This window comes from Crinia signifera, chromosome 7 (assembly GCF_055691185.1).
Source record: "Crinia signifera chromosome 7, ASM5569118v1, whole genome shotgun sequence".
NCBI lineage: Eukaryota > Metazoa > Chordata > Amphibia > Anura > Myobatrachidae > Crinia > Crinia signifera.
In genome coordinates this window covers 109,400,379-109,527,016 of record NC_139223.1, presented here as the reverse complement: position 1 = coordinate 109,527,016, position 126,638 = coordinate 109,400,379, and the positions used below count along the sequence as shown (strand labels likewise).

Here is a 126,638-nt window from a genome sequence, read left to right as displayed (position 1 = left end):
TTGACAAGACCGGAGTGTGCAGTACCATCGAGGAATCTATTGGCATTAATTACTAGCACCCTGGCAATTGTCTGCACATCGAAGTATATCTATATATATATATATAAAATATTATATAACTTCTTATATTGTAATGCGTATGCTCAGCAAAATATATGCAAAGTGTAATGTAGTACGCCACTCAAAGCTAGGGGCGTAACTAGAGCTTTGTGGGCCCCATAGCAAAAATCTTGAAGAGCCCCACCCTTCCCCCCACTATTGGCACCGAAAGGTTAAAAAAACAAGTTGTTGGACCTCATATGTTAGAAAAAAAATGACAGTTGTGACAGGACCAGCATAGAGGTGATAGGGACAGAAAAGAGAAGGCAGAAGAGAGGGGTGACAACAGAGCTGACCAGGCAAGGACAGGGACGGGTCAGACTGGACAGGAGAGAGGAGCGGTAGCACCAGGACAGAGGGGACGGGAACACGACAGTGGGGACAAAACGGGATGCAAGAGAGGGTTGACAGAACAGAAGGGATAGGGACATGACAGTGTGGACAGGGAGCTAATTGGTGCCCATACAGCATGGTTCTCATTATCAAAGCACTCACTGCACAGATTACAGAGGGCATTAGTGCATTGTCCAGCAGGCAGAGTGCACACACTGGGCGATGTAATGAACGATATCACTTATACCAAAATGAGCAATATTGCTCAATATAATGCCCAGTGTGTATGGACCAACCAATCACAAGAAATTTTGATTAAAGAGACTTTGATCAGCTCACCACACAGAACTTTACTTCCAGATCTCGCTGTTGCTGCTTCTTCAATAAACTGACCTCTCACCACTGGGGCTTCACTCCGTGCCGCTGAGAAACGCTTCCCATTTCTGGCCGCGGGTCTATCTAACCAAGCAGCAGCTTGTCTCATATGGTGCAGGTGACACCCCTGAGCCCCCCCTCCCTGACATTCTGCACATACTTCACTCTCTTCCCATCCGACACACTACACATCTCTCCCCGGCAGGAATGCTACACATACACTCTCCCCCCACCATGTGCGTCTAGCACGCTACACTTACTTCTTTCTCTCTCCACCTGGCCCACTACGCATACACCCCTCCCCCGCACCGTACTCCCGCTGTGCTACCTCCAATAAGCTCCCGGCGCGCTGCTCCCACTGCGCAACATGAAGACTAAAGAAATAAAGACATTAACTACAGAGGGTGCAGGAGATAGCAAGCTGGTCCTTGGGGGCCCCCTAAGCCCACGGGCCCCATAGCAGCTGCATCCCCTGCACCCTCTGTAGTTACGCCACTGCTCAAAGCACATGCATACTGTATTTAAATTTCGTATATATATGCAATTGCTGAAAAATGCCATAATGTCATTTACTTTTTCTATATACTATTTTGAATTTGACAACTCCCAATTTCCCACTTCCCCAACCACCACCACGGAACACCGACGGCCATGGGTGTGGCACTGGACAGTCAAAGAAGAAGAAAAAACCTGTCTTGTGAAAATCGGGACAGTTGGAAAGGTATACCCACCTGCTTAAGGGAACTGCTTCAAGAGGAAATAATTTATGCAAAGTTTAATGAACAGGAAAATCTGCATGGTAGTCATTCAAGATAATATTCAAGGCATTTTAACGAATTTACTATCATAAAACTACTTTGATGTTGTGAAATATTTTCTTTATCTCTCAACATTCGTTACTTGTCAGTCAGGACTCCCGCATGGCAAAACCTAAAAAAATGGGCTGTGGTCTCAGCTAAAGAGGTGTTTCTTTGTGAGAAAGACACTACTGTGAGTCATGGCTCTGTTTTGTCACTATGCGGGCATGCCCAGTACTCTACGAGCTTCTGGCACCCATGAATAGATGCTGTGCGCATAGATGTCTATTCACTGTTGATAGCGAGTGATAGTTGTATCCCAACTGCCCCTCACCCCCCACCGAAGGACACTGGAACAGTCCGCAAAATACTGTGAAAATCAGTACAGTTGGGACCTATGACCTCGTTTAGTGCTCTTGGATATAAGATCAGTGATTCATTTTTTGGACTTTTATCTCACTATCTTTTTTCTTGGAGAATGTCAGTGATGAACATGGCGACCGATTTCATCAGGCGATCTATGACATGGAAAAGTGTTACCACCAGTAAAAGTGGAGCCCATGTATGTTGGCAGACCATTGCTGGGCAATAAAAAGTAATATTCCTGTATTGTAATATTAGCTGAAAATCATATCGGTCTTCATTTTAAAAGTACATTTATATTTATTTTACATGTAATAATAGCCTTATTTGCAACTAAAACTGTGTAAAGTGATTGTAAAATGTAATTAATCTATTTCTCAAAAACTATGCATGATAGAAAAATTCTAAAACCAAATATGAATTCAACATCAAAAATACTGTAAATTGTGCATACTTTATGGGACAGAAAATAATGCACATTTGTGAACCAGTGAGTTGCAGAGTGTCAGTAGTCAATCACCCACCAGAAAAACTCCTGTTTGGAAGTAAACTATCTTTTTTTATGTAATCCCTTTCTCTTTCAGCTGCTAGAGGTACATTCTTACAAAATGTCAGTCTAATGGTGTTTTTCTTAGCACCTCTCTGCAGTTACATTATACGGGATTGTTAATTTTTAAGAACTGCATTTATGGTTATAACAGACATAAAACAAAGTCCCTGGTCAATGAGAATTACAATGACAGCTTAACTCCTTCATTTCCAGCATGGCCTATATACACTGAGGGAAGCCCGTATAATGGGTGGGTTTATTGAAAATCTTAAGGCAGGAGAATTTAATAGTATTACATATTATAATGTAGGAGGCAGATTTTTGTTACAGGATATCAGCTGACACAGAGATATAACTATTTTAGCAGTAGATTGTCAGGAATTGCTACTTAGTACAGACTTTCTTCCAGTCACACTGGGGCGTTGCTCTGTGGAGGTCAGGGTCAGGTGGCCAGGTTGGCTGTTAAACCTTCAGCATTCGCTGTTGCTCATAGTGTACTCAATATTCATTTTGCATGAGCCCCACTGTATTAATCTCATCTCTGCATTATGGGTGCTGCCATGACTGTTGTGATCAGCTGACCATTGATTCCCCAACCACTGGCCAACCAGGTGATGTGCTGCTTCCTCCTGATTCCCTCCAGGATGGAGGGTGAAAGGGCAGCAAATAGGGAGGGAAGAAGAGGGCAGCAGCAGTCATGCACTGGGTTGGTTGGAATGGAACAACAGCAGACAGAATGAAAGATCGTAGGGAAGATTTATTAAGCTCGGTGAAGTGATAAAGTGTCTGGTTTTTATCACCGGCCAATAAGCTTGTAACTGTGAAGTTACAGGCTTGGTTTGACAAATGACAGGTAGGAGCTGATTGGCCGGTGATAAAAACCTGACACTATCACTTCACCGAGCTTAATAAATCTACCCCTCAGTCCTAGGAAACACCACATCCTAACTTCAATGGAGGAGTAAAGTTAGGTCACATTGTAAAATCTTCTTCAGCACCAGATTTAGGGGGCGATTCTAATCAGCTTGGTAAGCTGTAAAGCTTACAGCTTAAAGAGCCCCTGTGTCCCCCCCCCCCCCCTCACCGCAGCTACAGGTGAGGTAGTGTTCATTCTAGCACCCGCCATATTTGAAAACCCATGCAGTTCCTCTTCCCTGCCTGGGGTGTCGCTGTCTGCTGTGGTGTTTCTAGCACAAGTCTGGTTTGCATATCAGTGCTGATATACAGACCACAGTGTGCTAGAACCTCTACAGCAGACATCAACACCCCAGGCAGGGAAGAGGAACTGCATGGGATTTCAAATATAGCGGGTGCTAGAATGAACACTATGAGGTCATTTGATGGTTGCTGACCGTTAAATTATTTATCCTGCCTTTGCAAATATAAGTCAGTCTCAACTGACTTATATTTGCTGGTGGTGGGACAAAGACAGGGCGGGCGGCTGACATAAGTCGTCTGCTCCTGACAGGCATCGGGCTACTGCATACTCAGGGAAAGCCCTGCATTTACATGGGGACACCCAACAAATGCTGGGTGTTCGCATGGCCAAGCGCTACCACTGTTGTACTAGGTATGCCCTGGTTACAACTTTATAACCCTTCAGATTGCAGTACTCATTGTCATCAGCAGTGTATGTCTTCTAAGTTTCTCCTCGCAGATCTTCTAATGTCAAACCTCAGTTTGAGCTACTGGTATCCTATAAAGATTTTACAGAAATCTTTAGCAAACAGGTATAAGGAATGTCCTGGTAAATTTCTGCCAAGGGGACATTCATATACTTTGTCAGTTCCTGAAACCCAGGCCATGTCTGAATACAATAATGAGATTTTTCAGAAAGGCTTTACTTGTCCTTCATATCCCATGCTGGAGCAGATTTCTTTGTAGAGAAAATGACTATGCCCATGTATTGATTATAGAGGACTCATTAACATCATTGCCACTTCCTCATATCACAGAGATTTTTGGAATGAGTCAGGGGAGCAATCAACTTAAGAAAACCTGATCTTTGTGGAGCTTATAATAATTTAATCAAAATATGTGAGGGAGACAAAGGGAAGACAGCCTTCAATACCAGCGACCAGTTTCTGGTGACGTTCTTTGACCTGTGCAGTGCCCCAGTGGTTTTCATAATTTTATTAATGAAATAGATGCTTTGTACAAATTATATAGTGGTTTATTTAGATGACATTTATATATTTTTTTTACAAGATTTGTCTTCCCACCAGCAGCACGTGCAAGGGATCTTAACCAGATTATGGAGGAATTACCTTTATGGAAAATCTTCCAAGTGTACCATTGAAGTCCCTTCTATAGTCCTTCCTAGGGTATAATATTTTATGTTCTGAATTAAGTATGGATCGGGAGAACCTTGAAGCAATTGCTGGCTGGACTTATCTCACATTGATTAAGATATTATTGCGCCCTGGCTTTAAAATGTGAAAGCAGATGCTGTATCTCATTCCATGTATGAAAAGTATGAATGAAGTATTGAAAGAATGACCTATAATTAACACAACTGTATTTACTGCTTCCCAAGTTTCTACTGTACAGGAAAATGTATTGTCCCTCCAAAGCTCAATAAGAAATTATTGTCCTGGGCAAACATTTCAAAGATTTCTGTTCATCCTGGAGTCCTTAAGACCAATAAGTTTATTCAGCATGCTAACTTGTGGCTGTGGATAAAAAGTGATGTCCAATAATTATAGCATCTTGCCTTAGTGTGCCCCGACATAAGGTCTTCCACCAATTACCTTTTAATACTCAACCTTTGCCCATACCTAAGCGCCCATGCTCCCATCGGTCTGTGGATTTTATGTCTGACTTACCCTTGTCCCAGGGATTTAACACCACCTAAGTAGTCAAGGATAGATTCTCAAAAATAGTTCATTTTTTTAACCACTCTCATTTTTGCCTACCGGTTAGTTTGCTCAAACCTTTCTTTGAGAGATCTTTAAGCTAAACAGTATTCTTCTGGAGATTGTGTTAGATCAGCATGTTTAGTTTGTGATAAGATTTTGGAATCCCTTTCTCCACTCTGAAAGTCAATCTTACGTTTTCTTCCGCATACCATCCACAAACCAGTGGGCAAATGGAAAGTGTCAGTCAAGAACTAGAGATCTCCCTAATGCCCCCCATACACGGTCCGTTTTTTTAGGTCCGTTCTGTACTTTTAAAGTACACATCGGATCACATCCCTAGTGCATGCAATGTGCATGCACTGCGATCCGTTCCGATGTGTACCTAGTACAAAAAGTGTAGCACATACTTTTTGTACCGCATCGCATAGTACAGAACGGAGCCCTACACAACGGACCGTGTATGGGCTCCTTACGACTTTACATTGCTTCTTCCTATTAAAACTGGGTGGATCTTATTCCATGAGCTGCATTTTCAGGATCATTCAGCCAATTATACTATGCCCTTCTTCACTGTTAATGGCCAGCACCCCAGAGTTCCATGCTTTTTGTCTTAACCACTTTGGATATACCGGCTGCTATTTCTACTTTACAACAATTTTCTCATCTGTAGAGGAAAATCCAACAATCCTTAAAAAAGGCTTCTAGCTGGTATAAAGTTTTCATGTTTGCAAAAGACAATGGGCAAAATTTGCTAAGAATACGAATATGACAAGTCCCCCCAGCCAAAGCATTCACCACCTCACCAGTCAGCCTGGGCAGGGATCCTGGGGAAGTGGAGACACCCCCATTGAAGTGGTCCCCCCTCCAGAATTTACCTTCCCAGGCTGAAGCCCACGGCTGTCCCCAGTGCCCCTGTGCTATAGGCACCGGGCTGATGTCAGTGTAACAGTAAGATAAACCTATTGGGTTCTGCTGTGGAACTATAAGTCCCAGCAAGACTGGGCCTCCAACTCGGACTTGGAGAACCACAAGTCTTCCAACAATTTAAGAGAAACAGTCTAATACATAATAAATAAGTATTTCAAGCAATCCTATATATCAATATAACACACATGCAGATAAAATTAAAAAATTATCTTAAAATGAGTTTTTTTTCAAAAGATATACCATTATACTACTTAATAGATTTATTGGTCATGTGATTCATCTTATTAGAGGTACTCATTCTATGGTAGCCTTTCTCGCTCTGGCTCACTTGATTTAAGCTTTTTTAACTCCTCACACAATATTTGCATTTGAGTCTGCTGTCCTTCAGCCAGATGCTGCTGACCAGCAGCAGTCTTCTCCTGCCCCTCATCATCTGGACCTGGGCCTGCTGGCTCTGTATCTGGGTTTGCTGTGCAGCAGCCACATTCTGCTGACCCGCTGCAAGTTCAGCAAACTTTTTTAGTATTCCTCCATATCGCCCTGCGCTTCTCCTTTAAGGGCAAATCTAGACAGTTTTATATAATGTGCCAGGCTTATCAAACAGACCCAGCAGACACCCTTCTGCTTTGCTGGATATTTAACACACACCAGGGACAGTCTATTTATAATGTAATAGCCCTTTAAGGCTACAAGCACAATGCATCACTAGAGTAGAGGGAAAAATACACAAACTTGCAGTTTAAACTCGGATATCTCACCCAAGCATACTGCAAGCAAGCGGTACTGTGTCCTGCTGAGATGGATCCATGCTCACATTCTCCACCAATTGTGACAAAGATCACAAACACAGAGCTTCAGATGATGATTTGGTAGATTATTCTCATTAGCAGGTGACATTTATATGCAATCCATATGCATATAAATATGCATCTAATCCACACCCCCAGCCTATCACTCGGGCATATAGTCCACCATCGTGAGCAAGGAGACTCTGCCATGCAAAGCCTTAAATCAGGACATCCCAGCTGCTGCTGATTACACCTGGGATTCTGCTACTGCTAACAAAACCTGGTCTGGAGGATCTCCAACATTACTTTCATGTGGGCAAATGCTGACTCTGCCACAATATGTATACATACCTCCCAACATGACCAACAGGAGGGGCACATTGCTCTGCTCCTGCACTTCCCTCTTTATGTATAATTCCCATCACCTGAGTTGAAACACCTTTCTTATCAATTAACCTGTTCAACACAGGTGCTGGCAATCATACATTAAGGGGGAAGTCCAGGAGCAGAGCATTGTGTCCCTCCTGGAGAGGGTCATGTTGGGAGTTATGTGTATATACACACACACACACATACACATATGGATCACACCTAAAAGATTGCAAGGTTTATTTTACTACAGCTTTTCCACAGACAAGAAGTTGGTTCAAAGAAAATGTTTGCAGATAGAGCTGTACATTTTCCATATACTTTGATTACCAATTGTTTCATTGTTTCTTGATGTATTATAGACATATATATTATTATATGTGTATTTTTGTAGGATATCTATTAAATAAAAAAATGTAAACATTAAACACATACGTTGCAGGTTTTAGTGATATTCAGGCTTCAGATGGTTTAATCAGAATCACTCAGGTACTAATTAAGTCATCTGTACTCAAGCCTGGATATAACTAAAGCCCTGTACACACGCTTAGATTTGCTTTAGATTTGATGTTAGATTCGATTTTCTATTAGATCTGGCATTAGATCATCCCATTCGATTGGCATTAGATCTGTACTTTTGCATTCGATTCGATTTCGATTTCACAATGTAGGCACAATGTACTCATTTGATTTACTTGATCCAATTCGAGATTTCCTTGGCTGCACAATAGATTTTTCTATTCGATTTTGAGAAAACGGGAGCGCGCATTGAATCGAATGCAGATCGAAAGTGTCCTAAAAACCATTCGCTGTGGATTCGATTTTGCTTCTATAAGCAAAATCGAATCGAAAACAGGGAAAAATCTAAGTGTGTGTACAGGGCTTAAAACCTGCACTGTTGGTGTGCCTTGAGGACCGTGGTTGGGAATACCTGTTACTGTGTGAGTAAGAGTGTCATTGTGTTTTGCTTGTGCAAGAAAACCTCTATCACAAACCTCTATAGACCACTGAGATCCATGATCCCTAATATTAGCCACCCCATGGGTGACTAGTCCTCTACTAAGCTTCAGGAACCTGCTATGACAGTGGGAGGCTTATATTTTTTATTGCAACAGTGATATAAAATAGTCAGTGCAGAATTGAAAAAGACTATCAGTTTTGCCTCTTCAGCATTCAAAATAGAAAGGAGATAATACCCATTAGTTAAAGTAGTCCCCACAAATGCAGCAGCAATGTAAATAGTGACCAGCACAGCATGTTAGATCAGACAATAGTAATTTATAACCACCTATATCTGGAAGATTTATGTACTTCATGTACATAAGTAGGTCCCCAGGGTCTCCGGGCAGGGCTGAATAGTTGGGTGGTTAATGCCACGGCCACAGGGACTGATATAAACATTTCCCCCGCCTGTGGAATTACTTAACTGAGTATTAAAGCCTGGTGCTGATTTTAAAAATACAGGGGACCCCTACATCTTTTGTCCCCCAGATTTTGGGAACAAGGACCAGTCCAAGAGTCTGGTACTGGTTCTTAAAATATCTGGAACCCCTATGCAGTTTGTTTCCCTGTATTTTTGGAACCAGCATACACAAGCTCAATTTTAATTTTAACCCTTTCCTTTACACATAGAAGCATGGCATGGATTTGACTGATTTGTACTGTACATTAGGGCGGAGTGAAAAAACTGAAATTGAGAAATTCAAAATCGGCTAGTGTGGGAAAGTTGTGACTTGACCTGAATAAGAAACGTGCAAAAGCATTTTGATCTGAGTCAACATCTTCTGTTCTGGCAAGAGGCCTAAAGTTTCACTTTTTAGGTGAAAATGACGAAACCTATGAAGATGCTCCAATCTAGTTATAATTATGTCAGGATGTCTTAGAGTGGTTCATTAATATACTTTAGCATAGTAAAAAACAGTACGAGCTTGTCCTAGTGCAAAGTGACTGACTGGCGGGAGAAAAAATCCCTAATAATTGACCCATTTTCATTTGTCACAATTGTGAATATTGTGTGTTTTCTCCTGAACGTGTTTATAATAGAAGAAGCACAAATACTCTAAATGGAATTTCATTGACGAATATTAAGCCCACTCCATTATCCAACCGTCCCCTGTGTATAAAACACCCCCTACCTCACTGGAAGTCATTTACAAGGGACCCTTCATACAGCTCAGTGCCCCCTTCCACACGTTAGTGTTCACCCTCCCACCACCTGTGCAGTAAAGGAGTAATTAGCAGAAGTTACTGCTCCAGGTCCTACATGTTGAATGGAAGATAGAGCACCCCCTGCCACCCGTGGGACATCAAAGCTGCTGCTGATACCACCCCCCACCCCTAGGAGGGGAGAATGGGTAAGGGCCCCAGTGCATTGCTTTGCCCAGGTGCCCACACTGCTGTTAAGACGGCCCTGCTGCCTAGAAATGAACACAGTGATTGGCATATATGTACTGCTGGACACCACTCATAGAATGATTAACCTGTTATTTTTTGAATCAATGTTCTTGTTTTTTTTCCCCTAAACATTAGATGTATTTGTTTATTTATTTATTTACAGTTTCTTATATAGTTCAGCAGATTCCGTTGCGCTTTACCATAGTAGACAGTGATAAAACAAACTGGGTAATGACAGACAGACTTGGGGGTTAGAGGGCCCTGCTGCAAGCTTACAATTTATTACATCATAATACACTTCAACGTATTTAACAGTTAATATATTGGTTTATCTTTGGCATAATTATATGCTGTAATGCAGCCCAATCATGTTCCCAGTATAGGGGATGCAACACTGTTTTTCTGTCAATAAACAGAAGTGATATGTAAAATGATACATTAGACAGTTTACACTGTTACTTGTAATACTTATTGTAACAGTTACTGTTTTTCAATAACAGACTGCAACAGTTATTTCTTATTTATATACACAGGATTGTCTATCTTTGTATATGCACTGCAAAGAGAGCAGCATAAATCCAATTTCATGTATTTCAGTGACACTGTGTGAAATATAACACTGCATAATGGCCCTTAATCAGACCTGATCGCAGTACAAATTTGTTCTCAAAATGGGCAAAAAAATGCTGGACTGCAGGTGGGGCAGATGTAACATGTGCAGAGAGATTTAAGGTGGCCATACATCTACAGATTTATTGTCCGATCTGTCTGGTTGGAACAAAATCCTGGTAAAAGATGAGAGCAAATGACAGTTGACCATTTGCTTTGAAATGCTGAAAAACTGTCATTCAGATATTACCAGCTGTTTGTTCCAACTAGCCAGATCTGACAATCGATCTGTAGATGTATGGCCACCTTTAGATTTGTGTGAGTTATTTTGTTTCTGTGCAAGGTAAATACCGGCTGCATTATTTTTACACTGTAATTTAGATTTCAGTTTCAACACACCCCACCCAAATTTAACTCTCTCAGCACGTTACATCTGCCCCACCTGCAATGCAGCATTTGTTTTGCCCATTTTGAGAACAAATTTGTACTGGGATCAGGTCTGATTAAGGGCTATTATGCAGTGTTATATTTCACACAGTGTCACCGAAATTCCATTTAGAGTATTTGTGCTTCTATTATAAACACGTTCAGGAGAAAACACACAATATTCACAATTGTGACCATGAAAATGGGTCAATTATTAGGGATTTTTTCTCCCACCAAAGTCAGTCACTTTGCACTAGGACAAGCTCGTACTCTCTTTTACTATGCTAAAGTATATTAATGAACCACTCTAAGACATCCTGACATAATTTTAACTAGATCGGAGCATCTTCATAGTTTTCGTCATTTTCACCAAAAAAGTGAAACTTCAGGCCTCTTGCCAGAACAGAAGATGTTGACTCAGATCAAAATGCTTTTGCACGTTTCTTATTCAAGTCAAGTCACAACTTTTCCACACTAGCCGATTTTGAATTTCTCAATTTCAGTTTTTTCACTCCGCCCTACTGTACATGCTTCTCCAAACTTCGTCTGGCAAAAGGTGGTCTATGTGGGATTCATATTTTGAGCTGAATTATCGGCCAACTTTCCTGATATGAATGATAGTACATTTTCGTGTTGCCTTGGTGCCTATGGAAAGTCCTGCTGGGTTTGGCCGATAGTCTATTGATTTATACCTGTGTGTTCTACCGTGATTTTCAATTGTATATGAGCACAATTTTTGTGCTTAGTAAATTTCCAAAATTTGATTTCTTGCCAAGAATGGCCCACTCATAAGCATTCAATCTCAGTAAATGTACCACTGCTAGCATCCTGGGTGAGAAAGGGTCTGGTCATGAAAATATCTATGAGACGAAAATGGCAGGTTTGTGAGAGTTTAAATGAGAAGGAATAGCCAAGGAATACTTCAAGAGGTTATGCTGAAGGGCATGTCCAGATTAACAATGGGCCTGATGTAGCTACAGTCATTCAGTCCCGACGGCTGCCAGTTTTCCCCCTGGCATCACAGCAGGGCCGTCTTAACAGCAGTGTGGGCCCCTGGGCAAAGCAATGCACTGGGGCCCTTACACATTCTCCCCTCCTAGGGGTGGGGGTGCTATCAGCAGCAGCTTTGATGTCCCACGGGTGGCAGGGGGTGCTCTATCTTCCACTCAACATGTAGGACCTGGAGCAGTAACTTCTGCTAATTAATCCTTTACTGCACAGGTGGTGGGAGGGAGAACACTAATACCCCTTTCACACCAGCCTAAATTTCCGGGTTGAGTCCGGAACAAACCGGTACTAGAGCTGGTGTGACAGCTTCCCGGGACAAATTACTGGGCTAATTTGCCGGCAATCCAACCCTGCTAGGTAGCAGGGTTGTTCCCGGGTTCAACCCAGGGAGCTGGCTGCTGTGAATGGGGATCCCGGGATTGAGCATTTTTCAATCCCGGGATTGGAAAAATGTCCCGGGATTGGCCTCCCTAGCCGGAAGAGACGGGACCATGACCGCAGATGCGGCTGGTATGGACATTCATTTTGTAGCTGAGGACCAGGGCTTTCCATCGAGCCCAGCCCCGTGTCTTTAGCCTCCCGGAAACCAGAGATATCGCCTGGCAAAGCTGTAACGTTTTTTCCCCGTAGGATAATATGGGACCCGTCAATTCCGACCCCCACCCGTTCCGATGGCTGCCAGTTCCCCCCCTGGCATCACAGAAGCTTGTGGTTAATCTCATTCAATTCCAAATCGATGGGGGACCCTAGCGGCCAATCAGGAGCCGAGAAAGTCGGCTCCTGATAGGCCGCTAGGCGGCCAATAGAATCATTCAGTGGAGAGGCGTGGAAGATGAAAGATCTCTGCGCCTCTCAGTCCGTGAGCGGGGTACCGGCGGCTGATGCGGTGGACTACGGCGGAGACGGTGGAGATGACAGGATCTTCGCCACAGGACCTGGTGAGTAGGATTTCCTTCCACAGGCTCCCCCTATTGATTTCATCGGATCCTGAAGCCCTGGAGCCCCGGACTCTGAAGCCCTGGAGCCCCGGGACCTACCTACGGGCTCAAGATAGGTAAGTATCAGTATGTGTGTGTGATGTATGTATTAAAGTTTTATTTTTCTGTGTTGTCAGTGTGTGTTTATTTAACAATTTTTTTTACTGGGGAACTACAAGTGCCAGCGATCCCTTTAATGCCCCGCAGGCTGGGACTTGTGGTTCTCCAAGTCCCAGCTTGCAGGGGGAGGCTTGCTGGGACTCATAGTTCCACAGTTAAAAACAATAGTTTTTAATTCTATTTTTTTACACTCAATCAGCCCGATGGCCACCACTCCAGGGCCACCGGGGACAGCACCAGGCTTCAACCTGGTCAGGTAAGTCCTGGAGGTAGGGGGGCTTTATTGGGGGGGGTCCCCACTCCCCCAGGGCCCCTGGCCAGGCTGACTGGTCAGTAGGGTGATGTTTTGGCCGCGGGACCTTATATAATAAACGTCCCCCAGCTGTGACATTACCCTGCTGGCTGGTGTGGCCTGGGGCTGGTTCTTAAAATACGGAGGACCCCTAGTCATTTTGTCCACCGTATTTTGGGAACAGCCCCGGACCTGGAGCCTGGGGCTGGTTGTTAAAAATCAGGGAACGCCTATTTGTCGGGTTCCCTGATTTTTAATTACCGTCCCGGCTCTGTCAGCCTGGTGCTGGTTACAGCTCTGGGGGGGACCCCACGCCGTTTTTTTTTCATTTATTTATTTATTTTTCTATTTATTTTACACTGAAGCCTGCACGGATCTGACTGATCCGTGCAGGCTTCTGCCAAATATGACAGGAAAATAAAGTGTATTTTCCTGACGTATATTCGTGGCAGTTTTACACTAATTAGCGGCCGTATTAACAATACGGCTGCTTAGTAAATCAGGAACCACCATTCTTTTTAATGGTGATTCCTGTCGTATTCTATCAATGGAGTACTCATTCGTATTTGTAAATACAAATACGAATGTCCCATCAATAAGGATACTAAAATTCGTATTTTTGGCATAGTAAATGCCAAAAATATGTATACGTATTTTTTTTTTTCGAATTTTTGTTAGTAAATTCCCCCCCCCCCTGTGTCCACTACATGCAATCCTGGGAGCAGCTCTGGAGGAATTTTCTGCTTCAACTCTTCCTAGAATTCTATGTAATGGACCAGTGCAGCTCATCTTCCTCCTGTCCTGTGACTCCAGTGGTGCTCCTCAGTCAGCTTGGCCTTCAGCTCATGTTTGATATCCCTATACCTCTTCTTCATATTTCAGATGTCCCGACGGCAGATCTCATTTACTGTGTCCAGAACTGTCCTCCACATGGTCTACTACCAGGATGCAGGGGTCCTGTACAACGGTAATGAAAAAGAAAGAAAGAAAGATCAGAGATATGTTGGGTGCACTCTGGGAATCATCATGTGATCCATTCAATTCATTTGAGAAAATTTTTTTTCTTAAAACTTAACCTTTATTACTATTTTCGTTAAAATGAAGGGAAATGTACAGTATGTGCCTATGCACATCCTTGCTGGCGGGTCGCCAGAACGTACGCGCTGGCGACCCGCCAGCAGCCTCGCCAGCGAGGAGACTGAGACGCGCGTGCGTCTCACGCGCACGCGCGTCTCAGTCTCCGTCGCTAGCGTGGCGGAAACCCTGTCCGTCTCCGCCTCAGAGAGACGGACGGGGTTAGGGGGGGGTTAGGGGGGGTGCGGGCAGGCGGCGGGGACCCGGGGTTACCGCCGGCAAGCCGTCGGGGACCCGGGGAAACGTTTGGAAGCGCCGTCGGAAGGGGGCGCGCGCGCCTCTCGTGCGCGCGCGTCCCCTTCTCACGATCGCCATGGCGCTGGCGGGGGATGGCGGCTGGCGACGCCAGCGCCATCCCCTGCAAGGATGGGAACAGACCCATCTGTATCTTACACCTCCTCTCCATGACAAAAATTAATGCTCCTGCACCTCTAGTATCTGACAGGGGCACGCAGAGCACCCAGTGCTACCCAGAAGTTCAGATTCCAGGAGTGTGGTGTGCAGTGTGCTCCCCTGGACATCGAGCATGTAACACCCCATGGCAAGGAGCATGTAACACCCCCTGGGCAACAAGCAATAAACACCCTATGGGCAATGAGCATATAATTCCCCATGGCAATGAGCATTTAATCCCCCCTGTGGCAATGAGCATGAAACTCATGGCAAAGAGCATGTAACCCTCAGGCAACGAAATGTAATACCTGGCACTGAGCAAGAAATCCCTGTCAAAAAGCATGTCATTCCTGGCAATGAGCATGTAGGTAAGCGGCAGTTATGTGGCATAATATCTAATAGGCAGTGTGTGTTGTAATATGTAATTGGGGGGCCCTGCCTATTTTATCAGTCCCGGGCCTTACAATTTCTGATGGCAGCCCTGCTCTCAGATAATGGGCCTACACACAGAGAGATTTGTGCTAGAGGTTCATAATGGGAGGTTCAGCATGAGAGATTTTAAATCTCCCACAGAATGTGTTTAGGCGACTTTAGGGTAATAAAAAAAGTCTTCAAATTTAAATAACTGGTTGGAATAAAGCCTGGGGAAGTGTCATCTTCATTTTTATGTAATAGAAAAAGAAATAAATTATGTAAAATTGGCGTGGGGTCCACCCCCATGAGCATGACCAGCCCTGGGCTCTCTGAGCCAGTCCTGGTTTCTCAAATACCAGGGGAAAAAATAAAATAAGATCCCCCTATATTCAAGAAACCAGCACTGGGCTGTTCCTGGTTCCCAAAATACGGGGGACAAAGGAAGTAGGGGTCCTCTGTATTTTGGAAACCAGCACAGGGCTCAAACAGCCATCAGGGTAATGCCACATCCAGGGGACACTTATTATACAAGGTCCCATGGCCAACCTATATTGCTGGTCAGCCGGAGAGCGTAGGGACCATCCCAATAAAGGGAGGCTTTCCTGGTGGGCTGTGGGCACCAGGCTGATGTTAAGTAATAAAATCATTAGTGGCCAGTTGCATTATAAATAAACATTGGTGGCCAGTGTAGTTATGTCCTCCCCCCCCTCCCATACAAATAAATGTTGGTATAAGGTATAATCATGGTGGCATAGTGTTTCTTATCCCCCCAAAACATTTAATCGCTGCTGGTATAGGGGTTCAACACCCCCCCCCCGTATTTAATTGTTAGTGGCACAGTGGTTAAAAAAAATACTTACCAAGTCGCAGCGGGGCAGGTTCAGGGATGGCATCAGCAGGGCTTCAAGGTGACATCCAACAGGGCTTGAGGGTGGTATTCTCCAGGCAGCATCATCAGGGTGGCATCCAGCGGGTGATTTTCTGAGTGATTTATTAAAATTGCTCAAAAAATGCCTGAATGTTGCCCAGTGTGTGGGGCCCATAAGTCCTCACCGCCTACTGGGCATCAATGCAAACTAAATAGAAGGTCTTTTATTTATGTATATGCACTTCAGAACGAATCCCCCCCCCACTCGTACACACAAATACTAGAAACAGGTGCATTGTGCTCCAAAGGTGTTTGGATGCAAACAGTGTAGATGCAAACATCTACACTGTAATGCCTATTACACATAATGCCACACACTGTAATGCCCATTCCACATAAAGCCACCCAACATAATACCCATTACACATAAAGCCACACACCATTATGCCACACATAGTAATACCCATTTCACACATGCCAGGGCTTGATAGTGGGACAGTGGGTGCCGAAGAAGCATGCCAAAAATTTACACAATAATGCCTATTACACGTCACACACCCATTGCATAGTATAAGACATGCCATAATGCCCATTACAAGTTATGTCACTCACCATAATGCCCACTACACATTATACCAAATACTGTAATGCCCATAACACATAATGCCACACACTGTATCGCCCCTTACACATTACACCTTACACCGTAATGCCCATTATGCCACACACTATAATGCCCATTAATTGTTGTGCCTCACTACATGATGCCCATTACATGTTGTGCCTCACACTGTGATGCCCATTACATGTTGCACATCACACTGTGATGACAATTACACATTATGCCTCACACCGTGATGCCCCTTACACGTTATGCCAAAGACCATGATGCCCATTATAGGTGATGCCCATTACACATTATGCCTCACAACATGATGCCCATTACACATTAAGCCACACACCGTAATGCCTATTAGACATTATGCCACATAAGTGCTGCTTACCTACCTGCTCATTGTCAGAGGTTACATGCTCGTTGACAGAGGTTTCTTGCTTGATGCCATGGGTTTATATGCTCATTGCAAGGGGTTTCATGCTCGTTGCCACGGGCTGAGGGTGGGGTACATGTTCGTTACCCGTGGCTGCAGGCACACAGCGTGCCAGAACCTCCAGAATCGATCAGATCCACAGACGGGCTCCAGTGGGGGGCTGGGGTACGGCTCACCTGTTGCCTGCTGGGATGAATAGCTGCTGGAACTTGCCAGCTGCTTTCTTCCTGCTCTCCTCAGGCTGGAGTGCTGCTGCTGCTGCTGCTGACACTCACACGATGGGTGCCTGCAGTTCAGTACCGCCCTCCAGTGGCCGGGCAAAATGCCTGAAGCTGCCTAGTGGTAGCGCTGGCCCTGGGCATAAGCTGTGCACTTCTCTGTATCATACTGTATACCGTATGTCAGATTGTTTTTCATTTATTTGTAGCTAAAATGCTGCACAACATCAACAACCTATTTAATTAAAACCAGGTTCACTTTCTTTTTTACATCTTCCTTTTTGATCTCCCTCTTTAAAGAACCAAGACATTTACATATAATACATCACCAGAAACCTGACAGCCTGCTGTGCTCACTGTTTCAGCTAAAACAGTGTCAATATTTGTATTGAATTAGCCCCAGAGAATTGTATCACAAGAACAGAAGATATACTGTGCATAACAGTGTGTACTGTAAACAAATAACTACATCTTTCCCAACCTTCCATTCCTCTGACTTCACAGGAATCACCCTCGATCCCATGATTCCATCTTCAGAAACACAGAGAACTTGTCTGTGAGCTCGGCCTGGTACAAAGGTTAACAATAAATACTGCTCAAATCTCATCTTAGTTTAAAAAAAAATGCAGAGATATTATTGGCAGCCTGGAGTAAGGGCAAGACTTGGCTGTTGAATCATTGACAAGAGTTTAGGAGACAAGGAAAAATAAGATGCTCTAGAAGTCCAGGACACTCTGCTGAAGTTTGAACTAACGTTGCAGCCATGGGAGAAGGTGGGAAGGACGACAGTAAGCCCTCAGGTAAAGCTTGCACAATATTCTTAAACTATGTGTTCTGAAATCACTGAATAAGGACAATGAACAATGCAGCTAATCCCCTAGGAAAGCACGTTTGGAGTGTACAATGTACGACTGTAAAACCGTTCTGCTGGAGCATAAAATGATTGCAGATGTTGGACTAAATGAGAAGTTTTCACAACATAAATATTGTTGGCTACAGCTGAGTCATTAACAAGAAAGGGTGAAATTTAATAGGATGAGAGAATCAGAAAGTTTTTTAAAGTTTTTTTAAAGCGTCAATCATTTATACTGCAAAATCAAACTGGTTTTGAAGTGTAAATGCTTTTAGAAAACTGGAGATTTCTTACCAAATCTCTCACTTTCTGATTCTCTCATCCTAATAAATGTCCCCCATGATGTTTAAAACAACAGATTCATTTTTATTTTGAAAAGATGATTTTTCTATATTAACCTCACATCCAGGATATACAGTACTGTTATTATTATGAGACTCTCAGTGTTTGTCTAGGTGCTGTAAATGACATACTGTAAGCTCACATTAACACTACATAATATGAATATTTCCTTTATGGTACCAGTTCCAGGATTCCTGGGTCTGAATCTGATTTGGGAATAAAGACAGAAAGCAGATACCTGTATACATGGACAATCTATGTTGCATTACAAGTGGTGCAATAACATACTCTTTTGGATGTGGGGTGAATAATACACTGACAGCTTTTTTCACACTGCAATTTAAATTTTAGTTTGTCTGAAATCTTATTCCCCCTCCATGTAACATCTGCCCCACCAACAGTGCAGCATAGTTTTCCAAGGTATATATGTAATTGTTCTTTTGTATTTTATTTCTAAATCGGAATTGGGCCCCCTCTTAGTTCACCAATCAAAATATTTTTTTGCTGTAGGTTATTCATTTGTGCTATTAAACCTATCTTGATTGTTATGTTTCTACATTTTGACAATATCTGATATTTTCTTATTCTGGGTCCGCACTTGATATGTACATTCGTATCTGGGAACCACATTGTTACAGATATATTACGTCCACTGTGCAGCATGGTACAGTAGATGCAATATGTATGTAGATATATCAGCACAAGTGCCTGTGGGTACAGGTGATCCACCCATATGCTGGCCACAGAGGCGTAACTCTGGGAGGCAATGGAGTCATATGCCGCCGGGCTCCTGCTCCCAAGGGGGCACCTCTTAAGCCCTGCAAGTTTGAATTAGTTAATTGAAAGCTGTTGATATCACTTCTGTGGCTGACTCCCCCTCCAAACATAATTTTTGCAAGTGTCACACCCTGTATTTACACCCTGTCACACCCTGTGTTTAGACCCATCACCTGTCTTACTGGTGACAGACACCGTGCTGATTGAGAGTTTAGGTAACTGCGTTACCTGTAAGAGGCGCAGAGTTGTGAGTGGCTTTGTCAAGCTGCAGTACAGTGGTGGTGGTGGGGGGGTCAATCCCCAGAATACATACGAGAAAGAAAGAGGAATAGACTGCGCTAGTATCCAATATTTTAGCCAGATTAATAATTAGACATTTCAAGTACCACTTAAATAATTTTAATGTTACAATTTAAAATTGTAACTCCACAATAATAGAGGTCAAAATTTGACCATTGAAATAACCTTAAAAATAAGGGGAGGGGGGAGGGAAAAAAAGGGGGTCAAATTGAGTATGGGCACTGAACTGATGGTAATTGTAAGTCCATACGGTACCATATTAGATAAAGCAGCTGTTTTTTTCTGAGCTCTAATTTACAAGTTGAGAGTCCTTTTCTTGATTGTCCTCACTTTTGTAGTATTAACAGGGACATTAGCAATAGAGCCCCTCTGGCAGTTCCGTATAGGGGATCCAAATACCTCTTCAAAATATCCACCAGATGGATCTTAGCCTCTGGGTGATGGTGTCGACCCAGGAAAGGTGTCCTCAATGTTGTTAATCTTCAGAGGTTCAAGACTGGGGTTCTCTGCTGTCTTTCCGGACTTTCTTTAAATTCAGTCAGTCACTTAAACCACCAACGCGTTTCACTCCACTGGGGAGCTTTTTCAAGGTGTCAGTACTGATTGATGTATTTGGGGGGCACCAATATTTATCCTGCCTCCGGGCAACTGGGACAAACTTACGCCACTGGCTGGCCGCATGAACCACAGAAAAAGATGTCATCCCTGATTCCTGTATTTAGACATATTGGTCAGCAAATGGTACGAGTGTATGCTGTACCCGTATAATTATAAAATCGGTTGGCAGGTTGGTCAATTTGCCAATCTGTCGGCCATGTATGTACCACACATTGATTAATCTCACTGCTACAGAAGTAAGCAAAACATTTGTCATTGATTTATTAGCAGGAAAAGATATCTGAGTTTGCAGCCGTACATCTCTGTATACTCTACATGTCCTGTACAGTGGCAAACGCAGGATTTTCAGAAGGGGGTTTCCAGAGGTACAGAGCAAAGCACGGAGATGGACACTTAGGTGACCCAGTAAATGCTGGGTCAGTTAAAGTTTTATAGATAGACCAAATGTATATAAATAATAATAATAAAATATATATATATACATACATATACATATATACATACAGGGGCGTCAACAGCAGTGTAGACCCCTGGGCATAGCAATGTATTGGAACCCCTACCGATCCTCCAGCGGTAGGGGTGGGGGAAGCTTTGATTTCCCACGGGTGTTAGGGGGTATTATATCAACCGCTCAGCATGTAGGGCCTGGATCAGTAATTTCCACTAATTACCCCTTTACTGCACAGATGGTGGGAGATGAGGTGGGAGAATGGGGCATTGGGCTGAAGGAAGGGGCCCTGATACATAACTTCCAGGGTAGTAGAGGATGTTTAATACGCAGAGGAGGGGTGTATAGTGGAGTGGGCTTATTATTCATAATTTTCTGGTGGGAGGACAGCTTGCTTGACTGCAGATATCTCCAGTTCCCATAAATAGATTTATTAGATTTTAATGGAATTAAAAACTAGAGAATCCCACCTACCAAATGGTATTGGGGACTAGGGAATAAGAGTTCAGGAGGCAGAGCAATCTGCCAAAGAGAATATAAAACTACATACCAGGTGTGTGGAGCTGGAGCAGTAACCAGCTGCTGGAAGGCTGATATCTCTGGTTCTGGGATCAGTAGAGACAAGCTTCTAGTGTCCCTCAAAGGGGGAGAGTCACAGCTTTTGGAATATACCATCAGAAAAACTCTATGTCAGACAGAACCTGAATTATCTGACTGGGAAAAGCAATTAACAGGCTTGGATGGGACCACTGATTTGAAGTCAGATATCTCCGGTTCCCAAGGGCCGATTTGTAAAATTCTTGTACCCATGGAAAGAGGGGACCCTCAACTTTCAGCCTAGGACCCTTAGACTACTGGGGGGGTTTCTGGGTACTCAGAAACCCCCTCTGCGTGCGCTACTGCTGTACTATCTTATTTTGAAGCATTATCAGAAAATGCAGTCAGGCATTAATCCCACTTGTACTGGGCCCATCAAAACGGAGATCTGTTGCTTAAATATATTGCTTTTAACACAACAAAATTTGCACTGTGCTTTTGCATAACAGTCTATGGGGTCAGCATGCATGAATATATTTAGATATAAACATTAATTTACAACATTTCTGAGCATTTAAGCAATCGTTTACACATTTTTATATGCAGAATCGTTACAGCATACTCAAGCATTACAATACAAAATGAAAAAAAAAAAAGTCTAACCAGATCCTAACTTGCCATGACTATAATAAAAACAATAAAAAAAAGGTGAAAAAGAAAATTCTTTAATATTTAACTTTTCTTAATTTTGGTCCACATTAATTGCTAATTATTTGACACATTTGGGAAAAAATCCACAAACCTTTCTGTTCTCATACCGATCATTTGTTTTGTTGCTTTTCATTCCATTTCTATTAGAATGAGAAGTGTTTTCACGTTTTCAACATTTATTTACATTTTAAATATTGTACATTGTTGCAACATTTTACAGAAAAAGAAAGGAATGCGAGAATTGTTCTGAAGGGCTATTTCACACGCTCCGGCTCCTGCCGGGCAGCGAAACCCCGCACGGCCAAGAAGCTGTGCCGCACTCAAGACTTTAGAATGGTGGGGATGGCCAAATCCCGGCAGCCGTCCCTTCCAGTGGTGGGATCCGGCTGCAACCGGGCAGCCGGGCCATGGCCGTCCCGTGTGAATGGACACAATTGCAATTAGCTAACACAATTGTGTCCATTATTAACTACGGTGTGCGGCACGGCTTTTCAACGTGCAGGGTTTCGCCGCCCGGCAGGAGCCGGAGTGTGTGAAATAGCCCATACTTTTCTTTTATAACTTTCAGAATATTATAAAATAAAATAAAAAGGCTCTGGAGCTCTGGTACATATTACAAATGAGGTGGAACAGACTGAAAGTAACATCATGAAGCTTATTCCTCTATTTTGCTCTGACTGTCTGATATTTACAGGTCTGAGATGTCATATTTCATAAATGAGATAAAATACCAAATTCCCTGTTCTGCCTTGTAGGAAGAAGATTTCAAATAACCAGTAAAGGGGAAATGGGACAAATGTGTTCAGGAAGAAGGGACCATATTTATAGATACTGGTTCAGATCAATTTAACCCTATCATTTCTTCAACAGCTTTGTACAACTCGGTTAAACATTGAAACCTGTGAGGCTGTAAATATAAAAATAATTAGCAATTCTCCCTAGTGCTGAGAAACTTTAGCTCATAGTTTGTTGTTTATGGGGCCTAAATATCACAATCCGCATCTCAGATACTAATGGGATGTGATAGATTCACCCTAATCCCCAATGCAATAATACATACAATAATACAGTGCAAGGATGTATTCATTATCACAGGGGGGCCCACACCACACTCTCTGCACCCATTTTTTCAATACTTACCATCTAGAGCAGTGATTCTCAACCTCGGTCCTTATGACCCCCCAACAGCACACATTTTCCAGGTCTACACACAGAATCACAGGTGAAATAATTAGCTCCACCTGTGATCTTTTAAAATGTGTCAGTGAGTAATGAGTGCACCTGTGCACCTGCCGGCGACTTGGAAAATGTGCACTGTTGGGGGGTACTGAGGACCGAGGTTGAGAACCACTGCTCTAGATTTTCATGTCAGTAGCAATAGCACTGCAGCAATCACTGATATAATGATGCAGCGGCCATTTTGCAGGCAATTCATGCATGCACAGTAGACTCACGGACTGCGCTAGGGTCCTCTAATGACCCTAGTGCCCAGAGTCTACAGCACAGCTGGCTCGAGGCGAGGGAGGGGGCCAGAAGGAATCTGAACATGAGCTACTGCCTATCCAGAAGCGCCTAATGGTGAAGTGCAAGTTACATTGCAGGACCCATTCTGCACATGCTCCCACACATCGGACTTGTACAAAAACCATTAGGTTTGCACACAGATATAAATCAGACCCTAAGGCCCATTGATGGCAGTGGGAAGGAGAGGATGGCATACGTAAAGGACAGAAAAGTAAGGGAAGGGGGTCCTGCTAGGGAGAGATTACGAGGTATTTCTGTCTTAATATCCTGTACCCTATATATTGGGGCAGTATGGATGGTGTAATGGTTAGCATTACTGCCTCACAGCACTGAGGTCATGGGTTCAATTCCCACCATGACTCTAACTGTGCAGAGTTTGCATATTCTCCCCATGCTTACGTGGGTTTCCTCCGGGTACTCCGGTTTCCTCTTGTAATCCAAAAATATACTGGTAGGCTAATTAGCTCCCAACAAAATTAACCTTAGAGTGTCAGTGTGTGCATGTACATTTGGTAGGGAATATAGATTGTAAGCTCCACTGGGGCAGGGACTGCAGAATTTGTGTGCGCTATATAACAAACTGTTAATAAATAAACAAAAAATATATAGGTATCAATGCAAATACCCTAGTACCCTAGTATTTGCATTGATACCTCATTGCCCTTAAAAATCACAAGAGGCAAATTAGATGCATACAAACTGCATCGTATGTATAGTCATAGGCGTGCGCAGCCCATTGTTTTAGGGGGTGCACCATTGGAGGGGTGTGTCCATTACCGCCTTCTGGGCGTGTCCATCACCGCCTTCTGGGCGTGTCTATAAACTCTTATTGGGCATCAATGCACACAAAATACAAGGTGACTTATGTATATGCACTGTAGAAAGAATCATACCCCTTAAATACACTAGAAATCTGGACAGTGCGTGCCAAAGGCGGGCTGCAAAAATTTACACTGTAATGCCCATTCCAGATAATGCCACACACTGTAATGCCCACCACACATTAAAGCCCATCTCACAAAATGCCACACACCAAAATGCCCATTTCACATAATGCCGCAAATTGTAATGCCCATTCCTCATACTGACACACACTTTAATGTCCACCAAGCATAATGCCACCTACCATAATGGGAGACCAGGCGGGCGGGACGTTGGATAGAGCAGGTAGGAGACCCGACAGGCAGGTTGTGGGACGGAGCAGGTGTGCGCGCTGTGCGCCATGACGTCTAAATGTCAGAGCGGGGCCTGACCTTATGGAGCTGAGCGAGACAGCGCCGCAGGTCCATCCACACAGTAGAGACACCCATTATGTCCCCAGCCGCCGTGAACTGTTTGGCGTGCTGGAGACCGGCGGCTGAAGGCAAGTCATGCAGCAGTCCTGCATACCTCCCAACTTCTGATTCAATGAAATAGGGACCGAAAAGGGGGCGGGGCGTATGCAAATGAGGGCGCGGCTTATGCTAATTAGCCGCGGCCTCATTTTCATGCGAGAATAGACGCTCCCAACTGCCACCCCCGCAGCGGGACAATGCCTGCCGCGGGTGGGACAGCGGGACAGGACCCGAAATCGGGACTGTCCCGCTGTAATCGTGACAGTTGGGAGGTATGGTCCTGACCGCCGAGGGTGCTGCTGAAAATCTGTTTTGCGTGCAATCCTGTGGGGGGTGCCGGGTCATTAGGAGGTGCCTGTGCACCCCTGGCACCCCCCGTGCGCACGCCTATGTGTATAGTTTGCCCCATCAAGTGTAAGCAAGTACAATTCATTTGACTAGACCTGTGGTAATAATCATGTCAGCAAATGTGTATTATTAGCTCTGTTAGAGAAACTCAGTTTACTACATGACGTTTTATCAATCCTTATCACTCATACAGTTCTAGCATATATTCTACTTCAATTACTATTGTGGCCACAGCGCAGATCAACATACCCACCACGGTGTTGAAGTATTAATTCACAAATATTATTATAAATATTAATAATATGTATTTGGTGCAACAAGGGTTCCGCACCACCTAATAAAGTACATAAACAAATAGGTAAAACCATAAAAAGTGGCTTACAGTAGAAGACAACGTAGGACAAGTACATGGTAGGTAGATAAATCACCTGCTGCATCACAGCCTCTATATTGAGGTCACTGGCTGCTTTGCTGGGCAGAGAAGAGAGGATCATAGGCTCTCCAACCTGCCCCTCAACCGCTTGACACTGTGGCCTGCAGGAAAGACTCTAAGAAAGTGTCCAAATAGTGGAACTGTCCAGGCAAAATAGGGACGGCTGGGGGGTATGTCTACATATGATATGAGAGGTTTAAGGAGCTGATTTTCAAACACTGAAATGGAATGTAAGATAATGGGATATCAGCTTTGATTGACATGACAGTCAATGTGTCTCTCTTTGGGCTGAAGTCCATACTTCACAGATGCTGTAATGCGCATGGTTAGCAGTAACATAAACTGGGCAATCTTATAGACAACCCTGTATACAGTAATAGAACCATAAACTGCTGTAACCCTTTGCAACATGAATCATGTGAGCAACATGTGTTTTGTTGCTGGCAATATTATCTCACAAAGCAAAATAAACACTTGATAATGCACAGGCTGTTGCCTTCCGTCTCCTTAACCCAAGCTTTTAGAATAAGGGGAAGTTATTATTCTCTTAACAAGATAAAAACAAAGATCCTCTTTTATAAGAGTTGGGTATTGCTTCTTGTTTAATTAACCTCATCGAACAGTCACTTGTTAGGGTTCAAGAGGAAGCTCTATCAGACATAAGAAGTGTCCTCATCTTTGTCTTGATAACTGGACTTTTATAGAGCAGTGCAGAGGGGTGTTGTGCAGTGCAGAGGGGTGTTGTGCAGTGCAGAGTGGTTTGTGCTGCAGAGTGGTTTGTGCTATGCAGAGGGGTTTGTGCTGGGGTTTGTGCTGGCTTATTGTACTGGTCGTGTGTTAGGCAGGTTGTCATTCAGTGTAGTGGGTACAGTACACAGGCAGGCTGTCAATCAGTATAGTGGGTACAGTATACAGCCAAAATTACCTATTTGCGCCCAAGGAATTATTCAATTTCTTTCCTAACAGTATACAGTCAGCTCTTCATTATTTTTTTCATTGTGGTGTGTTGTGCTGCACTGCAATCCAATATACCATATACTACTGTCAGAACAAGTTCAGTGTGTGATTGTTCTGCCTCCACGCAGTGTTATACAAGCCCCTTTTATAAAAAACATAAAATAAAAAAATAGATTTCTCTTTTCTTTATTTTTGTGTGTGTACTGCACCCCAATAGTATACAGCATAAGTTCCATGTGTTATTGTTCTGCATCCACGCAGCATTATACAAACTACACATTACCAAAAAAACTGTAAAAATTAAAAAAATGTTCTCTTTCTTGTTTGTGTGTACTGCACTCATACTATACTGTCAGCAGTTCCATGTGTGATTGTTCTGCCTCCACGCAGCATTATGCAAGCTGCACATTACAAAAAAAAAGCAGTAAAAATGTTTAAAAAATTCTCTTTATTGATTGTGTGTACTGCAGTACTATCCTGCAGTACTATACTGTCAGAAGTTCTGTGTGTGATTGTTCTGTCTCTACGCAGTGTTATACAAGCTGCCCATTAAAAAAAATTATAATAATTTTGTTTGTGTGTACTACACCCCAATACACCATACTGATATTGTCAGAAGTTCCGTGTGTTAATAACCAGCCAGCTTGCTGCCGACCTTGGCCTAAATTGAATGAAAACAACATTGTGACAAAAAAACGCAGAAATTACGTTATTTGGGCCTCTTTTGACCATTTTTGAAAAAAATCCAAAGCTTTTCACTGCTGCTTGACAAAGCCAAATCCAAATCGCGGCGATGAATCTAAATCCAAATCTTTGGCCCTGGCGCTCTAATATATATACATATATAGAACAATTCCCCTAGGGGAAAAAAACAGCACTCACCAGGCTTGTGAATAATGTCTAAACCAGGCATGTCCAAACTGTGGCCCTCCAGCTGTTGTGAAACTACACATCCCAGCATGCCTTGCCATAGTTTTAGCATTCTCTAAAAGCAAGACTAGCAAGGCATGATGGGACTTGTAGTTTAACAACAGCTGGAGGGCCATAGTTTGGACATGCCTGGTCTAAACGATACAGATTTATTCAAAGGGTTAACAATATTAGCATGCCGACATTTCGGTCCCACAGAAGACCTTTCTCAAGGCAACAGCAGTGTCAACAAATATCAATGTCCAACTTTAAGAAACAAAAGTTAACATTTTCTATTTGTTGATGGGTGAGCACTCCAGGCGGGTAGGACGTGCCTGGCGCCTTGAACATAGGTCAAGGCCTCAGCCTTTCCTTGCCACTTCCTGTTGTAAATAGCATGTTGCCAAGTTAGCATTGGCAAATGGGCATGATGGAGGCAAAGTCAGATCTGCAAAGCATTGTGCACTTACGCACTGCAGCAGATCAACTCCTAATTAATGTCTTAATGCTACTTTCTGGTGTTTCAGGTCCAGAAGACATCTTTTTAAGATGACCACACTAAGGGAGGTATCCAGTCTGGGGTCACGGCTGCCAAGCTGGCCTGACAGCCGTGCCCCGGTCCTGTTCTCAGTTTGCTCAACCCAGAAAAAGAAGACGGGATTCAATGTCCCACCTGCAGCGGGATGCGAAGGGGTCGTCACTTCCTGTCCATTCTCAGCAGAACGAGCCCGACTGCTTTTGAAGTCAGGCTCATTCTTTGAGATCCAGTGTTCAATGCTGTAGAAAAAGACAGCATTGAATTGGGCCCCGCAGCCATCTCCCCCGTTGGGAGATGGCTGCGGGAAATTTAATACCCCTATAAGGGTAAGATGGAAACTTTACATTATAACCGCTTATGTTTGGATTAACTGGAGTCAGTAGACCGATACAGGTCAACTTCATTTTAGTGTTTAAGACTATCAGGTCCTCCTACACAACTAAAAGTCAGTTTATCTTTTCGGTCTTCAACGCTAAATTAAATAAAAACATAATCCCTCCTATAATACCACTTTGCAGATGCTGACTGCATCTTTGATGCATTTCTCCCAGCTCTCCGCAAATGCTCCACTGTCCTCTCATCGTGTCCACCGCACACTGCTTGGGGCTTACTTTTTAAAACTGCCATCCTGTCTGTCACTGCAATGCCACTCTTAGATGTGCCAGGTGTTTGTGTCACTTTTCTGATCTTTTATTGTTTGTCCTCCATTTGCTTTAATACAACAAAGCACACCTGGGCTTATACAGCAGACTTAGCAGCACCCCTGGGCTTATACTCCAGACTTAGCAGCAACCCTCAGCAGACAGAACAACCAATTTTTTTTTGTGGGGGCCTAAACAAACCAATTATTTCAGTCACAGCTGTGACAGAGCCTGTTGCTCAAATGGATTGTTAAACACTGCATGTCCTGTTATGTAGCACAATTTCATCCTACACCTCATTTTTTATTGGGGGGTCCAAATAAACCAATTATTTCAGCCACAGTTGTAGAAGACCCTGTCGCTGAATGATTGGTTTGTTAAACTGTGCATGTCCTGCTAAGAACGTAATACAACATAAGGGTTGTATCTATTTTCTTTGCATTATGTGCTCTTTGGAGCATTTTTTGGCACAGTTTTTCAATCTGCCATCCTGTCTGCTGCTGCAGTGCCACTCCCAGATGGGCCATGTGTTTGTGTCACCAATTTGTGCCTCTTAGCATAGTCATCCAGCTACCTCGGTGCAACCTTTTGGCCTAAAAACAACATTGTTAGGTGTCAGGTGTTCAGGATAGACTGGAAATGAGGGGAAATTAATGTTACTGGTGGGTAATAATAGCATAAGAACAAAAGAAAAAAAATTCTGAGATTTTAGTGGTTTTTATGTTTTTATGTTTATAAAAAATAAACACGGATCCAAGACATGAAACCCAAAACATAAAAAAGCGATGTTTTGGAAAAGATCCAGACCCAAAATATGGCTGGAGATACAGACCCAAAACCCCTAGTATTCTATCAATTTGGATGTGGCATCTGTAACTAAGAGTATGAATTATGCAGATCAGCATGCATCATATACACATTGGGCCCTATTCAGACACATACAGAATCTCAAAATACGTCTCAGAAAAGTGTTGCAGTGTTTGATAGTGATCTTAATCCACATAATTACATTCCTCGGCCCTGCTCGGTGTCTCCTCGGTGCACATTGCAGTGCAGCCTGCAGAGCGCCGAGCTGTGTGCAGGCATGGGGGTGGCGCCATGGGCAAAATGAGCTGCCCGGGCCCTTCCAGCTGGTTCATTTACCACACAAAGCATGTAATCTTGCACAAAACACTAAACATCCCAACATCTTAAGTGTACCTTTAGCATGTCATACTTATACATTCTTAACTTACATAACTAAACCTGAAATAAAGACTCGGAGGCATAGGTTTGGCAGAAATTGTTAACTGATTTATTTGTAGCAGTATTTTAAGCTAAATTGATTATTTAAATTAGATTAATTAATTAATGGTGGCCAAGAAAGAACGGCTACTACTGTAATTCCACCCCAACTCTAAGCGTAACTGGCCTAACTCAAAAACAAGCGGTATCCAACTCCACCCAACAGCATTGACTACCCACCCAGCGGGGTGGGGTCGCTGTCCCCGAACGGGTGATCCAGCGAAAGGCCTAAACCAATGAGAGGTGAGTGCACCGCAAACAAGCCATTAAAACGTCAACATCAACACGTAGTGTGAGATAATTGATTCAATCTGCCATTCTTTCCCGCCAAAGCGGGGGATTTAAATTGAAATCCCCCCCGCCAACATCTAAACAACTGAATCAACAACACTGAGCAGACCCTCCAGGAACATAAACAGGCCCTCACTCACTAAATGAACCCCATCAGGCCAGAATAGACGCTGGCAACTAAATCTAATCCTATCATGGGAGACAACTGCCCCCCCATTAGCCAGCACCCAACGAGCAACGGCCACATTAAGCTTTTTCCTAGCCTCGTCAATCGCCCTAGAATCTCTAGCCCCTCTCCAACTAAGCCGAGGAATCACATAGGACCAAACAATGGTGCAAAACGGCCATGCTGATTTAATGGCAGCAAGATCATCCAAGATCAAGCTCCGCAGCTCTAATTGTGACATCTTCCCGAGGTCGTTGCCACCCAAATGGATCACCAAAACTGCAGGTAACCCGTATCGACGGACATTCACCATAAGGAAAGCCCGCAGGTCCCTCCAAGACATACCCCGGACTCCTAACCACCTAACCACTCGGGGCAAGCAAAGGATGGACCCTCACCTGCGGAGACTGACCTAAGGAAAGAGATGTAAAAAAGAGGGGATTACATTGGATTCTTATAAGGAAGGCACATTTACATATTAGGAGGATCTGCCAAAAAAATAAAAAATAAATTTTTGGTCAATGTAATTGAGGCACAATAATTAAGGTGCCAATAGACAAGCTCCAATCACAATTGGAGCCATATCAGGACACAATGGGTAAGAAACAAACAAGGGAGGTTGAGGTATTGGAAGGGAAGAGGAATGAAGGGTGTACTCAGCCGGAGAAAAAACTACTGGACCTGCTGAGGGACTCTTAATTAGACTATGGCCGAATCAGAGAGCCAGATTCAGTCCGTCAGGTCAGGCAAAAAGCGAGAAAACTCCAGGCGCTGGCCCAACAGCAGAGCGTAGTTAATCCCCGAGTAGGATGGACACAGGGTAGGGAAACAGAATGACCAATCAATTCGACAGGCAGGCACACAAACAAACAAGCACAGGACACCTTCAGGGCAGGAGGTGAGGTCTAATATGTTTCCTATAACTTGCCGAGCGTCACCTGCTTAAGGACTTGATGTCAGCAACTGGCCAGCCAGCCGCAGCAGCCGTGGCAGCAGCACCAATCCGAAATGAATGGGTACAAAATTCCTTCGGGGAGAGACCCAATGGCTCCAGGCAGTGCCCCAGCATCCAGCGGAACTGGTACACCGTCACCGGTGACCCATCATAATGCAAAAGCCAGGAACTATCCAGAGATGGCCTGACCTCCACATACAAAGATGCTAAGGCGACCGGGCAAACGGAGGCCGGAATAGCCGGTGTCATAGAAGCCCACCTGCCTCTGGCTGACTGGTCAGTCTTGGACCTCCTGATTCTAAACCACAGTGCCCTACTATCTAAACGAATGTCTGACATTAGAAGCACCGCATCACGGGACTTTGCAGGTGCAACTAGCTCCGAAATTCTAAAAGCACCAGAAACGACATGGAAAAAGCTAACCTAAACAACAGGGCTTCAAAAGCAGAATCAGCGCAAGGCCCCCCCCCCTCCAGCAAAGACAGAAGAAGTGATGCATTGATGGGCCGGCGACAATCAGGACTAACGGGGACCAAACGTGACCAGCCCTTCATCGCCTTGACCACCAGGAAACATTTAGTGAAGTCGGGAAAGCCTTTAAGTCTAGCAAAGAAGGCTATCCCAGCCAAATAGCGCGCTGCCACTGCCCTGGATTTACCCGTGCAATACAATGACCAGACAGGGAGGTGGTAGTGGTGGTGGGACATGGGAGCATTCCCATTATAACGCTGGGCATTCCCGTGCAAATGCGGGTGGGACGAAGTGTGCCGGGGCAAATGGCTTACGTCACATGACACTAGCTATCCGCACTGTCTTTGTCCTGGTGCCTGCAAATATAAGTCATTCTCTACTAACTTATTTTTGCAAGCCCTGGAGAAATCATTCAATGGACGACGCAGGCCATCGAACAATTTCTCCTGCTGCGGGCACATGCAGTGGGATGTGTTTTCATAATGGTTGCGAGAGGGATATGTCTGAGGTGGTGGTGGGGGGGTGGGGGGGGGCGGTTTTCGGCAGGACGGGCACTCTGGGACTCAGTAAGCTGTGATCTTTGCAGGTTAATGAGTCAACAATAATCAGGCTCTGAGTGCAACAAGGAAAAGGTTGCGCTTTTGCTATCTATTAGATTTGGTCGTAAAACATTCATCTGGATCTGCGGCTTCTTCCTTTTACCTGCAGCTCTCTGTCTGATGTACATGGGTCTGATGCAGCTGGCTTAGAATAAAAAAAAAAAAATTTGTATCAAGAAATAAAATGTAATCTATGTGTGACTCTGAATAAGCCCATTGTATTTCCCTACGGTTACGGCTATTTTTGGAAGTGTTTTATTTTCAAAATGCAATACAGTATATTGTTCTTAGTCATATGAAAACAAATGAAATGTGTCTCTTCTAATATTTGCGCCATGTGGAAAAAAAACTCCTTCAGAACACACGCAAAACCAAGACACCTCTTAGATTTGCATGTGCCTTCCACATTATTCGATGGTCGGCGACCATCGAATGATGTGGGTTTTTCCCCATAGGCTGAGAATGGATGTTTATGCTAAACATCCATTCACAGCCATGCTAGGGAATGCGGGCAGAAAATTACACGCAGTGCTGCAAACCTTACAGCGCTGTGTGTCAACCAGAATTCCCTTACCCCCCCCCCCCCCCCCCCCCCGGGCCAGTTTACTTGTCCCTCTCATTCTCACCAGCTCTTCACAACACTCATGAGCCTAGCATCTAACATTTTGAAATCAAACTCTGGAGAGGGCATCAAACCTTAAACCTGACTATCCAGATTGTAGCTGGGAAGGTGCCAAACTCTTAATATGCCAGATTCCCCTAGTGAACTGTTCCTGTATAACAGGGAGGAGAGGTACCTGCCCAGTCACAATGTTGTTAGGAAATATAAGTTATTTGTACTCAGGAGTCATGGGAAGAAAAAGGTTTTAGGGAGAGCTGAGATCAATGTGAAAATATATGTTGCACCATGGTGGACACCACAACTGAACCCTATATTTTCTTTCCATCAGAGCACAAATCTGTTGTGAAACAGTTCTTCGGCAGAGAGTCACTACCAACTAAGAAAGTACCAGTAAGTAGACAACTGCATTACAGGGGTGAGATGTACTGTATGTAGAGAACATTGTACTATTTGCACCATCATACATATTGAATCTGAGAAATCACCTTGTGTTAATCAACAATATCAGATTTTCTTCTTTCATTTCCTCTTTTACATCGTAAGCCTTCTGGACATATAGGGGGTAAAGTGTCAGCTCCTAACTGTATATTTTTTTTTTCAAAAACAGCCTGTAAACCGACATGTACAGTAGAAACTGATTAATACTTTATCTCGCCACTTTATCTCACGGCTAGTTTTGCTGAATATGCCTCATAATAGAGCATATTATACCTTACTTACAGTATATTGGGTTCATTCAGTATATAATAGCAGTGATGTGCTTCTGCACATCACTGGTAATTATGGCTACCAAACTCCTCTATGGGCTTCCAGGAAAAATCTGCAATGATGATGGTTACAGGATGCCTTAGAAATAGTGAAATGCTGGCACCTATCGGCCATTATCCCAAAGTGAATATTTCAGTTTCTCTATTACTCATGGGAACACATTTTATATTATGTACATTGTACCTAGTAGTACAGTTGCACTATGCCTCTATTGCTACTGAGAGTATCTTGATATTGAGTGTCTAATGGCTAGTAATACAGTTGTACTGTGTCCCTGAGAGTATCTGTATATTGAGTGTCTAATGGCTAGTAATACAGTTGTACTGTGTCCCTGAGAGTATCTTTAAAATGTGTGCCTAACTTACTAGAGTTGTACTATGTCTAGTGTGTGCCTAACTTACTAGAGTTGTACTATGTCTAGTGTGTGCCTAACTTACTAGAGTTGTACTATGTCTAGTGTGTGCCTAACTTACTAGAGTTGTACTATGTCTAGTGTGTGCCTAACTTACTAGAGTTGTACTATGTCTAGTGTGTGCCTAACTTACTAGAGTTGTACTATGTCTAGTGTGTGCCTAACTTACTAGAGTTGTACTATGTCTAGTGTGTGCCTAACTTACTAGAGTTGTACTATGTCTAGTGTGTGCCTAACTTACTAGAGTTGTACTATGTCTAGTCTATGGGGGGTCCTCAGACTTGATCGATGTGCGAATTATTAAATGACAATGACAAATCACAGTACACATGAGGGGTGCCAAAAAAACTACAAAAATCTGCCATTTTTTATCTCAAGCCAGCCGCTGTTTGACTAAGGGCGTAACTACCATAGGTGCAAGGGGTGTAGCTTCTATGGGGCCCAAGGATGAAGGAGGCTCATCTTTACTGTCTAAGTAATATCATGTACATACATTTTCACCATCAGTTGCTAAATAGGGGGCCATTACAAACTTTTGCTCTGGGGCCTACAAATACATAGTTCCGCACCTGTGTTTCCCTATCATGAAGCCGAGGTTTGTGGGTTGCAACCAACCATTTTCTGGGAGTATCAGGGAAAACGCAGTGCCCAGGCTTCTTAGGGAGGACGTGTGATGACAGCTCCTGCCTCGATCATCCTGTTTCTATCATATAGGCATAGTAAGTTCCGCATATCTCCCAACTTTCTACTGTTCGATATCAGAACTCCCTTGCAGCCCGCCGCCCATCTTCTCAAAAACGGGTGCGGTATTGGGCAAAAGTGGCTTGGCTTCAAGGGAATATCCGTGATCACGTAGTCACGCCCCCCAATCTGGGGCATGGCCAGCACTTTTTGAACTGCAGACCATGCCTCTAGCCCCTTTATCTCTCTGAATAGATGCCTGAACACTATGGGACACTGCCGGACTCAGATGGGAAGTGGGACATTACCAAAAAAAACAGTACTGTCCAGCAAAGTTGGTTCAGTTGGGAGGTATGGGTTCTGAGTTACGTATAGGCTGCAGAGACTGGGAAAATCATTACATGGTGAGTGAGTTGCATATGGATTTGCAGCTATTTGCCAATCAGCATGATTTTTGCAATACATTAACAGCATTAGATGGGTTTTCACTCTGGCAGGGGAGTGGCTATCTGGTCGCATGGTTATGCCGTTTTCCAGGGCAGCAATCAGGTCTGAATAACTCTCTATTCCTGATAGTACTTGCTTTACTACAGTTGTAGTGTATTACTCGTACTCATGAGAGTACCTTTTTACTATGTATCTTATCCTAGTAGTACAGTTGTACTACTAGTAGGAGTGTTACTAGCAGGTCTGAATTAAGCCCATGTATCAAGCTTCCAAAAGTGATAAAGTGAAGAGTGATAAACAACCAGCCAATCAGCTCCTAATGCCCACATTACAGACTAGGTGTGAAAAATGATAGTTTGGAGCTGACTGGCTGGTTATTTCTCCCTCTCCATTTTATCACTTTTTGAAGCTTTATACATCTGGCCAATTATCCCATAATCGAAATTGTGTGGCAGCAATTTGGTTATAACCATCTCTCTATTTCAGATCCTGAAATTTAGGACTATAGTAAATTCCTTCTTCTAAGTCATACAGTCACCAAATGTATTTACCTTTCCAATCCCCAATATGTCACACAAGTCATTAACATACAATGTTGTTTTCTGCAGAAAATATGTGGAACCAACTACCCCGTGAGTATTATGTTCATCATCGTCAACGAGTTCTGCGAGAGGTTCTCCTATTATGGAATGAAAGGTGAGACCATTCTGGCTTTTTCTACAGCAGAGATAACCAATGTGTAGAGCCACATTTCAGGCTCAATCAAACATATATGCATTTTCTGTAATCTGAATGTTAGGATGTTATGTTGAAGATGTGTACAACATGGAACTAGTCCAACTGTTCAAAGTACTACAGATAACCCAATACTATCAACAAAATATCATTTATTCCCGACCTTGGATATCTGTTTATCTTTATTGGCTTTTTTATTGGTCATAAAAAAAATTGTAGGAACATTTTGCTTGCAAATGAATACAAATATATATATTAAAACAAAAAAACAAAGAAGCGCTCCATAGTGCACAGCATCATCTAATATAAAAGGTTTACTTCTTAACCCCTTCCTGACAGAGCCAGTTTTTGCGTTCCTGACAGAGCCCTTTTTTTCAAATCTGACATGTCTCACTTAAGTGGGGATAACTTTTTTTTGCTTTTACTTATCCCAGTGATTTTGAGATTGTTTTTTCGTGACACATTGTACTTCAAATTAGTGGTAAATTTGGGTCGATACAGTCTGTGTTTTTTTGTGAAAAATACCAAAATATCGTGAAAAAATGGAAAATTTAGCGATTTGCAAAATGTTAAATTTTCTGCTTGTGAGACAAATAATCTTACCACTCAAAATAGTGAATAACTAACATAGACCATATGTCTACTTTATGTTGACATCATTATTTCAACTTCCTTTTAATTTTTTGGGACACTAGGAGGCTTCAAATATGAATAGCAAATTCTCAAATTTTCAAGAAAATTTCAAACACTGATTTTTTTAGGGACCAGTTCAGTTCTGATGTGACTTTGAGGGACTTGTATGTGAGACACCCCCATAAATGATGCCATTTCAAAAACTGCACCCCTCACAGTATTCAAAACAGCATTTTGGAAGTTTGTTAACCCTTTAGGTGTTTCACAGGAATTAAAACAAAGTGTAGGTGAAATTTCAAAATTTCTTTTTTTTTGCAGATTTGCAATTTTAATACATTTTTCTAAGGAACACAGTACATTTTACTAGAGAAATGTGACTGAAAATTGATTCCCCCAATTCTTTTGTTTTCATAAATATCCTATATGTGGCCCTAGTGTGCACGGTGACCAAACCACAGGCTTCATAATAGAAGGAGCACCTACTTGATTTTGGAGCCTCCTTTTTATGAGATTATTTTTTAGGCACCATGTAGGTTTCTAGGCACCATAAGATGCTAAAAGTTAGGAACCCCCCCACAAGTGACCCCATTTTGCAAACTACACCCCTCAGGGAATTCATCTAGGGGTATAGTGTACATTTCAAACCCCCAGGGGTTTCACCAATTGTGGTACAACTGGGCAGTGAAAATGAAAAATTATTTTTTTTACACAAAAATACAGTTCTGGCTCCAAATTTGTCATTTTCAGAAGGTATGAAGGAGACAAAGCACCCCAAAATCTGTGCCCCAATTTCTCCCGAGTACGGCAATGCCTCACATGTGACCAAAAAATACCAGTTGGGTGCATGGCAGGACTCAGAAGGGAAGGAGTGATTTTTGGATTTTGCAGCTCAGATTCTGGTGGAATTTTGGTGGGTGCTATGTCGCATTAGCAAGACCCCCAAAGCACCAATACAGTGGAACCCCCCCACAAGTCACCCCATTTTGAAAACTACACCCCTCAGGGAATTCATCTAGGGGTATAGTGTACATTTCAAACCCCCAGGGGTTTCACCAATTTTGATACAAGTGGGCAGTGAAAATGAAAAATTACATTTTTTTACACAAAAATGCAGTTCTGGCTCAAAATTTTTCATTTTCAGAAGGTATGAAGGAGAAAAAGCACCCCAAAATCTGTGCCCCAATTTCTCCCGAGTACGGCAATGCCTCACATGTGACCAAAAAATACCAGTTGGGTGCATGGCAGGACTCAGAAGGGAAGGAGTGATTTTTGGATTTTGCAGCACAGATTCTGGTGGAATGAATGGTGGGTGCTATGTTGCACCAATACAGTGGAACCCCCCCACAAGTCACCCCATTTTGCAAAGTACACCCCTCAGGGAATTCATCTAGGGGTATAGTGTACATTTCAAACCCCCAGGGGTTTCACCAATTTTGATACAAGTGGGCAGTGAAAATGAAAAATTACATTTTTTTACACAAAAATGCAGTTCTGGCTCAAAATTTTTCATTTTCAGAAGGTATGAAGGAGAAAAAGCACCCCAAAATATGTGCCCCAATTTCTCCCGAGTACGGAAATGCCTCACATGTGACCAAAAAATACCAGTTGGGTGCATGGCAGGACTCAGAACGGAAGGAGTGATTTTTGGATTTTGCGGCTCAGATTCTGGTGGAATTTTGGTGGGTGCTATGTCGCATTAGCAAGACCCCCCAAGCACCAATACAGTGGAACCCCCCCACAAGTCACCCCATTTTGAAAACTACACCCCTCAGGGAATTCATCTAGGGGTATAGTGTACATTTCAAACCCCCAGGGGTTTCACCAATTTTGATACAAGTGGGCAGTGAAAATGAAAAATTACATTTTTTACACAAAAATGCAGTTCTGGCTCGAAATTTTTCATTTTCAGAAGGTATGAAGGAGAAAAAGCACCCCAAAATCTGTGCCCCAATTTCTCCCGAGTACGGCAATGCCTCACATGTGACCAAAAAATACCAGTTGGGTGCATGGCAGGACTCAGAACGGAAGGAGTGATTTTTGGATTTTGCAGCTCAGATTCTGGTGGAATTTTGGTGGGTGCTATGTCGCATTAGCAAGACCCCCCAAGCACCAATACAGTGGAACCCCCCCACAAGTCACCCCATTTTGAAAACTACACCCCTCAGGGAATTCATCTAGGGGTATAGTGTACATTTCAAACCCCCAGGGGTTTCACCAATTTTGATACAAGTGGGCAGTGAAAATGAAAAATTACATTTTTTTACACAAAAATGCAGTTCTGGCTCAAAATTTTTCATTTTCAGAAGGTATGAAGGAGAAAAAGCACCCCAAAATCTGTGCCCCAATTTCTCCCGAGTACGGAAATGCCTCACATGTGACCAAAAAAAACCAGTTGGGTGCATGGCAGGACTCAGAACGGAAGGAGTGATTTTTGGATTTTGCAGCACAGATTTTGGTGGAATGAATGGTGGGTGCTATGTTGCACCAATACAGTGGAACCCCCCCACAAGTCACCCCATTTTGCAAAGTACACCCCTCAGGGAATTCATCTAGGGGTATAGTGTACATTTCAAACCCCCAGGGGTTTTACCAATTTTGATACAAGTGGGCAGTGAAAATGAAAAATTACATTTTTTTACACAAAAATGCAGTTCTGGCTCAAAATTTTTCATTTTCAGAAGGTATGAAGGAGACAAAGCACCCCAAAATCTGTGCCCCAATTTCTCCCGAGTACGGCAATGCCTCACATGTGACCAAAAAATACCATTTGGGTGCATGGCAGGACTCAGAAGGGAAGGAGTGATTTTTGGATTTTGCAGCTCAGATTCTGGTGGAATGTTGGTGGGTGCTATGTGGCATTAGCAAGACCCCCCAAGCACCAATACAGTGGAACCCCCCCACAAGTCACCCCATTTTGCAAACTACACCCCTCAGGGAATTCATCTAGGGGTATAGTGTACATTTCAAACCCCCAGGGGTTTCACCAATTTTGATACAAGTGGGCAGTGAACATGAAAAATTACATTTTTTACACAAAAATGCAGTTCTGGCTCAAAATTTTTCATTTTCAGAAGGTATGAAGGAGAAAAAGCACCCCAAAATCTGTGCCCCAATTTCTCCCGAGTACGGCAATGCCTCACATGTGACCAAAAAATACCAGTTGGGTGCATGGCAGGACTCAAAAGGGAAGGAGTGATTTTTGGATTTTGCAGCTCAGATTCTGGTGGAATTTTGGTGGGTGCTATGTCGCATTAGCAAGACCCCCCAAGCACCAATACAGTGGAACCCCCCCACAAGTGACCCCATTTTGCAAACTACACCCCTCAGGGAATTCATCTAGGGGTATAGTGTACATTTCAAACCCCCAGGGGTTTCACCAATTTTGATACAAGTGGGCAGTGAACATAAAAAATTACATTTTTTACACAAAAATGCAGTTCTGGCTCAAAATTTTTCATTTTCAGAAGGTATGAAGGAGAAAAAGCACCCCAAAATCTGTGCCCCAATTTCTCCCGAGTACGGCAATGCCTCACATGTGACCAAAAAATACCAGTTGGGTGCATGGCAGGACTCAAAAGGGAAGGAGTGATTTTTGGATTTTGCAGCACAGATTCTGGTGGAATGAATGGTGGGTGCTATGTTGCACCAATACAGTGGAACCCCCCCACAAGTCACCCCATTTTGCAAACTACACCCCTCAGGGAATTCATCTAGGGGTATAGTGTACATTTCAAACCCCCAGGGGTTTCACCAATTTTGATACAAGTGGGCAGTGAACATGAAAAATTACATTTTTTACACAAAAATGCAGTTCTGGCTCAAAATTTTTCATTTTCAGAAGGTATGAAGGAGAAAAAGCACCCCAAAATCTGTGCCCCAATTTCTCCCGAGTACGGCAATGCCTCACATGTGACCAAAAAATACCAGTTGGGTGCATGGCAGGACTCAAAAGGGAAGGAGTGATTTTTGGATTTTGCAGCACAGATTCTGGTGGAATGAATGGTGGGTGCTATGTTGCACCAATACAGTGGAACCCCCCCACAAGTCACCCCATTTTGCAAACTACACCCCTCAGGGAATTCATCTAGGGGTATAGTGTACATTTCAAACCCCCAGGGGTTTCACCAATTTTGATACAAGTGGGCAGTGAAAATGAAAAATTACATTTTTTTACACAAAAATGCAGTTCTGGCTCAAAATTTTTCATTTTCAGAAGGAATGAAGGAGACAAAGCACCCCAAAATCTGTGCCCCAATTTCTCCCGAGTACGGCAATGCCTCATGTGTGACCAAAAAGTGGCAGGACTCAGAAGGGAAGGAGTGATATTTGGATTTTGCAGCACAAATTCTGGTGGAATGATGGTGGGTGCTATGTCGCATTAGCAAGACCCCCAAAGCACCAATACAGTGGAACCCCCCCACAAGTGACCCCATTTTGCAAACTACACCCCTCAGGGAATTCATCTAGGGGTATAGTGTACATTTCAAACCCCCAGGGGTTTCACCAATTTTGATAAAACTGGGCAGTGAACATGAAAAATTACATTTTTTTACACAAAAATGCAGTTCTGGCTCAAAATTTTTCATTTTCACAAGGAATGAAGGAGACAAAGCACCCCAAAATCTGTGCCCCAATTTCTCCCGAGTACGGCAATGCCTCACATGTGACCAAAAAATACCAGTTGGGTGCATGGCAGGACTCAGAAGGGAAGGAGTGATTTTTGGATTTTGCGGCTCAGATTCTGGTGGAATGAATGGTGGGTGCTATGTGGCATTAGCAAGACCCCCGAAGCACGGTGAAATTATGAACCTAATATTCCATAGATGTGTGGTATATTTTAAAACACTCCTTTATACATAGGCCGGGTTTGTCGGGGCAAGTGTCACACTGGAAAATAGTTTGCTTTCTTATTCCCTTTTTATAGCAAACTTTGCACCTTTTTTGTGTCCTGCCCTTTTTTCCAGTGGAGGGGATTTCATCAGGAAAATGCTGCCCTGGTACAATACGGGGGCCAGTACTAGAAGTACTGGGGCCCTCTGCCTGCTGGTTCCCAAATATTAGGCCCTTTATGACTTCCTCTTGAAAGTGCATAAATGTCCCCCTCTGGCCGGTAGAACGGAATAGCACGTAAGCGTTATACAGTGCCATCTGGATGATATACACGGCCACCTTCTTGTACCAGATTTTTGTTTTCCGCAGGGCACTGTACGGCTTCAGTACCTGATCTGAAAGATCCACTCCGCCCATGTACCTATTGTAATCCAGGATACAATTAGGTTTGGAGGTGTGGGTACTGGTACCTCGTACAGGGACGGAGGTGGTACTGTCTCCGTGAATTGTTGTCAGTATAAGGACATCCCTCTTGTCCTTATATTTGACCAACAACATATTTTCGTTGCATATTCCCCTGCTTTCACCCCTTCTCATTACTTGGGCAATGTGCGTTTTTGGGAGGCCTCTTTGGTTCTTGCGCACAGTACCGCAAGCTGCTGTACCTCTTGAACCAAGGGCCTTAAACAGGGGGATGCTAGTGTAAAAGTTATCCACATAGGGGTGATAACCTTTATCCAGGAAGGGGTGCACTAAATCCCAGACAATTTTCCCACTAACACCTACGAGGGAGGGGGGGCATTCTGGCGGTTGAATTCTTGAATCCTTCCCTTCATAAACCCTAAACCTGTGGGTGTACCCTGAGGTGCTTTCACACAGTTTATACATTTTTATGCCATACCTTGCCCTCTTACTGGGAAGGTACTGGCGGAATTTAACCCTTCCTTTAAAATGTATAAGGGACTCGTCGATACAAATAAATTTTTCAGGGATGTACACCTCTTCAAATTTGGCACTGAAATGATCAATGACCGGCCTGACTTTGAATAGCCGGTCAAAGGTGGGATCATCTCTGGGTGGGCACTGTGCATTATCGGTGTAATGTATAAATTTAAGAATTGTCTCAAATCGAGTCCGGGGCATGGCCATACGGTAAAATGGAGTACTGTACAGAACATCTGTACTCCAATATTGCCTAATTTCTGGCTTTTTTACTATGCCCATATGAAACACCAGACCCCAAAACGTCATCATCTCTACTGCATCTACAGGGGTCCACCTAGCAAATGATGACGTGGGGTTTTGAGCAATAAACTGCTGGGCATATAAATTAGTTTGGTCCACCATTAAATTTATAAAATCATCAGAGAAAAATAATTTGAAAAAGTCAATTTCTCTGAGACCTGTGGAATCAAATTGGATTCCTGGCATGGCCAAAAACTCAGGAACCTGGGGCTCAAAATTGTCTGGTGGTGGGGTCCATACTAGATCAATTATTGGGGGGGGAATCTCAGCTGATCTACGGGGGCGTCTTTGAGGGGGTCCCTCATCACCAGAGGAGGAAGAGGAGCTTAAGACGAATCCTTCAAATTCCCCGCTTGCATCACTGCCTGTGTCAGAGTCAGAGGCAAGCATGGCATATGCCTCCTCCACTGAATACATTCTCCTGGATGACTGGGAGGACATTTGGGAGGACATTTGGGAGGACATTTGGGATGCCATTTTTATTTTTGTGTTACTGGTAGTGAAATGTTTCAACACGTGTATAGTGTAGGGGGGGGTACAAACTTTATTTCAATCCGGGGGGTATGTAGTGTGTATGTGGTGCAGAAAAAAAAAAATACTTTATACCAATAAAAAAAAAAAAAAATGAAGGGGTTAAAAATAAAAAATTGAAGGGGTTAAAAAAAAAAAAAAAGGTCCTGCGCCAAAAATTGAGCACAGATGTTGGTCAGTAACGTCTGTCACTGAACAGCGCTCAAAGGCAACAGGAATCTGATCAAAAAAAAAAAAAAAAATTGATCAACCCTGTGCCGAAAAAGCTGATCAGTGATGTACGTCACTGATCGGCGCACAGTGGCCACAGGACACCCACAAAATCAGTGTGTGTAAAAAAAAAAATTAAAAAAAGACCCCACAGCACTCACAAAAAAAAAAAAAGGTGATCAGTGATGCGACACTGATTACCAGTGAGGGACAGCAGGTGCACAACCTTTGGTGCAACTGACAGTGCAACTGGCAGCAACTGACAGGTATATATATAAAAAAAAAAACCTCTGCGCCCCCAAAAAGTTGCTGATCAGCACAGATATACTGATCAGCACAAAAGGGGGGGTAGCAGACACAAAATATACACTCTCTATCACTCTCTGTCACTATCTCTCTCTATCTCTCTATCTCTCACTATCTCTCACTATCTATCACTCTAGGACACTGCAGCAGCAGCACTGACAGTTATATGTATAAAAAAAAACTGCACCCCCAAAAAGGGGGGGTAGCAGACACAAAATATACACTCTCTATCACTCTCTGTCACTATCTCTCTCTATCTCTCTATCTCTCACTATCTATCACTATCTATCACTCTATGACACTGCAGCAGCAGCACTGACAGTTATATATATAAAATAAAACCCCTGCACCCCCAAAAAGGGGGGGTAGCAGACACAAATCTCTCTATCTCTCTACCTCTCACTATCTATCACTATCTATCACTATCTATCACTGTATGACACTGCAGCAGCAGCACTGACAGTTATATATATATAGAAAACCCCTGCACCCCCAAAAAGGGGGGGTAGCAGACACAAAATATAGCTCTCTCTGTCACTATCTCTCTATCTCTCTCTATCTCTCTCTATCTCTCTCTCTATCTCTCTATCTCTCTATCACACTGCAGCAGCAGCAGGAAGTCTCAGGAAGTCAGATCCAGGAAGCGTCCAGCACGCTACAAGCAGTGATAAGGTGATCAGGTAAGGTATTTGCAAGGATCAGGTAAGTATTAGCAAGGATCAGGTCGGTATTCACGGCAGGCAGGCACGGTGACCGTTCTGCACGCTATTCCAGACCGGAATGGCGTCTGCAGCGCAGTCACCGTCAGTTTAAATGTCGCGCCTTGGCTGTGATTGGTCCGTGGGTCCCACGGACCAATCACAGCCTTGGGGGCAGGTGGGGTGAGGGTGGGGTGAGGTGTCATCGTCACCGATGACCCCCTCATGCCCCCTGACGCCCGGCGGTGATTGACACCTGTGTTACCGAGCGTCCGATTCGCTGGTAACACAGGAAAACGCTGTGAATGGCTGTTCACACTGAACAGCCAATCACAGCGATCGCCGACGGGGGGGCGACATCGCAGCCCCCCCTGGGCATGCAGGGACATGTCTGCTGTCAGGGACAGCAGACATCGTCCCTCTGTCACTGCGTCTCGAGACGCAGTGACAGTTTAAACTCATGACGTACATTTATGCCATGTGTCGGGAAGTACCTCCCGGCCATGACTTAAATGTACGTCAAATGTCGGGAAGGGGTTAAAATCCTTCCAGGAATAAACTGGATAAAATGTAACGTACCGCAAGCGGCGGTTAGCACAACCGCTGGTGTTAAACAGCATACAAGATCTGCTTCACGCAGAGATCAAGTTGGAGCGGTTACACTCTCAGTAGTTTCTCCGTCGCCAGGCCACGCCCCTACGCGTTTCGTCACTAGGACTTCGTCAGAGGGCTATATATATATATATATATATATATATATATATATATATATATATTGGTAGAGCCTTGCTGTTTCTGTAACACCACAGCTCACTATCACCTTGCAATAATCTGATAATCTGCCTTTGAATCGGTAAGTCACCATGTCTACAACTAGGTGGACAAGCCACCAACATGTGCTGACAGGTGGTATTTCATGTCCTACTATCCACTAGGTCTTGGTGGGAGAATAAAATAGCATGCCCAGCAAAGCATGGTGAGTGAGCCATGTGAGGGGACACGGCACACTTTTTTAGTGTCCACGTCGACTGTGTTCGGGACAAAAAAGTGAAAAAAACCCATGTCAACCTTTTGACTGTAGACCTTCCCCATGTCGACCTTATGACCCTGTTGACCTAATTTTATGTTGACCTTCAGTCATGTCAACCTTCATACATGAAGACCTAGTGGTGTTGACCTAATGCTTGTCGACCTAGTCAGCATCCATGCAATGATCCATACCCCTTTGAATCTACCATCTGATTGCTCAATGCTGACTCTGGGTCTCTGTGCATAGTATTTACGGGATACCGTCACTAGGTCAACCACTATTGGTCAACAGGTCAATAGGCTGACACCTGAAAAGGTCGATATACCTTAGGTCGACATGGTCAAAATGTCAGCACAATCAATAGGTCAATATGGAATATGAAGCCACGCTCCTAAATTTTGCTGTGTGACTTCGACACGCACTCTTCCTATTTTAACTGTGGTGGTGGGGCAGTCACCAAATCCCTTTCTGGCACAGGGTACCAAAATGGCTAGTTATGGCACTGGTTCTGTTGAGCTAATGTGTGGTGTAATTTGGAAATGGAGTACTATTGTCTGGCCATGCCCCTTCCTTGTGAGACCACTCTTCTTTATTTTTGTGTGCGATGTCTCCTGGTAAAGTTTGGGAGGGTGTAAATTTATAGTTTGCAGGAGAGCGCCGAACTCCCTAACACCCGCCCTGCATGTGATTCAATGCGATTTCGATAAATTGGTACAAGTCGCATGGATCCTATTGCATGTGTCATCCTCCTGCCGTCCACCGACAGCTCCACTACACCGCTGTCCACCAGACCTCTTCCAGCACTCAATGTGTCATTGCAGGTGGCATGCGATATTGGGTACTGAAAAAAAGCACTTCAGATGCGATTGGATGCCATGCGACATCGCATCAAATCTGATATATATATATATATACACACATATATATATATATAGTAGAATGAGCAGAAAGGCTTAACGTTTCGGAGCAGCGCTCCTTTTTCAAAAAGGAGCGCTGCTCCGAAACGTTAAGCCTGTCTGCTCAAATACACGCATTTGAAAAGACCTCTGAGTGCCACCTGTTCTTCATTCTACTACCCATATTTAGAGAAGGCACTGGGGCAGCTGCAAAGGGGACCGGAGAGTGCCAGGCCGCAACCTCACTAACTATATATATATATATATATATATATATATATATATATATATATATATATGGCAGCAGAGGAGGGGCACTCCAGGAGTTAACGAAGACAGTAGTCAGTCAGGTAACCACCACGTTTCAGTTCTATTGAACTTTTTTCACTGACACTTGAGTGCCGGACCCTTGGTAACATATATATATATATATATATGCCACCCTGCATACCCCCTCTCACCCTCTCACCCTGCTTCCTCCACCACCCTGCTTCCCCCCTCCCTACCTGAATCCTCTGTCACCCTACATTCTACGCCACCCTGCGTCTCCCCTCCCATGCGCCTATTCTGCAGCCTGAGGGGCTGAGGACATAGCCAGCAGTTCAGAGAGCCACTAGCCATGCCCCCACAGCGTCGAAAATGTCCCGTCCCCCCTCCCCCAGGCTGCTTCAACATATTTCCCGGGCTGCTTTTAATTCCCAATCCGCCCCTGGAGATGACATCCAATATGAAATGGCAGAAAGGCATTCAGAGACACAAAGCAATCCTGATAGTAACAATTCAGGGAAAGATAGATAGATTTGAGTATCATGAGCATACAGATGATACTGAAACCCAAAAGAGCTGATTCGTTTGCCAAGAGAGGAGGGATAGATTGAGAAAAGCAGAGACTGAGCCTGGTGATGCTCCAACTGATAGAGGTAAAGTAGAGGAGGTAGAATCAGAGAAGCGAGCACTAAAGAAACGAAAAGAGCGATTAGATAGGTATAGTTCAGGGGAAATTTCAACCTACTGATAAGTCAGGCTGGGTGGTCCTTCTCGGTTATGGATTCACTTCCAAGCAGTATCCCATAGAGGCGCCCATTTATCATTCAATATTTACGGCTAAATCCCCCAAAACACACGTTTGTATATTCCCCCCGTGCTTGCGTGGGCTTCCGCCGGGTATTCCGGTTTCCTCCCATAATCCAAAAATATACTGGTAGGCTAATTGGCTCCCAACAAAATTAACCCTAGAATGAATGTGTGTGCATGTACATGTGGTAGGGAATATAGACTGTAATCTCCATTGGGGCAGGGACTGATGTGAATGTTCAAATGTTCTCTGTAAAGCGCTGTGGAATATGTGTGCGCTATATAAGAAACTGTTAATAAATAATAAATAAATAATTGGGACTGTATCATGTTTGATAGAAGCTATTATCAAAGAGTTAAGGTGAATAATTGCAAAGGATCCAATGTCATCAATGATTTTTATTTATCTCCCGGGCAAGCAATATAGTGTATACAGCACCTGCTGTGCAATCTTGCAAAAGTTGTTTCCACATTTAGACACCCATGATATATTTAGACACAAAAAGATATTAAAGGGTGGGCCTGGGAACCAATTGTCAAATACAATATCATTCTGCTGAGTTTATAAAATATCTCTAACCTGAATGCTAATGTTGGCATTTTCACTGTGTTGACATATCTCTCCATATTTCCATCATAACTATCAACATTTTGTGTCAACATTATGAATGTGACATAGTAATCATCAACTTTTTTGACTGCAGATCCCATGCTCTTGTGGTGCACCGGAAAAGGCGGCCAGTAACCCTTTGCCTTTATCTAGACTTCAGGAGCTTGATCACGGTGTATTCTTCTTACTTGAGGCGCGGCCGAGACAGGAATGAGGCTAGAGTAACGGTTCAAGGGTGTTTATTTATAGTGCAATTAAAGATTGTAACACGGTAGCCGGCAGGTCTACCACAATACCCTTCACTCTATAATGCAACACAATGCAAATAGGCTAAGCACAACAAACATATACTGGTCTAGCGTAAGCTACTTCCACTCGTGCTAGAATCTACCTCTGAGGGCGGCTAACTAACGGGTACCTTCTCCTATAACGGTTACACTCTAAAACCTTACTTATTTTCTAGCGGCTGTCTCCTTTACGGACAGGACTGAATGACCCCCGTGCAACGTATGCAACCACAGGGCGTTGCAGAAGGATTTGGTTTAATAAAAGTTAGGCACGCGGGTGAGGCAGTCGTGTCCTCGAAGGGGAGGATGCCACAGTTTAGGCAGGGCTACCCTAAAAGGCAATTATCAATGATAACAATACAAGGCAACTTAGAAGTCACATGGAAACACACAGAATTATCAGCTCAGTAACTTCACATTATAAAATAACGTCACACAATAGCACTCTAAACAATCCTATGCTTACTCGGTACCAAGGTTTTTAACATAATCTACTGCCTCTAAGGCAGACCGGTGCACACGGATTTCGGGGTCCGTTGGAGGCCTCTATGTTCCTACTGCGCAGGGTTCTTATAACATAAAAGAACAATCCTCCGTGGGGGTCTAATGGTAGCCCCAGAGAGAACACTGTCCCGAATAGAAATAAGTAACTTTGGGATTTCCTTTGGAACTGACAGGATAAGTCCCACCTCTAGCCACAAGATGGCGCTGTAAGTTTAATGATCTCCAAAAGCACCCTTTTTGCAGGTTTACTCCACTATGTATAAGCTGTCACTATGGGGACACTAGGGTGGTCCTGAGCCTACTGAAGGGAGTCTCTGTGGCGTGTAATTATCACCTGGCGGACTACAAAGTACAGAGGGGAAATCTTCCCAGCCTATAGGGGTGAGAGCTGCTTAGTGAGGCTGGAGGCGAAATGTACTGCCCACCGTGGGGCTTGGTGGCAGAAGCTGGGAGCTGTGGTGGCTGGGGTCAGGGCTGCTGGTGTGGCACCTACTGTGGCTCTGCTGGGTGCACTTCACTGGGGTGCTGGCTGGAGTGGGCCGGGTGCTGGGGTGCAGACCTAGGCTTCTAGGCAGCACTTACGTTTGTGGTGCGGCGCCTGCCGGCCGGGGTCTACTGCGGGGCCCTTGGGACGACTGGAGCTGCGGCGGGGGCTTCTCCTCTTCGTCCGCCGCTGTCGCTGGCACCGGGTCGCGGGAGGGGATCGCAGTGGAAGCTGCAGGCTGCCGTCGGGTCTCCGCGGGATGGTTGGACGCGTCAGACCAGCGTCATCCGTCTCCTCTTCTCTTCGGCAGCCGGGCGCGGATGACGTACGCTGCCCGCGCTGCTGCTGGGTGCTTTGAGGTCGCGCCGTCAATCACCGCCGCTCTGTCCTCGCTGGCTTCTCGGCGGGCGTCTGGACACGCTGGTCAGGTGAGCGCTGGGCACTCTCTCGTCCTCTGCACGTTATTTCTCCTCTTCTGCTAGGCACGCTGTCTCTCTCTCCTGCCGGTAACCGCACACACCTTCTCCCGTGCCACAGCAATCTCCTCCCTCTCCTTCGCGCTCCTGCTGTCCTCCAATCGCAGGGCACCCCTTTTCGCGCCTTTCTACAGAGGCAGGGTTAACCCTTCAGGGTCCTGCTTCCCAAGGCTGCACAGGTTTGGTTGCTTAGCAACCCTCTGAGGGGCACCGTAAGTGCCATATGTTGGGGAAAAAACAGGCTACTCCTAGCCTGGACAGCACAAGGGGCATTCCCCAAAGTCCTGGGTGTCACATGTCCCCCTGCTAGAATGATGCCAGTCCCCGGGCATCAATTTAATTGTTCACACAAAGTCCAGGATAAAGTCCGGAACACAAATACAAGAAGATAAGGCCCTGAAATGTCTTTTCACAAGGGTCATGGTAAATGGCAAATGTCAGACAAATCTTAATACTCTACGCAACTTCTATATACATATTTACAAAAGGAATTTGGTAGTACAGTACTGTTTACATTCTGTAGCGGAGTGGTAACACTCCTCTTGTGCACCGCTCAGATCTTCGGACTTCCCTGACGGGAGTACGGTGGACAACAGGAGCGTCGGCAGGATCCGCCGGATCTTCAGTTACTGGCCGTGCAGGGCTTCCATGGTGTACAGTCTGTACTAGTTGTCTCGGTATAGACCCGCTCATGAACAACAACAGTTCCATTGAGTCATGGAGAGGAATGGGTTCAGCGAGTTCAATGGGTTCTTGGTCAGAGGAGTCTTCTTCTTCGGATGGGGGTCCCTCGATGCACAACTTTAGTTGATTTCTCGATACGGTGAGGACAGGCCCACCAAGGTTGCGTTGGATCTGGTAAGTGTAGACGTCTCCATCTGGGATGCGAAGCACGGTGTATGGGGCGGTCTCCCACATTGTATCGAGTTTGCTTGACCGATGGTGCTTCCTTTTCCAGACCCTGTCGCCTATCTGGAGTGGCGTGGGACGAGCATTAGCGTTGTAGTCGGTCTCGTGTCTGACGTGCGCTGCTTCCATCCTCTTCTCTACGATCTCCCGAGCGTTCTCCATCCTTTGCTGGTGTTCTTGCACCCAACTTTGTTGTAAGCGGGGCTGGTTGTCTAGGCCGGGTGACAGCTCCAGGTCCTTTGGCAGCTTTCCCCGTCGGCCAAACAGGAGGTAGTAGGGGGTAAACCCCGTGGAGCAATGTTCTACATTGTTATATATGTAGGTGAGCTCGGGGAGTAGGGTCGGCCAGCGAGTGCGTTGTTCTGTAGAAAGACTCCGGAGCATCCCCAAGATGGTCCTATTGGCCCTCTCGCACTGTCCGTTGCCCTGGGGGTGATATGCCGTGGTCTGGACCTTCTTACAGCCGTAGGTGGAGCACAACTCATGGAACAGCTGCGAGTTGAAAGCGGGCCCTTGGTCGGTCAACACTCTGTCTGGATACCCGTACGGCTTCACAAAGTGCTTCCAGAACAGTTCGGCCGTTGTCTTGGCTGTCAAGTCGCGAACTGGTACCACCACCAGGAATTTGGTATAGTGATCGGTCATTGTCAAGGCATAAGTGTGTCCACTTGAGCTGGGCTCCAGTTTTATGTGGTCAAGGGCCACCAATTCGAGGGGGTAGGTGCTCTTGATGGGATGTAAGGGGTCCTTTTCGCTGGCCTCTGGATGTCGTTTGAGGCTACAAGGCACGCACTTCTGGCACCACTGCTCGATGTCTTCCCGCATGCCGATCCAGAAGAACCTGGTCCTTAAGACTGCTTCAGTCTTTTGCGTGCCGAAGTGGCCGGAGGCATCGTGGTATGCTTCGAGTAATCTAATGGCCTGTTGCCGTGGGACGATCACTTGCGTGGTGGTCTGGTGAGTTCCTGGGTGGAGACTAACTCGTACAAGTAGGCCCTGCCGTTTCTGCAGCCGGCCTCGGTGTCTTAGTAGCTTCACCAAATCAGGGTCTGCTGCCTGTCTCTGTTCTTCAGTCAGGCCACAGCGTCGTCGAAGGAGGCGGGAGAGGTCTTGAATCACCGGGCTCTTCTGTTGAACTTCAACCCAGTCTACCTCAGGCGTCCCAAAGGTGGGGGCGGTATCGGTTTGATTGGCGGCAACCAACAGAGGTTCGGCATAGACCAGAGTTCTCCTCTCGGCCTGGAAGAGCGGAGCTTCCAGTTCTTCGGCAACCTCTCCACCCTCTTCGGCCACATCTTCCACCGGGAGGCGGGAGAGGGCGTCTGCGTTCCCGTTCTCTTTGCCACTTCTGTAGGACACTGTATATCGAAAATTGGCGAGGCGGGAGACCCAGCGTTGCTCCATGGCCCCTAGCTGAGCGGTGGTCAGGTGGGTCAGAGGGTTATTGTCCGTCATGATGACGAAGGGTGTTGCGGCGAGGTAATTCTTAAACTTTTCAGTGACGGCCCAGATCAGGGCAAGCAACTCGAGTCTGAAGGTGCTGTAATTCTCGCAGTTGCGCTCGGTCTTGCGGAGTCCCCTGCTGGCATACGCGATCACCCTTTCCTTCCCGTCCTGTATCTGGGACAGGACCGCTCCCAGTCCTCTGTGGCTCGCATCTGTGTATACTTGAAAAGGCTTCTCGTAGTCGGGATAAGCCAACAAAGGGGTATTCGTCAAAGAGGCTTTTAACTGCTCGAATGCCTGCTGTTGCTCGGGCCCCCAATCGACCGGGGCAGACCCCTTTCTCTCTTGCCCAGACTTTCCTCTCAGCAGTTCGTGGAGTGGAGCGGAGATGCCGGCGAAGCCCTCTACGAATCGGCGATAGTAGCCGGCGAAGCCGAGGAAGCTCCTCACCTCCCGCACCGAGCGGGGCACTGGCCAGTCTCGGACGACCCGAATCTTATCGGGGTCTGGTCTCACGCCCTGTGCACCGACGATATGCCCCAGGTAGGCTACTTCAGGCTTGAGGAGGTGACACTTTGCGGGTTTTAGCTTCAACCCAGACTTGGCTAGCAGCCGGAATACCTCTTCTAGGTGCTGGAGATGCTCTTCGTAGGTCCTTGAGAATATGATAACATCGTCTAGGTAGAACAATATCATTTCGAAGTTGTGGTGGCCCAGACAATGCTCCATCAGCCGTTGGAACGTGGCGGGCGCATTGCACAATCCGAAAGGCATCCTTTCGAATTCGAAGAGTCCCATCGGCGTCGTGAACGCGGTCTTCTGCATGTCTTCGGGGGCCATCGGGACCTGCCAGTACCCACTCATGAGGTCCAACGTGGAGAAGAAGGCCGCGGTCTTCAACGCTGTCAGCGACTCCTCTATGCGGGGCAGTGGATAGGCGTCTTTGTGAGTCACCGCGTTGAGCTTGCGATAGTCAACGCAAAACCGTAGACTGCCGTCTTTCTTTTTCACGATGACTATCGGAGAGGCCCACGGGCTATGGCTCTCTCGTACGACTCCCGCTTCCTTCATCTCGTCAATCATCTTCCTCACCGGCTGGTACATTGCGGGAGGGATAGGCCGATGTCTCTCCTTGATGGGATGGTTGGTCCCTGTCGAGATGTAGTGGCACACATCCTTCGTTCTTCCGAAATCGGACGGGCTTTGGCTAAACGCCACTGCATTCCTCCTGATGATCTCGAGGACGCCTTGGCGTTCTGGGTCGGTGGTGTCGGGGCCTCCTATTTTGATGTCTTCCCACCACACTTTCTCACCACACCCATCTGGTGGGCTCTCCTCGTTTCCCTCGCCGTCCGTCACGGAGGTCACGTTATGCCCAACCACGTCCTGGAAGTCGACCTGGAAGATTCGGGCGACTGGGCAATGTTGATGGAGCTTGATCGGGTAATTGTGAGGATTGACAATTCGGACCGGTACCCTACCGTCCTGGACTCGAGCCAACGTTCTGGCCACAGCAAACGGTGGGTGGCCGTCATGTTCATAAGGTTCCAGGATGGCATCGTATGCTCCTCCTCCTGGGCCAATCCTGGCCTTACACCAGATGATGTGTTCCGAATTAGGCAGGAGCAGGATCGGTCGTCGGTCTGCAACCTGAGCTTTGCCGACTTCGCCTCGGTCGTCTGTGAATCTCTGTTGTCCTTCCAGAACCCGCATCGTCCGCTGCATCGTCTTTTTCTCTCTAGGGCCAGCTGTCCTCATCCCTTTCTTCAGGGCCTCGACCATCTCTTCTGGACAGTGTTTGAGGATATTCATCCCCAGGATCATCGGGGGCAGGTGTCCACAATGGGCGGTCGTGACTAGGCAGCCTTGTCTCTGTAGGGTGGTTTTGCCTATCTTGACATCTGTCTCCCAGTAGCCTTGATAGTCGATGGGTTGACCATTACTTGCCAACAGGTGGAGCCAAGTGGTGGGGGGTGCGACAATGTTCTCTCTAGGCCAGTGGCGGTCAAATTCCTCCAGCTTGATGGTTGAAACTTGAGAGCCAGTGTCCAGTAGCGCCTCCATTGTCATCCCATCGATCTCCACACTGATGTGGGGGCACTTCCCTACAAAGTGAGGCCACCAGTCTTCTTTCGGGGGACCTAGTAGCGGGTCTCCTCCCGAGGGTCGGTCCTCCTCCTCGGGGTCTCCCCGTTTAAATCGCCCTGAGGGCAGTTTCTCTCAACGTGGCCGCTTTGGTTACATCTCCGGCAGATTGGTCTGCCTTCTTCGTCGAACCGGTCGGTCGATCGTCTTCCCGATTCTCTGGGCGTACTCCACCGCGGTCTTCCTCCTCCTCTTTCTCTTCGCGGGCGCCACTCATTTTGTCTAGCTTCGCTCTGCTCCAGCCTTTGCCCCATTCTGGCGATGTTTAGAGTCAATTCTGTGAGCTTGCTATTTATAGCGGACAATGGATCTGGGCCTGCCGGCGATTGCGCTTCTTGAAGTACTGTTCTCTTCTTCGCACTACCAGGTCCCTGGTGTCTGGCTTCCCAGTGGTCCTCCGCCTCTTCTTCTCCCGCCGTAGCTCCTTCTTCCGGCTCTTCATTCTGGATTTTTTCCAACACCTGTAGTGCTGATTCTTTGAGTTCCTCGAAGGTGCAGCCTTGTTCTTGTCGCTTTATCATTCGGAGCTGGGCGCGGGTGGTCTCTTCTCTCGCCCCTTCTACGAAGAGGTCTATCAGCATTTCGTCTGCCAGTTGCACTTCTCTTGGGTCTGCGGCTTGGACTGCCTTCATGGCCTCATGTAATGCCAGTGCGAAATCACGCAAGGATTCTCCCTGTTTCTGCTTCCTGGCATATAACCTGCTCTTCAGCATTGGCACGGTTTTGGCATCGAAGATCTTTGCCAGTTTTTTCAAGATCTTGTCCGCCGTCTCCTTGTCGCCTTTTGACCATGATTTTACTTCTCTCAGGGCGGACCCTCTCAGTTGTGCCAGCAGTATTTCTTTGCTTTGTTCTTCGTTCAGTTGGTATAGGGTAAACGTTGATTTCATGCGGTCCTTGAATGCCTTGAAAGTGCTTGTGCCTTTCGTCCGCGTATCTCCAGAGAATGTGAGAAGCCACGTGGCCCCGAAGTAGTAGGGCATCGTGATCTGTGCCGCCGCTGCTTTTGGCGGTTCTTTGTCTTCCGGTAGTGGTGGGAGACGTCTGCGGGGTGATGGTGTTGGGGTACCGTCTTCCGACATTTTTCCGATCCTGTTCGTGACGCCAAAGTTAGATGTGGTGCACCGGAAAAGGCGGCCAGTAACCCTTTACCTTTATCTAGACTTCAGGAGCTTGATCACCGTGTATTCTTCTTACTTGAGGCTCGGCCGAGACAGGAATGAGGCTTGAGTAACGGTTCAAGGGTGTTTATTTATAGTGCAATTAAAGATTGTAACACGGTAGCCGGCAGGTCTACCACAATACCCTTCACTCTATAATGCAACACAATGCAAATAGGCTAAGCACAACAAACATATACTGGTCTAGCGTAAGCTACTTCCACTCGTGCTAGAATCTACCTCTGAGGGCGGCTAACTAACGGGTACCTTCTCCTATAATGGTTACACTCTAAAACCTTACTTATTTTCTAGCGGCTGTCTCCTTTACGGACAGGACTGAATGACCCCGTGCAACGTATGCAACCACAGGGCGTTGCAGAAGGATTTGGTTTAATAAAAGTTAGGCACGCGGGTGAGGCAGTCGTGTCCTCGAAGGGGAGGATGCCACAGTTTAGGCAGGGCTACCCTAAAAGGCAATTATCAATGATAACAATACAAGGCAACTTAGAAGTCACATGGAAACACACAGAATTATCAGCTCAGTAACTTCACAGTATAAAATAACGTCACACAATAGCACTCTAAACAATCCTATGTTTACTGGGTACCCAGGTTTCTAACATAATCTACTGCCTCTAAGGCAGACCGGTGCATGCAGATTTCGGGGTCCGTTGGAGGCCTCTATGTTCCTACTGCGCAGGGTTCTTATAACATGAAAGAACAATCCTCCGTGGGGGTCTAATGGTAGCCCCAGAGAGAACACTGTCCCGAAAAGAAATAAGTAACTTTGGGATTTCCTTTGGAACTGACAGGATAAGTCCCACCTCTAGCCACAAGATGGCGCTGTAAGTTTAATGATCTCCAAAAGCACCCTTTTTGCAGGTTTACTCCACTATGTATAAGCTGTCACTATGGGGACGCTAGGGTGGTCCTGAGCCTACTGAAGGGAGTCTCTGTGGCGTGTAATTATCACCTGGCAGACTACAAAGTACAGAGGGGAAATCTTCCCAGCCTATAGGGGTGAGAGCTGCTTAGTGAGGCTGGAGACGAAATGTACTGCCCACCGTGTGGCTTGGTGGCAGAAGCTGGGAGCTGTGGTGGCTGGGGTCAGGGCTGCTGGTGTGGCACCTACTGTGGCTCTGCTGGGTGCAGCCGGGCTCTCTGGCTGCGGGTATTGTCACGCTGGGAGATGGAGGTCTGGTGATCTGCAGGGCCACTTCACTGGGGTGCTGGCTGGAGTGGGCCGGGTGCTGGGGTGCAGTCCTAGGCTTCTAGGCAGCACTTACGTTTGTGGTGCGGCGCTTGCCGGCCGGGGTCTACTGCGGGGCCCTTGGGACGACTGGAGCTGCGGCGGGGGCTTCTCCTCTTCGTCCGCCGCTGTCGCTGGCACCGGGTCGCGGGAGGGGATCGCAGTGGAAGCTGCAGGCTGCCGTCCGGTCTCCGCGGGATGGTTGGACGCGTCAGACCAGCGTCAACCGTCTCCTCTTCTCTTCGGCAGCCGGGCGCGGATGACGTACGCTGCCCGCGCTGCTGCTGGGTGCTTTGAGGTCGCGCCGTCAATCACCGCCGCTCTGTCCTCGCTGGCTTCTCGGCGGGCGTCTGGACACGCTGGTCAGGTGAGCGCTGGGCACTCTCTCGTCCTCTGCACGTTATTTCTCCTCTTCTGCTAGGCACGCTGTCTCTCTCTCCTGCCAGTAACCACACACACCTTCCTCTCCTTCGCGCTCCTGCTGTCCTCCAATCGCAGGGCACCCCTTTTCGCGCCTTTCTACAGAGGCAGGGTTAACCCTTCAGGGTCCTGCTTCCCAAGGCTGCACAGGTTTGGTTGCTTAGCAACCCTCCGAGGGGCACCGTAAGTGCCATATGTTGGGGAAAAACAGGCTACTCCTAGCCTGGACAGCACAAGGGGCATTCCCCAAAGTCCTGGGTGTCACACTCTTTCTTAGAACATTAATTGAGATAGATAGATAGATAGATAGATAGATATATATAGATAGATAAATAAAATTACCTGTGTTAAAGAATACCTTTATTGTTGTGTATTTAAAAGTAACATTGTTTTATTTGTTTCCAGCTGTCCTCACTTTATACTTCCTCAACTATCTCCATTGGGATGAGAACTTGTCTACCACAGTCTACCACGCCTTCTCTAGTCTTTGCTACTTTACACCAATTATCGGAGCCCCCATCGCTGACACTTGGCTAGGGAAGTTCAAGTAAGGTTTTTCCCAGCCTCCTGTACAATAAACATTTCTACTATTTATTTACAGAAACAAACAGTTTTCCCACCTATAATTGTTACTTACGGCTTAGGGATGATTCAGACAAATGGTACAATTAGATGGGGACATTTGTGATACACAGTTCCATTCTGCAGCCCTGGATAACCTCTGTGCTGCACATTCAGAACATTTGTGGGTTTGTGAAATAAGGTGCTAGCTGCAAGTCCCTGCCACTATTACTTTCTAATACTACTTAATGGAGTTTTGCTAATTTCACAGCAAAATAGTGTATATGTATTTATGTATTTTGATGTTTTAAATGTTTTGCTTCCATGCATTTCCCACAGATCGCATACTTTTATGAGATGTTATGGCAAAGGCCAGATCACCTGCATCTCTGAGAATGTTCTAAATTGGTGATTTTTTTTTAGGGAGTTAAAGTTTTCCCCACCTACCCATTATTCCATGAATGGCACACTAAAAGGACTGTCCGAAATTCATCATCATTTTTCATCCTTTTTTTCCAAATTCTGCTTAGAAACTGCATTTTTTTTTTATTTAACAAAGTGTAAAAAGTATTTTTTAATTATTTTATTAAAAAAAACTATGTAGGTGGTTTTACACACACACACACACACACACACACACACACACACACAGCATTCTTATGCGCAAGGAATTCTAATTATGGAAGTGATATCCGCACTTCATCCAATTAACTTGATTAAGTCATCACTTACTGCACATGTGAAAAGTTATATGGTGGCTATGGGGGAAAGAACTCCATAGGGTAATGCCAGCTTTTGCATGTGTACTGTAAACCCGGCAACCAGGTCATAGTACATATGGGAAGTGTGGCAAAAAACTGAAACAAGATTTTTACCGCATTTTGCCGTTAGTACATCACACCCTAGAGTCCCTAGTGTCCCGAAATCACTAGGGCCAAACCCTTACTTCCAAAAACTTTTTTTAATAACTTGTTCCTGATAATGAAGCGATTTTCATAATAGATAGATAGATAGATAGATAGATAGATAGATAGATAGATAGATAGATAGATAGATAGAATCAGGCATTTTGATATTGTTCTTTACTGTAAAAGACAGAGGGGTGAATTTATGAAGCTTGGAGAAGTGTTATCTATCCCCATTAAGAACGTTATGAGCAAGGTGATAATGGTTCAGCCAATCAGCTCTTACCTGTCAATTTACATATTGTAGCTGATTGGCTGAACCATTATCACCTTGCTCATAACGTTCTTAATGGGGATAGATAACACTTCTCCAAGCTTCATAAATTCACCCCTGATATAGACAGATATTAGTTATGCATATTTTTACCCAATATTCTTAGACAAATGTTTCCCAATTTCACTACACACAGTATCTGGTTATGTCAATTTGAGCCTTGACCAATTGTTATGTTGTTATTGCAGCACAATCTTTTGGTTGTCCATCTTGTACGTCATAGGTCACGTAATAAAATCTGTGGGTGCCATTCCTACCATTGGAAGCACAGATTTGCATATGTAAGTAAAACCACAGTCCTTGTACATTATACTGTAACTTTAAGTTTGGAATGTTATATGCACTGTATGTTTTCTCCTCCAAGCAGACCGTCTTATGGTGTGTACACACATTGAGATTCCCTTGCTATTTGACTTAAGATTTGATTGCTATACAATCTTTGCTATCTCTGTACTATTTACATACAATTCATACAATCTACATTCACTTTGCACTATATTGCTGACTATATTGCTGACCTTTCTATCTGGGTTTCGATTTGCACTATCCCGGGAGCGCGCATCGGGAGCGCAAGGTAAAAAACGTGTGATCTGCATGAGATTTTGACTATATAGTCAAAATCTAATGTCAAATCTCACCGTATGTACACAGCAATAGACTCATCTTACCCTATCAAATTTGATGGCAAAGTTTTCTGTACATTTTCATTATTCTCAACTTGTGCTTGCAGATCATATTCGCGTTTTGCTGTTCGGTTTAAACTTTGACTTTTATACACTAATTAAATGAGATGTTCAACAAATTAAAATGCTGTTCACTTTTGAGGATTGACCATTGGCATTAAAGGCATCAATTTAAGTTTGCACAAATTTCAGCTGTAGCAAATGGCTCCTACATGGGCAAACTTGTGGTACTTTCTCTAATGTAGCTGGACTTTTATAATCAATGAAAAGTTTGAATAAATCCAGTAAGAATAAAGTAAACTTCATTACAGATTCATTCCATTGGTGTGATATTTAGATATATTGTTTTCCCAGAGGGATTGATGTGGTCAGTGCAGTGTGACAGGACTTTAACGCAACAATCTCTATTTCGCAGAGCTCTATCAATGATAGGCCTGATTGCTATTGCCATTGGCACAGGTGGCATTAAACCTTGCGTGGCTGCCTTTGGAGGGGATCAGTTTGAAGAAGAACAAGTAAGATTTTATGTCTACAAAATGATTCTTCATAGGGAAAAAATCATAGCAACTATCATATTATATCATCTGTGTTTATGAATATGCATCACACATTTTCTTAGTTTTTCCCCATTTTGCAAACATCAGAGGCATTAAAGTGCCAGATGCTTTGGGGATATTTAATATTTAAATGTACTGTAATGACTATATGTATGGCATCTGATGCGTGTATAGTGCATTACATGGGCACTTGTAATACTAGGAAGGATAGTGGCCTGATGAAGAGCTCAGGGTACAATTGTGTGGTCCATACCTTGCATTAGTTTGCATTGCGTATGCTTCAGAACTAGTCATAGACAATCCGAGCACAAAGCAGACTAGTCTTGCACTAATTGTAATCAGGTGCATCTATATCTGAACAAGACATCAAACAGTATAATCTACTATATAAAAGCGAAAATGTGTCCGTCTGTCTTTCTATACAAATCATATGGATAGTGGTAGATGCTCAATTAGTTCAGTAATACCACTTAGGTGCATGCAAGGGAGGGGTTAATACTGAGTAAGTAAAACAAGACATAGTTCCCCCCAGCTCACTGAATGGTATTAGTAACCAATCTTGAACACTACATGATAATAGATTTCAGAGATATTGGTTACATATACCTGCGCAGGTGTATGATATGCCCCAAAGCCACGTCAAGGCTTCTCTGTATATTGAGGGTTCTTAGCGCTATATCTAGGTGCTTGGTGGCTCTAGTGCTGCAAACCCTTACATTCTATTAACACTTTTTTTATTTTCCTCACTAACACTATTTCTTTAATATTTTAATTACATTTCATTTTTTTCTCTCTCTCTCTATACATAGCTTCGGCTTCTTACCACTAATATTTATTAACACTACAGTTTTTCACTGGTGTGCTGCTCTGGTCTTTCTAGCTAATGCTAGTTTTATTGGGTGCCGCACCCTGCACCTAGATATAGCGCTAGGGACCCCCAATATACAGAGAAGCCTTGACGTGGCTTGGGGGCATATCATACACCTGCGCAGGTATATGTAACCAATTTCTCTGAATTCTATTATCATGTGGTGTTCAAGATTGGTTACTAATACCATTCAGTGAGCTGGGGGAAACAATGTTGTAACAAACAAATGATAATAGTTCCAAGGCGCAGTCCTGATCCCTGCTGCCACACAAATTAGAGGAGGAGGATCACCCCAAACTCCTCGAGAATAGTATGTTGCAAAGATGAAGAAAAATGTGTAAAGGTGCTGGGGTCTTGTTAGTCCATCAATCTCCTCACTTCCTTAGTGTGTAGAGAACCAGAATTCCTCACAAACATGCCAAAGTGGGACAAAAAAAAGAATAGGAAAACAATATCAAATACTGATATATTGAAAAATGAGGAACCAAGGGGAAAATAACCCAGTGATAGGGCTATACACTCCTATCAAGGTATCTTTAAATGTTATCGGGGACACCGATGTGTTCTGGATAGGAAAGCTCAAAGATCATTTGATAGATGGCGTACAAAACTCACAATTAAACAGCGATAGGTCCTCTCATAAAGGTATCTTTATGGCAATATCGTCCAATCTGGTCACTTCCAATATGGTCCGGAATGGATATGTGACGCTGAACGACAGTATGTGGCCATGAACCGCAGACCAGGTATCAAAACAAAGCAGATGTCAGCAGATGTCTCTCCACCGATGCCTTTCAACAGACTCAGCTGTCTTTATCAAGGTCTTGTTTCTATACAGATCCACAGTTTACAAGCCAAGAACGTGAAATTTTACATACGAGTGTATTAAAACACGTCCGAGGCAACTAAAACAATTTGAAATCAAAATTAATTACGGTTAATTTTTAGTTAATTAAAAAACACAATTTTTGTTTTATGGAAATTACAATTACCAAGATCACTGATCACACCCACTGATACAAGCAGCCCATCACAACATATGCTCAGTGCGTCTCACACCGATGCACTGATTGCCGATAATCTCGGAACTGAACAAAATTCAGGGTTGAATCTATCTTTCTCTCATATTCTAATATATAGATGGGAAAATGTGTCTGTCCTCCTGTCGGTTCTAAAGAAATCCACAGTTTACAAGGGAAGATCATATTACGAGTGGATTAAACCATGACAGAGGCAACTAAAAAAATTCCAAATCAGAATAAATTATGGTTAATTTTTTATTAATTAAAAAATGCAATTTTTGCTGTACACTCATATGTATGTTCCAGCATAACTCCAGAAAGACTGCAGCAATTGACACCATACTTGTTACACATTATAGATGTGCGCATCCGGATTTCGGGAATCCGGACACACCCCTATCCGTATGCGTTCACAAGCCTGTTCGGGTTTTCCCACCCAGACTCGGATCTCGCCTTTCCCGCGCCCGCAGGTTCCCGCTGTCAATCACATAACATCGGGACAACATCACTACAATGTCACTATACAGTATGTATATAAGGACCGCCAGGCGGGCGCCGTGTTAACTCCAGTCTAGGAGATTGAACAGTGTCTTCCCTGGCCCCGCCCGCATGCTCATTCTCCCACCCCGCTGTGCAACCTGCCTGGTGTAGTCATTTTAACTACTACACTGCTGATAGTGACAAGTTCAACCTGGGTGGTGTAGTAGTTCTACACTGCTGATAGTGACAACCTGCGTGGTGTAGTAGTTTTAACTACTACACTGCTGATAGTGACAACCTGCGTGGTGTAGTAGTTCTACACTGCTGATAGTGACAACCTGCGTGGTGTAGTAGTTCTACACTGCTGATAGTGACAACCTGCGTGGTGTAGTAGTTCTACACTGCTGATAGTGACAACCTGCGTGGTGTAGTAGTTCTACACTGCTGATAGTGACAACCTGCATGGTGTAGTAGTTTAAGTGACAACCTGATAGACAGATAGATAGTGACAACCTGCTGAGCCTGAGTGTTAGTGTTAGTGACTTCTTAATAATCATTTTCAATTTTTCTGTGTCTGCTGTTGTGTGACTGTTAGCTGGGAGAGGGCACTACAAGTCTCACTTCGCCAGTGTGCACACCGGTGCTGCAAAATAATCGGTGCTGTAAAATAATCAATCTAATTTTTTTGGACAATAAGGGTTACAGACGTAAATAAATTCCTAAAAATACTTTCCAATTTTTTTGTATCTGCTGCTGTGTGACTGTTAGCTGGGAGAGGGTACTACAGGGTGGGTGGGAGGGCCCAAGGACAATTCCATCTTGCACCACTTTTTTTGCCATTATGTGCTTTTTGGGGCATAGTTTTTTAAACAGCCATCCTGTCTGCCGCTGCAGTGCCATCCCTAAACGAGCCATATGTTTGTGCCGCCCATTTGTGTGGCTCAGCATAGTTATCCAGCTACCGCGGTGCAACCCTTTGCCCTAAAAACAATAGTGTGAGGTGTTTAGAAAAGACTAGGAATGAGTGAAAATGTATAATATTGAGGTTAATAATAGCGTAGGAGCAAAAAAAAAAAATAATCTGCAATTTTAGCAGTTTTTTGCTTTTAAAAAAAAAAAAAGCACAAACCCACACAGTTATATAAAGCCCTTATTCAGATCTGATTGCAGTACAAATTTGTTCTCAAAATGGGGAAAACCATGTGCACTGCAGGTGGGGCAGATGTAACATGTGCAGAGAGAGTTAGATTTGGGGGAGTTATTTTGTTTCTGTGCAGGGTAAATACTGGCTGCATTATTTTTACACTGCAATTTAGATTTCAGTTTCAACACACCCCACCCAACTCTAACTCTCTCTGCACATGTTACATCTGCCCCACCTGCAGTGCACATGGTTTTGCCCATTTTGAGAACTAATTTGTACTGCGATCAGATCTGAATAAGGGCCATAGTGTCAGTAGCAGGGTCCCCAGCAGCACAAAGTATATCAGGAGATGCATAATGTGCTGCGCTTTAAAGTAAATTAACAAAACAACTAATGTTATTTATACTGAGTGTTTAGTATTTGAATTGATTTTTGTAAACAAACATTTTTAAAATCCGGGGCAACGCCGGGAACTCCAGCTAGTATGGAAAATAAATGTTTATTTAAAAATCAATTCTAATTAATTATATAATAGCAGGTGACCACCTAGCATAAAAATTATAAAGAAATAAATGTCACTGTGATTACATGAAAACCAATTATAATGTTAGAGTTAGCAACAAATCAATAATGTACAGTATCAAGTTAAATGGATGACATATATACTGGCTGTAAGTTTAAAACAATGGATAGATGTATAAAAACATTGATTACGTCTCTGTGTAATAATCCGTGGATTGACTGCCATTCATTTACGCTGCTTAGGGTTAATGGATGTAGCAAAAAGCATCCAGAGTTTTTATGTGCTCGTGGTCATCCTTCTGATTCCGGACAATCTGAATGATTCCAAGACGATTTTCTAGCACATCTACATATTTTTTCACATTAGCATATTGACACATCTATGGGCCAAACAGGCCAGGAATATCATTTGTATTAGTCTGTGTCAAGTGCACATAGTAGAAATCTAGGTACTTGTGAGTTATCCGGGCTGCCGATTTTTTCATCGCGCCCGAAATCGTGGGCATCACGTCGGTCGTGGCCGTTATAAGGAGCCGCGACGCGATGCCCACGATTTCCCATAGACAGTAATGTTAAAAGACATGATGGACCCGATTTCCGACCCGATTTCCCATAGACAGTAATGTTAAAAGACGCGATGGACCCGATTTCCCATAGACAGCAATGTTAAAATAAAATGACAATGTGAAATTGCCCAATATGGCCATTTCACATTGGATATGTTTTAAAAAAAAATGTTTCATGGCCCCCCACCACCGTTAACGCCACCCCGCTATTGACGCCAACCCGAAGCGTGGCGAGCGCAGCGAGCCCGCGAGGGGCGGCGGTACGCGTCCTCCGACCTTTTCATGCCCTACTATCCACTAGGGCGTGGAGTGAGAATAGAATAGTGTGGCGAGCGCAGCGAGCCACCGAGCCCGAAGCGTGGCGAGCGCAGCGAGCCCCGCGAGGGGACGCGGACACCTTCACAGGTATCCGCGTGCCCTTGCGGGCTTCACAGGTGTCCGCGTCCCCTCGCGGGGCTCGCTGCGCTCGCCACGCTTCGGGCTCGGTGGCTCGCTGCGCTCGCCACACTATTCTATTCTCACTCCACGCCCTAGTGGATAGTAGGGCATGAAAAGGTCGGAGGACGCGTACCGCCGCCCCTCGCGGGCTCGCTGCGCTCGCCACGCTTCGGGTTGGCGTCAATAGCGGGGTGGGGTTAACGGTGGTGGGGGGCCATGAAACATTTTTTTTAAAAACATATTGGCCAATTTCACATTGTCATTTTATTTTAACATTGCTGTCTATGGGAAATCGGGTCCATCGCGTCTTTTAACATTACTGTCTATGGGAAATCGGGTCCATCGTGTCTTTTAACATTACTGTCTATGGGAAATCGTGGGCATCGCGTCGCGGCCCCTTATAACGGCCACGACCGACGCGATGCCCCCGATTTGGGGCTAAATCGCGGGCATCGCGTCGGTCGGGTGTCCTTAAATTAACCAAACTTAAGGACAAAATCGGCAGCCCGGATAATTCACAAGTACCGAAATCTACAAGTAAGATTGAATGTACCAAAACCTTACATATGGGCGAATATATACATTTATTTCCATGCACGCAGTCAGATTTCCATTCCACTCATCCCATCCCATATGTGAGGTTTGTCTCTCTGTTACACATAACTTATTTGTGATTCTGGATTTTTAGGCTAAAGAAAGAAGCAAATTTTTCTCCATCTTCTACATGTCCATTAATGCAGGGAGTCTCATATCCACCTTGGTGACCCCAGTTCTTCGAGGTCAGTATTGCTGCCATCACCCAAAGCTCCTAAATGGGAAGAAATACATGTAACTTGTTTGGACAATACCATCAACTTTTTCCCCATATTGAGTTTTTTTTTATGTACATGCAGCTGTAGAAAAAACCATTTCATATTATTATCTATGAAGTATAATTCCTGTCTGTCCTTGCAGGCGGTGTCCAGTGTTTCGGGGGAGACTGTTATGCGTTGGCATTTGGGGTTCCAGCTGCCTTAATGTTTGTAGCACTCAGTAAGTATACCTAGAGGGAGACCTGCAATCACAAAGTACTTTGTTCTGTTTTCATATAGGGTCTCATGTAATATGTTCAAAAGTTAGGCAGGTGACTCTTACGAGTCATTAACTCTATAGTGAAAATCACTTTGTGTGTACCCACTACATTGTTAACAATGCGCACTCCCATGCATCATTAAATACCCCCCGTCATCTGTATATGCAGCTCAATCTGTCAATTACATCAGAGACTGCATGTACGGAGCATGGGTTGGGTAGAGATGTCACTGAACGATAACTTTCAGTGTGTACAGATGGAGCCGGTCTAGTTGTTGATAGAATCGCCAGCCCCCCGCCCCCACCATCCGACGTAAGGGGGCGCGCGCATGAGGTGGTTGCATGCCCTGTTCCGACAGAGCTCCCCATTGCCGTCCACCTCGCCAGTCCCCGCCGCCTCGCCAGTCCCCGCCGCCTCCCCGCACCCCCCCAACCGTGCCAGTCTTCCTGAAGCGGAGATGGGCAGGATTCCGCCGCCCAGCCGCCAAGTGACTGGGATGCACGTGCGTGCTTGTAAGACGCTCATGTGTCCCAGTATAATGGAGTCCCTCTCAGCCAGTGCTCACCAGCGGGGACATTCTGGCGAGCACTGGAGCTGAATGAGAGGGGCTCCATCTGTATGCACTATATCGCTCTCAGATTCTGCAAGAGATTGAGGGCCTTATTCTAGTTCACTCTTAGAGGCAAATTCCTTCTTAGCTGGACAAAACCATGTGCACTGCAGGGGGGCAGATGTAACATGTGCAGAGAGAATTCGATTTTGGTGGGGTTTTTCTTCAAAGTGAGATCTATATTGCAGTGTAAAAATAAAGCGGTCAGTATTTTCCCTGCACAGAAACAAAAGAACTCACCCAAAGCTAAATCTCTCTGCGCATGTTACATCTGCCCCCCTGCAGTGCACATGGTTTTGTCCAGCTAAGAAGGAATTTGTCTCTAAGAATGAACTAGAATAATACATTTCAGGCAACAGTCACTTGCTATGCTAGGTTTGATGTGCTGGAAGCCACCATTACTTGCGACATCATGCAAGTACTGACTTTACTAGCATGTAAAGGATGGAACAGTGTTTATTCCATACTTCATTAATATTGCTCCAGTGCAATCTGGGCTGAAGGGGATATGTTCTGATGTTGGAATGAATCCCCTGTGCTCCAGCGTGTACCCAGCTTTACTCTTAACAAACTCCTCTTTTTTCGCTTATAATTCCAATACACTGAGCAGATGAATGCATACTTTGTTAATCATTTTTTTTTCATGCAGACAGGATTGTGGGTCATGTAAGGGCATCTTCTGATCACTGACTCTGTACTCTCACTGTTTTCCCCTAGTTGTGTTTGTCGGTGGGAGTGGGATGTATAAGAAATATCCTCCACAAGGGAATATTTTAGCCTCAGTCTTCAAATGCATTGGCGTAAGTATGCTGATGTACAGCTCCGACTACTGACTACTTAATAGAAAACAAAGGGGGTTTATGTATCAAAACTTGGAGAGAAATATTTAATTAAAGGGTCTTTAGGATAGTCACAAATAAATTGATAATGAACTCCTGTAGATATTAAGGTATTTGAGATTGTGATAGCATATTACTGCCACCTGTAATTTCCTGTTTTCTTCTCAGATTTGCACCCTGAACATGTGACTTGAGTACCTCTCTGGACTCCGTTCTTCTGTACCACTCTGTACTCCTCCCTTCTGTACCTCTCCAGTCTTTGTTCTTCAGTCTCCTCCCTTCTGTATCTCTCTGGATTCTGTTCTTCTGTACCTCTCTGCACTCCTCCCTTCTGTATCTCTCTGGATTCTGTTCTTCTGTACCTCTCTGTACTCCTCCCTTTTGTATCTCATCAGACTCTGTTCTTCTGTACCACTCTGTACTCCTCCCTTCTGTACCTCACCAGTCTCTGTTCTTCTGTACCTCTCTGTAGTATTCATCCCCTTTGTATCTCATCAGTCTCTGTTCTTCTGTGCCTCTCTGCACTCCTCCCTTCTGTACCTCTCTGCACTCCTCCCTTCTGTACCTCATTGGATTTTGTTTCTCTGTACCTCTCTGGGCTCATCCTTTCTATATCTCATCAGACTCTGTTCTTTTGTACCACTCTGTACTCCTCCCTTCTGTACTTCTCCCATCTCTGCTCTTCTGTACCTCTCTGTAGTACTCATCCCTTTTGTATCTCTGAACTCCTCCCTTCTGTACCTCTCTGCACTCCTCCCTTCTGTATCTCATTGGATTCTGTTCTTCTGTACCTCTGTGTACTCCTTTCTTCTGAACATTTTAATATTCCTTTCTATACCCTGTTGTATACCTTCCTTCTGTACCTCTCTATACTCTTTCTTTCTGTACATCACTGTATTCCTTCATCCAGTAACTCTCCATGCTCCTTTCTTTTGTGACTTGCTATATTCCTTCCTTTTGCGCCTCTCCACACTCCATTCTTCATGTACTATGGGCCTAATTCAGGTTGACTCGAGAAGCAGCAAAATTCGCTGCTTACAAGCGCTGTAACTCTGCCCTGCTGAACATCAGTTAGTATTACACCAGCTCTTTCATTCTTACCAGTGTCCACATCCTTCACCTAGTATAGCCCTATAAATGTAACTTTTTTATCTGATAGATTTAATGGTACTTGTGACTTATCTGGGTGATGTTGAAATTGTATGCCAGTACCCTAAGCATGCGATTTGACGCGATTTCCCTTGAAATTCCCTTGAAGAGAAAATCGCGTTGCATTGTATGCTATTGTATTGCATGCGATGTGATTTGATGCGATTTTAATATGTACAGGCACCCAGATGCCTGTTTCATATGTGAAATGGCCCCCCAGACCCCATTTTTAATTGTATACCCACCCTGATGGCTAAATGACCCCCATTGTTAAAGCCACTCCACTATCAACGCGAACTCGAAGCGTGGCGAGCGCAGCGAGCCTGCGAGGGGCGGCGGTACGCGTCCTCCGACCTTTTCATACCCCCACTATCCACGTCGGCGTGGAGTTGATTTTATATAGTGTGGAGAGCGCAGCGAGCCACCGAGCCCGAAGCGTGGCGAGCGCAGCGAGCCCCGCGAGGGGACGTGGATACCTTCACAGCTATACGCGTCCCCCCGCGGGCTTCAAAGGTATCCGCGTCCGCTCGCCACGCTTCGGGCTCGGTGGCTCGCTGCGCTCGCCACACTATATAAAATCAACTCCACGCCGATGTGGATAGTGGGGGTATGAAAAGGTCGGAGGACGCGTAACGCCGCCCCTTGCCACGCTTCGGGTTGGCGTTGATAGTGGGGTGGCGTTAACAATGGGGGGCATTTAGCCATCAGGGTGGGTATACAATTAAAAATGGGGTCTGGGGGGCCATTTCACATATGAAACAGGCATCTGGGTGCCTTCACATATTAAAATCGCTGCAAATCGCATCGCATGCAATCTGATTGTATGCAATGCGATTTGACGCGATTTTTAGGTGCGATGAAGAAAATCGGGTGCCCAGATAAGTCACAAGTACCGATTTAATTAGTATGTTACTGTAGTTTATAATAGTGACAACAAATGCAAACAATTATTACTAAATTCTGATTTATTTCCAACCTCACATGCAAAAACTGATCAGTGAGAGTGAGCTCTGTGTTTCTTGTTTGTATTAGTATGCTATAAAGAACCGATGGAATCATCGCTCCAAAACATTTCCCAAGAGAGAGCACTGGTTGGACTGGGCCACTGAGAAGTATCCGGTGAGATAATATTGAAAGGTTACCATGTCTAGGCTTGTTGTGGTTAATGACAGATTGATGAATCAAATGATCATTGAATGTTTTATCTGATTCAACTGGATATGTTACAATGAGGGAGAGTGAATTGGACTGTGTAAAGATAAAGAATAAACATTGCAACAGTCTCAGTAACATACATTGCCAGATGGATGAATGACCTCATTCAGTTCAGCAATACCAACTTCATTCTTCTAAACAATTCATACAGTATGCATTCTTCTAACAAATGAATACAATATTAATGTATTTTCAGAATACAAACTAGATATACAGGTGGTATATGGAAAATGCTGTTTGGCTATGTTTTCTGAAACCTCATAATTTACTATAGACCAAACTGCAGGAAAACCACTGGGAAATAAACGCTTTGCAAAGCAACACATTTAAAACAACCATCTTGATTTATTTTACATAGAAAAGACACAAACTTGAAATTTATGATTGTGGTACAGGTTGAGTATCCCTTATCCAAACATCCATTATCCAAATTATTCGAAGACCATACATTCCAGAAAGTGAATATATATATTTTTTGTTAAAAGCACTACTGAAGATATTATATATATAAAAGGCACAAAATATGTGCAAGGACATGATTGCTTGGCATTCAAAATTAGTGTCTGAGATAGCACACAAACTTTGTTTCATATTTTGAAACCTTGTTATATGCACAAATAAAATATATTTGTGTGTATTTCATGTGTTTGATGTTGTTATACATCATAAATGCAAGATACCTCAAGATACATCAATGAAATATAAAAATATTCTGAAATACGGAATAATCCTCTATCCAAAATTCTTCTGGTCCCAAGCATTTTGGATAAGGGATACTCAACCTGTAATATGTATTATTTTCTGGCATTATCAATGGTGCCTTCATCTTGAAATAATAATATACTGTAATGATACAATGTTGCCCACATGAAGTTGCATGGATATGGTCACCATTAGATTATTACTATAACTTGTCCCCCTTAATGAATTATGATAACTCTCAGAGAAAATGGAATATGTCTCCTCATGGGCTGATTGGACAAATATAAGCTGTGTTTAAATTCCTTTATCAGTGTTATCGTGGATAAATCTAACAAAATGCAATTTGCCTTCCAGAAAAAGTTGATTGCAGAAGTGAAAATGGTAACGAAGGTTCTATTCCTCTATATTCCGCTGCCAATGTTCTGGGCACTGTTTGACCAGCAGGTAACTGGCATGAGGGCAATAAACTATAGAGCAGTTTAAATGAATGGACAGTTAACATGTTGATATTGCAGTTTGTGGTATGTCTACATCATGCTACATGTCTATTTATGATTCAAATAATAAATTAAAAAATCTTGTTACTATTGAAATGGTAATAAGATAATTATGTGTTGGTATAATATTGTTATTCTCATTTTGATCCTTAAAATATTTGAAACTCCATTTCAAATATTTTAAAAGTAACTTTTTGTGTGTGTGTGGGGGGGGGGGTTTAATTACCTGTAATTATTTATCACTGAAAATTGTGTCACCATGGTGTCACCAGTGCCTATTTCATGGATCCTCAAACTGCGGCCCTCCAGATGTTGTGAAACTACAAATCCCAGCATGCCTTGCCACAGTTTTAACACTCACTTGTAGGAAAACTGTGGCAAGGCATGCTGGGATTTGTAGTTTCACAACATCTGGAGGGCCGCAGTTTGAGGACCCATGGCCTATTTAATTAATCCTGATAAGCCAGAGTGAGCCATGACAGGGCAAAGCAAAATCCCCCAAAACTGCCCCTTTTTTCAGCGAAAAAATGAGGCTGTTTCTAGCAACAACGATAAAAAGATTTCACTGAACCTGTGTGTTTTTGTACGACATGTTATTTTGGTACTTGTTTCCTAGCACGGTGCCCATTGTATGCCATCGCATACCACTAATTAAGGTATGCGATTGGACCCGATTTTCGGGTCCTAAGAGCCTCACTGTACAATTTTAATATCACGTTGCATGGCATGCCATTACAATTTTTAATTACAATTACAATTTTTAATTGTACAGGAACCCTGATAGGTGATTACTATGTTAAATGCACCCCCATTGTTAACACCACCCCCACTATAAACGCCAACCCGAAGCGTGGCGAGCGCAGCGAGAATACATGTGAAGTACGTGGAATACATGTGAAGTACAGTAATCCCCGTGCGCTCGCCACGCTTCGGGTTCGGTGGCTCGCTATGCTCGCCACACTATATGGAATCAACTCCACGCCGACGTGGATAGTGGGGGTATGAAAAGGTTGGAGGACGCGTACCGCCGCCCCTCGCGGGCTCACCATGCTTCAGGTTGGCGTTCATAGTGGGGGTGGTGTTAACAATGGGGGTGCATTTAACATAGTAATCACCCATCAGGGTGCCTGTACAATTAAAAAATCATTTTGATCGCATCCAAACAAGTACCTTTTTTTTTTTGGCCAACCAAATTGGATAGCCCGCCCCCCCAAAAAATTTAAAAATGAGAGAAAAACGAGAAAAGTTGTGAAAAACATTAGTTTTTCCACACCCACTCTTTGTACACACCTAATTTGTGTTTGGCTCTATAAAATCGTAAGGATTCTCAATATTCAATTGTAGCTCCGATGCTAAAAATATTTATGTTTGATGTTTCAGGGATCTAGGTGGACTCTACAAGCAACAAGAATGAACTCTGATTTTGTAAGTGGAGATTTTTTTTTTCCATACAAACCGGAAGCGATCTGTGTGTGTGTGTGTGTGTGCGCACGCGCGCGCGTGCGTGTGTGTGTGTGTATATATATATATATAGCATGCAGGATCCCCAGAAAACCGGGAGTCGACACGGCACTGTGGTAAACAGGGTTCACGTCTTTATTGTATCATCAGCCTCAACGGCTCGTTTCGGGGTCACTACCCCTTTCTCAAGAGGGATACAGATACAACATTTACATTTCACATACCTTAAATAAGAAATCAATCTGGGTGAGGTTTTACTTCAAAGTGAGATCTATATTGCAGTGTAAAATAAAGCAGCCAGTATTTTCCCTGCTAGAAACCAAATAACTCACCCAAATCTAATTCTCTCTGCACAAGTTACATCTGCCCCACCCGCAGTGCACATGGTTTTGTCCATCTAAGAAGGAATTTGTCAGAAAGAATGAACTAGAATAACCCCCATAGAGAGCACAGTAAACATGATGCAGGATTGGTGCAGTCACTTTGGGTAATAAATTCCACATGTTATATGTTCCACACTTTTACCGAGCTTCATTTGTGAGGATTAGCAATTCTATAGTTTAAACATTCACAGTTGGTTAGGTATGTGCATACAAACATCTGGTGGCACTGTCTTAAATGGTCTTCACTGTGGACAAGTAAAATTTGTATACTTTTTTTTTATTCTTGCATGTGTTCCATTACCAACAGGCAGGGCTGCTGAGGGGGCGGGGGGCGTTTACTAATTACCGGGGCCCAGGCTAGTTGGAGGGGACCTGGTCCAACCCCCCCTGCGCTCTCGGGCAGCAGCAGCAGCTCACACCTCTGCAACATGTGCTGTGCTGACAGCAGGCTCAGCATGAGCGTCTCACTGACAGTGTGAGAACTCACGCTGAGCCTGCTGTCAGCACAGCACATGCTGTAGAGTTGTGTGCTGCTGCCACTGTTGGAAAGGGGGGGGACACACAGCAAGTCCCCTCCCCCCCCCCCCCTCATAGCACTGTGTGGCTCGCTGCGCTCGCCATGCTTCAGGCACCATTTTATTCTCCCATCACGCCCTAGTGGATGGTAGGGCATGAAACACCGCCTGTCGGCACCTCGGCTCAATATACAGTGAAAAGTCCCATGTCGACCTTTTGACTGTCAACGTAGCCCATGTAAACCTACACGCAAGTCAACATAGACCCATGTTGACTTCTCTGCATGTCGACCTAATGGTGTCGACCTAATGCATGTCGACCCAATAAGTGTGTCCCATGCTAGCTCCCATTCACTACAATATTATAAAAGGAGCATATGATCTTATTATATGTCTTATTAGTATTAATATCGTTTATCTAATTATATTTCTGATATACCTAGGGCACACCCAGAATCTAATAACACAAAAGTGCTACCAAATAGCTTTATATTGGAAAAACTCAGTTCCACCATCCGTTATCTTGATTAGAATTAGAATACCTTGTGCAGGGTGTTGGTTTTAAACAGATGCGCCCTTAAACGAAAACACAATGCTGTCTCTGTACATGAGAAAACTCCAACTCTTTGGAAGATGCTAGTAGGAAAAATGTATAGATTGGCGCACAGATAATAAACAATGTTTAAAATAAGTGTGTGCCATAAATTTATGGATTTTAAAACACACAATGTTTATTCGCAAACAAATAAAAGGAAATAAAATAAATATACGATAATGGACAGAAAAGACACTGATGTAAAAGGACTAAGCTAAAATCCCAATACGTAGGAAAACCTCACTCTGAATCTGTTCTTCGGTGGGCTATTATAACTGGTGGATCTGAACTTGAGGGTAGTGACCTCTTCAGGGCTGGTTTCTGTCTAAGTTGGCTCTTCAGAGCAATGATCCTTGTGCACCCAGGGTTGACACTTGTAGAACACACCAGCAGGTCTTCTTGCCTATAACAGCTGCCGTTACCCTTAAGGCTAGGCTCACCTACCGGTACTGCATGCCAACAGGACTTACATCACTGGTGGTAGTACAAGCTCATCCTCAATTGACCCAAATCCATGCTGGCAGAAAGGAGGTTCTTACTAAGAGACTGGAGAACTATAAATGCAAGGTGGAAACTAGGAAGTCTATTGGGAGATTAACAGAGAGGGAGACAGTGGCTGAGAGGCTGGAGAGTGAAATAATGAATAGTGACAGACAATAAAAGTAGACACAGGCTGATGGAGATGGAAATAATGGAGAAACGGAGACTAGTACCAGAACTGGAGAAAGGAAAACAATAAGGAAACAGACTGGTAATAATGGGAGAATACTGAATACAGTGCAGGATAACTGACTGAGAGAAATTGTCTAGGCACTAGGGGATATATGGGTGTATTGTGCCAAACTGCTGCCTCCACACTGGAGGAATGCCAACCTCCAAATAGAAGCAAGAAGAAAAAGAAGCGTGGGGTGCTCAAAGGTGCACACTAGAATAAAATGTATTAATAAAACAAACAAACAACAAGCATTTACATATATTATTATAAACAATATCAGTATCAATCGATGCAAATGCAAAATCTTAATAAGCAATCAATAAGCCATAGGGTTTTGTAAGTCCTTCTCACGAAATAGGTTGTACAAAAACAACATGCTTATTAGACCAATATTGGAGTTGTATGTAATGGTTGTGGAAAATTGCACCAGTTCTTATCCTTATCAGTACACACCTACAGCATGTGCTGTGCTGACAGCAGGCTCAGCATGAGTGTCTCACTGGCAGAGTGAAAGTTCATGCTGAGCCTGCTGTCAGCGCAGCAAATGCTGTAGGTTTGGGGAGGGGGGATTAGAAACCCCCCTCAACTTTATAGTGTTTTTTCACCCCCCTAACCATTTTTTGGGGGGGGGGAGGTGGGGGGTGGCCTAGGCCACGCCCACAAACTTTTACCACAGCCTGGCATACCTCTTGGCGGCTCTGATTCTACTTATGATACCAACAATAAAGCACAATTTCATTGTTTTTTTTTATTCTACTTTTCTTTTTTCCTTTTCAGAAAGGTTTTGTTATCCAACCAGACCAAGTACAGGTATTTATTAACACTTACTTACACCTACAGTACTTCCAGCATGCTCTATGGCAATTTAAAATATAAACAGTAATAAAACAGTAATAAAGTAGAAGTTAAACTGGCCATACACTTATACGTTTTGGGCCCTTTTCAGCCGATTCCAACGTATCGAGATGAAAAAATGGGGGGAAATTGGCCAAATCGTATATGTCTAACCAGGGGCGGATTGGGACTTGAATCCAGCCCGGGGAAAATCGTGCAGCAGCCGGGGGGTGGGGGGGGGGGGGGGCGGTTGTGTATGTAGTGCGGTGTGGGGGGTGGTGGTAGCAGCGGCGGCAGTGGTGTATGTAATGCAGGGGGGTGGCGTGGCGGCGTATGTAATGTGGGGGGTGTGGTGATGATGTATGTAATGAGTGCTTCATTACATACCTGCTCTCTGCCTCCAGATGCAGAGCATCTGGAGGCACCTCTCTTCAGCCGGGCGGAGGGGGAATGGAGCTGCTGGAAGCAGCAGCAACAGTAGGAAAATGGAGAGGCCCATGGGAGGTGCTGTGCCCTGTCGCGCATGCGCAGCAGCCCTCCCGCGGCCATTATGGATTTGGGAAAAGTGCCACGTCGCTGCCCGCTGTTGCGTGGTCCGCGGCCCGGCCAGCCCAGGGGGTGCGTGGCTGGTCCGGTTTTAGTGAGTTTTGGGCCTGCCGACCGGGAGGTGACCATGCTGTAAATTTCATTAGGGTTATTCTTTGAATGATACATAATACTTTTTTTTTTTTTTTACCAGATTCTGAATCCACTTCTGATTCTTATCCTGATCCCTGTGTTTGACCTCGGCATATACCCTCTTCTTAGACTGTGCAAGATAAATTTAAAGTGAGTACGAAATACTGTATTAGTGGCATATCCTGCTATTCTCTAATTGTAAAGGAAACTGATCTGGACAACAATGACAGAAAGTAACCATCTTTTCACCCTCAGGCATATTCCAAAGATGACAATTGGGATGATCCTGGCGGCTCTGGCATTTGCAGTTGCCTGTGTAATAGAGATCAAAATTAATGTAAGCTGCAGTTTGTCACATTTTTGTAGACCTAATTATCTACGCACTAATGTATAGGAAGGTTTCAGAAAAAATGTATGCAAGGTCTACACAAAGTACTATAGTGTCTTCAAAAGACCCCCTAACAACAATATACAAGCCACTGTGTTGCAAGAATCACAATACCAAGGGAGAGGGACATATTTTACCCAGAGGTCACAGAAATAACTGTTTTTCCAGCATCAATTTAAAGTTGCCAGGTTCTTCACTGAACCAATAATGGAATTATGGCCCTTATTCAGATGTGATCGCAGTACAAATTTGTTCTCAAAATGGGCAAAACCCTGTGCACTGCAGGAGAGTTAGTAGTTATTTTGTTTCTGTGCAGAGTAAATACTGGCTGTATTATTTTTACAGTGTAATTTAGATTTCAGTTTCAATACACCCCACCCAAATCTAACTCTCTCTGCACATGTTACATCTGCCCCACCTGCAGTGCACATGGTTTTACCCATTTTGAGAACACATTTGTACTGCGATCAGATCTGAATAAGGGCCCATGTGCCAGTGAAGGGGTGTTCATGAGGTTGCCTAGATAGAGTGGCACATATATGAGGACAGCATACAAACTATTTAAAGATAGAAGTCAGAGCAACAAATGTAGGAATGAAGGGAATGTAATGGTCAGAGCATTTATAACACTGTGTGTATCCATCCATAACTCGTTGTCTGCCATGAAAGGCAGATATCCAGGCAGCTCTCAGCATAGGCACTAGATGGCACGGTTTGGTGGCCTGGGGGGGGGGGGGGGGGGGGCAACTCTGAAAGTAACCAGCCCCGAGGTTCTGAATATAAAGAACTATAGCAATACCACATCCAGAACTGGGGAGTAAAATGCTGCAATGTCTCCTGCACCAAGTGTAATGTGACTGTGGATTTATTAAATCTCCTGCCAATGGCAGAGCTGAATAAGTGTTTAACTTTATTTATTATTTATTTATTACCAGTTTCTTATATAGTGCAGCATATTCCATTGCGCTTTACAAAGGAGACAGTGATACAACAAACAGGGTATTTACAGACAGTCAAAATGTAGGAGGGGCCTGCTCGTAAGCTTACAATCTATAGGGAAATAGGCATTGATACATAAGGATAGATACTGTATTCTTTATTGCATCGATTCCACCAGAATGCAAGGTTCTATGACTGGTTCTGAAATTTTATAATTTGTATTATATAAATACAAATATTACCTGGACTAAGGTAAGCCAGAGGAAGGGGAACAGGGGGGTCGGCGGGTTTGCGGCGTAGGTAATAATATATAAATATAAATATCGGTTATCACAAAATTTATTTCAACAATGGGTGAAGTTTAATAGGATGAGAGATTCAGAAAGTGAGAGATTTGGTAAGAAATCTCCAGTTTTTGTAAAGCAGCAATCATTTACACTGCAAAATTCTGAATCTCTCATTATAATTAAGTTTCCACCTATGCCTCCACTGATGTTTGAGATTAAGGGGACATGGTCAGTGTTTTTTTTTTTTTTAACCAATGAAAATGTTTTACCTCTTTTACATCTTTTACTTTTGTATCATAAATAGGAGACAAATCCTCCAATTCCCAAAGCTGGAGAAAGCTACTTACAGGTGTTGAACTTTGCAAAAGGTGATGTTAGAATTGAACTTCCGGGAAACACTCAGCTCTCACAGCCGATTCTGGATACCACAAACTTCAAGGTAACAACATCAGTCTAAGCACACACACACTCACACACCCACTGTGTTGTTGATGTAGGATGCATTTGTCAACACAAATTAATTACATATCTAATGAAAAATTTGCTATTATTAGTTCTCTTTAATACATTTAATGCATCTCTGCATAAGTCCTGTGGGACACTGTGACCTAGCAGCAGGGCTTAAAGTAGTCATGCAGAGGTGGGGGAACTCATTTCTCTATGCCACCTAATTACCCACCCTCCCCTACCCCCATTAGGCAGACACAGGGCCAGTGGTAGGGTATTTGGCATCCCCCTGCAAACTAGAATGCTTTTCTGTGAGAAAAACTGTGCAGGCCAATGTGGAGGTTAAAATGTTCCACCTCACCATTAGAGGTGGTGGAACTCAGTTCCACCCCGTTCCCCCTCACTTTAACCCCTGCCTAGCAGTTATATGTACCTATCAGGTCTCTAGATGTTACTGGAATTTTAACAGCAGTACAGAATATTTAAGCTAAACCAGTAGACCATATATTGCAAATGTACAGCCTGATGTGCCTTTCTTCATAAAGTCTCCATGTAATTTCTAGATTCATAGTGTTTGTGTTTGGGGTGAGTGATTAAATATTATTATAGTGCTTCAGTTACTGGATTTGCATTGTTTAATTGGTGTATTGGGCGGGATGTACTAAGGGGAAAATGCGATAAATCCCAGTTTTACCGCATTTTCCTATGTATTAAAACGCCGCCACCACGATACCGCATTGTAGGATGTCGCCACCTTTGGGTGGCGATACCCTATAGAAGCCTATAGGCTTCTTTTCACCGCCCGACTCCAACGCCGCAAACCCGCCGACCCCCCTGTCCCCCTCCCTCTGGCTTACCTTAGTCCAGGTAAGCCCTTCCTCCCCTAGTAAAGCAGCCGGACGTCCTTCTACCTGCAGGGGGAGGGAGGAGGCGCCGGGGACAGCCTGCTTAGCTGTCTCTGGCATAAGGGGTGAAGCAGGCGGCAGGGAGATGAGAGAGACCGGGGGGGGGTCTGTGTACACCACAGTACAGGTATCACAGGGGGTCTCAGTCACCACACTGCGATGCCAGCCCCATATGTTAGTACATATGCTCTGGCATCGCGGCAGGCGGCGAAGGGCGGCGATGTATTTTAATACATTCCGCCCATTGTCTTAAACCCAATACACACTAGCCAATGGGAACCACGGCCGATATAGTTAACCATATCAGCTGCATCCACACTGAACGATTTCAGCTACCATTATCGTTCAGTGACATCACCGCGGGGCTCCCGGTTTAGTAAATATCACGTTCAGTAGATATCAATTATCATTAACTACGCTCGGAATCGTACACATGAGATGATGATGTGAAAGATATCGTTCAGAAAGTTCTTTCTAAACAATATCTTTCACTTCATCTTGTATGTGTATGGGCTTTAAAGCTGTCATATTCCAAGATCCCTCATCTATTATGTATTCTTAGCTATCACCGCTCGATCCCACATTTCATTTGCATTGATTTATATATATACTGTATGTCATCCTTTTACTAAATCCATTGTTTGCTCTCCAAACTTCCCTCTGTTGCCCCAGGATATGTCAGGCAGTAACATAGTAGGTTTTAATAGAACTGTATTTTCACTGAGTGAGTGTGATGTATGTTCTTGTGCTCTGTTGTTCTTCAGGATCCAGAATACATGAAATTAAATGTCACTGGTACAGTAACAGGTCGGGTTTTCCTGACAGACGGACAGGAGTGTTCTGTGTCATTGACAGAGAAATCTGCACATACAGTAGTCGTTGATGTAATTGGCAATGCAATACTTTGCAGAGAGGTAAGTGGGGCAGTAATTTGGCAAAACCGATGCTGATTTATATGGTCAAAAAGAGGGACAGTTAAGTTTTAAGCATATTTTATATAGTTCTCTTCACTTGTTATAGGGATATACAGGATGTACTATTTGTCTACACTATGGGGGCTGCACAGGATGCTGTCCCCCATAGTAGTTTCCCCCTTACTAGTTGTTCCCCATAGTAATTTCCCCTTAGTAGTTGTCCGCCATAGTAGTTTTCCCCTTAGTAGTTGTCCGCCATAGTAGTTTTCCCCTTAGTAGTTGTCCGCCATAGTAGATTTTCCCCTTAGCAGTAGTCCCCCATAGTAGTTTCCCCCTTACTAGTTGTTCCCCATAGTAATTTCCCCTTAGTAGTTGTCCGCCATAGTAGTTTTCCCCTTAGTAGTTGTCCACCATAGTAGATTTTCCCCTTAGCAGTTGTCCCCCATAGTAGTTTCCCCCATATTATTTCCCCCCCTTAGGTGTCCCCTATTGTAGCAGCCCCCTCTCAGCCCCTCTCAGACTCCATTACAGGCAGGCCCTAGTAGCAGACAGCACGGGTAACGTCTGTGCTGTCTGCAATCAAGTGCGGGAATGAAGATGGCGCCGATGACCAGGACTTATATATATAGTCTGGGTCTCGCGAGAGTCCGACAGTGGGAAGACGACGTTCGGCCTCATTTTCTACTCAGATTTTTGCAGAGTTCAGATCTCTAGGATCCGAACTCGCTCATCCTTAATAAATATGCACAGAGATGTGAATCATATACTGTACAGAGATATACTGTACCTTCAGAGCAAATTGCAATACATTTTATACATGCCATTACCAAAAGGATATTATATCATTATATGTATTACGCCATGAGACAAAGATCGGGGACTGGATGCACTAAAGGAAAAATGTGGTAAAAACTCTGCTATCAGGGTTTTTACCCCATTTTGGTATGCCGAAAAACCCGCTCGCCAGGTTTTCGCTGCTGGGGGTATCGTCTGCTTATGCTGGCGATACCCCCATACATTATAGAAACCTATATGCTTCTAATCGCCACCTGCCGCAGCCCCGGATAGACCCCCCGATGCCCCGCACAGACCCACCCGGCTCCCCCCTCACCAGCATCTGGGAAACCTCCGGCTGTGCTGCCCGGGCCAGTGACCTCCTCCTCCCCAGCCCCGTACATCCCCTTCCGGGTGCAGGGAGGAGGAGCCCCACAGCAGCAGGCAGAATCAGCCACATAGGAGGAGGGGGGAGAGCTGCCGGGAAACCGCTCACCCGCTGCCAGCTGCTTCGCAAAGGGTAGCTCTTTTCGCTAGAGCTGCCCTTTGTGATACAATTCGCATATATTAAAGCAGTAGGGAGTCTAGGGGACATCTATGACATCTGTAACCCCAGTGAATGTTACATTTTACAGATAGGTAGGGCAATGTTATCTCTTGCATCAAAACAAATAAAGGCCATAGCTGGTACTGGTCATCAATATTTGGAGACTTGTATAACTATAGGTAATATTTCATGTAGTCAACAGGGTTTAGGCTGAATAAACATTACTTGAAGGAATTAGAGAATAATGACAACAAGGGAAGACTATAATTATATGTTAAATATTGTGATAAGGATGCTTGGAACGAAAATAATGATGGTGGCAAGATACATTTTGGGATTGAAAGCACAGATTAATTATTTTAATTCCTGTATTTAAATATAACAAAATTCTAAACAGCATTAGCATTGCATATAATATAATTAATATTATTAGAAAAAAATAAGCATAAACCTGCAAATATATTTATATACTAGTAAGCCTGCTCGAAGCAAATGCTTCAAAAACCAGTCTGCGACCTTGAGAAAGAGATGTAGTTTCACTCGCTGCCAACAGAACCAGACTGTAGACACATATGTATATATATATATATATATATATATATATATATATATATATTGCTTGTAGGACTCTGATGAGAACACATGCACCTATACCACAGGAATCTTTTAAAACATTTATTCTGAAAAAATATCCGAAAAAATACCTGTTAGGAGACAAGTTCCCTACTACGAGTTAGAGGTTATACAGAGGCCATTACCTTAATAAACCAGAATTTGGATTGCCCTTTGAACCGTACGGGGGAATAACCCAGTCTAACAGGGGAACATCTCATCCCCCATTTAAAGGGTTCTCCATATCGATTGTTAAAAAAGACCTTACCAAGGCAAAACACTATCGTGATCTTAACACAGGAAATTAACCCAGTACAGAAGGGTTCATTCACTTCACTAGATGGTCAGCTAATAATTTGTCTTATTTGAAGAACCTTAACCGAATGCATAAAATATGTGTTTAAATACTAAATACCCCTGATGAAGTCTCACTAAATGAACCATACGGGGGAATAACCCAGTCTAACAGGGGAACATCTCATCCCCCATTTAAAGGGTTCTCCACATCCATTGTTAAAAAAGACCTTACCAAGGCAAAACACTATCATGATCTTAACACAGGAAATTAACCCAGTACAGAAGGGTTCATTCACTTCACTAGATGGTCAGCTAATAATTTGTCTTATTTGAAGAACCTTAACCGAATGCATAAAATATGTGTTTAAATACTAAATACCCCTGATGAAGTCTCACTAAATGAGACGAAACGCGTTGGTTACATTTCATCCACAATCTTTGTGAAACATACCACTGTGTAAAGAACTTCACTCGAAAAAGTGTTTTAAAAGCTTTTTAATAAATGTTATATGTTTTAAAAATTATTATTTGTGTACATATTACAAAGTGAAAGAGAGATAGGAATCACCATTTATTGTAAGGGCGCCAAGTAACACTATTGTGGGTATATCTGGATTGGGGAGCCCCACTAGTAGGGGGCCTAGTGCTACTGGCGACCATTGTTTTGACTGTTGTATACACAGTCAGAAATGCACGCATATGTCTATATACCTGTAAACCATGTATACTTTATCCTTGTTCTTGCATATACTCCCTCTTTATACCTCAGCTCAATTCAGATAACAAGATGTTTCCCAAATCCTTTCACCTTTCTTTTATTAACTGTAGTTGTAGTTTTATGACAGGTGGACCATCCTGAACAAAAGTAATTAGCCCTGCGCCCACTTTAATGCAGCTAGTGTCTAAAAAGTTTGAAGAAAATAATATATATGAAGAATAACCAGTACTGATTTCTCTTCATATCAGTGGCGTAACTATAAATTTTGCTCCCCCCTGCCAAAAAGTTTGTGGCGCACCCCCCCCTCCTCTCCAGGCTCCTCTCCAACATGTTTCCCCAGCGTGTGACATGATGATGTCACTTGCATAACGGAGAAGCTGAAGCAGGAGAGAGGAAGAGAGACCAGCATACACTGCTGCTTCCCTAGGCTCTGACGCATCCCAGGCCGCCCTAGCACGCCCATCAGCCCGCCCATCCTGTACAGAGTAACCAATAGCCCGGCTCTGTGTACAGTCAATTGAATCAGTGGGGGAATTTGTCATCTCTGCCATGGCCCCACCCGCGCTCCAGCTGACTCGCCTCCAGTGCTCGTCAGTGTGCAGCGGCAGGCAGCAGCATGTCTGTGCGTCGAGCGAGTGCCGGCGCCCACACAGACCCTGCTGCTGCTTGCTCCCCCAAGTGGCTGCTGGGGCTGCCTTACTGTAGTTACGCCACTGCTTCATATATAGTCATGTGGACCATTCTATTCCAGCTCCACTGCCTGCTCTGGGTAAAATTAATTAAACAATATTATAACCTAAACTGGCATAGTCTGGCTATACCCTGATGCAAAACATACATGTGTAACATGCTTTTCTTATTTTGTGGGTACATGTCGAGATAAAAGGGTCAGTTCAAGAATTCCTATAATAATATCTTTTACACATGTATATTTTATATGGATTACATATCTTATAAGGATGCATAAAGTGACTTTACTAAAATGAATATGTGAACAAGATAGCCTCATAATGGTAATGGTAGTCTTACACTATAATGAGAAAATAAAATGTTCTTGTGTTGTAGTTTTCAGATAAAAATGAAAAACCATCCAATGGATTAGCAGGTGTAAGGTACGTGATCTCTACCAGGTATAATAGCGAAATGTAGCTTATATGTCTCAGTAGTCCCTATGTACAGCATTTTAGTAACATAGTAGTAGCGACGTAACTTTGACAGGCAATGGAGACTCCTGCCTCTGGGCTCCAGTGTGATCCAAGTGCGACCAAAGCTCTTCCAATGAAGCTATGTGTCGCTCGGGCTGCTGTTGCAGAGTTAATCAGTTCTGTCCCAGAAGCTCTGACCCCACCTGTCATAGGGGACTAGAAAGCTCATGTCTGGTACCACTCAGCCTGCGCTACAGCAAGCAACGGTACACCCACCACCACTAGTGTAAAACGGCTGAATCTTCTAAGTCTTACTCTAACCCTTCAGACCTCGTCACACCTTTTTTAAGGGGAATGGGCACCATATTTTAACTTGCCTCTAGGCAACTGTGATGAACTTACACCTCTGCATAGTAGTAGTGTTAGGCTTTGGCCATGATTGATTAACCAAGTTATGTTTTTGCTAAATATAATGTCACCCACGTAAAGGGTCAATATAAAGCTCACATTCTCAAGCCTTGATTTTCTTCTTTTTTCTGCATGTATTACTGCATATTCATTATATATGTACTATTGGACAAACAGTAAAATCATACTATCAGATCAAACTTTACAAATTTACAGTCATACCTTCTACTCTATAAAATATAGCACAGAATTTGCAATGGGTGCATTATAATTTAATGGCTAATGACATTTATCAGAAAAAAATATCACTTGTTATCAATATTAGGAGGACTTATGAAACCTGTGGTAAAAAAGAGGACATAATTTATAGTAATAAAAACAATAATAAAAGGTTTTTAGAGAATGTAGTATATGTGTGGAAAAAAATGTAATAGATCTGAATGAACTATGAAGTGCTTTAAAGCTATTGTACATCCAGCATCATAAAGTGTATTAGAGTCTACATTTCAGAGTAATGAAACCCTTTGTCAGGACACACTTATAGCCTACAGTGTCCTGATGAAGGCATTTATCATCACAAAACATAGACTCTAATATACTTGTCATTTTGAAGCTTACTTTGCCTCTGGAGTGCAGCCTAGTGCCAACTATGGTCTTCTTTTCACGACCCCCACGACCCCTGCTACCCCGCACTGCCTCACCTGATTCTTTGCAAAGGGAAGCTCTTATCGCAAGAGCTGCCCTTTGTGATACTAATCGCATACATGTATGTTAGTACATGTACGATTAATGTCTTTGAGATGTGTGACAGGATGTACCGCAGTTGCTTGGAACATCCCGTCCATAGAAAGAAAAACAGCAAACTTACCAGGGCTTCTCTTCAATCTGCCTGTAGCAGGATATGTAGGTTGTTACTCACAGCATTGGTACAAACTAGGGATGTGCACCGGCCACTTTTCGCGTTTTGAGTTTTGGATTCTGATTACCTTCAGGTTTTGGGTTCTAATGGGTTTTGCCAAAACACCCCCTAAACGTTTTGGGTTCTGATTAAAAAAAAAAAAGCATAAAAACTGCTAAAATCACAGAATTAATTTATTTTTTGCTCCTACGCTAATATTAACCTCAATAGCATTAATTTCCACTCATTTCCAGTATATTCAGAACACCTCACTATATTGTTTTTAGGGCAAAAGGTTGCACCGAGGTAGCTGGATAACTATGCTAAGCCACACAAGTGTGCGGCACAAACACGTGGCTCATCTAGGAGTGGCACTGCAGCAGCAGACAGGATGGCAGTTTGAAACACTAGGCCCCAAAAAGACCCCTATTTGGCTTGATCGTGTTTACCACCAGCCAAGGAGCGGTGGGCGATTCGTGCAGCAATGCAATAGCTGCACTGCGGAGCTGCAACGGAGTGGAACCTACTGACCAGATATAACCAGGCGACGACCAGCCGAGGGGCAGTGGGCAATTCGTGCAGCACTGAGATCTGCTACGAGGTGCCAACAGAACTGCATCAACTTTCTTTTTTATAGCAAGCTAGGTGAGACTTTCAACCTGACTTACAAGCAAAGTTTAATATCCAATAAGACCCCTATCTGGCTTCATCGTATTTACCACCAGCCAAGGAGCAGTGGGCAATTCATGCAGCAATGCAATAGCTGCAAAAGAGTGGAAACTTCTGACCAGATATAACAAGGCGACGACCATCCGAGGAGCAGTGGGTGATTGGTGCAGCACTGAGTTGTTCTGCGAGTGTGTATCTGTTTTTGCCAGTTTAAAATCCAATAAGATCACTATCTGGCTTGATCGTGTTTGCCACCAGCTGAGGAGAAGTGGACGATTCGTGCAGCAATCAATGACTCTCAGCAGTGGGATTGCTCAGCTCTGTGATTATTACCACTTGAGTGCAAACAGTTGTATGCGATTAAAGAAGAGTCCACTTATCTCACATATCAATGATTCTCAGCAGTGGGATTAATGAATAGTGATGCAAGATGGAATTGTCCATGGGCCCTCCCACCCACCCTTATGTTGCGGAAATAGGACATACACACTTTAACAAACCAAACATTTCAGCGACAGGGCCTACAAAACTGGGGCTGAAATGATTGATTTGTTTGGGCCCCACACAAAAAAAAAACAATTCATATCTCCCTGTATAAACTGGCTCTACTGAGACAAGATGTCATCATCACTCGTCATCCTCCTTCTCGGATTCCTCGCCCCCTTCAGTGTGTACTTCCTCATCCTCACAGATCAATTCGTCCCCGCTGGACTCCACAATCGCAGGTCCCGTTATAATCTCTGGAGGCAATTCCTGGTCTTCATTGAATAATTGATCATTCATTTTTATAAACATCATCTTCTCCACATTTTGCGGAAGCAACCTCCTTCGCCGCTCACTGACCAGGTTCCCCGCTGCACTAAAAACTCTTTCGGAGTACACACTGGAGGGGGGACAACTCAAGTAAAATAGAGCCTGAGTTTGTACAGGGACTTCCAAACTGCCTTTTTTTCCTGCCAGGACAGGTAAGGACTGTCTGACATGTCTACTTGGATGCTGTCACCAAAGTAATCCTCCACCATTTTTTCAATGGTGACAGCATCCAATGCAGTGAAAGTAGATATGTCAGCAATCATTGGCAGGTCCTTTAGTCTGGACCAGATGTCCAAACTCCCTCATGCCTGCCCTGCATCTCCGCCAGTGGGTTGTGTGGGAAATCGCAGCTGTTTCCAGACAGCTACAGGTGTGATAGAAAATGAAGGAGGAGCTGTGGCCATGTCACGGTCCCCTTCAGATGACAATCTCCTGACCAGCAGGTCATTGCACCTTTGTAGACTTGTGTCCGCCGGAAACAGTGACACAATATACGCTTTAAACCGAGGATCAATCATGGTGGCCAGAATGTATTTCTCTGACTAACAGATTGACCAACCTCGTATCCTGGCAAAGCGTATTGGAGGGCTTCATCCACAAGAACTACATGCTTTGCGGAATCGCAACACTTTAGCTCCTCCTTCACTTTCTCCAGCTGCTTCTGCAACAGCCTGATCAGGGGAATCACCTGACTTAAGCTGGCAGTATTGGAACTGACTTCACGTGTGGCAAGTTCAAACAGCTGGAGAACCTTGGAAATCAGCCTCCACTGTGCTTGAGTCAGGTGCAGCCCCGCTCCTCTGCCTATTTCGTAGGTGGCCGTGTAGGCTTGAATGGCCTTTTGCTGCTCCTCCATCCTCTGCAGCATATAGAGGGTGGAGTTCCAGCACGTCACCGCCTCTTGTTTAAGCTGATGGCAGGGCAGGTTGAGGAGTTTTTGCTACCGCACCAGCCTTTGCCAGGCAGTGACAAAATGCCGAAAGTGTCCACAAATTTTTCGGGCCACCGCAAGCATCTCCTGCACGCTCCTGTCACTTCTGATGAAATGCTGCACCACCAAATTTATTGTGTGGGCAATTGCCCATGTGTAATGCCAGCACAATGTTACTGGCATTGTCCAACACCACAAATCCCCAGGAGAGTCTAAGGGGGGGAAAGCCACTGGGAAATGATTTCCCTCAGTTTCTCTAAAAGGTTAACGGCGTTGTGTCTCTTCCTGAAACCGGTCATACACAGCGTAGCCTGCCTTGGAAGGAGCTGGCGTGCAGAAGATGCTGCTGCGGAAGGCAATGCATCTACCCAGTGAGCTGTCACAGTCATATAGTCCTTATTTTGCCCTGATCCACTTGTCCACATGTCCGTAGTTAAGAGGACAGTGGGTTCAGCCGCATTTTTCAGGGCACTGAGGACATTTTTTTCTGACGTCCCTGTATATCCCGGGTATTGCTTGCCTAGTAAAGTGGAATCTAGATGGGATTTGGTACCGGGGACACAATGCCTCTAGCAACAGTCTAAATCCCACTCCACTGATAGCGGACACCGGATGCACCTCTAACACCAACATAGCTGTCAAGGCCGCAGTTATCTGCTTTGCCATAGGATGACTGCTGTTGTATTTTGTCCTCATGGCAAACGACTGTTGGACGGTCAATTGCTTAGTGAAAGACGTAGCGGTCTTACGACTTCCCCTCTGGGATGATGACTGACTCTCAGCAGCAGCGGCAGTAGTAGGCATAGCGCTGCAGGATCCTCTGGAGGAATCCCGCATAGAAGAGGAGTCAGTCATGCTGGTGACATGGCCTGCAGGACTCCCTCCAATCAGGATCAAGGAGGAAATTGATGAGGAGGGAGTTGTGTGCTTTTCAGGTGCTTGGCTCCAACAGGAGGACCAATGGATTTTGATGTCCCTGGACTGCTAGCCACAGTTCCTTAACTAAACACTGATTTATGAAGGGTCCTCAGGTGCCGTATAAGGGAGGATGTCCCTAGGTGGGCAAGATCCTTACCCCTCCTTTTTGGAGCTTTACATAAGCTACATATGGCAATACATTTGTTGTCCGGATTCGGATAAAAAAATTCCAGACTGTATAGTTGGATTTATTGGCCCTCTGCCCAGGCATGACTATGGGCTTTTTCATCCCATGGCAACAACTGTTTCCCCCCTGGTGCCTCATTTAAGCAAACCACCTCAGCATCCTCCTCGTCAACTTCCTCCTCAGCGCCAGCTACATCAATATCGTCCTCTCAGTCTACAACATTGACAACTTCAATAAATCAGGAACTGCACTGTGGGTGATCCTTCCAGCATATGCAAAGGGAGTGCTGAAAATGGTGGAAGGAGCCACCTCTTCCTGTACAGCGATGGGAAGGTCAGGCATCGCAACCACCAACACCCTTGGACTCTCCTTGGGGGTTTGTGATAACATGTCTTCTTTAGTAGGCAGAGCAGAGAGGTTTGCTTTGTTTGTGATGACAGCTGAATTCTCTTCAAATTTCTAAATGGGGGAGTAGGAGGGCTTGCATGGTCATGTGAAGTTGAACCACCAGTCATGAATACAGTCCAGGGCCTTAATCGTTCCTTGCCACTCTGTGTCATAAATGGCACATTGCCATTTTTACATTTCTCTTCCAATGATTTAAATTTCTTTTTTTTGGTCCTCCTTTTACTGAACTTTGGCATTTTGGATTTTACATATCCCATACTGGACATCGGCCTTGGCAGACAACATTGATGGCATATCATCATGTATGTCATCATTTCTACTTGCATTTTCAGCAGATTCAGAAGTAGGAGGAAGCAGCCCTTCAACTTTCCCAATTTGATTCTCCATATTTTGGATCTCCATTGTTTTTGTGGCATTATGCAATATATTACACCACAGGACAGCACCACTGGATACATGTCAGTAAATGCACCAGTAGACTGGTATTATATATTTATGGCAGTAGATGCACCAGTAGTGAGGTATTAAATAAACGGCAGTAGATGCACCAGTAGAGAGGTATTAAATATATGGCAGTAGATGCAACAGCAGAGATATATTATATATACGGCATGCCATCGCAGCGCATCGCATGGCATGCGACGCGATGGCATGCGATTTTTCTCACAAATGCGTAAAAACCCCGCAAAACTAGCATTGCATCTCATGCCATCACATGCCTCTACATATGGCATGCGATGGGAGCAGTGAAGGTATACAAGTACCGTATTATTTATATGGTAGTAGATGCACCAGCAGAGAGATATTTTATATATACGGTAGTAGATGCACCAACAGAGAGATATAATATATTTATGGAAGTAGATGCACCAGTAGACTGGTATTATTATTTATAAGGCAGTAGATGCACCAGCAGAGAGATATTATATGTATATGGCAGTAAATGCACCATTAGAGTTGACTGGTATTATTTATATGGTAGTAGATGCACCAGTAGAGAGATATAATCCATTTACGGCAGTAGATGCACCAGCAGAGAGATATTATATATACGGTAGTAGATGCACCAACAGAGACATATAATATATTTATGGCAGTAGATGCACCAGTAGACTGGTATTATTATTTATATGGCAGTAGATGCACCAGCAGAGATATATTATATATACGGCAGTAGATGCACAAGCAGATAGATATTATATATATATATACGGCAGTAGATGCACTAGTAGAGAGGTATTATTTATATGGCAGTAGATGCAGCAGCAGAGAGATATTATATGTACAGCAGTAGATGCAATAGTAGACTGGGATTATTATTTTTACAGCAGTAGATGCACCAGTAGACTGGTATTATTTAAATGGTAGCAGAGTAGATGCACTAGCAGAGAGATATTATATATACGGCAGTAGATGCACCAGCAGAGAGATAATATATATACGGCAGTAGATGCAACAGCAGAGAGATATTATATATACAGCAGTAGGTGCACCAGTAGAGAGATATTATATATTTACAGCAGTAGATGCACCAGTAGACTGGTATTGTTATTTAATCGGCAGTAGATGCACCAGTAGAGTCGACTGGTATTATTTATATGGCAGTAAATGCACCAGCAGAGAGAGAGATTATATATACGGCAGGAAATGCACCAGTAGACTGGTATTATTTATATGGCAGTAGATGCACCAGCAGAGAGATATTATATATATGGCAGTAGATGCACCAGTAGAGAGGTATTATTTATACGGCAGTAGATGCACCAGCAGAGAGATATTATACATATACGGCAGTAGATGCACCAGCAGAGAGATATTATATATACGGCAGTAGATGCACCAGTAGAGTCAACTGGTATTAATTTATTTATATGGTAGTAGATGCACCAGCAGAGAGATATAATATATTTACGGCAGTAGATGCACCAGCAGAGAGGTATTATATATATACGGCAGTAGATGCACCAGTAGAGAGATATTATATATACGGCAGTAGATGCACCAGTAGAGAGGTATTATATATATATATATATATATATATATATGGCAGTAGATGCACTAGTAGAGAGTATACATAGTTAACTTTAGTTATATACAGCAGTTAATGCACCAGCAGGGAGGTATTATTATATATATATATATATATATATATATATATATATATATATATATATATATATATATATATAGATATATATATATAGATATATATATATATATGTATAGATATATATATATATATATATATATATATATATATATATATATATATATATATATATAGGAGATTTGCGGTGAGGCACTCGTGGCAATTATAATCCAGAACAAAGCTAGCCAACAGGAGATAGCAGCAACGTTTCAATTTATTACTTCAAATTTTCGACAGGTGACGAAAATTTGAAGTAATAAATTGAAACGTTTCTGCTATCTCCTGTTGGCTAGCTTTGTTCTGGATTATAATTGCCACGAGTGCCTCACCGCAAATCTCCTACCAATCCTCTGTGTAGGCACCGGCGCTGCTGTTTTTGCTGTTACAAGGAGTGCCAAACCCCTGTCCTCTATATATATATATATATATATATATAGTAAAGTACTGGTCAGGCACTCCCAATAATACAGTCGATGGTAGCCTGGTGCCTTCACGATGGGGGATAACGAGGAAGGAGCTGGTGCGGCACTCAGAGGAAGAATAATCGAGGCAAAAAAACTCACAGAGCCATCAGATAAACGACAACGTTTCAGTTGTATTAGAACAACTTTTGTCATGTAAGACTTGACAAAAGTTGTTCTAATACAACTGAAACGTTGTCGTTTATCTGATGGCTCTGTGAGTTTTTTTGCCTCGATTATTCTTCCTCTGAGTGCCGCACCAGCTCCTTCCTATATATATATATATATATATATATATATATATATATATATATATATATATATATACGGCAGTAGATGCACAAGTACACTGGTATTAATATTAATATTTATATGGCAGTACAGACTGCAGAGTAGATGCACCAGCAGAGAATATGTTTACTATATAACGCTGTAAATGCACCAGCAGGGAGGTATTATACAGCAGATGCACAAGCAGACTGGTATACAAGTGGTTAATACGTTAACAACAGTGCGCAGTCATATACTGATTGAAGTGGCCAGGTACTGCCTGGGCTGGCAGCCACCAGCTGTGCAGAGCACACACCAGAAAGCAGAGCAGACAGTGGCACTAGTAGGCACTGGCAGTCGCCCCAGCAGCAAAAACAAGACAGCTCCCTAACCTACCTAACCTAACAAAGCTCAGTCAGCACACTGCTATCCCTAACCCTCCTAACTCACAAATGGTGCTGGATTCTCGTGGTTTATGTAGAGGTCCGGATCTCGCAAGGATCCGGTGCCGGGCAATGACGTTTTGCCCGCATGTCCGGATCCGAGCAGCGCTCAGAGCTTCCCATCTGACTTGGATCCGGGCACGCGGGCAAAACGTCATTGCCCGGCGACGGATTCTTGCGAGATCCGGACCTCTATATAAACCGCGAGAATCCGGCACCATTTGTCACTCGTGAGTTAGGAGGGTTAGGGTTAGGAGTGTGCTGGGGGGAATCCGAGCCCACACATCTCTAATACAAATAGATACCTCATTTTTATATTGTGGATAATAGCGACATTTCAAAACTTTAATCTACTTCTTTTTCAGTACATGTCCAGAAGAAGAAGCAGATTAAATCTGCGAAATGTCGCTATTATCCACAGTGTTTGGCTGAGTTATTCAAGTGCCGCTTCCGTACAGTATAATGTATAATATATATATATATATATATATATATATATATATATATGCAATAAATTTTGGAGAAACCGCACACTCCTAGAGTTAAAGTCCGCAGGTGCTGGCACATATACAATATTATATCCAACGATCCAATCCACTGAAGGCTTAGAACATAAGAGCCAGCACACAAAATTTATTGCATATATGATTCGTTATATGACAAACCAGCACCTGGATTAATGAATTAAGGAGTGGAGTTTTTTTATGCAATTTTTTTCTTCAGCTCATTGTTTTGTGAAAAAATAAATTGTGTTTGTGCTATTAATCTCCATTTATTACATAATGGATTTTGATGCAGGTGAATTGGTAGGAACCAAACGATTCTTAGACAAAGATGTTAACAAAATCTTGTTCTCAGACACTGGGAGTTTAAAATTTGACACTGATACTCCAGCAGAAGTCTATGGCGATTTATTTAAAATGAGGAAAAGGTTGGTAGAATTAAATCTACACGGACTCACATTGTCCCAATATCATCGTGAAAAATTAATACCTCGCGGTTTTAGAATTAAAAACCAGCCGACACTAGGCCGTAATAGTAAAGACTTCTGCAAAAATTGGTGTCAGATTTTGAACCAGTGTAGTCTGGACCTGATGGTTCTTGTGGTGCAGCAGGTGAATTATGACATATCTCAACTGGAGAAGGAGATTAGTGATTGTGAAAAATCTGGCCTAGAGGTCATGAAAGCTGATACCACAAATGATTGGTTGACAAAACTAGAAAGCAGTGTCAATACCTTCAAGGAGGAATTGCTTACCTATAAAAAAGAGAAGTATAAAAAGGTACGTGACGATTATAAAGAGCTTAGAGTCTACCCATGGGTATTCTTTCAGGGTAATCCACGTCCGTGGAAAATGGCCCAGGGGGGGAGGAGACGCCCAATGAGGAACTATACTGACATTGAATCTCATACGTCTGATTCTGACCAGTCATCCACCAATCGTAGTGCTCCTTTTTTAAGGGACCCTTCGACAACCAGGGCCAAAAACAAAAAAGAGCTAGGCGCTGTAGGAGGGGAGGGAAGAAAAACAGGCGGAAGACAAAGGGGAGGAAAGAACTGGAGGGAATAACTGTCTACAATCTTTCAGATTACACGCTGTCAAAAATGGAACATGATGTACTTGCAAAAGGCCTGTCGTTTGTACAGACCTATAGACAAAAGGACTTCGACTGTGAAGTCGAACTCCATAAATTTCACAGACAGCTAAAATTAAAAGACTATTTCTCTAGACAACCCCCGGCAGTTGATAGTAAGCCCCACCCTTTTAAAATCAAAAGTGACTTTGACCCGCAGTGCTTTAATCCGTCGATTGCAACCTTTATGAGATTGGTGCGCAGTGAAATAATACCATATATGCGCAGACAAAAAATTTCGTACACCAATGTCAGTGCTGCAGAAAGGACAGCAATCAAAAACTTAAAGGATAACACGAGTATTATAGTCCGAGCCGCAGACAAGGGGGGTGGGGTAGTAGTACTGAATAGGTCAGATTATGTGGAGGAGGTACAAAGGCAATTGGCCGACACAGTATGTTATAAGAAGTTACAATACGACCCCACCCCTGTGTACAAAAAAGAGATTGACTCCCTTTTAAATATGGGCTGGAGCAATGGGTGGATCGATGATACTGAGAAGGAATTTTTAACTCAGGATCATCCGATCACCCCATTGCTCTATATCCTCCCAAAAATACATAAAACCCTGATAAAGCCGCCGGGTAGGCCCATTATTTCCTCAAGAGGGTCGCTCTGTCAGTGTATCTCCCAATATGTTGATCACTTTCTTCAGGTGATCGTTAATGAAGTACCTACAGTGTTAAGAGATACAACTGACTTTCTCAATAGGATTGAACATTTTGGTCCGCCACCGGATGATTGCTTATTAGTGACATGTGATATTACAAGCCTTTATACAAATATACAACATGAACAAGGCTTGGAGGCCATTAGACATGCCATCATTAATAGCCCAGTCTATGCAGGCCCCCCACCAGAATTTCTTTTATTGCTCATCAGTTTCATTCTACATAAAAATTATTTTTTGTTCGAAAACTCATTTCATCTACAATTACAGGGTACGGCCATGGGGTCAAACATGGCCCCGGCGTACGCCAATTTGTTTATGTATTACTATGAATCACTTCACATTTTACAGAATCAACAATATATGCAGTTTATTTCACTTTATGTTCGTTTTATTGACGATATTTTTTTTGTGTGGTCAGGGGGTGAGCAGAGGTTGAAGGTATTTTTTGAGCACCTCAATAGCATTGCAAGCACCATCAGGTTCACTAGTGTCAGTAGCCCCAAAATGGTTAATTTTTTGGATGTTTGTGTTACAATCGCAGATGGGTGCTTCAAGACATCTATCTATAAAAAACCAACCGATCAGAACTCCGTCCTATTAGCGGACAGTTTCCATCCTCGACCACTTAAGCATGGTCTGCCATTTTCTCAGATGGTAAGAGTGATTAGAATTACTTCCGATAAACAGGCGGTCCTACCTGCATTAAACAAAATGGGCATGGACTTTATCCAGAGGGGGTATAACAAAAAGGAAATAGAAGATGCCATCGAAAGATGCATGACCCTTGATAGGACTCAACTTTTGAGTAACCTGGGCAGGACTGAAAAACAGGAACGGTTAATCTTTCCCACGACTTACTCCATCTCATCATCAAAACTCCGAGAAGTTTTCAATAAAAACTGGCATATATTGGAAACTGATCCAATAATTGGAAAATTCTGCCAAGAGAGACCCATGTTTGCATATAAGAGGAGTAATAACCTAAAGGACTGTGTAACTTCATCAGATATTAGTCCTAGAGGCAAGAGTACCAACTGGTTGGGTATCAGAAACGGAGTATTCAAATGCGGGAGGTGTGTGAATTGTGTACACATCACAACAGGAGATGGGTTCGTACATCCGATAACAGGTACCAAATATCCGATAAGGCATAGATTGACATGTGAGAGCAGATATGTCGTGTATGCTATTATGTGCCCGTGTCCGAAACTATACATCGGAAAGACGATCAGGATGGTCAAGGAACGCGTTGTGATGCACCGTTCATCAATCAAACGAGCCTCCACCATCAGGGATGCCAGCACACCACCTGTTGCTAAACATTTTTTTGAATCAGGCCATAGTGTACGGGACCTTAAATTCATGCCACTGGACTTTGTGAAACCTCCTAAAAGAGGTGGTGATCGACATCTAATGCTGCTTAGGAAAGAGAGCGAATACATCTATAAGTTTAATGCAATGCAACCCACAGGATTGAATGAGGAACTGAATCTAAATGTTTTTCTTTAACAATAGTGGGACATTATACTGTTTTGCTAATATGGAGGAGTCTGTATGAGATCTAGTTTGCGGGGATCTGTGAACATGACTCTGGTTGTTATGTTGCTCTCCCAGAGATCTCCCTGGACCGATGCGGCTTTAAGAAGTTTTGTTCTTTTCTTTTTTCTTTTTGTTTCTTTTGTCTTTTTTATTTTATTTAATTCTTTTTGGCGTGAGATTTTGGTGTGTCGACTCTTTTGTGTCGACATACATATCTCTCTCGCGGTGTTATTCTCATTACTTCATTGATATGTCTTTAAAATATGTTGGAGTATGATTTCATGATGGACTGGAATTTTCGTGAAACCTGTGAGCTTTTTAGTTCCTATAATGTTTAGAGAAATTAATATGGAGTAGGGGCTGCTGACACTTAAATGATGTAGACTGTTATGTATGTTGGTTTATGGGTTCATGCATTGTATATTAATATTCCATTGAGAGATTTGGGTGGAATTGAACTGAGAAGATAGGTTGTTTTAATCCAATTTCTGCATTTTGACCTGTGTATACATGGAGAGGGGAATGTGGGTGCCTGTCAGGCGGCACACTGCACCGATAGAACCACTGCACGATCTAAAGCAGTATTAAATAATCCGTTTATATTGATAATATAAAGGACATCCCTATCAGACAACCCAGATGTGCAATTGTAATTAAGAAAAAATGTGAGCTGGCAGATCGGGGGGACAGGAGTAAGCTGCTGCCGGCGGTTGGGGGCGTGACTCGCCCAGCAGCTGACTGAGTGGCAGCTGAAAATGTAACCAGGTGACGTCGGGCGGGCGGGGATTCCGTCCGACCCGACGGCTGCCATGGTGACCCGGGACGCGGCATACAGAGAGGTCGTAGAGGGGAAGTGACGTGAGCGGTGCACAGCCGCACATTCGGTGCGGGTCACCGCGGCACTTCCGGACTCTGAGCACTGAGTGGGGATGATCTGAAGGTGGGAGTCCTATTCAGCAGGAGGAGTGCAGGTGAGTCACAGGTGCGGGGTGATTTTGGCGGGCATCCCATTCCCTATTTAACCATCACTGTTGTTTAGTATACCTTATGCCCTTGATAAAGGAGGAGGACCTCCGAAACGGCTGTCGGGCACTAAGGGCCATGGGGATAAGTTGCTGATTCATATACAACTCCCTGGAATGATAAGTACCTGTTTGTTCAGTATGGAATATTGCTGTGTGATGGCTCATGAAAATTGACAAACTAAAATCACTTTTGCCTTCTAATGGTGGTGTGCTGGCTCTTATGTTCTAAGCCTTCAGTGGATTGGATCGTTGGATATATATATATATATATATATATATATATATATATATATATATAAAAGACGGTAGCTTACAAGCAGCGGCACTCAAGAGGGTTTGCAAACGTGTCAAAAGTGGTTTTTATTGCTCCAACGTTTCGGGGCTCCAAACTGCCCCTTTGTGAAGGTGTACACCTTCACAAAGGGGCAGTTTGGAGCCCCAAAACGTTGGAGCAATAAAACCACTTTTGACACATTTGCAAACCCTGTTGAGTGCCGCTGCTTGTAAGCTACCGTCTTCTATATTCATCTCCCGGAGGGCCCCCAGGTGGCTGATTATTGAGAGGTCGAGTGCCGGACTGTTTTGGACTGTATATATATATATATATATATATATATATATATATATATATATATATATTTATATATATATACTGTATACAATGTTTCCCCCAGCACACTGAAGGACATCAGTAACCAGATTTAAATAATACATGGTAGTAAAATTCAGAGATCTTGGTTACATATATTTGCGCAAATGAATGAATAAGCCCCAAGCCGTCGTCAAGGCTTCTCCGTGTGATCTGCATTATGGCTCACCATCTCTTGTGTAGGTTTGAAATATCTCCCTGGTCCCTGGTGCTAAGAGTATAGTTATTTGCTTCTCCTATAAATGAGTGTCAATAGGTAGACTCCATACAGAGCCATTTTCATTCATCCCGATAGTGCGACATGTATTCCCTTATCGACACGCCATATGCCAAGATGGGGATGTGCAAGCGTCCCATTGCCACAAATAGGGTGCTTGAGAACCTTGCGCACATGCACATTCTCGCTGAGCGGCGCGCCGAGAAGGGTTAAATGCAAATTGCTCCATCTGTATAGTCGACTTGGACTATGACACATGTAACATTTGCAATGATTTGGGGGATTTTATTTGTGGACTCATGTGTCAACAATGACACAAAAAAAGTGAGAAATGCATGTCGACCTTTTCATGTGTTGACCATTTTAATGTTGACCTTTTGCTTGTCCTAACCTTGTGTCTATGTCGACCTTGTGCATGTCCTATAGACAGTCAACCTAGACACTGAGGACCCTTTATGCCTTACCCACAGGGAGCAATGTGTGCGCTGTACAGGCAGCACAGCAGTATTACAGCACAGCAGTATTACAGCACAGCAGTATTTCAGCACAGCAGTATTACAGAGCCACCTTTACTAATCCATCATTTTTTCTTGCAGATTAATCAATATGTTGCCTGACAAAATAAATAATGTTTCTATTGGCGGAGAATCTTTTAACATTGATGTTAATACCATCACGGATTATGCTACACAGAAGAGAGGAAAGTAAGTTACAAAATGTTTATTTTTCATGTATATCGGGAGATTTGTCATAGCGAGTAAAATGGAGAGAGAGAATGCTCCAACAATGAGCTCCTAAAGGTCCATACACACTGGGCCATTATGCCCAGCGTGTATGGACAGCGATGACCGCTGTCATCACTGGGGGGAAATCCGCTCAGTGCATACACACTGAGCGGCTTTCTCCCATGCTGCACTATGCAAAGCCGTCCTCAAAGCCGCTCATCTGCTGGTAATACCGTGCATCACCGCTCATCAACGGGCCATACACACTGGGCGGCTTTGAGCGGAAAGCTCAGTCGCCCAGTGCGTATGCGCCTTAACTGTTAATTTTCAAACACAGCTTATAAATAACAGAAGTTGAGGGTTAAGGGCGGGATGTATTAAAATACATCGCCGCCCTTTACCGCCCCCCCCCCCCCCGCCCGATGCTGCCACATATGTACTAACATATGTGTCTGGCATCGCGGTGCGGTGACAGAGGCCCCCCGCGATACCTGTACACTGGTGTGCGGGGTTCTCCGTCACCTCCCTGCCGCCACGCTCTCCGCTCACCCCGGGGACAGCTATGCATGCTGTGCCCGGCACTTCCTCCTCCCCCCTGCAGCCGGAAGGATGTCTGGCTGCTTCATTAGGGGGAGGCAGGGCTTACCTTCCGGGGTCCAGGAGGACCCTTCAGGAAGGTAAGCCAGAGGGGTGGTCGGCGAGGCGGCGGGTTTGCGTCGGCGTCGGCGGGCGTCGAAAAGAAGCCCATAGGCTTCTATAGGGTATCGCCACCCAAAGGTGGCGATACCCTTCACTGCGGTATCATTTTTGATACATTGGAAAATGCAGTAAAACCGGGGTTTTACCGCATTTTCCATTTGATACAGCTCGCCCTTAGTATTTTATTTCTCTCCACCTTTTTTCTCTTCAAGCTGTTATTATAACTCTATCCTACTGTATGTAATGAGGGGTTGGGTACAGGAAAACCAACAGATAGGATGCGGGCAGGCAGAATACTGATCCCAGCAATGAAACTGCCATAATTCCGACAGGTGGAATTAAGCAAAGTAAACCTAACCCAAGCCCTCTCCTCCTGCAGCATAACCTATCCTTCCCCTGCTTGGGCAGGATACTACAGTTAGCCAGAATATTGTTATATTATAACTATGACATGACAGATCCTCTGTGAATTATTTAGTTGTACAATCACTGGTTTATGTATGCAATAACATGCTTCAATATACAGTAACTAGAATACTCTGTGAAATTCTACAAACTACTTGACCACAAGTAGCTTAGAGAAATCTTAAATTGTGTACATTGGGGGTTATTCTGGTTGATTTTGCAGTCAAATTGGCAGCCTTGTGAGTCATGGGAAAGCCCATGAAATGCTGGGCATTAACATGGGCTTTGCCCCCTGCCACCCCCCCACGCCCCCTGGTCGCACTGCTAGGTGCGAGCTGGATGGCGAACATGTAGTTCGCCATGCTCGTTTGCACATCAGTCCCCCATGCGAACGCACGGGGGACCAAATCATTTAGAATGCGGGCCTATGGCTGATGTCCACGCAAGTGAACAATTATCAGAAGACTGTAGACTGTGTTGTGATCGCACTGTACATGTGTCAAGGTGCAGCTACAATATTATATTTCAGGGGAATGATTGGCAGGAAATAACCATTAATGGGGACTGGAGTACTTGCAAACATGTAGGTGTCATTGGGTTTACGGGGCCTATTCATAATTACTTCCGATCACCACATGCCAAATTACAGGTGGTAGAATATACAGCCGCCATTCCAACCACTTCACTTCCCTGCTCACTCAACTGACTGCCTTTAAGGTGGTAAATTGTTTTCAAGCTTGGCTTTCTGACTTTCAAAGCATTACATGACCAGGGCTCAAGTAACTTGAAGCAGCTGTTGATTCCATACTGCCTCACTAGGTAACCATACCTCCCAACTGTCCCGCTTATCGCGGGAATGTCCCAGTATTTTGGGACATTCCCGCGTCCCTCCCGCCGCCGGCAGTGTCCCACGGGGGGGCAGTCTTGAGTCCCCACCTGTCGTCCGTGAATAAACGTTGTGCACAGCGTCTATTCTTGCAGGCAGAGGGGCTGGGGGCTGGGCAGCACCTTATAGAGCTGCTGGGCATGCCCCCACAGCAGCAAAAACGGGCCCGTGGCATCGCTGCGATTCTAGGCCACGCCCCCTTTCCGATAGGCAACGCCCCTGAAAAATTTGCCGCCCGCACCCTGTCCCACCCCGGCACCTACAAAAGTTGGGAGGTATGGGTAACCTTGATCTGTAGATGAAACAGTAGTTTGCAGGAATCTATGACCTGCAAACTTTCTTTGTTCTAGGGAATAGGATTGCCACCTAGCAACAGCTGGTGGGTTGTAGTACAAGCCTCCCGACGATCGCTGGAGAAGGAGAAGTGAAAAGAAATTTCACTTACCTTCTCCACAGCCGGGGGAGCGGGCTGATGCCGCCGGAGCGTGTAGGCGCGCGCGCGCACAAAGTACACTGCTCTGGGGCTACTGCGCATGCGCGCATATCAATAGGGCGCATGCAAATGAGCTCTGTGACGCGCTCACGCTGGTCACGTGAGCGCACAGAGTCTAGCAGCTACCAGCCCGCCCCCTGCTCAGATTTTACAGAAGCTTACGGATGGCAATCCTTAGAACATGAAATAGAATATAACATCACATAGTACTTGTACCCAATCAGAGACAAGAGACTGAATGATGCTGAATAAACGTGTTTAATAACTGCTGCTCGACAACACGAGCGCAATGAATTATCTAGCCCATAGGGTAACTGGGCAACCAACGGAAATACTATAAGGTACGACGATCAGTAATGGAACTTCAAGCGGTGCTTCGACGAAGCCAAACGGATTTCTTGGATTCATTTCTGTTGCTTAGCTGGCTGTGCCTGCTGTTTGCTCTGATTCTTTGGAGCGCCTGTAACCAAAGGAGAAAGGAAACAGTTAGCATCGCAGCAAGAGAAACCACCAGACCTAGCAAGGCAACGGGCGGGTAGGGTGGGTCGCTGTTGCTAGGTGGCAATCCTATTCCCTAGAACAAAGAAAGTTTGCAGGTCATAGATTCCTGCAAACTACTGTTTGTTCGTCGGGAGGCTTGCCACCTAGCAACAGCTGGTGGGTAGACTACCACATACCTGGTGGTTGCTCTAAGGAACTCCACCTTTTGGTGATCAGATGGTCTCCAATAGTGCCTTACAAAGGTACGCGTGGAGGACCATCTAGCCGCCTGCATAATACACTGTAATGGCAAACCCTTGGCTGCCGCAGAGGTAACTGCTGCTCCGCGGAGGGAGTGCCCTTTGAATTGTGAAGTGTCTATACCCGCATCCCGCATGACCGACACAATCCAACCCCGGATTGTTCCCGGTCTGGCTGGGCGAAAGGGTTTACGACACGTAATGAACAGTTGGGAAAGTTCACCTCTTATCGGTGCTGTCAGGGCTAAATATGCCGACAAACAATCTACCAGACAAAGAGCGGGATCAGACTGATCTCTAACTAGGTCAAACTCTACTAAGGGCCTGAGGATAGAACTTGTCTTTGTGTGCCCTTTGAGGATGATGTGAAAGCCCGCTGGGGTTGCGGTCATCCATGGGTCGGAGATGTCTATTAATGATAATTCGGCACCTCTTGCCGCGAAAGCTAAAGCCATCAGGGAAGCTAGTTTCCTCGATAGGCTAAGGGCTTCGGATGTAGAGGGAATGGTGGCTAAGTGATTGAGAAAAGGTTCAATGTCCCAGGTGGTTGAGTAACGTGGTCGTGATGGTCTAGATAGGAAGATACCCTTGAGTAAGCGTAAGTATAATCTATTCTCTGAAAACCCTGGGATTAGAAGTGTGAGCGCGGAACCGTACGAACGTATGGTGGCCGAAGCTGAGCCTGTATCATATTTATGCGATAGGAAATCAATTGCTGAATTCACTGGTGCTGAGGGACGAGCATTGGGTCTGGTGTTTTGCCAGGAAATAAACTCTTTTATTATGGCGCTGTATCAAGCTTTGGTTCTGGGTCTCAGTGAAGCATTGATTAGTGCGGTTGATGATGCTGAGAGATCTGAGTGTGCTAACAACCTAGCAATGTCGCCATCCACATGCATTATGGCAGTTTCTGTAGTAAGTCCTGGGTACCCTGAAAACATTCTCCCGAGATCTCTAAGGGGATCTTGGGGCCCTTCCGTAGTTGGCTGATTAGGGGAAACCAAATTCTGGATGGCCAGATCGGGTATACCAGTATTATCTGGGGTACCCTGTCCGACTTGATCTTGTGTAGTACCCTCAACAGCAAGGCTGGCGGTGGGAAGGCGTATGGGAGGACTAGGTCCGTCCAGGGGAATGACATGGCATCTGTCTGGAATGCCGCCTGGGACCATATCCTGGACACAAAAGTCGGAACCTGATTGTTGTACAGTATGGCGTCGCAAATAGGTCTATTCCTGGCTGCCCAAAGGCTGTCACGATCTTGCGAAAGATCTCTGGCCTTAGAGTTGCTCTGTCTAGTGTGAGACGAGTTCTGGAGAGAGAGTCTGCCAACTCGTTTAACTCTCCGGGAACATATATTGCGGATAACTGGATGGATCTCTGAACCGCCCACTCCCAGATGTCTATTGCCTCCTGGCAGAGAGGCAAGGACCTTGTGCCGCCCATCTTGTTTATATAAGATACTGCGGTCTTGTTGTCCAGACGGACTTGAATGGGAATATGATGAGCCTGCGGAGGAACTAGGGCCGCTAAGGCTAGTCTGGCTGCTCTTAGCTCCAGGAGGTTGATATGGGCCTGTGAGTCCTGCCTGGACCACCTGCCCCTCACGGCCTTGTCGCAAATAAAGGCTCCCCAGCCCGTGAGTGACGCGTCTGAGGTTATGATGATAACCGGTGTAGGGTCCTGCAAGGGTCTGGGGGGAGGAATGGGTAGCGCTGTCCACCTCTGTATTTCTTCGCGAACTACCGGTGTGAGCCTGATCCTGTGTGACCAGGTAAGGCCTATCCTGATAAGGAATCCTAGACGGTTCTGAGAGTGTCTGCAAATAAGGGGTGCATGTAGGAACCCGGGGTCTAGAGCTCTCATTTTGCCTATGATCTTTGCGAGGTCTCTCAGGCTGAGCCGACGCTTTATAATGTGGGAGACAAAGGCTTGGATGTCTGTCCATTTCTCTGCCGGCACTGCGATAGAGAAAGAACGGGAATCTATTACGAATCCCAGGAATGTAATTGATTGGCAAGGTGTTAAAACTGACTTGGGGTAATTTATTGAGAAGCCTAGGCCGAGCAGGAGTGATATTATTGTGTCTCTCTGGGAGAGTAGTGTCTCCCGCTCTGAGTGTACGACTAGGAGGTCGTCCAAATAAATTATGCATCGGACTTGTTTCTGGCGAAGGTGTGTTACCACCGCCTTCATGAGTCGCGTGAAGGTGTAAGGGGCATTGGACAAACCAAAAACCATGACGGTCCATTGGTAAAGGGTGCCGTTCCAGAGGAACCTCAGGAATCTTCTGTGATTGGGATGTACGTGTACAGTGTGAAAGGCCTCCTTGAGGTCTATTTTTATGCAATAGTCGTTCTGTGTCAAAAGGAAGGGTACCTCTGTTAGACCCTCCATTCTGAACGAACGATGTCTTATGTACTGGTTCAGAGACTTGACGTTCAGAACCGGTCTGTAGGAGCCATCCTGTTTCCTTACGGGAAAGAGGTGACTTGTCCAACCTGTTTTGGACGTGTCCGCCAATTCTATCCTTCCCTGAGACAAGGCTGTGACTAAAACCTTGTCTAAGAGAGGACTGGCGTTTGTTGTGCATGGGATTCTCTGGCGAGGAAATCTCAGCAGCGGAAGGGACAAACCCTGTTTTATAATTTTTAACAACCACCTGTCTGTTGTAATTTCTCTCCACTGGTGTATGGCCTGTGAGAGGCCAAGGTGCGGCTGTGCTTCTGGTACACTCACCGTTTCCTCTGTCTCTCCTGGGGAAGGAGGATGAAGGAGCCGCACTTCTGGGATTCCGGGACCTGGAGTAGCCTCCTCTGTGGCCTCGGTTGGAGCCTCTATAGTCTCGGTAGTCTCGGGTCGCACTGCTGGTCGTGGCAGAACGACCCTCCTGACGAAAGGGCCGTTTGGCAGACTGGTGGCTTTTTAGATCCGCAAACGACTTGCGTGCCTTATACCGGATCTTGACTTCATCTATGAAGTCAGGGCCGAATAGATCGGAGTCAGTCAGGTTAGGGACCTCCGCTGGTTTGGGTGCTAAGTCGGCTAGCCTGCTCTGGACAGCCAACAAGACCTGCGGGTGTTGGATATGAACTCAAAGGTCTGCCCAACCATAAGGGTGGCTCTGCTTATTGCCTTCAGGAGTGCTGCCTTTGATGCCACTAGCGAATCTAAGGAGCTGCTCGCGGTGCCCTCTTTCTCCGCCTTGTTCAGTATGAACAGCAGGGGGCCCGCAGCGTCGGAAACCTTCAATTGGATTTTCCTGAGCAGCTTATCGATTGAGTCGCTCTGGGTCTTATCACCAATAAGTGAAGATAATGCTGGGTCAATATCAGGGGCGAACAGGGCGGGGATATCTGGGATCCCTGTATGGTTACGCAGAACCATCTCATCCTCTTTAACGAGGGAAGTTATGGACTTCGGACTTTTCCTGTAAGGCCCAGTGGGAGGAATACATTTTATTTGGAGGTGAGACTCCTGCTAGTGCCACCCTGGCCATCTGCAGGTCGCTATATTCGCCTCTCTTAGAGGACGCAGAGGTTCTAGTCACCTCCTCAGACTCCCAGTCTACTGAGGCCTGGCTGCGTACATCTTGTAAGTCAGTTGGACTTAAGGGGCGATGCTTACTTGCCCCCTTACGTAAGCCCTGAGACCTCTTATACTTCTCTAAAGGCTCGGGGAGTATGCCCGTGGGCAGGAGACTGCGGTTTATTGCGTACCGCTGAGGTATTCCTACTTCGGGCAATACCTGGGAATGAGACGATTAGTCCTGAACAGGCGTCTCTCTTGGAGCTTTTGCTCACATGTCTCCTCTTACTTGTGCTTTTCCTCCCCTGTAGCGATGCTGAGCTGGAGGGGGAGTCACTATCCTGAGGTGTACTGTCTGCCTCAGAGCTGTCCCTGGTGTCTGCAGACCTGACAGGGTTAAACAGCTTTCTTCTCTTAAAAATGATGTCCTCAGATGAGGAAGTGTCACTAGGCAGCCTCTTTCTGTGTTTGAGGCTCCTAGCGCTGGCTGAAGGGGACACAGGGAGGGTGTCTGTAGCAGAGACAGACACAGTGTCCTCCATGTTCAGCGCTGAGGTAAAATCTGAGCAGGGGGCGGGCTGGTAGCTGCTAGACTCTGTGCGCTCACGTGACCAGCGTGAGCGCGTCACAGAGCTCATTTGCATGCGCCCTATTGATATGCGCGCATGCGCAGTAGCCCCAGAGCAGTGTACTTCGTGCGCGCGCGCGTCACGCGCGCGCGCGCCTACACGCTCCGGCGGCATCAGCCCGCTCCCCCGGCTGTGGAGAAGGTAAGTGAAATTTCTTTTCACTTCTCCTTCTCCAGCGATCGTCGGGAGGCTTGCACTACAACCCACCAGCTGTTGCTAGGTGGCAAGCCTCCCGACGAACAATGGCTTTTAGCAGTACCCAGAGTCTCCTGAAATTCATCTGGGGGTCTTTAATCCAGGTGGCTCCATGTGGCATGTGGAGTTTATAAAACTCAAAGGGCTCCCACTGTAGAATCCTTCAAAAGCAGACTCAAGACTTTCCTATTCATTCAAGCATTTTCTTAATGTCCCTTTAGAATCTCCATGTGTTCTGTATTTTATGAAAAGCTTTTCTGCATTTCATTGTACTGTATTATATTCATTCTATTTGTTAAGCATTGTGAGTAATATTGGAGAATGAGCACTACTGTATATTTAAAAATATATAATTATTATTATTTTACATATAAATATGTATGCCAAATTTTACATGTAAGATGCGGATAGATGAGAAAATGCACATTATTTACAGATCACGTACATGTTACTATTATTTATTCATTGATTTTATACCATTTATACTTAATTTGAAAAAATATATATATTTTTTTTCCCATCAGTACAATTTTAGAAGGCGAAGTTGGAGGTACAACATACTCTATTAAACTTGGGCTATTGGATTTTGGAGGAGCGTACACAGCTGTTCTACGGAATGTAAGTAATACTCAGCTTTCATCAGTGGCAAATGCAAGATTTTTACCCCCACACCATGCTTGCCTACCTGACCCTCTCCATGAGGGAGAAAATGCTTTGCTCCTGGACTTCCCTGGTAATGTATAATTGCCAGCACCTGTGGGGAGCTAGGTAATTGATCAGAAAGGTGTTTCACCACAGGTGATGGCAATCATACATGACCAGGGAAGTCCAGGAACAGAGCATTTTCCCCCTCATGGAGAGGGTCAGGTAGGCAAGTATGCCCCAAACACCATTACCCCTCCCCCCCCCCCCCCCCTGCCTGCCTGCCTGTCTGCCTGGTGGTGTAAGGCTTCTCAGCACCCTAGGCAAAACTTCAACCTACTGCCCCCCCCCCCCCCCATACTGCCACCAATAACCATTTTCCTTGATTTTTTGAAAGGCGGACTTGGTGGCGCCCCCCCTAGATCCCGGCACCCTAGGCAGCTGCCTAAAGCTGCCTAGTGGTAGTGCCGGCCCTGATTGGCGAACAGGGGGGGTTTCCAAATACTCGTATACCCGAAAACCCTCAATGAATAAGCAAACAATGAGGAGAAAATGTAACTGACTGGGGATCGATCGCACATGGATTTCACAACGACATCTACGGTGTACGATTCACAGACCACTCTGCTGATGAGTCGCTTATTCATTTCAGAGTGTTAAAAGTTTTGCAAAGTGAAAATGTTTAAGGGTCTACTTAAGGGGATATTGTCATTGGGTCACCAGCAAGTGGTTAGACAGTCATTAGGTCAACACCATTAGGTCGACATGCATTTAGGTCGACATGTGTCTAGGTCAACATGCAGAAAGGTCGAAATGAGTCTAGGTCGACATGGGTTAGGTTGACAAGGGCATTAGGTCGACAGGAGCATTAGCTCGACATGGCTTAGGTCGACAGTCAAAAGGTTGACATGGGGTTTTTCACTGGGTTTTTTAGCCGACATGTGCCAACAGGCAGTATTCCATGCCCTACCATCCACTAGGGTGTTTTGGGAGAATAAAATAGTGTGCCGAGCGCAGCAAGGTACCATGCCCGAAGCATGGCGAGCAGAGCGAGCCATGCGAGGGGACGCGGTGCACTTTATCCTGTGTCCATGTCGACTGTGTCGACATCCAGGAAAAAAACCTGTGAAAAACCCTATGTCGACATTCTGACTGTCGACCTAACCCATGTCGACCTAATAACCCTGTTGACCTTATGACCCTGTCGACCTAATCCATGTCGACCTCGACTCATGTCAACCTTTCTTCATGTCAGCTTAGACACATGTCGATTTGGTTAATAAGACGGTAAGGGAAGTAGTGGCAAGAAAGAGTCGTGCATTTCACTTGTTTAAATCTAAGGGGATTGAGGTGTCATTCCAGTTATATAAGGAATGTAATAGAACAAGCAAACTTTTTTACTTGTCGACCTAATGTAAGTCAACCTTCTAAATGTTGATCAAAAGTGGTTGACCCTTTGACTGATGACCTAGACACTGTAGACCCAATGATTGGATACTAGTTGGGAACCTCTGAAAAAGGGCATTCAGAATCTGTGGGGTGCCCCTGAGTATCACAAAATTAAGAATGACTGATGCCCCTTTCAGACCACACTTAAAAACCGTTAACTAATTTTTAACCGTTTTAAAATGGTAATCTGTGTGGTCTGAAAGGTGCAGAACCACTTTACCGTTTTAAAAAAGCAGTTTCTTTAAACCTGTTAAAAGGGAGGGTCCTACCCGTTTCAGACCCGGTATTTTGGCAACAAAATCGGGTCTGAAACGGTATTTGTGACCCAGCCAATGAGCGGACCCAGCGCAGTTAATATTTAATGAGTGCTCATTAAATATTCACTGCGCTTCACCCCCTGGAGCCCCCCCCCATCCCCCGCGCGCCGGTTAACATCCCCCCCCCTGCCGCGTGCCGGTTAACATCCCCCCCAGGGCTAACAACCCCCCCTTCCACGTGCAGCCGGTCCCTCCTGCGACGTGTTGAGGATCCCGACAGTGTGGACGGATGCATTGCGCTTGTAAAAAAAGTGTCTTTCGGAAAATGGCTGCCCCATAGGAAAACCTGTTTAAAAAAACTGTCTTTCGTATGGGGGCAGCCATTTTCCGAAAGTCACTTTTCTTCTGCGGGATGTTAACCCGCAGGGGGGGGGCGGGATGTGTGTGTGTGTTAACCCGCGGGGGGGTTGTGTGTGTGTGTGTTAACCCTAGGGTGACCAACTCGTCCCTTTAATCCAGGACACATATTAATTACACAGGTTCTGTGGCAGTTTAAAAAAAGGTGAAATGGAGTCTTTAGGTGTGGCAGTTTAAAACCAGGTGAAAGCCAACCACAGAAACTGTGTAATTAATATGTGTCCCAGATTAAAGGGATGAGTTGGTCACTCTAGTTAACCCACGGGGGGGGGGGGGGGGGGGGGGGGCGCTGAAGACCGCACTGGCTTTGACCCTGCATTTGGAAAGCTTCCAAAAATGGGTCTGCCGTTTAAGAGATGCGGTGTGAAGGGGGTTTTACCTGGCAGACCCGTTTTTGGAAACATTTTCAAATACAGGGTCAAAGCCAGTTATGCGGTCTGAAAGCAGCATGAGAGAGGCATGTTTGTTGATCTTAAAGCCAATGGCAGGTGTTGAAATTTTAAGACACCACCCTCGCTTTTTCAGTATTGGTGGTATTGTTATGTGGGTGGTGGTTTTGCCCTGGGTGACAAATATAACCTTGCAATGTCCCTATTTATTATAGTCATGCCACAAATTCTTTCCACTGTTAAAATCAAATCAAGACATTGAGTTAATCAGCCCCTTCTGTATCTAACACATGTTTTTTTTCTTTTACAGCGTAATGAAAATACAAAGGAGATTGATGCAGTTGTAGTAGAAGACATTGCAGCTAATAGTTTCCATGTAGCATGGCAGATACCACAGTATTTCCTGCTAAGTGCTGGAGAAATAATGTTCTCAGTCACAGGCCTGGAGTTCTCCTATTCCCAGGTAATACCGGCCTATTGTTATCAGATCAACACTGTACAATGGAAAATAATGCATGGGATGTATAGTAGAATGTGAAACATTACAGAACACACATAGCATGACTTTCATAGTATACATACAGAAAAAAATATTAATAATATTTTCTGTCTTTGTGCCCCCCTTCCCATACCATTGTGCCTCCTTATAGTATAGAATATAATGTGGCCCCAATTCCATTTATTATAGAGCAGTGGGAGGTCCAACACACTATTATATTCTCCCTCTATGCCCACTTGGATAGTAAAGTATGAACCAAGTCAATCTAAACAAAAAAAAACACGAAAAACTCATCTCAACCTTTAAGTGTCGACCATGTACAAGTCGACCTTAAGCTTGTATTGACATTATGTCAATGTTGACCTAGGGTATGTCAACCATTCTTGTATTGACCTAGTCACTGTTGACCAATACTCATCAAAGTAGTGACTGTTGACCTAGACATTGTTGACCCAGGGACCGGATACCATATTTATCTTGGAGCGTTATATACTATAAATATTTTTCTAATAGAGGTGGAGGAGATGTTATGCCTAGGGGTCATAGAGGAATCAACTAGTGAGTGGAATAATTCCATTGTCTTATTACCTAAGTCTTCTGCAGTGACTTCTGCAGTGACTTCCATAAATGAAATCAATCAGCCCTATGAGCAAGTGTAACATTTTGCCAAAAGTCATTATGTTACCACTCTTGATTTTACAAAAGGTTATTGGCAGATTCCTTTGATGAAAGCTGCTAAGGTAAAAACAGTAAAAATTTAAGTTAACGTTTCTACGGGCACACTATTTTGCCACCAATCTTAAGAAATGTGCCATATCTGGGGTACATTGAAGACAAAGGACAGGTTTAACCTCAGCCTAGTAAGATAGAAGCAGTCCTCAATTGGTATAAACCCAAATGTAAGTTGCAACTTAAGACATTGCTCGGTTTGGTGGGATATTACAGCAGGTTCATACAGGATTTTACCACTAGAGCGGCTCCACTAACTGAATGACATAAAAAAAACAGTCCCCAGACAAAATAACATGGTCTAGACCAGTGGAAACAGCTTGATAAGATATATGATGAGCTTTGTGTACAGAGCCTCTCTTGCAAGTTCGTGTTGCAGACGTATGCCTCTGGTACAGGTTTAGGAGCAGTCCTTTCCCCAGAGGTCAATGGAAGGAGAAACCTATCCTCTATCTTAGCCATAAATTACTGCTCAGAAAGCACAAGTACTCAGCTGTAGAGCAGGAGTGCTTAGAAATAAAGTGGGCAGTACTATTTGTTGGGACAAGAATTTTAGTTGGTGACAGACCATGCTCCCTTGCAATGGATGCACATGGACAAAGAGGGGAATGCTCGAGTAAGCCATTGGTTTTTGGCCTTACAGCCATTTAAGTTTGAGGTGCGGCATTATCCGGGGAAACAGAACCTCAATGCTGATGCTCTTTCTAGGAGGTTTGTAAGTCCCGACACTTATACACAATGCACACAAAAGTAATGATGCTTATACACATAATGCCCATAGTAGACCCTTATACACATAAGGCATTTGCCTACCTGGCGTGAGGCGTTACAGGGCTCGCAAAGCAGTGACTCTTCGCTAATTAGCGAACCTCGCTGAATTATGCCCAAAACTCCCAGATGAGTGCTGTTTATATACATATAATGACCACAGTAGTAGTGCATCTACACATAGAACCCACAGGAGTAGTGTCACTTGTACACATAAATGCCCACAGTAGTAGTGCCCAGGATATATAATGGCACAGTAGTGCTGCTTATACACATAGGGGTTAATTTACTAAAACTTCTAAAAATAAAAAGAGGTGATGTTTCCAATAGCAACCAATTAGATTCTGTCTATAATTTTCTAAGATACAATAGAGAAATTATAGACAGTATCTGATTGGTCGCAACGGGCAACATCACCGCTTTTCATGAGATAAGTAGGTGGTTAGTCACTTAAGAGACAGCTAAAGTACTCTCTGATCTCTCTGACAACAGATCAGAGTACTCGCCACACACACTGCAACAGCAACCGCATCCCCTCCCCAATACTCACCACCACACAGCATGCACAGTAGCAGAGTGGTAAGGGCATAAAGGGACCAGATCCTATACACGGGCAGAATTCCCTCTCTTCCTCCATGGTACAACTGCAGTGAACACAAAAGCTCTTGGGAGATACTGGGAGGAGCTACTGTACATGCAGTTTCCAAGGACACTCTGCCACCTCTGAGCCGAGGCTACCAATCCAGGCCATTCTGACCTCTCAGGGCAGTATGGATGGTGTAATATTCTCCCCGTACTTGCGTGGGTTTCCCCCGGGTACTCCGGTTTCCTCTCACAATCCAAAAATATACTGGTAGGCTAATTGGCTCCAAACAAAAATTAACTGATGTTAATGTTCAAATATTCTCTGTAAAGCGCTGCGGAATATGTATGCGCTATATAAGAAACTGTTAATAAATAATAATAAATAAATAATAATAGTGCAGCATAAAGCTGGTTTCACATTGCAAAAACCTGCTTTCTACCCATTTTTGCAAACGTGTCTTAAAACGGGTAAAAAGCCAGTTAAACCCCTTTCATATTGCATGTTTTAAACGGTATATTGCAGTTTCAATACTGTTTTTGTACCTTCAGATTTAACCCGTTTCACCCATAGAAAGCCATACAATGTCATTTTAAATGTTTTTTTCCTGCTTGTGGGCGGGGATCAAGTGTGGTTATCATTTGTAGCAAATACCGTTTCTGAGCTGTTCAGACTGCAGGAAAAACAGCTCTGAAACGTGTAGGATCCTGCTTTTATTTTAACACGTTTCAAAATACTGGTATTTTGTAACCGGTAAATTGATTGTGGAGCTTTCATATTGCAGCTGGTACCGTTTTAAAGCAGTTAAAAATCGGCAATATGCTGTGTTAAAACTGCAATGTGAAAGGGGCTTTAGTGAGATGAGACAAAGTGCTCCACCTCAAAAAAAAAATGTCTTCCCTTCCAAGTTTGCAGAATAAAAGAATGGCAGAATGGGTATAGTGCCTGTCCAGCATGGTGCTATTCTGCATTCACATACCTTTGTTGAGCAGTTTATGCCAGGGCTACCCAAAGGGGGGTATTCAAACCCCCGTCACTATTTCCGATGGGGGAAATAGCAGTGGGTGCCTATTCAATGCTGTCTTTCCTGGCAGCATTGAACAGGCATCTCGGCAGAATGGACCAGACTTCAGAAGCAGTCGGGCCCATTCTGAAGAGAACGCCCATGGATTGTCGAGCTCCCTTCCTTATCTCGACGATCCACGGGCGTATCTTGCGACTATGCCCCCTTTTTGGCAGGCAGGATATTGAATCCCTCATGCTGAGATGCAGTGGAGCGGGCAGAGAACGGGATCGGATCACGACTGTCGAGCCACCCGACAGTAGTAACCTGGGATTGAATACCGCTCAAAGTCTTCAAACTACATAGTTACATTGTATCTTTATTTGTACCTTTTCAACATTACTTCAGATGTTTGGGCTGGCGCCTGTAAGCCCCTGCTAGTATAAGGCAGAACCCAATAACATATTTCATGTACTGGCAGCTTTAGTTTTCAACCAATAGTTCTTTATTAGATTTTGTTTTTCCCAGTTTCATATGTCTCAGATATTTGTAACTTTTTGCACAATTCACAATTAAATTGACAGCATCTTATTGTCCGTACAGCAAGTGAAAAAAAAAAAAAACACATGAAAATAAATAAATATGAAGCCATGTCTGTATTGCATAGCCCTATGCTGCTCATATTCTGATATGTAATGGTTCCATAAGAGAAACTATTTTCAGTTTGAATAAATAACATTGTTCTTTATACCTCCAGGCTCCAGCCAACATGAAGTCTGTTCTGCAGGCCGGGTGGCTGCTCACCGTAGCCTTCGGCAATGTGATAGTGCTGATTGTGGCTCAGGCAGGATCACTGGCGCAGGTATGGTTATAACACACAAATGACATGTTTATAGGTATTATATAATATTGTAAACCCTACTGTAACATAATACAGTATATATGTTTCCTTTCATATGTTCTGGAAATGGTGCATGTGCAAAAGCTGCAGCTTGAGTGTGCACCCACAAACCCACAGCTTCTATGAACTGCACCGACTGCAGCCCATAAAGCCTGTTTGGGCAGCACGATAAAGCAAGAAGTGGCTTCCTACAGGAATCCAGCTCTCTACTTATTGTAGCCTAGACTGGTAGTCCCAGATAGAGGGAACACCCCACAATGGGGCTGCCTTGTGTGTCTGTGACTGGCAGGTAGGACTTCCAAGTGAAGCCAGGACAGTCACAGGCTGGATGGCTGATTTTACCTGGGGGAGGGGGGGGGGGGGGGGGGGTTTGCAGCCATGCAGCCTTTAGGTGAAATCTGCCACTGATATTATCCTCCTATGAAATTGGAGATAAGCTATCAATCCTCCATGAGTATTCCCTCCATTACCAAAGGTATCTTATTTAAAAAGTCTTAAGGAGTTCCAGCTGGTAAAATCTTGCATACTGTAGAACTAATACAGAGTGCACTTAGAACTTATGCACAATCCTGCCCCTGTCACCCTCTCTTCCTGTCACCCACTGTTGTGTCACCCACTTCCCTGTCACATTCTGCCTCCCTCTGAATCTCCCTGTCCCCCTCTGCCTTTCCTTGTCTCCCACTGCTGTGTGGTATATTGTGAACTTGGTTTGGGGTAGAGCGGGGGGCCCAAATATATAAGAAACTGTAAATAAATAAATAAATAAATTATATTTTTGCACCTGGGCCCACTACTCACAAGTTCCACCACTGGGTCACTACCATTATTAGTTCTTTATCTCACGGCTGCACTCTGTCACAGGGAACAGATGTCATATGTAGTGAGCTGTCTACTAATGAATGACAGTTCCCTGCTTAATAGTGCCATCACGGCATAGAATGATTAGTGCTGTTCAGACCTAGCAGAGAATACGGGATGAGACAAGAGAAAAATAATTAGAAGTTTGCAATCTTTGTAAACTTGCCATAAACCTGAGACAGACACCAGAGACATTACAGCAGCAACTTGATGGAACATGGACTCCACAAGCGCTCTGAAGTACTGTGTAGATAGTGTACACTATGCTTCCTGAATAATGGTCAATAATAATGTTCCTCGGTGTTGAATTCTGCCAATGAGGGCCTGTTGAAATGCATCACACGTGTGTTTTATTGGGTTAGAATTCAAGGAATGAAGGGGTCATCTCACATCTGGTGGCTGAAGACTTATGCCGTGGCCGGGGCCGCCGACATGGGGGTGCTGTGGGTAGAGCTGTCCCGGGCCCCGGCCTCTGGAAGGGCCCAGGCAGCTAATTTTGCCCACAGCAACCCTCCGCTGTATGCTGCCTGTGCTGTGCTGGGTCCTCACTCAGCAGGTCCCAAAGCACAGGCTTCTTCAATGGAGGACACCATTGGCGAATTAAAATGCATTTGCTTGTGCATTTTAATTGGTCGCTGGCGTCCTGCATTGAAGAAGCATGTGCTTTGGGACCTGCTGAGTGAGGCCCGAATCTGGCAGTAAGTTAAGGGAGGGGGTGAGATGGGGGTGAGGGGGGGGATATGGGAGCAATCTGACAGCTCCAGGGGAGGGGGTGGCTCAGAGTGGAAATCAGTCCCGGGACCCAAATTTCCTAGTGGCAGCCCTGGCAGTGGCACATTATCATGAGGCATTGTTCCTGGCTGAGTGAATTCATAACATGAATGGGTTATTATATATTTATTGTCAGATATTTATATAGAGCTCACATATTGCTCAGTCCCTGCCCCAGTGGAGCTTACAGTCTATATTCCCTACCACATGTACACATACACAATACATTCTTTTTAGGGTTAACTTTAATTTTCGGAAGCCAATTAACCTACCAGTATATTTTTGTATTGTTGCAAGAAACTGGAGTACCAGGAGTAAACCCATGCAAGCAAAGAGACAATATACAAACTCCACACAGTTAGGGCCATGGTGAGAATTAAACCCATGACCTCAGTGCTGTGAGGCAGTAATGCTAACCATTACACGCAGTTACCATCATATAATACAGAGAGCATTACAGTAATTGGCATCTAAAACAGATAGCATCACCATACCCTCCATATAATATTGAATGCACTGCAGTGAGTTCCATATACAGTACAGAGCACATTACAATGACTACTAGATAATACAGGAAGCATTACAGTTATATCCATACAAAGAGAATCAGTGGCCACCAAATTAAATATAGAACATCGTAAATCCCTGTAGATTATAAGATTTTGCGAGCAGGGCCCTCCAACCTCTATGTCGGTTTGTTACTACCCAGTTTGTTTTTTCACTGTTTGCAATTGTAAAGTGCAATAGAATATGCTGTGCTATACCAGAAACTGTAACTTAATAAATAAATAATGACAGTCATATCATACACCAAGCACTATATAGGTAACTGGTAATAAATAAAATATATACATTATTAACTGCAGTGGCTAGATATGCAGGATGAACACTAATAGAAATATGGAGATATCCATGGCACATGCCACGCCCACTATGTAGACTAGAAGTGCCGCTTTTGTTGTTATATTTAATGGGCTTATTTAGCCCACTGCTTAGTCCCACCCCAAGACCCACTCCTCCACTTCATCCCCTTGCAGTTCTTTGTAGGAGGCACACTTATCGGTGCCTCCCAAAGTAGGTTAAATAATTAAAACTAGTCAAATAATATAAAGAAAATACTTATGACACAGAATATGTGTCATAGGTATATTCTTTGTATTATTTTAAAACAAAATGACAGCACTGCCTCCCCTGACTGCACGTCCCTGGTAGGGTGCTGCTGGGGGCGGGTGTGAGCAGCAGCTCCCACGTGGCTATTATATTATGGCCACATACAGTGCTTCTGCGCATGTACAGAAACTACTGTTTGAGCCAGAGAAAGGAAAAGCACTGCGCAATCAGAGAGGTTTGGAGAGGTTGGAAGCCCCTGCCGCAGCAATGTTATTAAGAGCAATAAAGTAGGACACTTTTCGAGGGAGGACAGAATTTACAAAATAAGTACTGTCCTTCCTAAAGGAGGATGGTTGGTCACCTTAAGGTTATGGCATGTGATAGATTAGTAGACACACAATGGGTTTGGGATAAATGAGTGCGCTAAGGGCAGCTTGACCTGTACAGCAAGTGTGTCACCATACACACTACACATAGGACAAGGAGAAAAATACCGACAGTTTTTCAAGCTCTCCTTCTATATATATGTATCCAGCTGTCACTTTACCATATGTATCATAGAAAGAGAAACAAAATATAGTGTAATACCAACGGGTAACAAATGATAACCAATGAAGCGGTTTATGATGGGAATCGTACCCTGTGTAGTTGTCCACTTAACTCCAAGTAGACAATAATCGCTCAGGATTTAAGACGGCAATGGATCCTCAATAACGCTCTCCTGTATTCTTCAAATTATTCCACATGTAGAAACATAAAAGACTTAGGGGCAGATTTATTAAGCTTGGAGAAGAGATAAACTGGAGATAAAGCAGAGAAAAGCTAAAAGGAGATAGAGCACCAGCCAATCAACTCCCAACTGTCTTTTTCAAACACAGCTGATTGGCTGTGCTTTATCTCCTTTTACCTTTTCTCCGCTTTATCTCCAGTTTATGTCTTCTCCAAGCTTAATAAATCTGCCCCTATATCTCCAAATGGTTAAATACTGTTTTAATAATTAAAAAGACAATACATGACACAATGGGTGCAAACCATGGACTCTCACCGGAAAACAATGTCCACTATACAAAGTAGACAAACACAGCATGGATGGTAAACCTCAGGCGTCCCTGGATGCTAGCTGTAGTTGTTAAGTCCTGATGTTTTGTCCAGTGTTTGCCAGTCCCCTCCGCCAATGCATTTCAGACAACCAGTTCTTTATCAAGGCATCTACTTTGTATAGTGGACATTGTTTTCCGGTGAGATTCCATTGTTTGCACCCATTGTGTCATGTATTGTCTTTTTAATTATTAAAACGGTATTTCACCATTTGGAGATATATTCTTTGATGTTTCTACATGTGGAATAATTTGGAGAATACAGGAGAGTGTTATTGAGGATTCATTGCCCTCTTAAATCCTGAGCGATTATTGTCTACTTAGAGTTAAGTGGACAACTACACAGGGTACGATTCCCATCATAAACCGCTTCATTAGTTACCATTTGTTACCCGTTGGTACTACACTATATTTTGTTTCTCTTTCTTTGTCACATGAGCAATCATCAGTGATACATATGGTGAAGTGACAGCTGGATAGTATATAGGAGCGCTTGAAAAACTGTCTATGTGATAGATTAGTGTTCCTCTGTTTGCATACATGACGCTGTTTCTCTCATCTCACAGTGGGCGGAGTTTATCCTGTTTGCTGCTCTCCTCATTGCCGTCAGCATCATCTTCTCCATCATGGGCTACTTCTTTGTCCCTGTAAATCCAGAAGACTTGCTGGAGGAGGATGAGAAAGAATATGAGGATGTGAAGAAGAAATTACCTGATAACTTTTTTGAAATGAGTCCAGAACCCATTCTGGAGGAGAAGCAAACCAAGATATAGACAGTGAATAAGCTTTTGGGACATGGGGGTGGGAGAGCAGAGGGGTACAGAAGTGTTATGGAGAAAATGGAGGCTGATCACCATATTTATCAGCATGAATCTGCAGTTTTGTAGCACAGTGCATTGTATAGTTTCATGATATTGCCTCATCATTTTTACCAGAAATTATGTACATTACTGTTAATTGTTTAAAAATACCCCAATATAATTTATAAATAAAAAGCTACAGAAAACAGTGGTGAATTTCCCATTAGGCACGTGCCTAGGATCAGCACCAATTTGGGGGATGCTGATTGTCAGCCCACAATGTACCAGTAACTTTAAACTATTTTCACTTAATGTACCATATGCCATCTTTACTGGAGTGTAAATGGGCAGGACATGCACACACTGACCCTGAAAGCTGTACTTAGTAAATATGTATAAATAATAAAAGATATAAAAATTATCAGTGGCTTTTTTTATTTCATTTTTTATTAAATTGGCTATCATCAAATGAAGGCTTATGGCTAATCAATGAAAATAATAAAATTTGGCAAAGGGTGGGGATGGCCATTATTATTGTGCCTAGAGTCTCCCACACAATAAATGGAAATAGTATTAAATAATAATTTGGCATTTTGGCCCTTATTCTGATATGTTCGGTCATCCGTGCATTCGCACAGAGTTCGAACAGTCACACAGCAGCAGACACAGAAAAATTGAAAAGGATTTTAAGGAATTTATTTACATCAGTAACCCTTATTGTCCCAAAAATTTTGATTCTTTTGCAGTACCCATTATTTTGCAGCACAGGTGTGCACACAGGTGAATTTTGCAATTTGCACTGACGTGTGGCCTGCACAGGTGAGGTGAGACTTGTAGTACCCTGTTCCAATTTAGGAAAAAGAAAAGATTGTCACTTGGAAGGCGCACCTAAGGAAGAAAGAATTGATACTAAAATATAACTTTTAATCTTTATTTATTTAAGAACTGCGACATATAAAAACACATATAGGGGTAAGACAAGGTAAGTAATAAAATGGGGGATGTTAACCCCAACGTAGTGTGTTCCGCGTATCCCCAATTTTAGGTTTGATGCTTTATTGTGCAAAAATTGGATTCAGGGCGTCTTAAATTGACCAATGTGTATTTGTTTGTGTTTATTAGGGGGCAAGTTTGACAAATTTTGCGTTTAAATACTCAAGTGTGGTTGACACATAAAATAAACACTGTGCAGCTGTAAGGAGCGTTAGTGATTTAACGTAGGTAATACCCCTAGAGTGATCGGCTATACGTTGCCGGGGGTATCTAGTGAAAAATCTTGGTTGTTAAATTGAATGCATAGTGTAGTTGTTTGTGCTGTACTGCACCAGTGTTGAAATATCTGCCGGACAGTATCCACACTTTATGGACTGCACCGCCCGTCGGCTTTTTCCTGTGTGATGGGAGATCGCCGCGTTAGGTGCTGCCTGACCGTGCACCACTGTACTTGTGTTGTATCGTCCGCCGGCTTCTCCCTAGGTATTCGGAGAGAGCCGCACCGGACGCTCACCACACGTGCGCCGCTGCACTGGTCTGGTGTCGGGTCTCAGTGGATCCACACCCGGTCACCACTCTCTTGCCACAGTCTGGTGCGCGCTGCCAATAAGATCACAAATCAAAATACATTCAATGGGGAGGGAGTTGGGGGATTTTGACACTACATGTGTGTGTGGTCGACGCGCGTGTCGCTACCAGCTTCATCAGGACCAACCGGATATGCCCCCGGAAGTCCTTCTTATACCTGCACACCTCATGAATATTCATCAGTTCAGGTGTGGGAGTGTCTGCCTGCTTTATTGTTGTTAGTTTATACATTTTTAATGTCATTGTGTTCATTTGATCAGTCTGTATCTGAGATGTTGACAACTTCAGTCCTACAGATTCTTTGTGTCTATAAAGTTATTATCGGCAATCATGATAAATAACTTCATCATTTGATACACACTGTCAGATCTGGGATTGTACACGGTGAGATAAAATTTGTATTATTATAGGTAATTTTTATAATTCATAGTGTCATACAGGGAAAAGGAAGGGGAGATCACGAGATTCTGATTGCCCAAAGTAGTTACGCATTGGGCATTAGGTACACACTGTCAGATCTGCGATTGTTACAAGGTGAGGTAGGAATTGCAATATTCTACGGAGGTATTTATAGTTCATGGAGTGTCACGCAAGGGAAAAAGGGGGGAGATCACGAGATGCCCGAATTAGCTACGTATAGGGCATTTGATGTACACTGTCAGATCTAGAATTGTTACAAGGTGAGAGAATAATTATCTACGAAGGTAATATCCATAATTGTTGGAATGTCACACAAGGGAAAAAAAAGGAGAAATCACGAGATTATGAATGCCCAAAGTAGCTACGCATGGGGCATTTGATGCATACAATACTATCAGATCTGAGATCGTTACAAGGTGAGGTAAGAATTGTAGTATTCTGCGAAGGTATTTGTAGTTCATAGAGTGTCATATAGGGGAAATGAGGGGACATCACGAGATGCCCGAGGTAGCTACGCATAGGGCATTTGATACACACTGTCAGATCTGGAATTGTTACAGGATAGGAGAATAATTTTCTACAAGGTAGTATTCATAATTATTGGAGTATCACACATAGAGAAAAAAGGGAGATCACGAGATTGTGAATGTCCTAAGTAGCTACGCATAGAGGGAGGGGAATTATCCTTATTGTAACATTTTATTGTGGGGATTATAATTGATGAGTAATCATATAGTCTAGTCTGGGAGTCTCTTCTTATTATAGACTTTCATTAGTTTTGTTTGCCCGTTTTCCATTGTATGGTGTATGTCATTGTTGCCCAGTCTGTATTTGTGTGGTCAGACAAAATTATCCTGTAGAGTTTTTATATTAATTAATTCTTAATGCACACTGTCTGGTCTGGGATTGTCGCCATGTGAGAAGGAAACTAATGACATAAATTAAGTTTCAAAGACAGGTAGAGAAAATGATATTTATAGTTGATGGCGAGTCATAAGGTTTAGAGGTCACAAGACTGTGGATACCCAGGGTGGCTACATGTAGAGGAAAAGGGATGTCCTTATTGTATCTTATTATTATGGAGAATCTATTGTCATTGTGGTTATGTTTATATTACTGTTTCCCAGAGTCCAATTGATTTCGTTATGTACATTTGACACCGATTGTCAGGGTAGGTCTATTGGTTACTGCACACTGTTAGATCTACGTATTTGCGTTGGTACTCCAATTATTGGTCGGAGCTATATATAATTGGAAATTAGTGGGTTTATGTGCATATGCTCTGTAGCTACTATCAGTGTATACATGTGATGTATGTGGCAGTGTGTATACGTGTGGCTCTATGTATGTGGCTGTGTATATATGTGTGTGTTTCTATGGCTGTGTGTATACATGTGTGTGTGTGTGTGTGTGTGTGTGTGTGTGTCTGTGTATACTGTACGTGTGTGTGTGTGTGTCTATGTTGCTGTGTGTATACATGTGGGTGTATGTGCATTTGTAGCTGTGTGTATACATGTGTTTGTGTGTATGTGGCAGTGTATAATTATGGGTTTATGTGCATATGCACTGTAGCTACTGTCTGTGTATACATGTGATGTATGTGGCAGTGTGTATACATGTGGCTCTATGTATGTGGCTGTGTATATATGTGTGTTTCTATGTGGCCGTGGGTATATGTGTGTGTGTGCATGTGCCTCTGTGGGTATGTCTGCATTAAAGGATGGCTAACCAATAGTCTTAAGAAGGCAGGGTTTGGGTTTTTTTTGGTGTGTGTGTGTGTGTGTGGGGGGGGGGGGGGGGGGGCAAAATCACGCTTTTGCCTCCGGGCATCTGTTATAATCTTGCGCCACTGGATCTCATGTATCATAATTTATTCTCTCGTATCTTTGGAGCTTTAAGAAAAGGAGGAGGAAGAGAGGGGGGGGGGGCAGTATGAGTGATATAGATTTGGACAGAGGGGTTGTGATGACTCTATGATTTTGTGCTAGGTGATGCTTTTAATATAAAATATATAGTATATATAGTGATCCTGCACATGTTGATTCTTATATATATATTCAACATAAGTTGTGATTGGACATATATTTTGTATACTGTGGTGGAAATTATAATCTGTGTCGCATCCAAATAATGTTTTTGTCCATTCCAGTGTAGGTGATGTGATGCTGTATTAGGTGATGATTTCTATTTTTATAATTTTTATAAATTTTAGTTTTTATTTTTGAAGGGGAGGGGAGTGATGGTTAAAACATTTGTATGTGTCAAAAAACAAATAAAAAAATAACACTCGTGATTGGTGAGGAGAGAAGAGGGTTTTATAGTAAGTTTAGGAGGTAAAATCTGTAATGCATTTTCAGACTGAATTTGTTGATTATTCATTTTTAATTTTAATTCTTTTCCATGATGTCCAAATACTGTATGGGTTGGTGGATAAGATCGTGTGTTCTGCGTTATGATCGCTGGTGAGGTTTTAACATATATGTTTCAGGGCACAGATTATGTCCTGAAAGAGTTGAATGGATGGGATTTACTCAAAGAAAGGCAGTATAATTGTTCTCCTCGTTTATTCCGTTTGGGGACATGGTCTTCATCAAAAATATCAGGCGTGTCTCCTGTTTAAGGAGTTCCCTATCCCAGTCTCCTCTGCGTATGCCCATTTCTATTTTCATCATTCCAAAAGCTCTCAGGCCAATGGCACTTCCTTTATGATATCTTGCAAAGTGTTTGGCCACTGGTGTTAGAGTCTTGAAATTTTGTTGATCTGTTTGGGCATTCTTTATGCTTAGGAGATGTTCAGATAATCTAGTTCTTAGGGGCCTCCGCGTCTTCCCTATATAATGCTTCCCACAGGGACACTCCAAGTTGTAAATCACACCTGCTGTGTCACATGAGATGTATTTTTGTATCTCCCACTTTTTTTGTTGTATCTGTCCGTATAAGATTTTTGTGGGACCATGTATGAACACATTCGGCAGGTGCCGCATTTGTATGAGCCTTTTTTGTGAATGATTTATTTCGCTTCTTTTTCCAAATGGCTATGCACTAGGATGTCCCTGAGGTTACTACTCCGTCTCCAACTGATGTCTATTTTCTCTTCAAAAATTTCCTCCAGGTCCTTATTAGTCTTAAGGATGTCAATATGCTTGTTGAGTGCTTTCTGGACCTCTCGCCATTCTTGACAGAAAGTGCAGATGAACCTGATCTTCTCCTGTTGATCTATCCTTTTGTCTAAGTTTGGTACCAAAAGTTGTTCTCTGTCATATTTGTCGGTTTCTTTCTTTGCTCTACGTACGGCTCTCTTACTGAAGCCCCTATTTTGGAGTCTCTGGTCAAGTTGTATCGCTCTTTCATTATACACTGTTTCTTTGGAGCAGTTTCTTCTCGTTCTTAGATACTCCCCTTTTGGGAGGCCCTTTATCACTGGGGGAAAGTGTGAACTTCCACAGTGAAGTAAGGAATTGGTTGCAGTGCTTTTGTGGAACATATCTGTAGAGATTGATCCATCTAGTTCCACATTGATGCGGAGATCTAGGTACTCCTCTGTCTGTTGGCTTGTGTGGTAGGTCAGTCTGAGATTCAGATTATTCTGGTTTAATTTATTGTTGAACTCTGTGAACAGATCAATTTCCCCTTCCCACACTATGAGCAGGTCATCGATGTATTGTAACAACAATAGTACATGCATCGTATATCCTTCATTTTCATCAGTGAAGACCTGCTCACGCTCCCATCACCCCAGGTACAGGTTCGCATATGTGGGGGCACACGTGCTCCCCATAGCGGTCCCCTGTACCTGGAGGTAAAAGCGGTCTTCGCAGACAAAGTAATTTTTAGATAAAACAAAATGCAGCATTTTTAGGATGAAATCATTCAGTGGGGTGGTTCGATCCATGCTTAAAAAGTACTTGGTTGCTTCTATACCACAGTATTTATATAATATTTGTATAATGCTGGTATATAAACTTTCCACATCGCACGTGATGAGCCAGGAATTTTGGTTCCCTGTAGTTTATTCATGACGTCCATTGTGTCACGAACATAGGAGGGTAGGGTGGTGACAAATCGCCTAAGATGTTGACCCACGAAAATACTCGCTTTTTCCATCAGGCCTCCTATGCCAGACACAATGGGTCTCCCTGGTGGATTCGCCTCACATTTGTGAGTTTTCGGTAATAGATACAGGGTGGGTATCCTGACGTCCTTAACTACCTAAAATTCATACTGTGTTTTTGTTATGGTTCCTTCCTTTGCTGCTTGTTCTATCATTTTCTGATAGCCCTCTGCGAAATCGCTGGTGGGATTAAAGACCAATCTCCTGTAGCAGGATGTGTCACTTAACTGTCTCCTCAATTCTTTTTGATATTTATCTTGGGACCAGAGCACAATGTTGCCCCCCTTGTCGGAGGGCTTGACTATTGTGTCTGTCTATTCCTTGATCTCTTGTAACGACTCTCTCTCTGATCTAGTTAGATTGTCATTGAAATGATGCATCCTTTTATTGTTTTCTATTACATCAAATTCTTTACTCATTAGTTCCAAAAATACTTTGGCCTGTGGACAAATTGATAGATCAGGCATAAACATTGATTTCTTTTTCAGTGTTATTTCTTGACTGGCTGGAGTTTTTGTCAATAAGGTTTCATCCATTTCATCTAATTCAGATAGCTCTTGCAGAATTTGTAATGCTTGTATGTCATTACTATCAAAGAACTGGTCAATTCTTGGTTGTGAAGGGTCATTGTTTATAGATTCTAAAGTGGATTCTCCTTGTGTGTCAGAATGTTGGTGACCGTGTTTCGGGAAAAACTTTTTGAGTAACAGTTTCCTCACATACAGCTGGAGATCTTTCTGGAATTCGAATCTATCAATTGATTCGGAGGGTGAGAAAGAGAGGCCTTTATTGAGGACGGAGACTTGGGCATCTGTAAGAGTATGGTTTGTTAAGTTTATGATTCTCATGGAGTCAGATGGAACTATCTCCTGTATCGCCGGGTCTCTTTGTGATCTTCTCTCCATTCTCTTTGGCCTCTTTCCCTCTTCTTAACCCTCCTGGTCCTCCTCCATCTTGTCCGAGGGTATCTTTGACATCCCTGGGACTGACCCCTAAAAAATCCCTTCTAGCTTTGGCTGTGTAGGATGTATCGGTCTGCTCCCCTTCAGATGAATCCACATCTGATATGGTATACCCAGTAGTACTATTAAGGGGTCTCATTCTGTGGGTGAGATTCCACCTATACACCCTATTTGT

General features: G+C 44.1%; 1 protein-coding gene across 1 annotated transcript; it reads left to right on the top strand.

The window, feature by feature from the left end:
• The first annotated feature begins 17,873 nt into the window (after nt 1-17,873).
• SLC15A2 (solute carrier family 15 member 2) lies at nt 17,874-119,764 on the top strand. Its single transcript, XM_083153613.1, has 23 exons — nt 17,874-18,161; nt 33,348-33,409; nt 35,936-36,023; nt 57,611-57,752; nt 59,194-59,286; nt 60,104-60,203; nt 65,974-66,064; nt 66,240-66,317; nt 67,685-67,767; nt 69,988-70,074; nt 71,227-71,316; nt 72,750-72,794; nt 75,816-75,848; nt 76,612-76,700; nt 76,806-76,887; nt 78,469-78,603; nt 80,281-80,430; nt 84,444-84,490; nt 99,413-99,520; nt 107,641-107,734; nt 110,581-110,733; nt 114,610-114,714; nt 119,156-119,764. The coding sequence occupies exons 1-23, from the start codon at nt 18,125-18,127 to the stop codon at nt 119,360-119,362; spliced, it is 2,199 nt and encodes a 732-aa protein (XP_083009739.1). The 5' UTR covers nt 17,874-18,124; the 3' UTR covers nt 119,363-119,764.
• Nucleotides 119,765-126,638: the final 6,874 nt, after the last annotated feature.

Excerpts from the sequence above, each read along its gene's own strand:
- SLC15A2 (XM_083153613.1), top strand. The coding sequence starts at position 18,125 with ATGGGAGAAGGTGGGAAGGACGACAGTAAGCCCTCAG. Across the intron at positions 80,431-84,443 it reads ATGCAATACTTTGCAGAGAG|TTTTCAGATAAAAATGAAAA; the intron begins GTAAGTGGGGCA and ends CTTGTGTTGTAG. Across the intron at positions 84,491-99,412 it reads AATGGATTAGCAGGTGTAAG|ATTAATCAATATGTTGCCTG; the intron begins GTACGTGATCTC and ends TTTTTCTTGCAG.